Raw genomic sequence first — 144,179 nt, forward strand, 5'->3', positions numbered from 1 at the left:
CATTATAAATGTGGAATAAGCATGTCGGGAATTACTAAGAGCAAAGAAAGGGTTCTAACCATGCAGCTATTGTTGGGCTTATTATTTTACTTGAATATTGTCCCACGTGGAAGTAGATTATTGTCAAGTTCTGTCTTTGCACATCAACATAGACTCCAGCTTAACTTTGTATATATTTTAAATAGAGGCTCTGGAATGAATAATCTATGCTTTTCCACAAACAGGAGCCAAACATGTCCTTGTAGATCTTATAACGTTTTCTCCACGTCTTCTCAAGGACCCGGATTTATGTCTTTAGTCCTGCCCTTCGAGCCTCAGGCTTTCAGAGATGAGTGCCACGCCTTCAGAGTTGAATTCTGCACAGCTCAGTAGCTCTGAGCTACTGGCGTCCAAGACGCGGTCAGCCTGGCAATGGAGCTCTCGAACTGGGCCTCCCCGACGCCGACCTCAGTCAGGCTGGGATCATACATGGAAGAAGGCGAGGCGACGGGCAGCGCAGAGGTCAGGCCCGTGTAGGATGAGCCCCTCAGGAACTGGGAGGTCAGACCCCCGGGTATGGAGCCTGAGGCCGAGCCTGAAGGGGTGAGGGTGGAGCCAGCCACCGACCATAAACTGGGGTACTGACTGTGGGGGAGAAGAAAGAGGGTTGGTGAATTAGATCATTTTGGGGGGCATCCCTATGTAATCACAACATGAACCAAGTAATTTTCTAAATATAACATCTGGATAGTAGTGGCCCGTTAGGACTGACATCAAACCAGGTTGCAACCATCAATAATGCAGAAATAAAGCTATGAAATTTGATTTACAGTTGCCCCTGTTTATAACGTTGAGAGACTGACCTGGAATTGGATGTGGAGTTAGTGGTGTGGGACAGAGTTCCCATGCCTGTGGAGTTGGGGATCTGAAGAGCAGACCAGCTGTCGTGAGACGGCAGAGAACCGGAGGTGTTGTCCATGTAGTTGTCTGAAAAACAAAAAGAAGATCGAACCGTATTAGTCAAAAACCCTCCATTTTAACATTAAATATTTAATTCAGTGGTCACAATATGAGCAGGTCTTACTTGTGCTGGAGTTGCGTAGGGGGTAGTGGCTGGGGTACGGGGCGGATCTGTGGCTCCTCAGGCTGGAGTAGCGCTCGCAGTATGAGCCGGAGGAGTGGGCTGCTGGGCTGCTGAACTGAGGGGGGCTGCTGCTGGGGCAGATGGGACTCTGGCCCGGGAGGAACCATCCTCCAACTGTGGAAAACAGACACAGCAAAGTCAGACAGTGCACACCCCAATCCTCCGGAGCTCCAGCTGCCCTTCAGCAGCATATACAGCGTTTAGATTTTTTTGAATATTGTATTTTGGAACTAGATATGGAGAAATAAAAGCAACTCACGCTGAGAGTATCCAGACTGTTGACTGTCTGCGCCGTGATCGGGGATGTCTTTGTGGTCGCTCCTGCAAACAAACACACAAACATTAGATGCTGTAAATTTCGTCCTAACCAACTTGACAATAAACCTCATAATAAGGTTTTAAATTGATGTTTTAAGGCTGTACCTTTCTTTGGCATCCAGGAAGGCCTTCGCGAATGGATTGTGCTTTATCTTCAGAGCAGTGATCTGTGGGCAGAATGTGACCTTGTTAGCCTCTCAGTTCATATCTAAAACAAATCAGCACCAATTAGGTTTAAAGTGTGAGGAGATGACCGACCTCTTCGTTCTGGTAGGCAGTGACAGCGATGAACTGCGTTTCGGGGAAAGACTGGCTGCTGATCATCTTCTGGATCCCGCCAACCTTCACAATGTGTATCCTCGGCTCATACTTGTGCAGAGAATTCAGCATTATCTATATGGAAATAGGAAATACCATTAAATATTGATATTTGCCAACAAAACTTTTTCACTAAGTGAATTAAGTCAAGACATAAATCCAGGGGTCTCAGATAAAAAACAAATATTATCTTGTTAACCATCTTTCAAACCACTGAATTAATCTACATATTCTACAATAAAAGTGAAGGAACTTCGAAACCTTTGTAAAATGTTTATTTCTCAAGATATATTCATTAAACTGGATAATGACTGGTTTTCTTCTCAGACAGCTTTAAAAGCTTATTTAGGCTGAATGTGGCCCCACAGGAATAGATGTCATAAAAGCTTTTCACATGACAATGAATAATTCATGTATTTCTTCACCTGTCCGCCTCCATTGAGTTTGTTGGAGAGTTTGACTTTGCTGAAGGAGACTGGCGCTTTCATCCAGTGGGCGCCGAAGTTGGGGGAGTCCGGGTGGATGTAGACGCAGCTGGGGCTCTGGGGCTCGGGTTTACCACCGGGGACCCACTCCCCGTTCACGTACTTCCACCGGTTGTTGTCCGCGGCCACGAAATCCAGCAGCACCGAGTACATGGCGTTTGGGTCCAGGCCGCTGACACTGGCCCTTAGCACCGGGAACATCCTCCTGGAAAAGAATAAACGTCCTATTTGAATGGATTTATATTTGAGACCAAGACCATTTTTAATTATAGAATCCATTACTTTAAAATGAGGAGTTTAGAAGCTTCAGTAAAAAGTCCAGTTACTATTTTCCAAATCCTCCCGAGGCCTCCCAGGCTTCAGGAGCAGCACTTTGACAGCGCATTTACGCGCGTGTGCGAGTGACTGTGTAATATCAAATATAACTAATTATTTATACAACGGAAAATCTGTTATATTTTACAGACTAACTGTTACAACTCATTATAATTTTTTTAACGTGCGTAAAATGCGCCCGTCCTGCGCGTATGGCACAGCAGCGGGGCCTCCTCATAGGGCGCCTTGCTGAACTTACCTTCCAGTCTTGGTGACAATCATCTCGTTGGTCAACTCTTTGAACTTGGTCCACAGGTCTGCATCGTCCAGCGTCAGTTTAATATCCCGCTCGGATGCATCGCCCTTCTCGCTGCCCTTCTGGAACTCGTTCTCCACGGCGCTGAGGAGATGCTCCAGGCGCTGGTCGGGGTTGGAAGAAGTCATATTTCCAAGAAGAAGAGTTGAGACTAAGATCCAGGACGTTGAGGGCTCAGAGACGCTCACTGACTCAGATAACGGCCGGTGACAGAGATGTGCAGGCCCGAGCGAATCACTGCTTCCTAATACCCGAGGCCTCATCCTTTAAGGGCCCCCAGGGACCTCATGGGGATGCGGGGCGTGGTTTGTGCGCGCAGGCACGCACCTCGCCTCTCTGACCGGGTTCAACGTCTCCAAACAACGCCCACACACACAGGCTGAACCTCTCTTTACAATGTCACATGTTTCAATTTAAAAGCACTTTTTACCCTCTAAATTAAAATAAAATTTCTCTCAATCCAGCACTGCTCGAACCATCTACTTTTTAAACACCTGTTAGAGATGATCTAAGAAATAAATAGTGAGTCTAACAGTGATTTCTGCTCCTGTGAAGTTTGGGATTTATGGTTTAATACCTAAAATGTGTTTGCAGTGTGTTGCATGTGATGGGCCCAACACATTCAAGGCTGTGCGCTGAGACAAAAGAAGGGAAGCGAGGGAAGAGATCTGCGGCCTTTGAACTCGGCTTTATATTTGCAAATAGTGCTAATCTTTTGTTGTCTCTAATCCACATGGGAGAGGGCCTGTGTTTACCGAGCATGGGCCATTAGGGCAGACCCTGTGTTCCTGTTGTGCCAGAGTGTGGACAGCCCACAAGTGATGCCCAGATTTGCATAATGGGCCTGGATGTCTCATTCTGAGGCTCTAATATTAAGTATTTCATGCTGCCAGAGGCTGAGTGCTCGGCACCGGAGGATCCTGCTGTTCAAACAAAACAATTTGCTAAACTCAGAGTCGCTGCTGTAAACGAAAATTCCACTCATTGTAATATACTACGTGTGGATTAGGATTTCATCAACAAAACACATGATTATTGTAGAAGATATGATGCATGGTTGCAGATTAAAGCTGCTGAAAGTTTTTTTAAAAAACTTGATAACAACCTGACCAAGACAGACTTAAATAATTAATATTCCTAATACTGATCCATGCATGTGGTTGTATAACGTACAATAACTTGTGGCTTATACTGCACTTTGTACTGTCCTGTGAGAACCAAGCACCATCAAAGTGTCAGCTGGGAAACACAGCCATTTCATTTTCTCTGATCATAAATAAACATTTCACGTGTGAGGGTATTGAAAGGGTTTCCATGTCACAACCCTTTGAGATAAATACTTTCATTTCTTGGTGACCATAATTAACATTTTACATTTAGTCAGTGGTCGAGGTATAAGATCTGACACTTCTTTCACCTCTGCCATCTGGGGTTTAATATTTACTCTCTGAAACTTTGACCGAGAAGATTACACACACACTATAATGACATACTTGCGAACAGATTAACTTCTGCTCATTCATCTCCGGCCACCAGCCCCCAAGCCGTCACCTCACTGTACTTGGGGTTTTATTTATTCAAGCGGCCTCCACTGATCCTGCCACAGGTTTTCGTGTGTTTTCAGATCCGAGGCCCCGTGTGTGTCTGTTTCCCGTCGCCTCTGATTCCACTGTCTGTGATGTACTTGGAATTGAGTGAGGGCTTTGGAGCGCGACTCCACTTTACTACACCACTTCCTCCAGTTCTACAGAGGCCATAAATGTAAAGGGGCTCTCTCACACCTTTCCATCCCGTGTCCATTCAGCAGCCTCTTCCTTTTCCCCTGTGGTTTTGTGTGTGAGTGTGTGTGTATTCTTTTTTTATTTTGGAGACTGAGAGAAGGAGACAGAGAGTGTTAAAAACGAAAAATAAAGGTGACTGCATACTGGACATAACCCCCACAGACTTGGCCTGTATACTCTGATGACCACTGACACACTCACAGGACGCTGTGTCATAACTCCAAATTAAGTTGCAGGTCTGTGATCGGGCCTGTTTGGGAAGTCAGGGGTGAGACGTCTGTAGCTGCAGCAACGTAACAGTGTGTGCTTTGGCTGTCAGGTGTTGCCACGGCGATGCGTATTAAAGCACGGAACATACCATCTTCATAGTTTGACTGACGGGCGAAGTCCAAGCCCAGGTAAAGGAGGAGCCGCTTCATCCCACACGGTGAGCGAACGTCTGCTCTGAAATATGAAGTTTGCTTGAAAAGTCACCAATGGTTTCCCAAAGCTTGTCTCTTCATATACACACACACACACACACACACACACACACACACAGACACACAAACACACACACTGCTGCTGCTGCTGCTGCTGCCTGGTGAGCTGAGGGTTAACTGATGCAGGCCCCGCTCTGGCATCGGCACACACACACCTAGGTGAGAAATATTGCAGAGGTCTGGTGCTTCACAAAGGGACAGTTATAACGATGCATATTTTCCAGAGGACTTCGTGGGACTAAATAAGTAAACACAGGGGGCGGATGAGTCAGGCCCTGGGAAGAACAAAACAGACACATACGCACACACACAAAGTCATTTTTACTATGGTTTATGACATAAGTTGGTAAATGGACAAAACAGCACAGCAGGTCAAGCTCCAAGATTATTGATAAATGGGAAAGAAGTCTTGGAGGTGAAGTAAAGATAGATTCATGCGTCAGATATTCAAGGTGATGCAGCTCATCGATGAATCACAGGAACGAAATGTCAAACATGGAACAGTTGAATTACATTGAAGTGGGACCTCTGGGAAATCCGTCCAGCTTCTGATGTTTTCTGATAATTCTAGAATGATCTGATTCCAATTCACTTTTTGTTTAATTCTGATATTCAGACATATGTGTCTGTGTGTGTTTCATGGTATTTGAATCTTTAGCTCTTTAAAGTGCAGCAGAACACAGCAAGGCTCACTCTTTACTAGAAATTCTTCTTTATTTCGAATATTTAAAGTGATTTAATTGCTTGCGTTATTATTATATTGTGTTTTGTGTAAAATCGTCTTTTATATCGAAAAGGGATATTCATTTTTTTTTCCTTTCACGACTGGCCTAAAAATGTTTAGATCTCTGATTGTTTAGTTCAAGTGAGACTATGTTTGGTGAAAATCTAATCCTGTGGCCACAAGTAGCAGCTGCAGAGTTTCTCCTGCTTCCAACATTTTCGAACTCGTCCCTTTTAGAAGGCCTCGTCATCAGGCCACCTGACCGAGCACAAACAGAGCAGCTCCGATGCAGAAATAACAGTCACACAGCAGCAGCCACAGTCTCTGCACTTGGTGTCTTATTGCCTGTGAATTAAGATCTTTATTGTGAGCAGAATATTCTGTACAAACAGGAGCCTGTCTGCTCTTCCGCCTCATCAACATCTTGCTTTGAAGAAGATTCCACTGTTAAAAAACACTTCATCACAAGTAAAAGTCCTCCACTCAAAATGTTATTCCAGTACAATAAGAAATAATATCAAACCTTATTGATCCAAGCTAGTGGAAATTCATTTGTTATGGCAGCAGATCTGGCTGGGATAGACAAGAAACTAAAAAGCCAAGAGAATAAAATGAAATGAAAAGGAAATACAAAATGCATAATATAAAAATGTCACTACAGATGAAAATATTGTTGGCAGAGAGACTTTAGTAAAGTGTGGTGGCACAGGAGGGACATATACTGTATTTGTGCTTTACTTAAAATATATGTTATATATTATGTGATGTATATTACTTATCTGTTATAAGTATTAAGCGAGGTATGGTATTCAATATGAATATTAGTATATGTGCTATGAGCTGTTTACATATGTGTTTGTGTGCATAGATACATGGGTATAAATTCACAATAGTTACAATATGATATGAATATAAAATGTTATGTTTACAGTACAATACATATATAGCGTGAATTTCACAATAAATCTGAAATAATATAATATAATGCAATAGAATTGGTATTTTTTATACAGATAATGTTTAGGAGGATACTGGTGTGAACATATTAACTTCTGAATATTTTATAAATAATAGTGAATACCGGTGAATAGAATACATAAATACCTCAACAACAGTATTGCACATAAATAAAAGCAGTCATGGGTCAATGCTATTTATCTGTTATAATATGTAAAGCTTTGTTTTTTTATTATGGTTACATTTCATCTTATATTTAGTTATAATTGATGCAATTATTTAATTATATTTTATCTAATTATTATATATTGGCCACGTTCTTATTAATAAATATCTGGGCTGTCAGATAAAACAATATCTAAAATGTACCAAAGCACAAAGTATCATGGACTGGAAATACTGCGTATGCAGTCTGTGTGTTTGTGATCACAGGGGTGTCATGTTGTGCCTTTGACCTTTGACCAACACATTTGTCATAAAGAGAAATTTACCTACACTTGTCACATTGTGTTTTAATCTCACTCTGGTATTTTGAAATGTTGCATTGTGAGCACCAGCCACCACTTCCTCTTCCATCCTGAAGAAGGCAGACCTGTAAAGACTGGAGAGACACCTCCCCCCCAAAACACACACACGGCCCTTCCCTGATGTGGATTGAGCCCTGGGCTTCGTCTGTCACTTTTGCGTTTCCACTTCAAGTTCAGGAAATCCAAACTTTCCTCTTCTAATCACCCGTCCCTTTGAAAGGGATAAAAAGAATTAGTGGGGACAGTAATTGCCCCCCTCCTCGGCCCCCGCCGGGCCTCATCTAGGTGCCCTACAGTAGACCTTGGGACCTTTGGCATGCTAATGACAGGAGGCTCAGCTTTGACACTCCAGAGGCCCAGCCAGGTCTGGCAAAGAAACGCCGCTGAGAGACTTCACAAGGAGAAGAGTTTGATACGACAGCATCAAGAGTTTATTAAAAAATCATCTGCAAACATAACCAAACAGCTCAGACCGTGTAACTGTAAATCTGAATCAAGGTATCACGTTAATAAAGGAAACACTGTAAGGATTGTTGTACCAACTTTCAAACATGTAGTTAAAATTAAATTAAAATAAAATCACTTTCACTGGCCATTGCTGTCACACTATTGCATTTCATGCTCATCACAACACCAGTGTCCTGTATGTCTATAACCTCTTTATATCCTTATTTCCAAGAAATGAAAAGACATCTAGAAATTATTTGAATTTATTTAGTATGTTTTAAGTTTCATCTCAGTACAAGTTGAACATTTGGCTCAAAGAATCTACAGTAAAGGCCCATTTTATACATGTTGATAATTGTTAATACTAGGTCTAATGTTTGATAGTTTAGATATAGTTTAAGAGCCCAAATCTAATCCAATAAAGACAATTCAAGCTGTCCCTGGGTTCTTATCGCCATTTTCCTCTTAAAAAAGCAAAAGAAATATATTTCAACCTGTTGTTTATCCAAATGCGCCTCAATGAAAATTTACTTTTTCCTGAAAAATAAAAGTTTGAGACATTTGGGGAAATACTTCAAATAAATAGCTAATATTGTCGTTACACAGATGAAGTTTCTCTTTACTTCTTTTCAAAAAGAGGATTTGGAATTCAAGGCGAAAATACATGATCATTGAAAAGTTGATTACAGGTATTTTAACTAAAGTAGTCATACATTTAAAAGAGTAAAAAGTAGAACATGAGAGGTCTGAGCTAGAGCAATGCTGTTGCAATGGTGCACGCATTTTTTGTTTGTGTATGGGATAAATATCATGCCATATTCCAAAACGAACAAAAAGTCTGAACGGTTTTGCATGATTGGAATCAAGTTTTGAAACCGTGCATATTGTTTTTGATGGGGTGGGGGGAAAAAAGATCTGCATTTGAATTTTAATTCTTCAAAACAACAGCACTCTCTTTGCTGTCAGTTTTTTTTTCAGGTTTGAAACCTTGTTAGTGGGGATCTGAAAACTGGAGTCCGTACGCTGGAAGAAAAACACAGATACTTGCGTTTTTAAAGGACAAATCTTTATTTTGAAACTTTTGCAGACGTAAACCTGCACATCGGTTGCAGTCTGTTGTTTCAGACCCTTTTTTTGGCAATGTTGCAAAGAATAGTTTATTACTGTATGCACAATATGATACTGTATTTTCATATTATTATTATTGTTATTATTTAACTTCATATATTTCAATCTATGTCACTTAACAACTTGGGATTTGAGCATACATGCTTTACTCCAGTCCACTTACAGAATGTATCTATGGCCATATATTGGGCCGAACAACTTACCGTATACATTTTTATTTATATAATAATACTGTATACAATATAATAACAATACTGTGTTATCTACAGTAGAAAAACACTGTTATTGATGAATAGTTCTCCACACTATCTTCCCTGCAGGTTGTTTTTGCCTGTTTCCTTGTTGTTTTTGCTTTTAATTTTCCACCTCGTTCGGTGTTGCCTGATGTAAATATGAGCAGCTGAGGTCAGCAGACACCAGTGTGTGAGAAAACACTGTTAAATCTCCTTCGCTGGAGCCTCCAGCTGTGTGCACATGCACCCACCCACCCAACCACCTACCCTAACACACACACACACTCACACACACACACTCACACACACACACACACACACACACACACACACACACACACACACACACACACACTCACACACACACACACACATATTGACAGTAGACCCTGTGGAGTGAGATCACACTTGGGCCAATCTCCTTCTGACGTGGACAGGGACCGACTCTGGCTGTGCTGGGAAGCCGTGAAAGACATTAGCAAATATTAGCAGATATTAATCACAGGCTTGGGTTGGATCCCCATGATCACTGGGCCCCGCTGTCTGCTGCTCAGGAGGATTTTTTATAACCTCTGGACTGTCTCCTTCTCCCTCTCTCTCTCTAACCTTGGTCCTGGGCGAGTGAGGTTTTTATTTTTCAGTAGGAGGCCTGAATGGGCGGGGGGTGGGTGGGTGGGGGGGGGTAGGAGGTGGCTGGAGGGGGCAGATCAAAAGGAGCGAGCCCAGTTTCCACTGACAAACACCAAGTGTTAAAGACAGAGGATTAATGATAGGTGCAGCCAGCGACATTATTTACCCAGAGTCAGAGGACGTGTGACTTCAGAGCTCATCACCCTCTTCCTCTGCCGCCACTTCCTCTCTCTATAAATGCACAATTAAAATGAGATGTTCACACAACACGGTGTCGCTCTCTGATGCATGACCAATGAGCCTGCAGCATCTTACAGGCTTATCACCTGATGCAGGACTAATAATAGCATCTTGCATACAGTAGCTGGGCCAAGGCATCCTGTATATACCATGTGTGAAAGATTTAAAGAAGAAATGAGAGAGAATTAAAGAATTAAATGACAGTTTATGAGCCAACCTCATTTAGATGCTGCTGTGAAAAACCCCTGCTGAGGCTGAAGTTGGCAAGTTTTCTGTCTTAAGCCCTACAAGTGTCACAGGATAGATCTGTCTGGTCACAAGAAGAATCAGGGACAGGAGAGAAGAAAAAAAGTAATGTGTACTTCACGACATCCTTAAAAACAGCGGCCAAACACAGGCTAATGGAGCTTTATACCATAGTGTCCTGTTAAATTGTACCTGTTTGACCCCATTATCAGTGAAACATTATATTTTTGTCTATTTTAAATAAAGACAAAAAACATTATATTTGTACTTTTTATTTTGTTGTGTGTGTTCTAAACCATCACAGATATTACTTGGTACGAGGTCATTACTGTTATTCCTCTTCATATCAATTCTAGAATGTTTTAAATCATTTACAGTTGTAGGAATGAAATAAAACATGTCATGTCGTGAGTGAAGGTATGTGCCTGGCTGGCACCATCAGAGATATATGCTATTCATGGTAATAGTGAGTCAGATTTATTACAACATTATGAGACAATCTCATATCATCTATATATTTGTATTTCCCCTTTGTTTTGAACTGTATATAATAACTTAATGCAAATAATCTATATTTAGTTCAATTTTATTGTTAAGGTTGTTAAGACATCTACAATAATTAAGTTAATTTCACTCACCTTTTTCAAAGGCAGTGAATTAATATATTTTAAGGTTACTTAAAGCTTGCCAACTTTTCATATGTTTAACTGTTTATGGATAAGTTTGAAGAATGTCTATAATTAAACCGTTTGTTTTTTCGGGGGAGGTGTTGTTGGTGATTTTTTAAATATTAACTAAATATAATCTTTATGTTATGTGAAACTCATTACCTGTTATTGCTTTTTCAATCAATTTTCCTTTACAAGCAATAGTAGCTCCCTTTCAGAAATAATCTCCAAGCATACCAACTCACCTGGGAAAGCATGACACATGATCAATCACCTGTGTAAACAGGAAGCTGATGGTCTATTTTGCTTAGTTGCAGAAAAAAATTAGTACGAGGAGCAACGAAAGTGAAAAGTAAGAGCAGGGATTACTTTCTTAGCTTGAAAACAAGCTGAAACTTTTCCTGACAGTCAGGGTTGGAAATGCTTGAGATTATTGCGATTATCCATGTTCATTAGAGCATGACAAATAAATCAAGAAAAGATTTGTTCAGACTTAAGTGAATGCTGGTTTCTTCTTTGTCATTGTTTCCGTGTGTGTTTTGGCATCACACTAAAAAGCAACAGCAGAGTTTTAAAGTACAACAGTTTCCAGAGGTCTCATTCTAGGGCCTGAAACACTCCAGAGATGTGAGGACGTCAGGTGTGACCGCAGCAGAAGGGATGAGTTTTAAAAGTACAACACATCAGGGTGGATCAGATGAAACTAAAACTCCCTGCACTGTGAGATACCACTAAATGGATTTATATACTGTATCTGCAGTTTGGTGATGTGACCGTTAGACCAGAGAGACCTGTCCACATCCCACATGTACGATGCTGCTGTTATCAGCTGTTTCTGTATCAGTGGCATCTCAATGCCCTGCTGCTTCCTTTCCTACACGTCAGCCCTGGTTACCAGCAGTCGTACGGCATCCCTCATTTCCTGCTCTCTACTGGAAGGATGTGTATGAGGGCCCTGACAGGCAGCCTTACTTCTATGGGTGTGCAGGGGCCCCGCAGTGGCAGCCAGCGTCTGCCTGCAGAGACTGGGGTGGGGTGGGGCGGGGGCCTTGCTGCACCGTAAACTGGAGTTGGGGTTGGGGGTAAAACAAAGGGGGACGGGCTGCTTTTACTGTCTTCCCACGCCAGGCAGCAGCAGCAGCTGACTGGAAAGTGTTACCTGGAATATGGCGAGTGGCCCCTCCACCAGCAGACAGCCGATGTGAATGCAGGCGCAGTGAGCCAGGTGTACAATCAGCAAACAGAGGGGCCACATCAAAGACTCTCATTAAAAGACAATAGCTCCCCTCCTCCTTCACCTCCTCCTCCCTGGTCCCTGCCACCACAACATACAGCTCCTCAGCATCCCCCCTGAGACAAGTACACTGCCCCCTTGTGTCCACTTTGGCACTGAGAGGCTTTGAAGACACTACTCCCTTTAGCCTGTGGATACAAATGTGAGGCCTGCACCTGTTCAGGTGTGAATGTGTTAAAGAACCTGAGTCAAGACTAGCATGGGACCAGGTGATAGCCAAGCCTGAAACATGCTTCTGCGACTGCGTCTGCGTCTTTTCACGCCGCTGTGGCGCAAGACTCGTTGTCATTCATGCTTCCCCAACCGTTGCGCGTCTTACAAAGCAATTCCGCGCCAGAACATTAGGCGGAGTAATGCTTTTTGTCGAAGACGACCTGAGAGACGCCTTCTTTCTTCTTCATCGATTGTTTATTTACATAGCTACTGCGGCTCCTTGTAGCCTTTTTCAGGCGGACAAATACGCCAGTCAGTGACGGGTTATACAAGTGGACATACTTTCGGATCTCTTCTGCCAAACGCTCTTCTATTTGGTCCATATTCATTCTTCTAAATCTCCCGTTGTTTCTGCCTGTATTATGGGGCATGAAACCGGAAATGCAGCTCCAGAAGGGATGTAGAGCAGACCAATCACAGCCTTGCGGGCTTGCGGGCCGTAAATTTTAGAAAAGGGGGTCGACACCCGTCAGCACGTAAGGAGGGATACATAAGCACGTAAGGGACCCGGAAGGGCTCTTGCGCTTACGGGCCCGTGAAAACGCAGAAGCATGTTTCAGGCTTCAGTCTTAACAGTTTAGGTTAAATACCATAATATTCTATAATTTTTTACAAGAAAACTAATAATTGAACAACACAGAACTATTAAAAACAGGCCTATAATTAAGCAGCACTTGGTGTCACCCTTCATTTTTTTTGTCTATCTGATATAAACCAAGCTTGTGTCAGAAACATCCCCCTAGAGCATCAAACCACTGCTGAAAATAGTCCCCAATAAAAGTGCCTTTTCCCCTGTTTGAACATTTGTTTACTAGCATGACATTCAGAAGAACCCATACCTCTGCCAAGTCCAAATAGCCCCTTACATTCAACCAGGCACCGAATTGCAAACACTCATGAGCAGTTCCAAACAAACAGATGGGTCCAAACATAACCTTCCTTGGCAGAGGTCAAATTTACAGTGCCCCACTGCCTAACTATTTTCTTCCAGACGTATCTTTTATAAACCTTTACCGGTGATAGAGTTAATGTGTTTCAAACTATTTTCTAAAAACATGTACTTGAAATCGTCATCATTTGTAACCAATGCTTCTATTCATCAGGACTTTGAAATCCCTTTGCCATTCAAGGCATTCATCATTTTCTGATCATTTTCACACAACGTGGAAATATCTTAGTGGAATCAATATTAAGGCCTGCATCAGTGATCCTAAAGGTTGTGAGTTTATAATTCAGTGCCGGATTGGAAAAGCAAATTACACTGTGAAGTATATAGACTTTACAGTACAGTGACTGAAGATACCTTACTTAAAAAAAGAGTACATGAAGTTTACAACTTCAGAATCAAGATGTTGTCCTTAGGAAATGTTATCATGAAAAGACCACAACTGAACAATATAATGTTGATATCTACCCTATTGTTTCCCCCCCTCCTCAATTCACATCACTGGGTGGCATCAAATCTAACATACACTTTTAACTGGCACCTTGAGTCATCAGTGAAACTTGCACAAACATTTCCGCGTCACTGTGAGGACGTGAGACCTCAGAGATCAGAACACGTCATCACTTTTCCCTGCCAACATAAGAAAACACGCACATTTAAAGGTGCCCCCTACAGGCCTGCACTGTGCCATTAGATGTGAGCTGGCCTGGGAACAGCCTATCTGGACTCCACAGACAGCAGCAGCCTCCAGCTTTGATGGGGAGGCCCCTTTGTAGTTTGCGTGGAGATGGCTTGTTAGTCAGTAAAAGTGAGGGCTAAATGGCTCCCTAACAGGAAGCAGTTTACACGGTGACGCTCAACCTGCCTGTGGCCCTCCATTGTCCCAGGCCCCATGTCCCACTTCATTACCATTTCCATAAGAAAGGAACAGTAATTGCCCCTTTTCTTCTGCTGCCCCTTCATCTTGGAGTGTCTCTTCTTTCTTCACCCCCCCCCCCCCCCGCCCCTCTTTCCCTCTCCATCTATCTGTCCTCTTTCGCTGAGACGTCCATGCAAACTGGCTGCTCTTGAATATTCCTTTACATTTCATATAATTTATTCAGTATGACAGAAATTTGGGTTTTTACTTAGATTGTATCAGAGAGTAGAAACCAACAAACTGTTTTCTATTCTCGCTCTTGATCTTTAAAATGAAGCCCATTGGGGTATGAAACAATAAAAGAAGATGTGGTAAATTAATAATTCTGTGTGTATAAGAAAAACGTACATTATATTCAAAATGTCAGATGTGTCACTCAGGACAGTATCCAAGACAAACAAACCAAGAATCTGAGCAGTCTCTGTATCGGAGGTCCTGAGACTCCCCTGACCTTTGACCCGACCTCAGAGGGACGATATGTGTGCTAAGGTCATTGACTGATCAATACAGAGAAGAAGCTGCCTCACTGAAAAGTAACAACAAAAGCAAACATTGAGACTTTGAAATGCCCATGATGCCCCAGGAGCACAGTTTTCACAATAATGCATTGGATATAGCAAACATATTGATATTTGTTGTATATAATGATATCTTCTCTTATATGCTGGCTATATGCAGGATTAAGTCAGATAATTTTGAAATGTGGTCCGTTACATAGAATTATGTCTGAATCCAGATTCAAAGATCATACTTGTAGGACGCTTCCCTCTTAAGGCAAGATATATATATATATATGTAGAAAAGTATCCCAGAGTACAGCATATCAAAATGGTGCAAGAATGTTTTTTTCTCATTGACACTTCCTGAGGGTTGAGTGTTAAGGGTTGTGTGTGTGTGTGTAGCCAGATTTGTCAAGTGAACTCCGCAGTCAGTCATTAGCTGTACACAGCTAAGTGTAGCTATGGCTAGAAATGCTAGTGACGCTAATGTCGGTGCAAACTATCTGTATTTGTTCCCATCACAAAAAAAGATGCATTCAGATTATACCAGATTTTATTTGTTATAAACTGCATCAATTAGTTATTTATCTTCATAACTATCTGTGTATCATGACCCGCCAACAGAATAATATAATTCATCATCTACCCAAACAAACAAAACGCTTAAACACAACTTGTTTCATATTGAATTTGAATTAATCTCTATTAAAAAAATATTGTCTAAATTATAAAATCTCATGATTTTGGCCCACGTGTTTTCAATAACTTCAGCTCCTCAGTAAAGCTTCAATATCTGAACACAAGGCAGAAATAACTCCAGTGGAACATCAGTCACACGTTGTTCCATACTGCACAGCTAATTCGGTGAAAAAGTAATGAAAGGTTATTGAGGATGAGAGTCCCTGAATATGTGAATATTTAACACCTACAGTTTTACATCTGCCGCCTGCATCATGAAGGTGCTGCCTTGGTTACTGGCAGCTTCTTATTTTCATACAGACAAATCATCAGAATCAGAATCAGAATCAGAATCAGAATCAGAAAGTATTTATTAGCAAGTAGGTTTACACCTACAAGGAACTTGCTTTGGTTATTGGTGCATACAATGAACATAGAAACATAAAAACATAAAAACACAATAAATACCACACACATAAGAAAAGCAATAAAAAGAAACAATATATATTTACTCACTATTTACTACTTATTTACTCCCTTTCTCTAATTTTATACAAAGTAACATTTACTTAGACATAAACATATCTAAATAAAATATATATAATAGATAAAAGATATAAAAAGTGAGGTAAAAAGTAAAATCAACTGGATTCATCTGGTTCTGGTTACAAAATCCAGAATATGATGATTATGAGAACATATTTAGTTGATTTGAGTTCTAAACCGATATATGGATGTCTATTCTTAACCACATGGTGTTGAGCGGCGAATATATCACCGAAACACCATTATTCACTCCCGGAGAAGAACAGTGTTCAACGTGTCAGTAACAACTTCCAGTTTTACACACTACATGCTGTCAGCAACACACTGTACCCTCATCAGCAGTGGTATATGAAACTATAGAACTGTCCTACGCTGCCAGGAGTGTGTCAGTCTTGAATAGTGACATATCCGGTTTTATATCCCTGCAGAGCTGACATGACCCTCAGCCAGGAGGAGAACTGAACCTCAGGCTACATCCATGCTGCTGTGTTTTTGTTTGAAAACGCAACCACTCTGCTACCACACGTCTTGCGTCCACACAATTTTAAAGTGTAAGAGCCACTGAAACACTGGTGGCCCTTAGGACGTAGCCTTCGCTGATTTGTCAGGCTCCATCACACCATCCCCTTCTGGAAGAAAACAACCGGGAACTTGCCTCGGCTTCCAGAACCCAACATGTATAATCACTTACAAATGTTGCTGACCCTATGGTGTTTGCTAACAGCTGTTGTACTGTTAAATTCTGTACTTTGCAATAATACAACTATTTACATTAATTCTTTGGCACGCTCATGCTCATTGGAGGTGAGCGGTCTTGGGATATGCATTTTCAGGGTTAGTGGGGGAGCACTCAAACTGCTACCGAGCCAAACTTTTCATTTGTTGCATTGGTTTTCAACTTTGTGAGTTATTCCTTTGGGGTTTTAACATTTTCTGATTTAACATTTGTAGAGATAAATAAATAATTCATCAAGAACTGCCCCGCTGAGTTTTTTTTTAACATTTTTTGGATTCACCCAAATGAATGTGATTCATGCAAAGTGTCCAGTATAGCATTAAGAAATCACAATTTTATTTGTGAAAACTGGATCGTCGCAACTGGTTGAGCAAAGAAAAACAGAATGAAAATCAACAACAGACCTTTTAAGCCTTTGTTAGGTGAATAGGTGGACAACATATTTTACAAGTGATGATGAGAGTCAGGCCTTTTAAAATACATTCGCATGGATGCTGAAGCCAATACACACACCTCCCAGGGAAATCAGAAACGTATCAAAAGAGTCTGGAATCAACACTCGAGAAACAGCACCAGAGAGGATACACACGCTCTCACCTCTTCACACGCTGCCTGCCCTCTGCCTCACTTTGAACTTCCCAAGGTGACAAGAGCTAAACGCAGCCACAACAGAAGAAATCTATGCGGAGCGAACGATCAGCCGCCCCCGTGTGTCACTAATCCTATCAGGAGCAGTGTGGATACATGCAAACACCCAAAGTCAAACATGTTATTTCACGCGCACGCTTGGTGGGACACCTGGTTCCCACTGACACCAGCACAGCAGCAGGGAGATAATGCACTCATCCCCTAGAATTTGAACACTGTGTGTCATGTGTGGGTGCCGGTGGTTTTTAAAAGAACATAACTCCAGGCCGGAAGCATCTCTTCTGCATGGCTCCTCATTTTCCCATGGAGGGAGTGCAGGTAGTGCTGCTGTCAAGGGAAGGGGAGGGCTGCTAGGACCCCCGCTGAGATTTGAACTGTTTTAATCATGGCCCCCATGTGGACCTCGACAAAAGAGCCAGGTCGGAATCACCGTCTGCTCTTTTGTTGCTGGGGGAGCCATGGAGGCTGGGAGTGGGCTGCTGGCCCAGCCGCTGCTCCCATCACCACAGCAGGCCTCCTCTTTATTTGCTTTGGAGATTGTTGTATTCCAGGTGACAGTAAAGGTGGTGGATTCCCGGCATGATATATTGCACCGTAATCGTTCCTACCAGCCAGACACCGATGACTGTCAGCGGTGCTGCCAATGGAGAAACACAGACCTCACACACTCCACACCCTGTTTTCACCTATTTTCTGTTTTGTTTGTATTATTGTATTGGGCGGTCATGATTACATTTCTGTCACATGTTTAATTCTTCTATTTATTCTTTAGTTTTATGTTTTTATTCGTGGTTATGTAATTTTACTTGTGTTTTTTATTTGCAAAGCACTTTGTAACTGTGTTTTATTCAATTAAAGATATTATTATTAATAATATTACAATTGTCATTATTATTATTATTATTACTACGACTGTTTATATTATTATTATCATGGCTGGTAAAGATTGTTATGGAAGTGTTCTGGAAGCTGGTGATGGAAGAACTCAGGCAGCAGCTGATGTCTTATGCAGAAGGTTTAATGTGGACTTGATGCATCAAGGAGACCAGAGGGGGGGTCAATATACAAACGTCAACAGACGAGTAACATAAGCAATTGTCACCCCCCCACTCTGAAGATGTCTCCCACAGCATCCGCATATGTCTTCCTCTACTTGTGTCACCTGTTCTAACACCACATCCATGAATGGTTAGAATTGCTGTCACTCTGTGTTACAAGTAAGTGTTCGCATCCTATTGGATAATTAAGCATAGAGTTTACATTCCTAAATCACATTGTGTCCTTACGTCTTGTCACTGATGAAAAATGCAAAAGAGTTGAAGTTGGTGAGAGTTGAAGTTGGTGTCTCTCTATCTGGAGCATCTGAGTTAGATATGAATGTCCCTCAACGAAGACACTACAATGAACTGTTGGTTGAGCCTTTATCTATAAACTGACCTTGTGCTGCTTGGAGAGTGAAGAGAGTATCTGTGGAACGAAACAGGCCCATAGGAGAATGAGTTGTTAACTACTCTGTCAAACAGAAATTGTGGCCGATAAGAGTTTTTCTGATCCTTAAGTAACTTCTATGTCTTTATCTTACTTTTGTTTGTTTCTCACAGCATTTCACTGAAGATTTAAAGACTTAAAACTGGAAGAAACAATGAAATGAATGTCCTGCTTTCTGTATGATTGCAGCGTTACATAAGTGGAAACATAGTTGATGTCATTTTGTGACGTCAACGCACTCACACACACATACACACACTACACAAAGCCACACAGTTGACCACTACTTTCAGTAGCCCAGGAGAAATTATGCCATTCAGATGTAGAGGCAGATTAATATTGATCACCAGGCCTTTACAAATTTGAGCATGATAGCGTCTAAACTCTCTCTGTCACTCCTCTGCTGCTTTTAAGAGACACAGCTGCCGACACTCTTTCGAGGTTTGGTGACAATTTCATTGATCCTTGCAGTGATCGCTGGCTAAATGGCCCCCTGGTGTTTATTGCAGAGGAGGATGGAGAGGAGAGCATCTGTACAAATGAAGGGCTCGGAGAGAAAGAGGTTCTGCTCAGACACAGTCGTGTGCACCAAGACGGGAACAATTTGTCAAAATCCAAAGGGAGTTTTGAGTAAGATTGTGGCTTGTATGGTGTTTAGGGGATTGCTGTTGGCTGTGGTCCGTGAAGTGAACTTTTGCTTTCCTTTGCAACGTAGGCAACTCTTAAATAATGCATGGTCACCCTCTGGTGGCCACTGTAGACACCACTATGCCCAGTGTAACAGCAGCCAAGGCTTTGTCCATGAATCAGCCCTCCATATCACTGTGCATTATTTTGGAATCAATAATTTAATCTGCACTGAATATGAACCCCAAACAATGTACAATGTATTTTTTTTCTCTCTTTCTCCAACAGCGCGCACAAGATTGATGATGAAAAAGCCGCAAATCATATAGAGAGGCGACAAAATGCACAGTTTCACTTTTCTGGGTCTGCTTTTGTTGCCATGAATATTAAACCGGGAATCGAATTACACAGGCACGGGCTTTGTGAATGATTGATATAATGCAACAGCATGCAGTAAAAAATGACTACACAATGTTTTATTCATGAAGGCTTAGATAAACAATAAAATCTCAGCTGAAACGTGAACACCCACAGAACAATAGATTCATGAGAGCAGCAAACGCATTAGAGTGTTGTATAATCATCCTTTCTTGGTGTTACCGCCGGAAAATGTATACGTTTTCCCAGAGTCTGGAAACAATCTGTATTCTGATGTCAGCGGCGGCAGCAGCAGCAGGCCCAGCCTCCCCTCTCTGCTTTGAAGATGTTTGACTTCAGAAGGGAAACATTTCTTGAACACATCTCATCAGGCTTTATGGAATTTAGATAAGTGACTTTGCATTCATGTTGGGCCTCTCTCCCTCTCCCCCTGCTCCTTGGATTGGACGCTTTCATTTGCCCCAGTGTCTCTCACTCTCCCCCAAACCATGACAAACAGAGGCATTAGCTCCCTAATTGCTGAGATTACCAATGAGATGCCTTATGAGTTACCAGGGCTGCCTCCCAGAAATGAGAGCCGTGGCCAATTTGCATGGGAGGTAATTGAATCGCCTGCAGTGAGGGAGAGAGGGGACGTGCCAGGCATTACCGTCCAATTGGCTTCTCCGAGAGTGTGGCATGAAAAGCTATTTTTCAGCCACTGAATGCCAAGGGTTTTCGCTCTCATTCATGTAGAGTCCCCTTCTCGCAGCCTTTCCCATCCACTCCAGCGTTTCTCCAGGCCCACTGATGGCTGCTGAATGAGGGGGGGTTGCACGTTCAGGGGCCCCCGTACTTATGGGGAAATGACCAATCACAGCTTCATCTGGAATCCTGAGAACCGACATGCAAGCGGAGAGAGGGGAGGGTGAGGCGGTCTGTGGGAAATGTGGAATAGGATTAACTGTTGCTGTACAATTTTCTCAGACCGGCTTGAGAAATGCATTGGGACATTGGTGAGATGTGCATGTCCCATGTTATCTACATGTGCAAATTGAATGCACTGATGAGGTGAATAGGCCCTACAGCACACACACACACACACACAAACACACACACACACTCACACACACACACACACACACACACACACACACACACACACACAGACACACACACACACACTGTGGATATTTGTATGCCCTTTAAATGTGAATATGATTCACTTTTCTAACACAAGTCCCCACATGTTGCCAGTATTGTGTGCTCTCAAGGTTATTTGTTGATATTTTTGATGCATTCAAATCATATTTCACGTATTTGTTACTGCAGGAATTCATTTTTCTACTTATTTGCATATTGAGTATATTTTCTAGGCTTTTGTCTCCTTTAATCCACACATCATAATTCTGTTATGGATGCATGTGTCATACTTTTTATTCAGCGCACCCAATGGCCAAAACTATAACTGTACTATGCTGGAGTTGTTTCAATTTTCTTCATTGAGATAAATCTACTAAGGCTTTAGATTACAGACTGCTAATAATATATAAGTAGACGAACTTGACGAACTGAGCTCAACACATTCAGGGGCAAGATTCACATTTTCAAGATTATTATTGAACATTTTAATAGCACCAATCTCGAATTTGTGTCTAAGACTCACACAACTATACAAAGAATAAATGAGAAAGGCTCTATCCTGCAACCGGAAAACGTTGACTTTGTGTCCAGAAAGGGAAGAAGTATTCTTTCAAACGACCAGCAGAGGGCGACTCACTGGTTGCAAATTTTCTATACAAGTCTATGACAACGTCAGCCTACTTCTCACTTGATTTATAGCATCGCTAAATATTTGTATTCAGAGTTTATGGAGCACTGCTCTAGTTTCAAGTCTTTTTCAATACAGTGTGGTGTTCATTTTGTACATGATGGTCCTATTTTGAGTCAAATAGATGATAAAGCATGGTATGCATCAGGATGTGGATACCGAGTGACTGACAGCTAAAACCATCCAATGGGTGCTGGTCGCAGGTATAGGTGGGTATGCCGGAACCAAAATGGTCCTGGCTAAAATGTTAAACTTGAGAATTCAAATTGCCATTCACAAACAAAATGGTGGATGCCATGTGGGCGCAGAGCATAACGGAAATGTTGAGTTTCAGACCAATGCAGTTGTCATTTGCCTGTCCAGCACCAATGTTCTATAAATAGCTGGCTTTGAGAGTGAATGGGGGGGATTATGCTCTGATTGGTTTATCACACTCATGAGTAATTAAGACACCAATTACGATTCTTTACAAGCCATCCACTTTGAATGGCTGCCTATTTTCCTCCATCACAGCAGCCAGAAGGATTTAGAAATGCACTTGAACTGCACACTTCAGAGCACGAGCTTTGATGGGCCCGAAATATCTGCCAAGAAAAGAGAGATTCAAGCTAAATGAAGTGTGAAGAAAAAAGCAATTATTTACAATAACAATAAAATGCAATGTGACCCATCCATTAGTTTAGGGATTGAATTGCCAAGACCTTATTTCCCAACATCCCGACACAACATTATAGGACCTCAAAGATGCTCTGGACCATATCACTTTAGCAACGTTCCAACATCTGATGGAAACCTGAAACCAGTAGATTGGAGGCTGTTACAACAGCTCATTAATACCCATGGTTTGAAGTGTGTGATTATATTATTACTATTTATTATAAGAACCATTATTATATATTATACTATATTCTAAGCTATAGTCATATATATTATATATGGATGTATTTAATTATTTATTTGATTTGATTTTTATTCTATTGTTATGATTTATTAGGGCCCGAGCACCGAATGGTGAGAGGCCCTATTGAATCTGTAAGGATTTTTATTATTATTATTATTATTATTATTATTATTATTATTATTATTATTATTAGGGCCCGAGCACCGAATGGTGAGAGGCCCTATTGAATCTGTAAGGATTTTTATTATTATTATTATTATTATTATTTCCCTTTGGGGGGCTTTTTCAGGGTCTAGACATGCTCAAAAAGTTATGAAACTTTGCAGGAAATTCAAGGTCTGCGGATATTTTAGTATTCTGGAGTAATTGGAATTGGGCGTGGCAAAATGGCTCTACAGCGCCCCCTGGAACCAGCCCCTAGGTTTCCACATAACGGATTTTCATCAAAATCTGGATATAGGTGTATCGTGACCAGTCATGAAAAAAAGTCTCATGGAGCATTATGAAAAACGCAACAGGAAGTCCGCCATTTTGCTTTTAGTGGCCATTTTGGCAATATCCCACATTTTTACTTTTACGTACTTGTCCCAGGGCTTTCATCAGATCAACTTCAAATTCAGATGAGTGTCATCACAACAAGATGGAGATAAAAAATGATTGAGGGATTTTTTTTTTATCACACCGTGTGACCGTGGCATGGCGTTAAAAATTGGTTACACGCCATCAAAACACGGGCATCTGTATCTCGGACATACATGTTCCAATCAAGTCCAAACTAGACATGTAAGACAATAGTCCCCGCCTGATGACATCTATGCATAAATGATGACTTAAAACCGCAGCGCCCCCTGGTGGCAACAGGAAATGTCTTGTTTTTTGCTTGTCTTACACTTGGATGAATTTCTCCTCATCCACTGACCTCAACCATGTCAAACTGTATCAAATGGGTCCCAAGACATTGACAATGAAGACATAAGATTACCGTGACTTTTCGTCAAACGCCATATGAATGGCGTGGCATTAAAGTTCATCAACTCGCCGTGAAACACGAAATTGCTGTAACTTCAGTGTTCATGATTCTATCTCTCTCAAACTACATGTGTGTAACAACAGCCCCCCCCTGAAGATATTCATATGGTTTTAAGAAATGGGCGTGGCAAAAAAACTGACCAGCGCCCCCTATAGGGCAACCCCGGCACTACGATGGCCGACATTTATACAAATCTATCGGGACATGTGTCGTTTCATAACAAACAAAAAAATATCTTGGATAGGTATGCTTGACCAAACAGGGAGGCCGCCATTTTGGATTAAGTGGCCATTTTTTTTCCATATTCCACATTTTTACTTGATGCACTTGTCCCAGGGCTTTCATCAGATTAACTTCAAATTAAGATCAGTGCCATCACAACAAGATGGAGATAAAAAGTGATTAAGAGATTGACCTTTCGTCACACCGTGTGACCGTGGCGTGGCGTCTTGAGTTTGATTAAACGCCATCAAAACACGAGGTTCTGTATCTCGGACATACATTGTCCAATCGAGTCCAAACTAGACATGTAAGACAAGGGTGCCATCCTGATGACATCTACACAGAAATTATGACTTGAAATTACAGCGCCCCCTGGTGGCTACAGGAAGTGACATGTTTTATACTTTGATGAACTGCTCCTGGCTGATTTACGATATACAGCTCAAATCATATCAGTCAAGTCATTAGATCATGGTCAGAATTGTGACGTTTCCTCAAACCGTGTAAACATTGATGTGCGGCGAAGGATTTTCCTTCGCCAAAGGACACGATGTTATCATAACTCCACTGTGCATTGTCCTATCACTACCAAACTTCTGTCACATGATAAGAGTACAAGCCTGAACAGCTCTATGTGTCAATATTTCCTCAGTGTCATAGCGCCACCTACTGATTCGCCAGGAAACAGGAAGTACTTTGTTAATCCACTCTGCATTATCCAACCGGCTCCAAACTTCTGACCTATGATCACAATACTGATCTGAACAGCTCCACATATAAATATTAGTTCAGGGTCATAGCGCCACCTACTGATCAGTGTGAAAATTAAGTTGTGTTAACATTGTCCAACTGACACAAAATTGCTCACGCTACATCAGAGCGCCTACATGAACAGATATATATATTTATTATTATTATTTCCCTTTGGGGGGCTTTTTCAGGGTCTAGACATGCTCAAAAAGTTATGAAACTTTGCAGGAAATTCAAGGTCTGCGGATATTTTAGTATTCTGGAGTAATTGGATTTGGGCGTGGCAAAATGGCTCTACAGCGCCCCCTGGAACCAGCCCCTAGGTTTCCACATAACGGATTTTCATCAAAATCTGGATATAGGTGTATCGTGACCAGTCATGAAAAAAAGTCTCATGGAGCATTATGAAAAACGCAACAGGAAGTCCGCCATTTTGCTTTTAGTGGCCATTTTGGCAATATCCCACATTTTTACTTTTCCGTACTTGTCCCAGGGCTTTCATCAGATCAACTTCAAATTCAGATGAGTGTCATCACAACAAGATGGAGATAAAAAATGATTGAGGGATTTTTTTTTTATCGCACCGTGTGACCGTGGCATGGCGTTAAAAATTGGTTACACGCCATCAAAACACGGGCATCTGTATCTCGGACATACATTTTCCAATCAAGTCCAAACTAGACATGTAAGACAATAGTCCCCGCCTGATGACATCTATGCATAAATGATGACTTAAAACCGCAGCGCCCCCTGGTGGCAACAGGAAATGTCTTGTTTTTTGCTTGTCTTACACTTGGATGAATTTCTCCTCATCCACTGACCTCAACCATGTCAAACTGTATCAAATGGGTCCCAAGACATTGACAATGAAGACATAAGATTACCGTGACTTTTCGTCAAACGCCATATGAATGGCGTGGCATTAAAGTTCATCAACTCGCCGTGAAACACGAAATTGCTGTAACTTCAGTGTTCATGATTCTATCTCTCTCAAACTACATGTGTGTAACAACAGCCCCCCCCTGAAGATATTCATATGGTTTTAAGAAATGGGCGTGGCAAAAAAACTGACCAGCGCCCCCTATAGGGCAACCCCGGCACTACGATGGCCGACATTTATACAAATCTTTCAGTGTTCATGATTCTATCTCTCTCAAACTACATGTGTGTAACAACAGCCCCCCCCTGAAGATATTCATATGGTTTTAAGAAATGGGCGTGGCAAAAAAACTGACCAGCGCCCCCTATAGGGCAACCCCGGCACTACGATGGCCGACATTTATACAAATCTATCGGGACATGTGTCGTTTCATAACAAACAAAAAAATATCTTGGATAGGTATGCTTGACCAAACAGGGAGGCCGCCATTTTGGATTAAGTGGCCATTTTTTTTCCATATTCCACATTTTTACTTGATGCACTTGTCCCAGGGCTTTCATCAGATTAACTTCAAATTAAGATCAGTGCCATCACAACAAGATGGAGATAAAAAGTGATTAAGAGATTGACCTTTCGTCACACCGTGTGACCGTGGCGTGGCGTCTTGAGTTTGATTAAACGCCATCAAAACACGAGGTTCTGTATCTCGGACATACATTGTCCAATCGAGTCCAAACTAGACATGTAAGACAAGGGTGCCATCCTGATGACATCTACACAGAAATTATGACTTGAAATTACAGCGCCCCCTGGTGGCTACAGGAAGTGACATGTTTTATACTTTGATGAACTGCTCCTGGCTGATTTACAATATACAGCTCAAATCAGATCAGTCAAGTCATTAGATCATGGTCAGAATTGTGACGTTTCCTCAAACCGTGTAAACATTGATGTGCGGCGAAGGATTTTCCTTCGCCAAAGGACACGATGTTATCATAACTCCACTGTGCATTGTCCTATCACTACCAAACTTCTGTCACATGATAAGAGTACAAGCCTGAACAGCTCTATGTGTCAATATTTCCTCAGTGTCATAGCGCCACCTACTGATTCGCCAGGAAACAGGAAGTACTTTGTTAATCCACTCTGCATTATCCAACCGGCTCCAAACTACTGACCTATGATCACAATACTATTCTGAACAGCTCCACATATAAATATTAGTTCAGGATCATAGCGCCACCTATTGATCAGTGGTAAAATTAAGTTGCGGAAACATTGTCCAATTGACACAAAATTTCTCACGCTACATCAGAGCGCCTACTTGAACAGATCTATATGTCTGTGCGTAATAATAGTGATGGCGCCACCTACTGGCAAACCTACTGCCGCAGAGCGCAAAACGCATGCAACGTGGAGAAGTGCATGCTCGATCGATGATGTGCGCTTGGTCATCGATCGCTCTCTCCACCGACCGCAACAGGCTTCAACGTGCGGGTGCTCGGGCCCGCAAGTGCTACAACGTAGCCCTAGTTTTTGTTGTTTCGGTAACATACATAAAATACTGTCATATATTGATTACTACTACAGTACAAACACCAACTACTTTTTTTTCTCCCTGCTCCACACTCCTCACTTCAGACCACAGCTTGTCCAAGCCAATTAAATATGGAAATGTGACATGGACTCATCCAGATATCCCTCGCATGCAAACACTCACACACACACACACACACACACACACACACACACACACACACACACACACACACACACACACACAACCACACACACAACCACACACACTATTTCATCTGTTCTCCAAAACTCTTGGCCACTTTTTTCACCACTACATTATCATACACATCACATTAACTGCATTATGTTATATCCATGTCCACAATTTCAATAAAAAACAAAAAAATTAAGTTTGTGACGGGCACATGTCTGCATACTTCTTCCCATATAATGTAAATTAATTTCAGAATCTGATTTAGAATCAGAAATACTTTATTGATCCCAGGGGGAGGAATGTGTTTGTTAAACTGTTCTCACTGTTTTCTTTCAGTTATGTTGGAGTGTGCCACTTTTCCCCAGAGATTATTAAGGTTCATTGTAGCTTGTACAACAGCAGAGTCTCACAGCTTACATGGGGCTCATTTACCGCTCATGAATGTGTCTATAATCGTGAATGCAAAATGCAAAGTGTGCAAAATGAAGCCTATCATCCTGACGGCTTCACAGCGATGGAAGTGATGTGACAGTAAAAACAATATTCATTTCCTGGAGTCTATGTATCAACGTGATGCCTGTCAGCTCGTATGGACAACACATGAGGGTCTCTATCCTTTCTATTCACTGCATCTGCATCTCTTTTGTTATTAGACCACCGAAAATGGAAACCTATTTATTTTTAGTCCTGGCCTCAAATGGGAATGAGGCCGATTACACTTCTAAGATTGACAATTTTATGCTGCCAAATTAAAAGAACCCTCTGAATTAGCGAGATAATTGCATGCAATCTCCCTTTAATGGGCCTGTCAGTGATTACCGGCTGCCTCGACCATCCCTATCAGTGGCAGGAGAGGAGGCTGTGCTGAAATGAAATGTCAATCATATTAGCATAAATGAGTAAATTAGTGCAAGTAGCTCATTGTCAGAGCGAATCAGTCCTGATGTGCCACCCTGCGACCCGTGGTGGGGACTGACACTGTAAGGGAAGGAGGGATGACGTAGAAGTGAACAGAGAGATAGAGAGAGACAGGAGGGGGGGGGTAAGGGAGACAAAGAAATTACATGCGAGCACATGGTGCTGACAGCTTATGAGAAGAACAATTATTATCTTCAACCAGTGAAGCACGCTGCTGTGGCAAAGACCGGTTGACCATCATTTCTCTTCATTTGTTCTTGCGTTAGTTGAGTCAGTGTTGTCTGCTGCCGGCTGCAGAGCAGGCGGCTGTGTTCAAGGCCCAGATTCAGAGGAAGACATCTCTGAAGTGTAGCTCCCCAATATTTGCTATAGCTCTCTAATATTTACTGACACTCTCTTCTCCTCCAGAAGTCCCTTTGCCTCACTCATATGAAAGTCTCAATCACAATGACAAAGTAAGCCTGAGAAAAAGAGAGACTTTCCACTCCGACTGCAAGCCACAGGGGTGAAACACTAACGTATTTGTGATTTGCTTAAATTTGTTACTTGAATGTTGTTACTCCCAAATATTGATCCCTGCACTTTGGTAGAAAGCTTATAAGAAGAAGAAGAAGAAGAAGAAGAAGAAGAAGAAGAAGAAGAAGAAGAAGAAGAAGAAGAAGAAGAAGAAGAAGAAGAAGAATTGCATTGTTACAATTGCAAGTTACATCTTCATAAAATCTAATTTTATCATCATACATACTAACTGAGCTAATTCAAATAGCTCTATATACAACCTGTGTCATGGTTTCAGTTGTTAATGAGCTTTTAAACATATGTAACACAGCCTTGCCACTCTGCCTCACTTATTTGTCACAGATAACCATTAATGAAAAAACTGTTAATGAGACGCTTTCACAGTCCATACTAAAAGGCCAATCATTCCTTAGTTTTAAACATTACGGTTTTATAATTGAGACTTTTACAAATGTCATCCTCGTGTAAAGTATCTGGTCTGAGACTAACTGAATAAGTAAACCTAATTTACCTAATGCTCTCTTTTTCATTTGACTGATTATGGCTAACTCAAGTACGAAGCACTAACAACTCCATGCAGGCTGTAGTGTGCTTCAGGAAAGAGTTTGTTTATTTGTACTTCTTGGTCCCCCATACTGAAATGGATGTTTCTATATATTTTATATGTCGGGAATAAGGTCAAGGTCATAACCTCAAGTCATTTTCATGTTTTTTTACAACATAAACTACATCAGTAAATATCCCACTAATGATTTAGCTTTTACATAGCCCAGACGTAGCAAAGAGGTAAGGGCAGCAAGTTGGAAGTGCCAGCTTGGTGGTAATGTCGCTGATTACTAAAGCTTCAAAAATCCTTAGAGTTATGTTTACCTGGGATGAATATCTTGCTGAACAAAACATGCAAGTAACATAATCCTTTGTTTGTCACAGAGCTGATTCTTCAAGTATCCAAAAGCCAATGGAATAATATCTTCCTCGCAACCAAGTAAAGTCCAGTGTCTTTCAATCCCCACACTCTGAGTTTGTTGCAGCAGCTTTCTGTTATATGTTTATAATCTCCATGCCCAAACTGAGAGAACCCTGATTACATCATCCGTTTATTTTCATTGGATGGAGCTGCCATAGTGACAAGTCAAATAACAGTTTGTGTAAAACTGGTGCAGACTCTTTAAAAAAAACTGAAAAAAAAGTTTAAATAAACTTAATAATCTAAAAATGTGAAGTGGTTTCTGGTTTAGTCATAGTCTGTAGCCAATGATCTTCAAACTGATTGGTCTTAGTCCTTGATCACACACTATGCAGGTTGTTGTGTGGTCCATTGATTGTTAGAGAAAAAGGGGTCTGACGCATGCATCATGCATTTGTCACTAACACAGACACACACACCTTACTGGAATTTCGGACAGGTTGGTTTCGGGAGGCCCCAATGCTAGAAAAAGATCTGTATCCATAGATCATTCTGAAATACATTAAGTAAAATGATACTAGAAAGGTAATTCATTCTACAATTCAAATGGTGCAAATCTAATCGGACAGAATCATGTCTGAAAATGTAAAGAAAGATGGCAAACAAATATGTTACCCCATTAAGATTAAGTTTCGGGGCTATAGCTCCAGAGGCCACCTTTCAATCTGGACTACCTCATGAGCACCTGAGACACAACCAGGATGTGGAGAGATTGATCACACTCCCTGTATTAGAAATTCTCTGGTTTAGTCAATAAAATATCTCTAACTTCTGTCATTCTTATTCCAAGTTTACCACAGACACACACACACTGGGAGCCGAGTGTAAATCAAGGCAACATTCCTCCAGTTGGACAATTCATTTGTCCACAGGCTTGTTATGCAGGAAGAAGGAGGAGAGGGAGCGCGTGTCAATAAATCATCTCACGCCCGGCTATATTTATGCCCACAGCAAAGAGTTTAACAAGGAGAAGCAGTCCTTGAAGCAATATCCTAAGTGGCACTTCATCCCTGTCTTCTCCTTCTTCTTCCTCTTCTTCTTCTTCTTCTTCTTATACACCCCCACCCTCCCTCTGTCATCCCACCACCCCCTCCTCATCCCTCAGGAGGCTTCTGATTGTGAAGCGGCAGAAGATGCTTCAGCTTCAAACAGACAGGAAGAGAGAGAGGGGGAAAGAGAGATGGAGAGAGAGAGAGACAGAGGGGGGGGGGGGGGAGAGAGAGAGAGAGAGAGAGAGAGAGAGAGAGAGAGAGAGAGAGAGAGAGAGAGAGAGAGAGAGAGAGAGAGAGAGAGACCCGCTGCTGCCGCCGTCTCTGGGCTAAAATTATCCCATGAGCCAGAGATTTTGAGAACTTCATTTCCTTGTTCATAATTAAACTCCTCAACCTTAATCTGACCCAGTCATTCTCCTGGAGCCGAGCGGGGTTCTTCCTGCAGCGCTTATTGAGTCCCTCTTATTACAGGGATCAGAATCCATCCTCCACTTCAGCTGCCAAGTGCGGGTCACCCTATTCAATTATTTTTTGCCATTCATAGTGCGAGATAGGAGAGATGCTGCAGATCCTTCACCACATGGTGGTGAGGAGCGAGCGCAGGGTTCAGGGAAGGTGACCGTTTTTTCCCCCGTGAGAGGTTCAGTTGTTGATAATGTCTCCACTGTGCATAATAACCTGCTCAGTGCACAACTACAGAGAAAGCCTATAAAACAAAGCACTGTGCATGCCTGAGCCTGTATTATGCTTGTCAGACCACTAGGTGGCAGTCCTGAACCAGGCCTCCACTGTTCTTCCTGCCTGTTTCCCACACTCTTCCACCCACTGCTGCTTTAATTACTGCCATGAAAGAGGGAGCTGTTTGTTCTGCTGGCTCCTCACTGACTATCATCATCGCTCAGGCTGAGACTGGCAGTGTTGTTTTGCTGTGATTTCCAAATCAGGAATAGAAAAGGGAAAAAAAGAACATTATTGCAAACAATTAACGCTGAAAATAGCAGCTGCCCCTTTTCCTCCTGACCCTCTTTGCCAATTATGGTCACAGTCAACCTGAGTGAAGGAAAGTAAGGAATCAAACGTACCTCTGCAGGGTTTTTCCCAGATACCACAGCCCTTGATCAGCTCGCAGTCTCCTCACCAAGAGAAGCACAGAGCCTGAGCCGATGTCATAAGGTGCCATTATCATCACGCATGGGGCTGGCTGCCTCTGCGGCACCTTCTGACCTGGATGAGCGCTAGACAACATCTGAGAGGGGAAAAGGGAGCATGTAGGTTATCTGGCACTTTCGCCAGCTGTGACAGAGACATAGCCTGGAAGTGTGTCTGACACCATGGCAGTATTAGCAGATCCGTCAGTGTCAGCCCCACACCCTCAGCACTGGTGTAATATCATATCTAAAAAGAAAAAGAAGGAAGACGTGTGATCCATCCGAATTAACCCCACAACTGTGTGGGAAGGAAAGCAACAGCATCCAGATGATCGGCTCTGTTTCCATTGTGGCTGCACCCTTTATGGTGCTGATTTAGTGTGAGCCCAGAAGTGTGTCTTGTGCTCAGCTACATGATTTGAGCCGGGGTGGAGAATGGGATACACGCTCCACACAAAAGCCCCTGCACTCGGGTCGCGGTGGTGAGCCTTTGACCTCTCGCTCAATGGGCATTGTGTGGCCCAGTGGATCTGAGGGTAAAACAATCCCTATAGGTTTAACAGGCATGAAGGCAGGAAGGATAAAGCTGGGGGACACTGGAAGGAGAGGCTGTCTTCCACGCAGAAAGGGCTTTGCCCTCAGCGTGCCGCAGGTCAAGGCCAGTGGGGTAATCTGAAAGGGAGAAGGCCGCTGACAAGGAGACAAGGAGCAGGTGGAAGCCCACTCACCTGAATACTACAAACACATGAGCAGCTTTAAGCCCACCCGTCTCAGCTCTGGTTCTAAATAGTTGTGTGTGTATGAATAGCAAAGAATGGCCAGCATTCAGTGTGTCACAGCCCAGGCGAGGGGATTAGTATGCTATGACCTGCTTTACAAACAGCGGAAACAATAGCCTCTCCTTTGTTTTTTACATTCATCCTCTCTCAGCTTGACAACTGTCATCTTTCTGTGGTCCTACCTCTGTGGAAGCAGGATGTGTGCAACAAACAAGTACAAAGAAAGTGTCACAAAATAATGCTCTCGGTGTTTAATCATCCTTGTCCAATGTTCGCTTTCATGTAACCTATTTTTGGTGGTTTCTGGTCTGAAAAATTCAATCTACAGCTGAAGTCCAGGATTAGGCCTTGTGTCAAATTAATTCAGTTTTACCGGGCTATGGAACAGATGGCTGTTTCATCCAGGAGTCTGGGTAGTTTTGTTGCCTAGCAATCTCCAGCCAAACTAAATCACAGATCATAAACTGTCACTTAGGGGGCAGTGGAATCTGGTTTTGCACGCAATCTGACCGTGAAAGCATCGGACACCATACAACCAAGCGTTGCCACTCAGAAACCTGGTCGGGTATTAATTGGTGGTTAAGATGCAATGCCACCAAGGAGCTGCTCCCAGGAAGAATAAAAAAACCACAAAAGTAACCCGAAAACAAATGAAAGGTCAACAAAACTAGCCGTAAAACCCATGTCATGGGAGTATTTCGGTGACATGATCGAGGTAAAATTTAGGACAACGGCAGAGTCATATTCGAGTGGCGTACTTTAAAGTCCCTACAGGAATATGACAGGAGTGTCTTTTTATTGGAGAGCCTTATTTTAGATAGCCTACAATGAGCCTCCTCCAAGGATTAGCATGTAAAACTGATCAAACTAACCAGAAAATAATTTAACACAACAGTTTAGGCATTAATGTCAGTTGAAGGACACGCTGCCTTTGAAAAGAATGGGAATTTAAAGTACATTCTGCTGAATTTCCACCATATTACTTGACGTTTTATCTTTATACGGCTGAAAACAATGAAATGCTGGAAGTTACAGTTTATTTTAAATGTAAATACTTCAGTAAGTCATAGCCACTCATTTGCTGTGAGTTAGCACTAGATGTTGTGGACGATTAGCCTGGATGTTTGGATTTGGAGGCTGTTTTGTCAAGTAAAGAGATACGTACCAGCCATTATTTTATTATGTGAATACTGTGTTCATTATACCAAGAAACCTTGGTGTGTGTGTGTGCTCAATAATGGAATATGAACTCCAGTGTGGGAGCTGTGGGCCTGCTTGTTTTATAGGGCTTTTCCTCTCACTCTCTCTCTCCTCTGCCCCCATGTCTCTCTGCCTCTCTCGCCCATTGAGTCAAGGCGGGAGTTTACAGGAACAGCAGGCAGGCAGGGCCTTCTCACACCGCGGAGCAACACAGGAATGTATTGTATGCGTTAGAAAGACAGGACAGCCGGAGGCCAAATAGTGCGCCAAGTTCCCCAAACCCGGCCTGCGGACGTTGAAACGCGTTATATTTACTATCCCGCGACTGGACAATCAGAATGAATTATGGCGGAGTGTTTTACGTGACGTAAAGGGAGAGAACTTTATCGTTTGTTGCTGTAAAACAAGAATCACCAACACGCACACACAAGTGAGCCGCGGAGGGATCCTTAAGGTTGCCAGTGAGTGCTGCGGCGTTGAAAGCACACACAGTAAATTGAGGCTAGGGCTGCGTGGAAAACCCGGGGCAGAGTGTGATTTTAATCTGAAGTAAATATGCGTTTAAAAGTGGAAAAACGAACAAGTAAAGTGTACCAGAGCTCCACGAGGTCTCAGAAATACACCACACGTGGGTGAGACTGTCACGTGTTGATATGTAAGTAGACTTTAACCACTTTTTTGCCCTGGCATGCTAATGAAGAGGCTGTGCATGGGAAGGGACTGTGTCTGTGCTGTGACCTCCATCCAGACTGGACAATCTCAGGCTCAACTGTGAGAGCTTCAGAGCCCAGCCACACGGGGCGAGGCGCTGGTTGTACTGGTTGTCAGTTACTGGGACGTCCATGTGTCGAGAATAAACTGAAGGTCAGTCAGTAGTCCCTATCCCAAGGAGGCTCCCCCCTGTGTGACGCTCAGCACCATTGAAAAGAGAAGAGAAAAGTTAGTGAGACACTTCCCTCCAATGAGTCTATCAACGCTAACGCTAGTTTTTTGTCAAAACTATTTTAGAATAGCAGACAGTTCTAACATATTTCTACTCGATATTTCTAGTATTAATAAGTTTACTCTAAACTCACGTCACGCATTCTTCTTATTTCCTCACCCAACTGCTTTGGTAAATACAGGCTTGTGCATAATTTACTACCCGGAATAAATGCAAACACATTGGCCTGGTCATTGGACTATGATATACAGCTGTTCCTAATGACATAATACCTTATTGATTTTCAAATAACCGGTTTTATGTTTTAATGTTGTTTTGTACTTTGCAGTCTCTCTACTTAACATGTGTACAGTGATGTTTCAATATTCGCCCTTGCCCTTCGATTGAATTATGTTCGTTTGGCTCCATTATGCTGCTGCGGCAGTCTACTTTCATAAAAGTTTAACCTCATCAAGGATTTTATGGACAAACAGGAGTGCCAGTCATTAATTTTGGATGTCATAAACAAGTTTATGTGCCTGCTGAGCTGCTAAGGCAGGCATACATAACAAAGCCAGAGCCAGTTTGGCTGAGGAGCACGCTGAAGGCCAGGTCCATGTGACCACAGACATGTTTGGATCGACAGTATCTTGACGGCAGCCCACATCCTGTGCAATCTCTCCCGTCTGTCTGCCCTGGAATACTGTCACTGATAATGATTCTTCCCTTGAACTTCAGAGAATTATTTGGAAAGGGTAGCAAAGTCAACACACCGTCTGTCAATTCTCCCCCCCCCGCTATTCTAGGTCCTTTGGCTCTTAAGCGTGTTCAGAGCATCAAAGGCCCATCAGAGATTTCGGCCTAAAGGGATGCAATGCAAAGTCTAATCAAACATTTGGGTGCCTCTGTGTTCAGTATCATGTGCCCTAGTTTTCAAAGAAATTACAGATTAAGAAAAACAGAGGGGGAAAATCCCCCCCATTGGAGCAACGAGACTTCAAACCCATGCACATGTGCTCGCGACCCTTTTTTGGGTGGGGGGGATCTGCGTCGAGGTGAAATGCAATCAAGTACATTCTTGGGTCCACTTAAAAGATATAAAATCCTCTCATCCTTTCATGCAACACAGAAAACCATAATTCTGTTATCCCCTGGGAAGAATTGCGTTACCAGAGCCAAAAATATTTATGGTCTTGTTTATATTTGCTCTGATTGTATTAATATTGCAGGACACTGATGGACCAGCACTTGTTATCAAGTGTCAAACAGATACAACTTGTTACATGTCATTTGATAATGGATGCAGAGGAAATGTTAGTGTTGTTCCTACGCTGTTGTTTTGATATGGACTCCGTCACTCAGTGCATTTGGTATTGCGACTGTTATGCTCTGCCTGGCCTGATAAAACCCTTTCTCTACCAAGGCCCTTTCTTGACTGTCACGTCTGGTTGACACAAAGTGCTGCCACACAGATGGGGGTTCACCCTCCCTCCCTTGAAAACCCAGCTGTCCGCGGTTACATAATAGCAGAGCCTAGTTGGGCTCGCCGGACGGCTTTGTGCGCCTGTCACTGAATGTGATTGTGGGTAAGATTAAGTGGCGGGTGAGAAACCACTGTTAAGGGGTTCCTACCTGGTCTCCAGCAGAGACGACAGAACAAACACAATCAGAGTCTTTTTATGAGAGCTCTTAGATGTGGATCGGCAAGAATCTTATCCCCCTTTCACACCACAGTTGTGTTGATGAACAATCTCTCTTGCTTACATGCTTGATGTTTAATGTATTTCCTAAATAAACACCTCCAAGGGAGAATGTTGGCTATATAGCCAATCCATGAACTGAGAGTCCAGTGGTGGTGTATTTGGACAAATGGCACTAATCAAATGCTTTCTTTCCTAAATGTATTTAAAGCTGTAATACAATTCCTCTGCACAGATTCACAAACCTAAGGCTTTGCTGAATGTCTGTAGCCCCCAGCTACAATCAATAACTGCTTATGAAATATCATGTAATGTAATAAATTCACCCAAAAGGGGGAAAAAAAGGAAAATCTGAAACCACAGCCCAATGGCAATACAGCCAAGACAAGGGCATGGATGTGATTCCAGTGAAGATGATTTAACAACAACCGTGTTATTGAGCTTGAAACCATAAAAATCATAGGTGATGCGTGGTGGGGCGGGGGGGGAGTGGTGTTGCCAATTTATTGTAGAGAGGCCTGATTTCCCCAGGGCTTGTGTTGTTAATTCAGTGCATTATAACACTGTTTACCCAAAGATGGGGCCAGAGCAGCTTCAATAGGGGTGCAGGCCTCCCTGAGAAGTCGCCCCCAGAAGGACGGTCCGCTTGGCCTTGGGCCAGTGACTCCTGCTGGACTGAATCCTTTCAAAAGCTGCTCCAAGTGCTCCATCTCTGTGTAACAGGTATCCTGTAGGCCTGCTCAATGAGATTCTGCCTCTTCCTCCTCGCCGTCTCCTTCTTCCTGCCAATCCAGACCAGCTTTTTCCTCTCTCCCCCTGCTTATAACAGAGAGCCAAGCCTTACATTAAATCTGTGTTTCTGCATAACTGGCCTTGTATGTTTCTCTCTCTCTCTCTCTCTCAGTCTGCTGGGCCCTCTTCTCTGTCTCTCTGCTTTATCTTGCAATGGAAAAAGCGCAAGCCAAGACTCCCAGTGCAACGCTATCAGCGCTTTTTGCCCAACCTGAATTCTTCCAACACAACAGCAAATAAACAACACTGCAAAAAGGGAGGAGTAGGAAGAGAAGGGGGTGCTGTGTAGAGCACGGCAGTGCCATTTAAAACTGTGGCTATGGAAACCCCTCTGTCTTCCCCCTTAATATGTGTTTACATTGCCGGGTTTGACTGACAGATAAAGGCACACTGGGGGAAGAGCCTCTTTTAAAATGCATTGTTTCCAGAACCTCCTCCCTGCTTTTTTTATTTTCTCCTAAAATAGGCCCCTCCTGGCAGGTCAAAATGAGGCAGAATAAATTACTTTAGCTGTTTTGTCCCTCTCTTCCTTCTGTGTTGACTTGACAGTTGCACATCAGAAATGCTCTCCTTGGTACCTGGAATTTAGCATTGCTGTTGTCTCTGGCTATGCTCTGAGAACCCTTTTTATTGTAACAGTCTCAGTGACGATTGCATATGGGGCGCCTGCTGCTCTCAAATGAAGGATATAAAAATCTCTTGGAGAGGCATTCAGCCAACTCCGCCAGTAAGAAGGAGCATTGTAAAAACACTGCCACTCTAAGTTCATTATTAAGGCGATATTGTTTGTTTAATCAAGTTTTTATGTATATAACTATGGATGTTTTTGCAATTTGTTGTCACTTTTGCAACTGTGCATAACCTCCTGAAGTTATCTGGAGGTTCCGTATGTGAGAACGCCGATGTTCGAATCGGCTGCTGAGGACATTCTCCAACGTTTTTCCTTCCAGCCCCCTAGCCCATGGGAGAACACAGTAGGAGATTCTCTGGAGTATTCACAAATATGTCCACTTGTAAAGACAACCAGATTTGAGAGGTTTTGCTGATAAGGGCTCATGGTTGATGTGCTGTAAACAAAAACATGTGATCCATTCAGCCGAAATAAACCACGGCCTCCTGCATTTCTCGTTTTAAACACGTCACACGGGAGAATCTCCTACTGTGCTGTTCATATGTGAAAGGCAAACTCTGGACACACTCTGGACCACATTGTACAAAAATGTTTTGGAGTTATGTCTGAAAACCGCTTATGACTAACACTCAAGTACGATATGTCCACAATATTTTTCACCCTTACTTTATGTTATTCATTGATCCTCATTCTTGCACGACTCATCTCACGCAGTGATTGAGAGCTTTTTGATGAATCACTTTCTGTTTGTAATGCTTCTGTAACCTAATGCTAAGTTGTGTTTGGGCCAGTTGTCTGGAGGAGACAAGCCATACTACAGAGACACATGCCAAACAAAACCCTTGGTTGGCACTATAATGTGGGCATCATGCCTTTGCCAGCCTTTACTCTGTAGGGCCTGTGCCAGCCTTTTATAAATGCCCTATTTGGCAAGAGCCGTGCCCAGCAGTGTCTCTTAAGGTTCTGGTTCAAATACCCTCTTCAAACGTGAACCTGATCCAAATCCTAAATGATCCAAATGATGCGTTCCAAATTGTAAGCTCTCATATCATATTCAGAGGAAACCTGGATTATGTCTTATCAACTCGACTGGCAACAGATGGGGGGAAACTGGAAAGTCATATGTGCAGCCTCATTTTACTTTATTGTCACACATTATAGTAGATTTTGTTCGTTAAGCTCAGCATCCTCCTCCCTCACCATGCATGGAGAAAAAGGTGGCAGCTGCAACACATTAGCGTTCATGGTTTGTTTTCTCGGTATTCAGCTCGGGAGGAGTGTCACCATGAATTACAGCAAAAGGGCAATTACAGCTGAATGTCCTCTCTTTCATCAGCATTTCAATGCAAAGATTTGAGATCTGACCCCCAGCCAGTACCAGCCCTGCAGTCTTCAGGCCGATTATCAGCCCCAAACAATAGTTGCTGCCCTCAAAGGCCTTGTAGTCCCCTCTCTAGCAGCCTCCCCATGGAGTAAAGATAAAGTTTTGTTGTCACAGTTGACTGGTGGGTGGTGTAGGATCCCTTTCAGCCCCACCCGCAGTCCTAGCAGGGATGCAAAAGGTCATTCCTGAAGTGTGCCGGCATCACTACAGAGGAGCACTCAGATCATTGTTAGTTGCCTTTTCTTGGTGGCCCTGTCGGCCCATATAGCATTCTTCCCATCAAACCCATCTTTATGGTGTCACCTTGCAAACATTACATTTTATATGCCAAGGTTTGTGCCCCATTTTTCCCTGACAGCCTCGGTTTGTGTTTATCCTCTTTCAAACAGAGCTGTGTTGCTTCCACGTCGACTCCACCACGTATCTCACATCAACTGCTATGCTAATGTATTCCCTTCTGTTTTGGTCCAATTTCACTTCATTGTTACCCTTTGTAGGTTAAGGCACTCATGCTTGAAACAGTACAAACATCAGCCCCCATAATAGGGACGAGTTCAGGCACAACAAAAGGCGTGTCAGTAAACAATAGGCTAAAAGAGTGGGGCAAGAAAATGATTCGGCTGGTAACAGCTGAAATACATCCAATTTCAATATATGAGAAGATTGGTCTCTTGAGCATCTTGGGGGCCCAGGAAGTGAATTACATCAGCCGGTTTTCAATATAATGTCTTGTATCAAGGTATCAAGGTACTGATATTACACACTGAATGTATTTTTTCTATAAAATGCTCCTTTGGTTTCAACATAGACTATTTTCTGTGCCGGATAAGTACAGCTGCTTGCTATTCTTTCTTTTTTTTCCACATCCATTCATTCGCATCCAATTCATCTTCTCAGCCTGCCACAGTTCATATTGATATATGCTCAGGGGCTGCTCTGTAACAGGTAACTTAATCACTCCGTCTTCAACATGTCAATTTCATCCACCTCTCTGCCAGCCCACTGTGCTGTTCATCATGTCTGCATTACAGTTAGCTATTTCACGTCAAAACAAACTCGGGTCCCCAGTCGGCCGACATTGATTACAAACCTATGGCCTCCGAATCACTAATTCAAACACGCATATTTTCTTCAATTATAGTTTTAAATATTCATAGCCCAGTCTATCTCTCCGTTTTGAATGTGCTGTATGAACATTATTTATATAAAGTTGGGCTAAAGACGTCAAAGTTACATAAACAATCTCTTTTTAACAATCCAAACAAAATATAAGCACCAAACTTTTAAGTAATCTGATCAATTTTAAAACTCAGTTTACGGAATATTACTTCATAGCATTTTATGCTTTAATTGCTGTGCTTTAATTCTAGCAACTCTTATTTCAAAATGTGTTTGTTATTTACAGAAGTATCTGTCTGTCATTTTAGATAAACAAGAAAGATCATGTTAAGTGATTGGTTGTCAGCTCTTTCAGACCAAAGACACAGACAATACCATTACTGGTTCTGTCCTCAGACCAATTCACATTTGCAGAGGGGTTTGGAAGCATCTGCAAAGGTGAGAAATGTGAAATGTGAGAAATTTCTAAGGCTACATCCAATTATGTTTTAGTTTCTAAATGCATCACCGTTATGTTTAGACTTAAAGCCCAAACTATACTCCAAAGTTTCTGAGAACTTAAAATAGAAACATTTATTTTATAGTTATAGTTTAAAACAATGGGGCGGCATTATAGTATGGAGCGGCAACAATTTAGATGTTTGAAAACTATGCAACTGTCGTCTGCATTCGCTCTGTGATTGTTCGAAATTGTTCCAAAAAATGTTGTCAACACTTGCAGTTCCACCTCGTTATCGGTAGAAGCAAAAAAATCTCTCGTCTTACTTTTCAACATTTTTGTTTCTCATTTTTAGTATTCGGCTTATTGTTTACACCAGCACCAACAGGCCCAGTTTACATGAATGGCCTTGTGATTTCTCAGGTGCGTTTGTATGAGCAGGGATTATTACTTATACAGAGATCATTTCAGTTTAAACGCTGTTTGAAGCCAAGAATGTATTATTATCGATGCTGCATAGGGGATGTTACCAGCAATAAATAGATAACCGTACTATGGCCAATGAGAACAACCTGTGAGATGGCAGAGTAACAGAGTGAGTATACAAACTAAAGCATACAACTGTTTGTTCTTCTTCTAGAGAACATATGCAGTCTAGTTTGTTCCGTACTGTCTCGGTAGTGGATTCAACACTGGCGGCCATCTTGGTTGTTATTGAAAATGCTTCAGCAGTGCTCTCATTGGACTTTCTTAAGTAAGTCACTTAATCAAACTCTCCCCATTTTACATAAATGGTTGTGATTAGCCTAAACAGTGTCAGGGGCTAATGTGCTTGCGAAATGTTCTAGTTTCCAGGCTAACTTTAGTCCACACCTGCAATCTGTATACAGCAGAGGGACACAGACACATTTGTTCCAGCAATGAGTCGGATCAGAGTCTGTGTAAAAGGGACCTGGCATGAGATTTGTTGTAAAATCACACGCTGTGCCAACATTACCGTGGCTTTGGTGGTTCAGAGAGAGCTAGCTAAGCCGGCGTAATGAGGGGTGTTCTCAACAGCAGCAGAGTAGGATCTCTAAGGCTAAGGGATAGCTGTGAAAGAGTAACAGTACATTATTATTCAACAAAATAACATTGTAATAAAACCAATAGAATATAAATAATTATGTTATGATGAACTCGTTTTTGAAAAGTAAATATATTATAACAAAATAAGTGAATTTTATTGTTATGAACTGATGTTTCATATTAGTGTTTTGTGATAATTTATTTAATTACTTCCAGTTTTTGTTAACATTTTTGGTTAGCATAAAACAGCCTAATGCAAAGTGATTTTGGACAAAACTGTGAAGCCTCAAGGTACGTCAGTTGCTGAGATGTAGGAATGGGATTTGTTAATTGGTGCGTGATGCGTGTGTTTGTCTAGGTTTCTTCTGTATCAGCCTACCTCTGTCATCAGCACCATACTAAACATGGACACTGTTTTTATTATTTTTCACCATAATGTTAAAATGTTATATATGGAATAACATAGTATAAACACCCCTCTGTATATACACCTACACCTATATCCATATATATACGCCCACAGAAACAGATATATAGACATCCGCAAACATGACACTTGTTCACATAAACACACACATACATATATATATATACATTAGGGAGAAAACTGCACTGTATAGACAAAAGAGGAAGAATCATGATGTGCTGCTGGGATTGACTAGTTCCTAGCATGCTACCATGTTAGCCTTATATTCAAGACGGTACAATTGGTCTTTTGGCTTTTTGTCTTTTCCAAGCCCCAAAGGTTTCTACAGGATTAAGTTTAATGATTTACAGCAATAAAATATAGATTTGTTGTTGTAAGCTGAACAGTGCATTTACATTATCATCTTTCCCCCCATCTTTATTCTGGCCCTGAATCGCTGAGAAGATGCTCTGTGTGAATCGTGACGGTTTGTCAGTCACAGAGAAGCTCACCCACTGGGCTCCATGACCCACAATGGAGCACTTCCCAGTACGTTTGCAGTGGTGAGTTCCCCTACTACAGAGATGATTCCCCGTGCAGTTTCTTTTCATCCCTGCTGAAAAGACAGCGAGCACTTCTCTGTCCTTGCAGGGTGGACACCGTAATTTTGAGTGCTCTTAACCTTGCTTTGCTTTGTCCTACCTTCACTTCACTTGAACACACTGTGAGAAAATTGAGAGTGTTTAGAACTCAGCGCCGGTGCCGATGTGACTGTTTGGAGTCTATGAATTCAGAGATTTTCAATAAGGCCCCCCAACCCCCCCTGAAAGAAAAAGGTAGACAAAAGTGCTCCAGTGTCACCTGAACATGTCCTATCTGCTCAGATTTTAAAGCCTGTCATGGGGCAAAAGGTCCCACAGTCTATTTTCACCTCAGGAATACGGAGGATTTCACTGCTCAGGGAGAGAATAATACAAGGAGAGAGGAGAGACTGATTGAATGTCTGCTAAGCAGTTCAGGGTGAGCTGTGGCTTGTAAAAAAGTTTGATCCCATTTGATCAAATCAGGTAAGAACAACGACTGAAAGATTAATCTGAAATATGACCTTATAAGGCAGCGTAATAATTCCACAAGTGCTTTTTAATATCTCTGCCTCTATCAAAGCTGTGTGTTTGGATTAAACATACACTGAGGCCCTGACTGCAGGGAGAGACTGTGATTTAACAACAAAAAAGACAAGTTGAAACTGATTGCCCACAATCATTAAGGAATTCACGGGTAAACCATGCAGGATTCAATTGTTTTTTGTCGCCCGTTCCTTATTTACAAAGCTGTGGGTGTGTGTTTGTCAGGTGTTAAGTTTAAAAGGCAGGTTCCACACACGCACACACGGCATCTGGGAACAAGCCGGATGCCCATTGCACTTCGCAAAGTGGCACTTCCTTCCTCTACACACTCCAGACTACGCGTTGAACTGCTGCCTGGCAACCATCTGGACAGGGCCCAACTGTTGTGACTGTGTGTGTGTGTGTGTGTGTGTTGTTTTATTGTGCATGTGTGTGGCCAGGGTAACCTCAGCACTGGATTGCCACTGATGTTCAGTGTAAGTGTGCGTTAATGACGGACTCTTGACGGCCATATATTCTTACTGTGTGGATTATTGTCAGGTATGGGCTGTGTTTGGCTATTGAACACGTGGGGGTGTACCACACATTTCTCTGTGTGTGTGTGTGTGTGTGTGTGTGTGTGTGTGTGTGTGTGTGTGTGTGTGTGTGTGTGTGTGTGTGTGTGTGTGTGTGTGTGTGTGTGTGTGTGTGTGTGTGTGTGTGTGTGTGTGTGTGTGTGTGTGTGTGTGTGTGTGTGTGTGTGTGTGTGTGTGTGTGTGTGCGTTTGTGTGTTTGTGTGCGTGTCAATTCAGTTCCACTCTTGTTAGGAAATTCCCCACCAGATTATTGGGTAGTCTTGGTGATTGTATGGCTTCATTCCCAGCCTGGATCCCAAGGGATACAAAAATGAAATAAAAACTCCTGAATGATCCGTCATCAGTTAACTTGCTCAACAAGAGTTGACACTTTTACTGTCCAAAAACGGGATTAATTGAAGAAAGCTCCTACATTAAAAATGCATATTAAAAAATATCAAAGCCTTACATAAATTAACAGAAACAGAATATTTTGGCTTAGTTAAGCCAATTAAATATTAATGCCCCCTAGCCTGTCCACTGGAATTTGTGTTGCCCATTTATAACTAGATTTGATGACATGAATAAGGATTCCCAGCTAATCTGGGCATCTTTAAAAAAGGGTAAATACTTTTTGCTGCTGCTTCTTTTCTAATTTTATTTTTCCTCTATCTAATCAAGCGCTGTTATCAGCTTAATCATAATTACAAAGGAGAGGGATTTCTGGATGTAGTCCAAGCTGCTGCCTTGGTGATGGCCGGGGAAACCACGGCATCGGGCCGAAGGTGATGCATTACGGTCATCCTTGTGGGGAGGCGGTGGTGGGGCACAAGTAAACACTCTTAAATCATCATCCTGCGACAGATGGGGGGTGTCACATGACCCCCTCTCTCTCCACCATCCCTTCTGCTTCTCCCTCAACACACACAATCAATTGTCAGATCGACGGAACAAATGTGACAGACTCCAGGCCACATTTGTTGCAACAACCTGTGAATAAGTTCAAATTTTTCTTCTTTGTTTGATTGATTCCGAATCAGACAAAAGCCAGACACAGGCCAGGATACTATGAAACCGAGTGTGAATCCTGTTCCTCATGAGCCAGACAGGATTATGACAGAGAATTACAGTGTGAAGTTTTCATGGTAACACTCGTTTGTCAAGTCATTCTTCCTCTGTGGGTGGTAACAGTTATAGAAACAGTGGCTGCATATGAGCAGCGATGGCACTATCAACCATAAACTACGGTAGATGGCCTTTTTCTGATTCATCTCGACTTTGCAGAGTAAAAGACTCTTGCTTTCCACTTTATATCAGTTTCAGGTATCGTCTTAATTCTGTGTCGTGGAGGCCCTCGTGCTTGGTGTTGAGCTTGTCTGAACAGGCATCTTGGCATTTTAAAGAACGTCATATCATCGTTATCCATGAGTCCCATAAATGAATGCATGGCACTCTTGACTGCTAAAGAGGTCTTCAGCATCATGTTGTTGCCTTCCCACATGAGACTTAACATACCATATGATCCCAGCGCTTTTAAGTCAGTTTGCAGTCACCCAGACGGCCAAACAACAGATGAATCTCTCTCAAGGTGAGCGCTGAAAATACAGCACATTTTCAAGCCGCTTCTAAAATAAGACCACGACAACAAGAGCATAGAAAGCACATTGTGGCGCTCTTTATAACACAATATGAAAGAGGGAAAGAAGAGAGGCTGCACCCCCTTGATAATAAACAGCAAGTTTATGCTAAAAAGAAGGCCCCTACCCCCACTTCCCTCACAGCCTCGTCTGAGCGCTTTCTGCTAACACACACTCACACATAGCCTATATAAGCAGACAGCAACTGAGCTGACCCCCCCCCCCCCCCCACCACCACCACCACCACCCTGCATACTCTCCTTTATTAAACATACAAAAGCTGCCTTCGCTGCTTCAAAAATGTATTTAGATATTTCTGTTTTGGCTTCCAAGTAAAACTTCAAGTACAAGAGGATTTCTCTCTTTTTTTCTTCTTCTTCTTCCACACACAGAGTGAGCAAAAAGCCCTGCATTGTGGAGAGAGAAAGGGCTGAGCAGTGCAGGCAGAGCTGCTGCTGCTGCTGCTGCCTTCCCATCCCCCACATTCACATAGCAAAGTTCTGCTGCTTTTGCAAGCGGCGGTGCTGCCTTCACGTGCTCCACCCGAGGCTCGTGAACGCACAGTGTCGCAGCGTGGAGGCGCTTTCCGGTTGGGAATAATTCAAGTTTGTGCCGTTGCAAAAGTGTGCATGCGTTTTCTCAACATGCTGAATCTGTCGAGGCTACTTCGGAGAGTAAAAAAATTAAATAAAGGTAGAGCACGTCTATTTGATGTTGCAAAAATGTCCACTTCACAGCTGAAAAGCACGCACTTTGATGTATTATAATATAAACCATATGCATATAATTTCCTCTCACTTTGAGAATAAATAGGGTGTTTATTTATCAACAGCGAATATTTGGATTTTATATTAATATTATATATTTTTGACATATCTTGATGGTCAATTAATTATATCACAATACTCTTTCAGTGTGGTCTTGTGTCAAACAATATACTGTTTAACCAAACTACACCACCTTCTATGTCACTATTTCATCCAGCATCAATGTGTTTCTCTTCGTTTTAAAATATATTTATGAGACCCTTTTCCCATTCTCCGAACACACTCTTAAATACATTACATCTCAACGAAGATAAGACTTTTCTTTCCACGTGTACTTGTTTATCTCTTACATATGTGTGCCTTTCATTACTGACCCAAGGCGTCAAAGCAAAATTTCCGACAGCGTTTAAAGGCAGCACGAAAGCTGCTGCTGCTAGGAGAGCGCGAGGCAGAGAGCACGAAGAAAGGGGGTGGGGAGAGAGAGAGAGAGTGGTGGAGAGACATAGGGCGTCTGTTCCTATTAATTGTATAGGGCGACTTTGTGTGTGTGTGTGTGTGTGTGTGTGTGTGTGTGTGTGTGTGTGGGGGGGGGATTTTACTTCAAACATATAACATGTGATGTGTTGCATTTCACTGGCCTGTACACTGTCACTCCTCCACCACCACAGTTTCTCTATTTTTTTTTTTATATCTCCACTTCCTGCTCTGTGACTGACTCAGTCCATCCCCCCATCTATGTTCATTTTCTATCATCTCTCTCTCTCTCTCTCTCTCTCTCTCTCTCTCTCTCTCTCTCTCTCTCTCTCTCTCTTACACACACACACATAGGTTGTAATTTCATGCTCTCCTCTACTTTCCTCTGCCGCGCTCACTCCTCTCATTTGCCTGTCGTGCACACATGGCAGCAGCATGGAGGCAGCCACTTCAACCCATTAGCTCACTCCTAACACAGGATGACACTGTAGCCTATTCTGCTCCACTCCTGTGACGAGCTAATAAGACGAAGTGCACAGATTAATGAGTACAGAGAAGAACACACACACACATATACACACACAGATGGACACGAGGCAATCTTTGCTTTCAGGATGGTTGAATAGGTATCGCTGACTTCAAGGCAGAGTAGTATGGTAAAGGAAAGGGGGCGCTTTTAATTGTTTAATACCATAAAAGTGTAGACGCCATGTCTGTGGCATTTAGCCAAGCTAGACTGACGATTGTGCATTAAAAGCCCATGGCAGTTTGATACATTTCCACTGAAGTTAAATGTGTCAGACTCCCTTCGATCCTTGTTGCAGCGACGACTCCTTTTGCTGGTCAAAGTATTAAGTTATTATACCATAGCAAACACTATATATATGATACACTAGTACTCAAGCATTAATTACATTGGGGGTTTCAAGCTGAAATAAAGTAGCACATTTACAGCACATTTAGTAAAACCGTGTACATTTATATGTATATATATCTTGAATAAAGTCAGACAGTTCTGTGCTGTGTGTCCTCATTAGCTTTATAATCAGTCAGATGAGGACCGGGACTTGAACGCTAACTAACGGGCCTTTTCGAAACCCACGACGTTTTAATGTGCAGGTTCGATTTAAAGCGCATCAGCCCATTATAATGGCTCTGCTTTGAGGACACTGTTGTTATTAGGACCGTCCACTCCGGATCCAGTTTTGTTTCCAGACCCGTGCCGGGTTTTCGTCCTCTCGCGACAGGTCGGTAAGATGGCTGTGTCTCGCGGAGCCTCGTGCTGGTTTGGTTGATTTCTAGCTCGCGCTCTCGTTCTGTAACAGAAGCCCCCCCCTCCCTCCAACACACACACACACACACATACACACACACTCACTTGTGTCGGTGAATTTCATTTCCCTGGCTCTGTATTTATATATTTTTTCTTTCACAAACTTCCCCCCCATCTCTATTTTAACTTTAACCGGAGTCGCAGTGGATTACCGGATACCGGTCCGGGCGGAGGGCAAAGGGGGGAATGAACCGGGACAACGGGTACGTTGTTATAAATATAATTGTATTTATATTCAATGGTTGTTCGGAGTTTGATTGTGAGTGAGTCGCCGTGCTGAGAGAGAGAGGCAGAGAAAGAGTGGAGGAGAGAGAGAGAGGGATATCATGGCCGCTCAGGTCGCCAGCGTCGCCACTCTCAACACCAGCCCGCCATCCGAACTCAAAAAGCCGGATCGGGACCCGCAGGAGGAGTCGGTACCGGGAGAGAAGCAGCATGAAAATAAGGAGCCGGGATCTGACGGCGGATCTCCCGGTCAGAAGGAGCTGCAGGACGGGACCGATGCTGGAAATGTTGGGGGAGGAGGGGATTCTGACATGAAGAACGGCAACGGGAATTTGCCCAGGGTAAATAATAATAGCAGTAATCAGAATGATACCGGCGGGCCCGAAGGGAATAACCATCCCGGGATGGGACATCACCACCAGGGCCCCTTTCCTCCACCTCCTTACGGTTACAACCAGCACTACAGCCGGGCCCCTTTTCATCAACATGGCGGACAACAAAGCCCTGGCATGGCAGCTGCATCGGGGCCGAGCATGATGGACCCTTACCCCCCTAATTCTCACGAACACGGATACCCCAACCATTATAACAACTACAGCCCGTTCCAGAACAGGACTTCTTTTCAGGGCCAAGGATACGGGGCCATGAATTCCCCGCGTAACAACCAGCCTCCGGCGGCTGGGGGGCAGCCAGGCAAGCAACAGCCAGCAGGAGGAACCACAGCTATGGCTGCCTCGTACAATAATCAGAGGTATAACATGGGAAACCAACAACCTACGTCTACGCCAACTTTAAATCAGCTTTTGACATCCCCGAGCTCCACCAGGAGCTACCCAAACTACCCCCAAGGAGACTATAACAATCAGGAAGGGGCCAACAAGGGACCAGGAGAACTGGGCAGCAGTCAGTATGGTGGTGTCCATCCGGGTTGGCAACCAAGGACCCACCACCAGCCTCCCATGAGCCCGGGAAACACTGGACAACCTCCCAGCAGGAACCAGGTAAACTGCACCGACACACTTTGACTGAGTTGGACTCGCTCAGCGACTCAGAAAACGCTCTGCAGAGTTGCACATTGCATCGGACCAGCCATTGTCTATGTAGCAAGAGCTATAAAATGGCTGCCTCTCTTCTTTCTCCCAACACCACCCCCTGCAACAGTGTTTAGACAGAGAAAGAAGCCTCACATACTGCTAGAAACAACTTTCTGAGTCGCGGGTGTCGGTGTGTGTCCCCTGTCTAGTGCAGGGCAGGAGTTTGACTAAGTAGAGCAAGAGTTAGTCAGGGGGAAGTGTGTGTGTGTGTGTGTGCGTGCGTGCAGAGGGAGATAAAGGTGATATTTCCTCGCTGTTGCTTTCAGCTCTCATTTCTGCGTGAAACCGCCGCGAAACGGCGTCTGTTTTGGAGGAGATGTTCTCCCAGCAGCGCGACGAAAAGTTGCACCAGTGGCTGTCAAGACGATAAACAAGATGCAAATGACAAGCGATGCTCGTTAAATATCATTTGCATAATCATTGGGGGGGGGGAGCCCCCGTGCGGGTTAGAAAGCGGCCGCACGGTGACGCGGAGACGTGTCTCACAGTCCGGTGCGTGGCAACAAAGTGTTTACTTGGGATCAAAGTGTGATCGTGGCCGCGGTTGATTCATCCCGACTGAGGGGTTCATTCATTTTGAGGGGCTCTGTTCGCCTCCGACCGCCTTTTCACTTTCCCTTCCCCGTCCCCTGCGTCTTTTCCCCGCTGCGTGTGCCGCGCCGTAAACACGGCACCGCAGGTTGCAGCTGGCAAAGTGCAGATTGCCTTTGCTTTGGGATTTGAATTATGGAGGTAAAATCCTGCTGTCAGAGCCAAGAGACAGTTGGTCTTAGGTTGACATGCGAGCCGAGATCTGATTGGCTCCCCGATCCCTCCGCTCTCGGCCATTTATAATTGCATCTAATGGAAGGCTGCAGAAAAACAGCCCCCCCTGCCCACTTCTGTGCTCCTCCACCGTGTCAAGACAACATAGTTTCATTGTGTTTCTGTATTTTTATTCATTTTAATCACATTTGTGTGCGTTTTCTGTTGCATTGATGTATTTTTTCTTTTTTTTTTCTTCGCATGGATGTCTGACTATTCCCCCACCATCAACAGCAGGAACCCGATTATTAAATTAGGAATAATATTTATTCATTGGTTATATCAGTGTAAGAATTTTATGAACACATTTGATCCAGTTCATCTCACTGCAGTAATTTGCATGTTTCCATGTAGACCCACCATTGTTATTATTTGTATGATTAAACCTTCCACTCACTGGTGCTGAGTCACATCTCTCATGTCATTTTTAGATGTTGACCTCAGGCATGCACCTGAAGTTCCCCCCCTGCTCTGTTAAGGTACACTGTGTGCACTGCTCATTCTAGTCGGCTGACTCTGGTACAGCAGATAGGGTAGGTGTGGTCATGTAGCCCCGTTGTACAGCCATGTTTTCCACTGTTTCCAGATCAGGAGTTGAGGAGACTTGTGCGCCCGAACGTCTCGTGGCCACGTGAGAGAGTTGGACTGGGTGCAGTTGTGTTTGTGTCAGCCAAGTGTCACAGCGTTGTTTTCAGCAGGTTTACCTAAGTCTCATTTACTTCCACATGCAGAGTGTGTAACCATGTCAACCGGGCTAACCTACTTCTCTCTCCTTGGTGATGATGCATTTGTTGTGATTTGACTCCACAGATGTGTGTCATTAGCTCAAAGGTTAATTATGTTGCCCTACCTTAAATGACTAATTATATTTATAGATTTTTAAATATTATGAATATGTGAAGAATCTCCTAGTTGCAACGAGTACTCGCAATTAAGGCTAGTTTATCCTGTGGTTGTGAATTAACCTTTAACATGCTGTAACTCACGAGCACCTCCCTACAATTTTAACTACACGTCACGGAGAGACCGGTGGCAACAACTGTGATTGGTCCGCTTTGTGTCATGTCCATATTCCATAGTGGCCAGACAAGCATGCAAAGCTCCCCTTGTTGAGTATGTTTAACTGTGGTTTAACACTTTTCATTTGATTTTCTCAGTTTCTCTGGCCACAATTTGAAGTACATACACAGTGTCACCGAAACGCCACAGCCAACCAGCGTTTTGGTTGTGTAGTTGCAGAACAACACATGAGCCCATCACAGTGCAAATCATAATCGGCATCAGGGGCATGTCATCAGTGACATGAATGGTGGAGCTGCATTGGCAGAACAAGAGAAGTGAACCCACAAGCAAATCTGGAAGTGGCATTAAGATTGTCTGATTCAAAAATTATGTAGCTGAGCGCTCTACAATCTTAAGTTTGAGTTCTGTGTTGTGCCCTCTACTGGAATCCTCCAGTAAGATGCTTAGCACCTAAGCAAGTACGTTAGCAATAACGTTACCGATGCAGCCAGTTGTTGATGATGTTTCACATGCAAAATGGAAAAACAAAAAGGAAACACATATTCTGGTGACACACATGTAGATGACACAGAAGATGACCTCAAGAGAGTTTGTCGTCATAAGAGCTGACGATTGTGTACAAAATACATCACTTCCTGCCTCTTTCTGCAACACCTTGCTACTCCACCTCTCGCCTGAATAATGCAGAGGATTTGTTGCTGTTGTTTCGGTCCTGAGAACTTCACGCTGTGTTGTTTATGTGTGAAATGCAGACTCTGGGTAAACTCCGTAGTTAACTCTGGATTCTACCCAGAGGTCATGTCTGAAAAAGGGCTATTAAGGGCAAACTGATCGTCTTGAGAACTGCGACCACCACCTGTTGCTTTATACTTCAAAAAGCCGGCTTCACACATTGTGGCAGTCGCTGTATGACAACAGGTTAAATTGTGGACACTTAAAGCATCTTCTTGCATATGTAGCTCTTAGGCCTGATCTGATATGGTTCATGAAAATAAAAAGGATGAGAGGTGTCATGCTCTTGAGTCCATCATTCTCTGGGATGCACCTCACTGCTGTTGCGAGGAAAGTATGGATTTAAAAAACAATATGCGTTATGTCTCGTTTAAATTTGTCCCATGTGAAGAGAATTTTACATGCCCGAGGCCAGCTGTACATTGTGGCAAAACGAGGTGAACTGACAGAATCTCAGTGTGGATTGGGTGTTTTTTCTCAGTTGGAGCTCTGGTTTGACAGTTTAGCAGTTAGGACAAAAACTAATTTTATTTTTGCTGTGACATGATTTGTTTAACTTTGTTGCGGGGGAGTATTCCTGTTTACGTCACTAAATATTGGAAGTCATATAGTCCCATTTGACCTAGGTTTGTGACTGAGATGACCAAATGAGATATGATATTGCACATATTAGATGACACATAAATTATATATTTTTTTATCATATTTCTCTTTGGATCGTCACTTATTCTGAGTATTTAGTTTGGTATAGGTTGCATTTGGATTGGAGGTGAATATGTTGATCAATTGCAGTAACACTCATCCCACTGACTTGGTTATGTCCATTGTGTTGTGTTCAAAACAAAGACCAAAACGCAGCTTGTATTCAACGTGGAATAAGTGCATCATCTTCACCTAAACATCTGATTGTCTTGGATAATTATGCAAAGAGCTGACCTGTGTTTCTTGAAGATGTGTGTTTAATTATTTTTGTAAATGACAGATTATGTGGATGCTGCCGTCTTGCCTTTTCATTACTAGATTTCCATCAATGCAGGTTTTTTTTTTCTCCATACGAGTTAATGTGCTTTCAGGGTAGTTCTTAGCTAAAGAAGCCACTGAGGCTCATTGTGTGAGTGGAGCGAGAGTGTCTGGGAAGGTAATTGAACAGTTTGGTTGTTAAGCATACATAAAGGTAGCAAAAACTGTATTTTTGACGATGGTAAAAGTGCTGTTTGAAAAGCTCATTAGTGTCAGTGAAATGGGAAGATTCAGAATCACTTAAAACTGTAGCTATAACAGGAGTGTGCCTTGGTGTCAGCGCTGCAGGTGCAGAGAGAACACATCAACGTTATTCATATAATCCCAGACGAGGTGTCTGGAGGACAGGAGGACTCACTCAGGGCTGTGTGAGAATAGTGTCCATTTTTTGGGGACACGTAGTGTGGTCAAATCGCAGCACGGACATGTCACTTAAGGCCGCCGCCGTGTGGACATAATGTTCAGTCAGAGAACCGGCATGTTTGATGTTCGACTGTCGGGGCTGACAGCAGACCAAAGTTCAGGTAGAGAGACTTTCACAGGCCGAGGAGCTGTTCGCTAGTCAGCTGTATTTTAGTTTATCAAATGTCAACTCTCCATTCATTAATGTTGGCATGATTGGCTTTTTAATTGGCAGCTATATCTCACGTAATGATTGATTGGATGACTTTTATGGAGCCATTCAACTGCCCTGGGCCACCTGCTGAAGATGAATTAGTGTGTTAATTGAGTGTGGGCGAGGGCTAATATTATGGGCTTCATCACGCCTCACACACAAACAAGGGCTCTGAAGTCGCGTGTAGTGGGGATGTTGTAAATGGGACGATGCCAGGTGTTTCCCTCCCACTGAACACACAGGAGTGAACCATCAGGGAAGCAACCCCTTCCACCCCCCTGCCCCAGCTCTGCAAGGCTGACTTCTTAAATTGGGTTTGAATTAAATCATAATCAGAGACACATTGCAAATATATCTTTGTCAAAGTCGCACATTTGTAAACGATAATGAAAAACACAGAACTAAAGGTGTTAAATTAACTGCTGCTAATAGACACAAACATAGCGGCGTGGCGACTTCCAGGGAGACCCCAAACTACAACCACTTAATTTAGTCACTTCATTTTTCTTAACAAGAAATGAAGATGGAATATATTTAATATTTAACAGATGCAAATGCTGGAAAGTATAATAGTAAACTGCTAGTGGCACAGGGGGCTCATCCCTACTTCTATTTAAGGTTAAAAGTCATTTATTCGTGACTTATTCGTGACTATTGCCGGCCAGGATTCTGGGAACTTGCTCTGTTTTCTGGTATTTGTTAAGAATCACTTGTAAGGACAACAACAGATTGATTAGTGTTGAAAGTAATAATTACAGCCCCACTTTGAAAGACAATAGGATCTTAGCATCATCAAGTGTTTTGGCCTTGTAATCAATGATACAGGCCAAACTTGAGGGCTACTGGCTTGTATGGCAGCACTATGAAAGTCATGAAGTTGATTGAGCTTAGTGACTAAAGCTGTAAGCATAAGTCGATTACTCAAGTATTTGGTTGTAGAGCAAAAATATTACGTTATTATTTTCTTTCATTTGATCAAATCAAAGATGAATTGCTTTTCCAATCAAGAGTCAGTAGATAATGAAAATGAGCCTTTGCTGCTGCCCCAACTCACTGGTTTTCTATTTGAATTCATTGAATCACATCTTGTTTCAGTCAAAGATATTAAAGAGTTGCAGCACTAGACGGAGCTTTTTAACTTGGATAAACGGTTCCTTGACAGCTGACCCCTTACTACTCTGTAAATTGTTTTTTATCTAGTAAACACAACACACATTTTAGGTAACACATACAGACACAGAGAGCAACTTCCAGCTACTGTTTAGTCAGGGTCTGTGCCGCGGAGAAGTGGAAGACCGAGCATTCGAAAAAGGAAGTTCACTCTGGGCTCTTTATTCTGCACTGCTGAGTAATGATTCTCCACAGGCCACATGGACAGCATGCTGCCTCCCGGCAACTGTGTGTATGTGTGTATGTATGTGTGTGTGAGTGAGGCTGCATGGTGTGTGCCTATGAGGGAGAAACTGTGTCAGTGATACTCAGGGGAAGGGGGGGGGGGGGATGTTTTGTGAATGATCTTCGTCTGCCCCTGACAGCTGTGTGTATTTGTGTATAAAGTGTGGCAGTTACTTGGTGATCGTTGAATGTGTGTGTGTGTCTGCTGCTGCCTCAGGAGTCTCTCTGACCTGCTCTTACTCCACGTGTCACCAGCCATCCATCTTCCTCTAGTAACATTGGCCTTTCTCATCCCACAGACAGCGGATGATTTTCCAACTCAGTCCTTTTCAACAGTTTGATATTGTGTTCGAAACAAATTTACTCCTCAGTCGCACCGTCCTTAAAATCCCTCAATTATTCCTGGATATCGTCAATAGAAAGCACAACAAAGAAAAGCGACTGAAAGCATCCAGGTTTATTGACTTCCCCAAACAATAGCAAGTCTCCCTCCCAGTTTTTAATGATACTGTTGAAATCTTTAATTGAATGACCCAAACATCCCTGATGGTGAAATTATGTCTGAATAACCTTTAACCCTCCTCTATGCATAGAGTTGCACATTGAAAACATACTGGGAAAAACAAGTTTCTCAATGGACAAATGTCAAACTTGGACTATTGCACCAGCGCAGGCTGGAAATGTAAAGGTAATTCATTTCTTTTGACATTTACCTTCTAAAATGTTCCAGATTAGCATAGTAATATCCGTCTCTGAGCCTGTGCGAGACTACAGACTTAATTTACATGACATATGGTGTGTGCCTTTATGGAATAAAGTGGTTAACCTTTAAATGGTTGCAGTTGTTGATACTAGGAGGTAGAGAATGATGCTTCCGCCTAGATCTCATACAACACTCACCTTTGCTTGCATTGCAAAAAAAAAAAAGAATAGAAAAAAGCCAATGGTTAATATATAAAGCGGAAAAAAGGGAACATGAGGAACAGTTGGTTTTCTCCTTTATGTCTTCTGTGGAACTCAATCATGACGTGTGTTATTGCGCATTCTGCCCACCAGTCATACCCTCCATTGCTCTCTGATTTGCCTAATATGTTTTGCACTACTTCAGCCTCTTTTGAGGCAAATAAAACTAAAGCGGTGGAGATCACTCGGGGCAAAGCAGAATCTGGAAAAGGAGCCTGTTCAGGGGATGGAAATCAAACGGCAAACCAGTGATGGATCAATACTCAAATTCCTAATCCAGTGTAAGACTCATGCTCTGTTTATTTATAAACAAAGACTTGTGAAGCAGTGCTGAACAGGTAGGCAATTGATAGAGCTGGGCGATATGGCTATGGTTTTCATCTGAGATGATTTACTAATACTTATCACGATAAATGTCACTTTTATTTATCCATCTAGTTTACAGACTGATTTTTGCAGATGATTGACAGTAGTGGCTTTAAACTCTTCTGTATGAGCCAATAATGACAAACAGCATAACATTTTACACATCTGAGGTATGAATTATGGTTTTTACCTCCTGTCTTTTATTTACACAATGCATAAGCATTACGTTAATATCCGTTTCCTCCAGCCCTATTAAGTTATCATTGTGTATTGGCTCATACCCGCTTAATATTATTTCAAGTTTGACTGTTTTGATGAATGCAGAACGAAGAGAAGGGAAGAGTGAGGGGACGAGAGTGGCAAACCACTCATTTAAAGTCTGTGTGGGAAACACTGAATTTAATAACTTCATGTTTGGTGCTGTTGGTCAGACATAACAAGCTCTTTGTATCTTGTCTGTTTCCATTATTTATTAACCTGCAAATAATTTCCACAGCTTATAGGCGGACCATTTGATCCATAATTATTGTGTCAGAAATCGTTTAAAAACAGTTTCCAACAATATCCTGCAGCCCAACGTGAAGTCTTTAAATGCCGTTATAAGATATTCAGTTTACTGTCACACAAAATAAAGAAGAGGAGCAAATTCTCACACAGGAGAAGCTGAAACTCAATATATTTTTTGTTTTTGTGCTTAAAAAATGAAGGTTAATCAATGATCAAAACGGCGGTTGAATTTAAATTTAATGTGGTGGTGGAGGCAGGAGGTATTGTCTATAACATTTTTAGTAATTTTATAGACCAGTCTGTGAAGTGGCAAAACATTGGACAGATAAATCGATAATGGAAATAATCAGTTGCAAGAAAAGGGCTTATTTTTATATGGCCCAAATAATGAATGTGCATTTTTCATAGAAATGGGCCAATGTTTACAGAGGTGTAGATGCCTGTACAGCAGTATGCCAGGCGTGCAGTTAGCAGACTGATACAGAGCTATTGTTGTGTTTTGATTTGATCAGCTCATGGTCCTAAAAAAAACAGTCGGTGGTCAGCAGGCTATTTAAAGGCCATTTAGTGTCATTGTTTTGTGGCCTGTGTGGCAGGTGACAATGATTTATGCTCCAAAGACGCATTTGAACAGTATTTGATGCCTGGCTGATGCTCAGGTTGAACTGGTGTTGGGAGCTTGAAAGTGTGGTTGTATGGCTTTAGCTTGAGCAGCAACATGTTCCTTTCAACCTGTGGCAAAATTCTCATGACCACTCATGTACACTAGGCATGCGTGTGCCGGTAAACAGGAAAGTAAGCACTTCCTGAGTGTGCTTCTTGACACGGGTAAATATTGTGATCGTTTCCTCTCCCACCTTGCGCCCATCCAGACTAAGATGCTGCTGGCGTTTTTAATCTAAAACGAGGCGAGCAACATCTCCAAAAGTTGTATGCGTGTCTGTAGGAGAGTTGATGCATTTCAAACGAAAACTTAAAGCGGAAGTAGGCAGAGTCTGTGAGTTTGAATAAGCCCAAATGAAAAATCCCATCCGTCTTTACAGTTCAGTCCTTTGAACAGATCCAGAATCATGTCAGAAAGGTCACTAAAACCCGAAAGCTATTTTATCCATGATGTCGTTTTAAATTAAAAGTGGACAGCTGTGCTGCAGTACACAAACCTTGTTTTCTGTTTAGATTACCAGTCTGCGTTTCAGATTATGACCAGGCGTGTTTACCTCTGGTCGTGTGTGTCTGTGTGAGCCCTCTGTGCGACATCAGTGTCATGGTTGTGACTCTTAACTATGAGGCAGTCAGTGAACCAGCCAGGTCCTTAAGTGGCTTCAGCCTCATTCAGTAACTTGTGTATTTTTGGCATAGTAGCGAGTGACACACATTTCGTAATGGGGGCGTCCAGGGTGCCAACGGTCAGCCCGAATGAGCATCCTTCTCGGCAGCGTGACGCAACTGATCGCTGTTTTGCCTCCAGTGCTGACGAAAGAGTTACTGCCCGCAGTCGAATCGAATGGCTTATCTCTGAGCGGAACAGGAGAGCACAAACTGTTCTTCTCATCCCTGAGCGGCGCTGGTGAAGCGCTCATGACCCGAGAGGCAGTGTAACCACATTGTGGCCTTAAAAGAAGCCACAGTGGTGTGCATTATAGGATGTTATTCTACTGCAACAATAAACCTTGGTTGGTCTGTTAAGCATCACTGTGCAGCTATTTATTATATTTGATTCCATTTTAAAATGTGACATGTGTAACAGAGGAGGTCAAGTAGAAGGACTGAACTCAATCATTAATATTTTTTTTATATTTTGCCTAAATGATTCCTAATTTGAGAGACTTTTTTTTTTACAGAACCTTATACTTCTGTAAAGAAAAGTCTTGCATGTTAATGTTACTCAAACACAGAGTGAAACAATAAGTTGTGAACTGGATTCTCTTTGTACCACAAAACCGTTTTCATATTTGTATTGAAGTTTTTCCACCTTCACCAGCTTCTTCACCAGCAAGATGGAAGGGAAACTTTTATATATTGGAAAAAAGAAAATTCAGATTTTCTTGCTTAGAATTCGATCCAAATCTGGAGTCAGCTGAAGACCCTTATCAAGATGCAGCAGAATCGTTGTTGCTTAGAAAAGTGATTGAATGAAGGTTTAAATTTTATACAGTTAATTGTGCAGCCCTATCTGCAGGTGCTGTATATATCACATATATATTTACTAGGGATGGTCATAATTAATTAACGATCGATTATTGATCATTAAGAATTTCGTCGATGACATTATTTTATTCATCGATGAAAAACTGGATTTCGTTATGTGGCAGGAGTTCGGAATATCCAAGTTACCTGGAACGCAGCACCGTGAGGATGTCAGCAGCTGGAGGAAGATGCCCAGAGCTAGCCTCCGCTGCTCGGCTTCATGTCCGCACACGGACCCTCAGTCCATGGGGAAGGGAACCCTGACAGACCCGGGTCTGGGTGAGGGGTTCCGGGAGTGAGGACATGACAACAAGCGGACTGAGAGGTCAAGAACCGCCAAATCCAGCTAGCTCTCAGCGGCTAGTTGCTGCTCTCTCCGTCGGCTAGCTGCTCTCTCATCGGGGCTTAAGAGTACAGCAGCTCATATTTTCAAGTGTAACCAGTAAACGGATCCCGTTTAACTGCCACAAGAGTTGTTCATCTTGTAATAAAGATCTCAATGAGTAACGCGCTGTGTTTTTTCTATTTTCACTGCATTTTAATATAGCCTTTAAATAGTGAATTTTAATATAAAAATATTAATGATTAATCGGAAATCGATCGATCGATTAAGAAAATTTTATCGAATGCCCATCCCTAATATTTACTATTATGTCACTTTTAACTTTATAAATGTATACGCACTCTATCTGCCAGGCCAGATTTTTCCCTTTCCTCAGCTCCCAGTCCGAACATCCCTCGTCTTGTCTACTACCGGGAAACAGCCACTGTCACCTGAAAATATAACTTGGTCCTTGACAGGTTGACAGTGAGCAGCTAAGGAAAATGTTCACTCTCTTATAACTCCAGCCTCAAGATGTCAGGAGTAAAGGTTTTGTATTGAAGGAGCAGTCCTGTGCTTTAGCAGAGGAGGTTGATATATTCTGACTTTTGGCCTCTGGTGTGGGCCGAGCTCCAAAAACATTCACTCCCATTCTTCCTATAATTCAACTCATGACATCTTTTCGTCAAATCCTCTCTTGTCTTTCACACCTCCCGTTTATATTTTAGCCTTTTTTAATGTCCTCATTCTAGCTTTCATGTGGTCTGTCTGTTTGGCCTGTTCTCTGTAATGCAATGTTGCAGTTCGACCTCAAGGGCATTTCCTCAAATTTGGATCAAACTATCACTGGGACTTAAGGTTGACTGATTTAGTTTTGATTGTCAAATGTCAAGTTTTTATTAAATTTCTTCAGAGTCTGGACAAACATACATCTAAACTGCAACTTTTTAGCGGAGGCCCCATCATCTCACACGGAAATTTTACGGGTATACGCAGACTTTTTTAAATATGAGAAAATCAACTTAAAAGGCGATTGACTCATTTCCCATTGTCAGATGAAGAGTTTTCCTTTGTGTATTCCCCGGCAAGTCATGTTCCACGTCAAAAACATGCTGGAAACGGAGAAGCTCTCTCATCTTTCTGTATGCCAGTGTTGCATCTTGCACAATGCGAAGAAAAAAATTACTGTTGCATGTTGTTCCCAAGATGTAAAAAACAATAACAACACAAAAGAGTATGGATATTTATGGCCTAAAGCCTGGAAATTCAATGTGCATCATAACGTTGGATAGAAAGTGTTTTGTCTATGCTGCCGGCATAAAGTAGAAGTAATCAGTGCGTTCACCTGAGTGTCATGAATGGCATGTTTCCATCACTGCCAATCAGACCTGGAGCCAGTAAAAACCACAGAAAACCTATGAAGGTACGTGACGTCTGCTTTAAGCTTCTTGTCTGTGGGAATAAGATGCCCCCAAATGGAAGGGACCCTTAGAGCAGCAGTCTTTCCTGACTCCTTTCAAATCAGCCCTTATTCATGCAGGTACAAAGAAGTTATTTTGACTCCCATCGTGTTGTTGTTGTTGTTGTTCTTCTTCTTCTTAATCCACGTAAAAGGCCTGTCTCCTCATCTCCCAGTGATGCGAAAATAGATTTTGTCATACGAGTGTGCAAGCCCCCTTCTTCCTCTCCTCCCTCAACATCTTTTGAATTCCTTGGAACAGCTGGGCAAACATCTGGGTGAGTAGAGTGCTGCTGCCTCTTTTCGGTGTGGATGATGGCACCAGCAGACGCTGGCTGCCGCTCCTCCACCCAGCCCAGCTCCTCCTCCCTGTTATCCAGAGTCATGCAGCGGTCAAGTCCAAGTTGGATCTTCTCAGGTTGCAAGGAGAAGGCAGTCTAATTGTTTAATTGAGAACATGGCCTCCCCCCGAGCTTCTTGTTGACTCTAGCTCTCAGGTATGGATCCTTCCCCAGCTGTTTGCTCAAACCAGTCGGATGTATTTAGCTTTCCCTTAAAGCTCATTTTAGCAACTAATGGTGTTATCTCTTTGTTAAGGGTGAGATTAAGTGAGATTAAGATAATAGGTCAATGCACATTCAGAGGATTTTTTTTTTACACAGTTCTTTTAAGAGCTAGTGGATGTTTATAAAAAGTAAAAGTCTAGTGCAGCTGTGATACCTGAGTCCCATGACCGAAACATTGCCCTTTTTAATATTTTTCTGTGAAAGACATCCAAATGTCTGATGGAATGTTTTTGCCCAAGAAAAGAGACAAACTTACAAACTGTTGTACAAGAACTTTACAACACATACACACATTTGAATCTTTTACTTATTTATTTCAAGTTCCACGCTAAAAATGTAGTCGTCTTTTTTTGTCAAGCTTTCCCCAGCTAAAACAGTACTATCTGTATTTTATCCCCACAAAGAAGCTGTGACGTCTAATACTCAGCCTTAATTCCATCTTTTTTGAGGACTATCTAACCTTGCATTCGATTTAAAGTTGTCTACTCTTCTAAGTCTGTAGACGTTTTCCAGCACAACTCCTCGCACAGTAGGGAAATGTCAGATGAGAAAGTGGATGAGGAACGATGTCCCTTGTCCTGGAGCAGAGTACTTAACCCTTCACTCCTGCAATGGATACATTTGAAGCTCTAACAGTGAAAGACAGGTCAGACTGACCCTTTCCCACTGTGAACTTGGACAACAGTATTAATGTGAGGTAAGCTGTTGCTCCAGCAGAGTGCACAGATTCTCTCGACTAGCTCTTGGAAACAGTGCTGGAATAGAGACGGGCTCGATATCCTGTAACTTCTCTTTTTTCACATCACGTGATGCGTGTGACTCCACCATCCATATGAGGGCGGCCATAGCCGGCGTGTGTTGGTTGCTGTTGCTTTGCGTGTCGAAGGGCTTTAACCCAGAACAATGGTGTGTGTTCTGAGCCGAGGCCATGTGGCCCTGTGGTGGATTTAATTAGCAGCAGTTGTTTGTCGTCTGTCCCCCCCCCGGTCCATCTGCTCTGCTCGGCACCGTGGACTCACGCTCCACTCTCAGGCACTGCTCCAGACCCCTCCCACCCCCCTCACCCAACCCCTTACAAATCCCTATTCCCATCCCCATGTCTCTCTCTCTTTCTCTCACACACACACATACACACACACACAGGCAACTTTGAATAGTTGCAATATCCACCAGCAGCCCAGTCATGACACAATATACTCGGTGCAACCTCGTCTGCCAAGAGTGCTCTGGCTTTCCTCTATGCATATTAGCCATGTGCTAATTGTGATTATTTATTTATTTTATTGTGGAAGAGGGGGAAAAAGGAGGGGGAGGAGTTTCCCCTCAGAACTGGATTTGATGACTGATCTGGAAAAAAGAGACAGTGCTGTGAGTTGAGTTGGCGTGAGAGTTTGTCCTTATATGTGGAAAGTTGTCATCAACCTTTCTCAAACTGTGTTAAGTGTGCAGAGACTCTTAAGGAAAAAGCTGTTTTTTACATAATTATATGATTTTAGCAAAAGGATTGTATTCACCTGCAACTGACTCTGATGAGAGTTGTTTTTTAAATCGAGTTCAATGCTGTTTAGTTCTCCTTCAAACATCTAATCTGTTGAAAGCTGAATCACACATTGATGGACACTGAATTGTGTGTCCATACTCCACTTGATTTATAATCTGCTTAATATTTCCTGCATGGAAAAAATAAGAAGAGAGAGACTAGCACAAATACTGGTCTTAATATAATACTACATCACATAGCTATGAAAACGTTCTATTGACATTATGGAACAAAATTCACTCTTTCACCACTCACAGTTATAGAGACAAGTGTGTGGGTTGCTGCAAAGCTTTTTCACCTGCCTTCAAGGGAATCTCCCTACACAGATCTTCCGATATTTTTCTTAAATCGGGAATTTTAAGTAATAATTTTGTGGAAATATTCAGAGTCTGATTTAGGGTTGGATGCTATTGTAGAAAAGTATTTTTGTTTCTATTTTTGGAACATGTATAAAAAAAATGTACACCAGTTTGTTAGTAGCTTGCCTGACCTGTTTCGAAGGAGAGAAATAGGTGCAAATGCTTTTGTTTGTGTAAAATGTATTAATTGGATTTTTTTCTTCCGTTTTGTCATTTGTTTTGTTAATGAAAATCCACTTGATGTAGGTTTCGCGGAACAGTGGATACTGAGGCCTTAACTGACTAATGCAGATTCATGAGAAAATGTTAAAACATATTGTACATAGCAATCTAATTCAATGACTTCAATAATACAATTACAGTTTTATGTTATTAACCACCATAAGCTACTGGTGATATCAGACAAAGAAAGGCTGTAACATTGAAGCCCCTGAGTGATTGTAAGAAAGACTACATTAAAGCTACTTGACAGATTACCACAGAATTTGGTGGATGGATGCGATATGGGTGAGGGAAGAACCCGTCTGGGGCAGATTCGATTCACGGGGTGGAGCCAGAAATCATTGTTTCACTTTCTTAAACATTATGAGATAGATTTTCAACAATTTCTCAGGGAATAATTCCTGGACCTTGATGAAAAAACATTTAGGGGACTGCTGTCTATGAGTGTGGAATTTGGTGCAGCTTGATTGAATTTAAGGTGCCTTGGTGGCGATTTGTGTTTTGAGTACCATTCTAGTTGTCAACTTGTTTTGTTATTGCGTGATAAACCGATCACTCGCTCTGAGAATTACTGTGATTTGTCATTTCAAGGCAGCTCAAGCACCAGCAACTGAAAAACATAAAATCAGACAAAGTCCTTCATGCCATTTATTTGACAGACTGGACTTTCTCCAAAATGAGTCATGAACATTAAAGATTGCCTGTTTTCATCTACTTTTAATAAGTAAAAAAGGTTAATTACGAAAAGCACCATGTCGGGTCTCATTTATAGGCATTATACACCGTATTCCATGAACTGTGAGATCATATATATTAGATTCATATTGATGCTTATGGAATTATGTATTATTTGTAGTATAGCATGTGTAAAATGAGTAGCTATAAGAATGTAATTTGGGTTAGGGATAGCAGCTGCCAGGTCATCTTATCAGACCTAGATCGAAGTCATTTGTGTTTGGAAGTGCAAGGACTCCGACAAATTCTCGACTCAGTTTCAGAAAGTGAATGCTGTATCGTCTCCCCTCATTGTCTGTCTTGTCCTTACCACCTTCAGCCACTGCCAGTTTCCTGTGATACATGACTTTCTCGCCTAAACCTTGAGGACTGAACAACCATACAGATTCTGACTTCCAAGCCGATGAATTAATAAGGTCATGTGGGAAGATAACAAGAGTCTTTATATTAAAGGGGACATATTATGCCCATTTTACCACAGGTCGATATGGTTCCTTGGGGTCTTAATGAAATGTCTGTAGAATATTTTGGTCAAAATACCACAAGGATCATTTAAAACAGCACCCTTTTTACCCTGTCTAAAACAGCCCTTCTCAGATTGACCTGTTTTTAGTGCCCCGCCCGTTTTGGGGACGGTAGACATGCCAGATACCCAAATTAACGTGTAGAAGCACTACAAAAGTGGAATTTTCATAATATGTCCCCTTTAAGTGTCTAACATTCGCGTGCATATTTAAAAAATTTAAAAAACATTGTCCCCCTTATAAATAGCAGAGCAAAAACGGTATGGAATTAGCACCATTCCTTCTATTGACATGGTTTTCTCAGCCTTGTACTTCTAAATTTCATACACTCTGACTTATAATCATGTTAGCTATGATTAAACTCAAATACAAATGTTAAAGGTCTTAACTCAAAATCAGCAGGGCTCCAGGTGCCCTTCCAAAAAGTCACTCAATCTATAACAAAGAGGCACAAGAACATAGCCCTCTATGGCGGCCCCACACCTGTGAGAGGGTATAGAGGTTATTTACTATGGTTGCAGTACACACACTAAAACACAAAGAACTCGGCCAAAGCTCTCTGGGAGGACTTGTAATGGCGTGTCAGAACTTAACAACTTAAGCAATATGAGGAAAATGCTGGTAAACAGATCAATGGAGGCCCGAGTGAGCAGCAGGCAGGCCACAGCCATCTCCCAGTCTTCAGAGTGGAAACACGGCAACCTGAGCTCGTTTACAAGTATGGATCCCCTGGATTCATGATTTAGTTTGCACCACATCCTTTAAAAACCATTGAAATGACATGTTAGGCCTGTTTTTACTTAATAGTGAGCATGGTTTAAGCTGGTCTCCAACCCATTTGTTACGCATTTATTATTGTGAACTCACGCAACAGGTCAGCACAGCATGTAAGAAGCAGGTGTGACCAGGCCTTTAAGGATACATCTGGTATACTACAATTACTATGTTGTGGTCTTGATTGAATAGTGAACAATTAAGTCTATGGAATATAAAAAATACCCACCTAAGATAACGTTACCATGAGTTTTATTTTCTCTCAGCAAATCACAAAACCCCAAAATGTTCAATTATCAATTATGTAAACGGAGAAATTTTTCTGAGAGGGTGAAAACAAGTTATTCTTGATTAAAAATTAAGACTTAAGTGTTGATTAACTAGAATATTCCTTTAAGGATCTGATTACCCACCTGAAAAAATTGTATTTCTTAATCAGCCAAAATTTTCTAAATATTTGTATATAAGAGTGATCGGTAGTTCAAATAAATTACTGATTGCTGTAAGGTACATATTGGACTCCCACTTGTCGACACAGTTCACATGTGTCTTTGCTATCTCATCACCTGGTCCAATGACCATCTTTTGAGTGGTTGTTAAACGAGACATGACAGTGAAGTGAGTGGCTGTTTTGGTAACGTCAGCACAGATCCTCTGTACACATGGCTCTGAGAGCTGGTAACCCTGATTGTCGTTGAGCTGTACTTTTCCAGCTCTCTCTTTCCCCCGCTGAGCCGAGCCCTGAGCGGTTGGGCTACTTAATGGAAAAGCGGGTACATGCGCAAGTCAGCCAGTGCAGAAATATTCTCACCACCAGCAAAATATCGACTGAAACTGGTGAGGAAAAAGGTTCGGTTGTTTAATGGCTGGGCCATTGCAGAGAGATTTTGTCTGAATGAGAAATAGAGTTTACCTTTTTAGTGTTGTTAGCATTCAAGGCATTTTCATGAGGATTGGGGGACATTAGTGGGTGATTCAGGCCTCGGTGGCACACTTTATGGATGACAAAGGAAGCTCAGTCTAACTGCTTAAGCAGCTCATTAGGAAAGAACTATAGCATATTTCTATCCAGTGAAAGAAGTGGCTCGGGCCTTGGTTGTGGGAATGTGGAGGGTGTGTTTTGTTGTTTGCCATAATTGGACAAATACACCTGTCTCAAATGGATTGAAAATAGGCAATAAGGTGGTGTCTGCTCAAGTAATTCACACCAGTCGTATTTAGGCTAAGCAGTGAGGTTTGTGGACTCTCATTGTGTCATGATGTCAAGTTTGGGGGGGGGGCAGGCAGTGCCGTTCTTCGTAGACTGGGGTTAAAAGTGCATTTGAGGTCACAGGAGAGTGTCTACAGTGGCCTGCTACCTTTCCCCCCATGGTGCGGTTGGTAATGACCCTTGGGAGTGTAGTAAACCCCCCCTTCTCCTCCTTCCTTCCCCTTACCTCCACACACACACACACACACACACACACACACACACACACACACTACACATACATACACACACACACACACACACACACACACACAACACATACACACACAACACACAAATACTCTCCTTAACCTGGAGGACCTCTGGAGTGTGTGCCCTGGGCAGGCTACAGGGAAAACCTGGAGTGGAATATGTTATCTTGCATAATGTTGGTTGACCGCCCTGACAACCTGTTGATCCAACCCCCCCCCAACCTCCAACACCTACAGTCTTCCCCCAACACACACACACACCAGCCTACTGCTGGGCCGCCCCCCACCCGACCTCCTCTTTCTCACTGCACCACTGTCATTCATAGAGTGCCAAAGCCTGCTGCTTTATTAAAGCCCAGGAAGAGCAGGGCCTGGCCCAGGTTCAAACAGCAGTGCAGCTGGGACCTGTTACATTTTCGGCAGACTGCCCTCTCCGTCTCGCTGGCTATAAATAGCACTGGTGGTTGTCTCCCTTAACCAAGGAAAAGAGGTTTTTTGGGGGGGAGGAAAAACACACACACACAGATTAATAAGCGTGGGAAGCAATGAAAGCTTTGTGTCTGCTGCCTGAGGTCAGCAGGCCAGGAGGTGTTGCTACTTCAAAGCCCCCATTGAGGCTCATACTTGCAGACGCCGCCACGGTGGGTTTGATGCGAGCACACAGGGGCTGCAAACTGTGTGATGAGTTGATGCCATTGGATCGTGCCAACCAGTGTGATCCCCATGTTTCTTCGAGCCCCTGTGGGAATTTTTTTTTTTTTTTTTTTTTTACTCTGGAAATGACATTGCATCCAATTTTCTTCAATTGTACAAATTTTTTTATTTCCCTGGAGGACTGTTGTTTTGTTCTCGGGTTTTTCAATCAACCTCATCTCCTGTGCACACAGACACACCATCATAACGCACTTTATAGCCTTGGCTCGTAGCTGTTGACTGGTGAGGCTACCTCCTTATGAACCCACCTTCTCTTCCTCCTCCTCCTTTGCTCTCTGTTTTCAACATTGCTTCTCCAGCCAGAGAAAGATGTTTGGCCCAGTAAGATTGCCTGCACAGGCCTTGTGGATCTCCCTGAGTCCAAGCAGGCCAAGGTCAGCCCCCACAACCACCACCACCACCCCGCCCTCCATCCTGACATGGCTCCAGCTGAGGGGTGGGCTCAGCTCCAGTCACCGCAGACACTTCCACTTCCTTAAGCTTGTTTTCGTAGAAACCTTCCCCGACGTCTCCCCTGTAACAGTATCCACCCACTGGCACAATGATCTCTTGGGCAGGGAAACGCTCCTGGCGGATATAGTGGGCCTATTCATTCATTCATAGCCAATTTTTTCCCTTTTCTAGTAGGAAAGTAAATCCACTACTGTTTTTTTCCCTCCCCCTCCTTCTTTTTGTTCTATATTTGCTCGATTATACTGTGACTGGTTTATGAGATGACGCTTGCACGACACTCTGAAATGGAAGACTCTTCACTTGGAGTTTTTGCTGAGTAATTTTCAAGAAAACCTCCAAACAACTCGTGCTATATTTGACCTGGACTTTGTCATCTTTTTGGGGAGTTTTTACCATCAGTGGCATCATTACAGAGTCTGTGGATGTGTCTTACCAAAGAGTCTTATAGGAGTGAATGACAGATAATTATCTTGGTTTTGGCGCCAGAATTGCCGGTCTAGCCATCCACTGTTTTAACTCATCGATTCGATGTGCTCTCTGTGTTGTTCAGCCTCCTAGCCCAATGGACCAGGTAGGGAAGATGCGTGGCCAGCCATATGGAGGACCCAACCCCTACTCCCAGCAGCAGCAAGGGCCTCCCACAGGGCCTGGACCCCAACAGGGAGGCTCATACCCAGGCCAGGCCTATGGACCTCCTGGGCCTCAGAGATATCCAATGGGGATGCAGAGCCGCACACCCGGCACTATGGCTGGCATGCAGTACGGACAGCAGGTTGGTGATAATTGAGATCACTATCTTAATTTCCATCTTGTACGACCCCGTTTAATGTGATTTGAGATGCTTCTTTGCATGTCTTTAACTGCAATTCCAGCCCACTGATTTATACTCTAATATCATTCTCTGGATTGTTGAGAGAAACTGCAGGTTCTTCACCACATTGTTGAGGTGATCAGAAATTCTTGTTGATTTATCATTTGCAAAATCCCACTTGAGTTTAGAACAGACTGTAATTAAAACGGCAAATAGCTTTTGTTAATCTCCGTATCTTAAGTACAAACCATATTCAGATGATATATTTATTAGGAAAGATGTGTGTTGTCTATTTTGGCTGACCTCAATGTGCAGCAGGTTAATGTCTGGGACCGGAGCCAGGTTGGTCAGAGGTAAAAGATTGCATCAAGTTCAACAAGTCGAAGGCAAATTTAATTGAGCAATCATAAACACGAGTGTTGCAATGAACAAATATAATGTCACTAAGCTGTGTAATGAGGAGGAAAACTCGGATATTAAATGGCTGCGTTGGTTAAGACTGCAGCATATTAAAGAGCAGGGAAGTGGATTTGTCCAGTCCACTTTTGACAACTGTAACACTGTAACGATGTGACAGTATGGCACTCCGTGTTCCCTGAATGAAAGAGCCAAACCTGGCCTGCTTCTGAATGAACTGAGGAAATGATAGGCAGGGGCTGTAATCACCAAAACCCTATGCTACATCTCTGTTGGTAGTAAGACAAATTAATATATCAAACAGTACATTATTCAAAGTGAAAGACTTCCTGCCTGATTAACTTTTGTGGTATGTGTGGTGCACAGCTTCGTTTAAAGTCAAGACCACAAGTTAACATGTTTACACTCCTGTAAGTTGAGGCACTAGAGTGTTTATTTGGTGAGGAACTGAGTGTTACAGGGATGTTGAAAATGGTAGCTTACAGTCACTTCAGGTACTTTAGGGAACAAGCTCATTGGAAGTTTGAGAAGGTTTGCAGGTGTTTAAACTGAGATTCTGTTAATAGGCAATTACTAATGATCATAATCGTTTAGGATCTTATCACTCCAGTCTGAAAAGGAAGTTTAGCTTCAAGAAAAAAAGCAAAACTGGCTCTGTCAAATTGTTTTCTGGAAATTGTCTGACTGTGTTTCAGACAGGATCATAGACCACCAGCAGAGTTGAAGATGAAGATCCCACACACCCAAAATCTAGCAACTGATTCCACCTGAAACCGCAAATTGAGTGAAAATAGAAGCTCTTACAGGTTGAGCCTCATGTAGAGCGGTTCATACATTTTTCACTCTCTGGTTTATTTTCATGCTTCCAAGCAAAAGTTGGGGAAATCTTCTGTGTCTGCCGGCACAGTGGGCAACATTTTCTGACAGCGTTGTCCAATTGAAAATTGCAAACATCCAGTTTGCCACAGTTACCCACTCATAGCTAGGAATAAGCCCCTTCTTGAACTCTCTTAGCCAGGCAGTCCGTCTTAACAGAGAAATGCATGCAGGGAATCCCGTAGAGTGAAGCCTTTTCTTCCACATCCGCTGTCTGTGGTCTTGTGCCCATTGTGTGATGTGATTATCTCATACTGGCCTGCCTGGTGTCTGACCGTGAACTCGATAAGTACCCTGCAGAGAAGAAAACGGCTTCCCTCCCTTTGTCGGACCGATACAATACGGCCACTTCATGTTGTTTTAAATGTGTGGCAATTCTTCACTAGTATTTTCTTTGAATTCTTGAGTAGCTGAGAACCCTCCCTAAATAACGTGGCTTTTTTCTCTCTCCTTCCTCTTCTTCCTCTTTTATTACTATGTTTCCTCACAAGGTCAGCGCTTTCTCTTTCCATGCTTCTTGAGGGTAATGAAACGAAAACGCTGTATTGAAAAGCTTTCGGCGCGCAGGATCGGATAGAATATGAAAAGCCCCATATTGAAGTTCAAGGAGATGAAGTCAAAACTCAATTTCTATTTTCATGGCTGTAATTTAAAGCAATACACAGCTGAATACCAACACTTAGATGGCCTTTCTTATGCGGCTTGACTGATCAGTTTATATCAAGGAACATACTCCTCTCTCTTACAGACAGAGAGAACAGTTGTCATCTCCTTTTATTCTGAGTAAGATGAAGAGATGCTCTGATTACTCTGCTGAGAATGAAGGGTAAAAAAATCTAAGAGGTGACTTTGGATATTGGGTTATTTTTATATATTTTTACGTCTCTAGAAAGGATGCTGTCAGTGCACAGACTATTTTCAGGTAGTGATTGATATTCCACTGAGGGGCTGAGGATTGTAAACCTGTAGTAAAATCTGTGATCTACTTAAGGAAGCTATTTATGTTCCCAGGCAATTCAGCTATGTTGGGTTATTATAGTTATACTCCAGCCTTGAGCGGTCTTCCCTTTTTCCCAAGGAGAACTGTTATCGATCCTTCCTGATCTTGTTGTTGTTCATTTTTAGATGTCAACCTATGGACAGCAGGGCCCCGCAGGCTATGGCCAACAGAGCCAGGGATACTATGGTCAGCACGGCCCCCCGACTCAACCTGGCCAGCAACAGCCTACTTATCCTGTTCAACCACAGGGAAGCTCGGGACCTACCTACCCTCAGCAGGGCCACCCTTCACAGTCTCCTGGCCAACATGGGCAGACAGGACCCCCTTACCAACAATCGCAAGGTCCCCACGGCCCTTCCCCAGGACAGCCTCCCTATAGCCAGACCTCACAGTCTCAGCCGGGACAGCCACCTTACGTCCCTCCCCAGCAGCAGCAGCAGCAGCAGCAGCAGCAGCAGCAGCAGCAGCAGTCGCCTCAACAGCAGCAAGGTCCTGGTCCCCAAAGTCAGCAGGGCACTCAGGGCCAGCCTGGCTACCCACAACCCCCAGGAGCAGGGCAGCCATCCCCGCAGCAAACCCCACAACAGCAACAGCAGCAACAACAAGGGCCCTCACAACAACAACAACAACAACAACAACCACAGCCAGGAGGTCAGCCTCCTCAAGCCCAACAACCTTCAGGTCATCAACAGGGTCAAGTATCACCTTACTCTCAGACACCGCCGCAGCAGCAACAGCAACAGCAACAACAACAACAGCAACAACAACAACAACAACAACAACAACAGCAGCAGCAGCAGCAACAGCAGCAGCAACAGCAGCAGCAGCAGCAGCAACAGTCATCATATCAGAGGTTTCCACCTCCTCCACAGGTAACTACACCACACAGCTCTTTGAGCTCACTTTGGCTATAATGTGCTGTGTCAGCCACATCTGTGTTTCCATAACTGCTTGCAGCAGGAGATCGCTGAGCTGACCCATGCTCTTTACATTTTCTGAACTGTATCAGGGCCTTAGTGAAGCCCTGGCCTGCCTTACATATTAATGCAAACCAAAAACTGTCTTCTTGTCTTACTTGATTTTAGGGTGAAAAACATGAATGAACAATATGCAGTTTTCTGTAACATAACACATCAAGAGACGTGTTGGATCTCTATAAGGATCTAAATGTGAAACAGCTATAGGAGGTCTAAGTCTAACTCTGAATTTGTTGCTTAACCCCTTAAAGATCTAAAGCGACCTCCATCAACGCACTCTGAAACTAAATGATTGTTTGAAGGCAACCTACTAAAACCTTTATTCATGACCCTATGAAGCAGAAGGAAACATTAAACCATTGAGCTTAAACCGTTTGCTTTTATTGTAAATCATTGCCTTTGCCCCACAAACTGGATACGGCAGTAAAAAACAAGCCCATGTGTCAACATTTTTAGTTTAATTTTTAGTGCTTGCATTTCAAAAAGGTTATAAAAGTTAGTGCAGGGCCAATAGTAGAAAATCAAAAAATCATTGGTTTAAACTCTTGAAAGGTTTTACTTTAATGTTTCTAACTGCCTCCGAGGGTAAGAGATGGAGGTTTTAGTGACCCTGTGACTTTGTGACAGCAGGCATCAGACAGGTCAATCTTTACCGCTGGCTTGCGGTGATACTGGCACGCTCGTTCTGAAATCCTCCTTCCCCCTCCTCCTCCTCTAACATGTGTCTCACCCTGAGCCTTGGCCAGCGGCTCCGAAGGCATGTGGAAGGCATGTTGTCATTGTTGTTTTCATCTGAGTGACTGCTGTGCGCTGCTTCAGTGTTGTTCGCCTTGCATTGGCCATTACCCATTGTTTTAACTGCAATATTATAACTTGTTTGATATGGGCTTAGATTGCTGAAGAAACCTAGATGTATACTTTTTCCCTTCGTGCACTTTTCCTTTCCAAAGTGGATTTCATCAAATCCTGATGCATTTCATTAGGTTTGTCGCTAGAAACAATAACAACATATTGAAGGAATCTGGTTCTAGGAGAGAAGAACACAGATATATGGTCTTAAATATGTTGCATCCAGTATTAATGACTTCCTTAAAGTTTAATTAGTTAGTTAATTAAAGAGGCTCCAGTCAATCAATTGAATAGTAAATACAAAGAGTTTGAACACAGAACACAACATCCAGTGAAACGTTTCCGGTCAAATCAAATTTCTGTTAAAAAGAACATTAAGATGAAGCACCAGGTGATGCAATGAGATGTGAAGTAAAACACAACTTTTCCTGTGCCACCTCTGTCCTATGGTGACGCTACAATGCTATCATTTCGCTCGTCATTTATCCAGCTCAGCTGAGATCTGTGATTTGTATGCGTGTGTCAGCAGTTGTATCTTCCTGCACATATCATAGAGCCAATAAGTAGTAACAGGATACATGATGTGGAGACTGGAGATCACTGTATCATGTGTCTTTGTCTCTGTGATCAGGAACTCTCCCAGGATTCATTTAGCTCCCAGTCCAGTGCTCCTCCTTCCAACCAGCCCATGGCCTCCAGCAAGAGCAGTCAAGAGGACAGCATGCAGGGTCGGCCATCCAGTCTGCCGGTGAGCCCCATTGTCATCTTCATCTAAAAGTGACTCGTGCTTAGTGTAGCAGGGTTTCATCCACTGGACTTCACAGACACCCACCGCCTCTTTAATTTGTATTAATATAAGTTACAGTTTTTACTCCGATGAGAAAAGTCAGTCCAGTATTTGATGATCTTTCTCTCAGCTATGGCCAGAGAATGCAGTCGGTTAAAGCAACGGACATCTTGTCATTAGAGCTGAATAAGGGATTGAACATAGAATTTGTAGACCCATGTCAGAAGATCAATCTCATTGCTACCTTTTCTTGATGGATTTATTTTTCTTGCCTGGATTTTAGTACAGACAGACAAACTGCTTATGGTTTCATACTAAGCTGTCTGTGTTAAGGGATCCTTAGTAATTAGTGACTGTGATGACACTGAGTGACACTGATGCCAGTCCTAATTCAACTCCAATGAAGGACCAGTAAATTCGCCGATAACGTCTGTCTCCCAGACAAGTTGGATCTAGAACTCAGTTTATTTCTCGGAACTCTTGTCTTGTCACCAAGTGATTTTCTTTGTTCTATAATACAGGAAACACCATTGTACAGCAGTAACAGTTAACCCATAGTCGTAGAAACAGTCATAAACCAGCTTTGCATGAGGAAAATACAGAGAAATGTGAAGGAAATGTTTTTTTTGGGGCCACTGTGCACTTGGATTGTCGACCGACCACCTGGATTCAGCAGCAAAAATCTATTCAGAGCAATCTGATAGACATTTAATGCTTTCTCAGAGCTGTAACGACTGTGGGTATTACATGATTTACAAGTGAAGAATCAATGTTTAGTACTCTGGACTTCAGACACGCGTGGATTCCCAGCTTTGTTTACTATTGTCTGTTGATGTGTCTGCTAAATTACTGACATGAGTCATTAATTCAAAGCTGTACATACAATTTCAATTTGCTTCCAAACATTTTTCAATATAGCAATATCTGGATATGAATGACAGTAATTACTAAAACTTGGATTGAAGTATAGTAATATAACAGAAAGAGTTACTTAGTGCATCCCCTCAATCTCTCTAATAGAAAGGAAAAACCTTTCCTTTCTCCGCTGCCTCTGACTTCCACACACACACAATACACAACAACAAGCTGATGTCAGAAGTGTGTACGTGTTCAAGCAGCGCAGGTTTCTCTTGACCTTGTTAAAAAAATCGGAGATGTGTGTTGGGTGGGGGGGCATTTCTGCCAGGAAAAATATTGTTGAAAGTGAAGTAAATCTGGCGTCTGATAGCCCTCTGGCTAAGATAAAGGTGAGAGAACCCCTTTTCCCTCCCCTCCATCCTCCCTGCTAAAGAGGTGTCTCGCTGTAACACGTTGCAGTTTCCATGGCAGTGTTTATAGGTCAGACTGCAGAGCTAACCTCATTCTAGGCCTCAGGGAAGGAGAGTGAGAAATGAGATCATTAATGAGAGAGAATGAAAGTGAGAGAGTGGAGTCAGTGGCCAAGGGTGGGGAGGGGGGGGGGGGGGTGCAGTATTGAGGGAGTGCAATCAAATAACTTCAAATAGTGTGAGTGATTGGTTGGAGAGGGAGATTCTGCAAGGGAGGGAGGAAGGGATGAGAGGCAGCGCTGTCTTTGCCAGTAGGGGATGCCCTCAGGATGTGTTTCCCTCCTCTTTTATTTATTTCTCTTATTTATTTATACAACTCTCTGCGGGCTCAGCCATTGGGTGAGAAGGCCAGGCCAGCACTATTTTTATTTTTTTCCTTCTGACTTCTTGGGGATTCCCTATCTGTGCTGTGTGATTGGCTGAGCGAGTCATTAATCTGGCTAAGGTAGAGCTGAGCAGATCTCCTTTCTCCTCCTCCTCCTCCTCCCCCTGCACCTCTATGGAGAGCATTTGACACTGTGTGCAGATTAGACCACACTAACTAACAGTAATCACTGTGACAGCCGCAAACAAAACAGCTGACTCCTACAGGTGTGATGAGTTGATGTGCACCAGTGATACCTATCCTACCTGGAAGTGGAGCTGCTTTGATATCCAATTACGCACAAGCTCTGCCACAGATAAAGAAAAGTGCTGGAAACGGGAAACTCCTATTTGTCAAGTTCATAGAAATACATTCATTCGGCCTAACTCTGTTCTGTATGTTCATGAACTCTGAATTATCAAAACCATTTACTTGGTTTCCAGAGTTTAAAAATCTTGAATAAAAAAATGACACAACCTATCTGGCTGCGTAATCAACCCAAAATTCACAAAGATTTTCCAGACGTTAGATGCGTAGCATCACTAATAAGATGCCTTTCCATTTAATATACAAAGGGATTAAATGTTCTATGACAGATCTCAATCAATTTGATTTGATACCAGTTATGAGCTCAGTGTAGATCCAAATAACTATTACCAAGGGGAAGTGTGTGTAACGGAACAACCTGGGGATTCTGGTTGGCTGACATGGATTTGCTTTTACTGAGTGAAAACGCCAACGTTTTACAGATCAATAAAACTGTCAAAAATAAATGGAGATGGTCTTTGATCAGAGAAACGAGAGAACGGCAAACCTTTCAGTTTGTGGTGCAGAAAGATAAGACAGCTATGTGTTTATGCATGTTTCACCACAGGAGAGTGAGAATGGAAGTAATGGCAAAAAAGTGGCTGTTTCAGAGAAGAGCAGCAATATATGTGTGAACAGTTTCAGCAAAATTCTGAAATCACATGTAACAACCTAAATTCGCAAGTCATGTCAGTGTCTCTTTCAGTCAATATGGAATATTAAATTTGTTAAAGTGATAGGTCACCGAAAGGGGAAAATTCCCTCATTATCTAATCACCACTATCCCGATTGAGGATTGGGTGAAGTGCTCGAGTCCACAAAACAATATTGGGTTTTCAGTTGGAATAAAGCGTTGCAGTGACTCCTTCTTCAGACGTAGCAAAACAACAGAAAAAACATAAAATACCGCCATACTCCTAGTTTGGTGTCATCCAAGTGTCTGCAAGCCCCGGCATTCATATTCGACATGAAACAACGTCATTTACACCGGGTTTTTGGCCTAGGGGTCACTTTGGCTGAAACACTGTTTCCACTGAAACTCCTAAAGTGTTTTGGGGACTAAAACACTTAATCCACCACTCTATTGTCATAGTGGTGAGTAGATAATGAGATAATTTTCATTTTTCGGTGAACTATCCCTCTAAGCGGGAAGTATGTCTGTTCCATAATTGATAATTTATCAATATTGCCTTAAAAATGGGGCTAATATGGAAATACCCTTTCAACAAAAGGAAACACTAATATATACAGGAGGTTTAGTTTGTTTTGTCAAAGTGGGAGAATCATTTTGTTGTTAAAGTTGTCATGTAATTCATAGGTTAATATATAATAAATTGATTCCAAAATAATATCATATTGGTTATGAAATTTGAGAATTGACACCGGCGTTAAAGTTTCAAATGATGTGTCGGAGCTCCACAACAAGCAAACACTTCTCTTACCTCTCCGGTGTCATATATTCTAGGTGATCAGTGTTCATACATGTTTGTGCACATCTACTTAAGAGGGAAGTGTTGGGTAGTTTCTTAAATGAAATTGTATTATGTTGACCAAATAAGGATGATTTTCAAATACAGAGACAAAAAAGTTCGTAGCATATTTACAGTTTTGATTAGATAGACAATAGTAGTAGATTTTGTAACGACCTGCAGTGATTTGTACACATGTATATATTTTAACATGTTTTAATCTGCCTAAAAACATATATGAAAAACAGAACCACCAGCAGCTGAGCGGGAAAGCTACATTTAGCTACTTGAGTTGCAGAGCCAGCAAGACATCACCTCATCCAGAGTACATATGGATCTGTTTGAGCCAGGTGCTAAAAACACCAGCGTCTGTTAGGCTGCCGTAGAGGTGGGAGTAAAGGGAGTGCAGGAGGCTCAGCGCCTGCTGGAATGCACCGGTAGGAAGGCAACAGTCTGTTTGAGAAAAGGGTTGTGGATAAGTGTAGGAGGAGGGAGGGAGGGTGGAACAAACACACAGGCAGCGATGGTGGAACTAGCTGAGCAGGTCGAGCTGGTTCCTGGTTTGTTTTTACCCTGGCTCCACGACAGGCTTGCACAGTTAAACGGTTGAGCATTGAGTCAGTTCCCTGGAACCATGGTTCTCTTCTTAAAAAAATCGCGATATGCTTTTGAAGTCCAGGGACTTAGCTGATGCTAATCTACAAATAATCATAGTGAATGCTGCCTATTAGTAGAACAACTGGAAAGCACTGGTCTCGAAATATCCCTGTGACCTAATGACATTCAAGGAATTTCCAGGAAAGGAATGAAGAGCAAAGAGGAGGCAGAGCAAGGACTTTTTTGTACTGCTCTCTGTCTTAAATGCATCACATAATTGACTTAGTCTATAATGAATAGCCACTTTAAAAGGTCCACTCCACCATGTTCATACAGTTGAACTTCAGACAACTTGTTATGAGGAGAGCAGCAGAGCTTGTAAATGTAAACTATTATGCAACATCCATTGGCGGAGCTTTAGCAATGTAGCAGTGAAACTTGTAAATGGACCTAGACAGGCAAACCAAATAGAAAGTAAACTGCATAAAGCTGCTGTTGTTGTTGTTTCCGGCGCATGCACATTAGACAAAGCAACAGTGGGCATATGCTAAGTAAGCTGTGACGTCATTTAGTGTGTCACATGCACTCTGTTTGTAAAAATGTCTGTTTTATGAAGTGTTGAAGAGAGGCCCGAACGCTGAGGCAATTTTTTATTTGACCCAATAAGTCTTTAAGTCTCCTGTCTGGTATTTTTATTTTGGGGAACTAATTATGAAAGCATTTTGGCGTGAAAGTGAGCCTCGGCCCGTGGCCCTCCTACGTCATCATGCCTCCAGAAGAAGTAGAGCAGCAGAGTCTTTGCTGTCACTGTCAGGCTTTCATGCTCCCTGGATGTGACACTTCCTCTTCATGTCAACCCATGGGAATAACCACAAGACCACCTCCACCCTCCTAACCTTCCTCCCACCTCTCTTCTTTTTCTTTTTTTTCTTTCTCTTTTTAAATCTCCTTGTCCTCTCCCAACTCTTTTGTACACCCATTCTCCACTGTGGGCCTAATCCCAGTCGGGGCCGCCCCACTGGTTGTGGTGCTCCCCTCTCTGATGTGTCTGAATGGCGTCCACACTTGAGAGGAAGGTCACATGTTGGTCACACACTCTCGCTTGAGTTAGTTTTTTTCTGTCGCCTATCCCCCCTGTTTCTCTCGCCTTCCTGAACAAGAGGCTTCATCTGGAGCGGCTTTATCTAAAAGGAAGCGCCAAGGATTTATGCTGTCTGCTTAATTTGTGTCACTGATTTATATTTCCCTATTAACTACGGCGTAATGGAGTAGATGTACTTTATTTAGCCCCACTTAAATTTCACTGCCTTTCACAGCAAGTATAATATGTAATAGATAGGAGGCCATACAGTAAAGCACATGCAGTGTTGCCTTCCTATGAGTTGACTTCTGTTATCTAGATTTATTATTAGTTTTGATTTGAACCTCATCAACTGGGTTGCCTACTTTGGTGCTCTTCTTCCCGCCTTGTAATTCATCACTACATCACTGACTGTCACCACCCCACCCTGGCAAGAATCCCACTCTAACCCGGTGCATTTGCCGCCTGAAAGACCACCCACTTTGAAACACCCCCCCTCCCCGCCTTAATGACCATTAATGTTATGTGCCAAGCCTCCCGGCCTGGAACTGAGAGATCTTCCAGTCTTGATCAACTCTGCGCGGCCCCCTTCTGCAGTCCCCGCTCCCTGCTCAGCCCAGCCCAGCTCTGCTCTCCTGCGGCAGCTAAGCTTGTTTTTGCGACATAGCTCTGGAGCAATCAGCCTGACAAGGCCGGCCCCCTTTATCCCCCCGCTCCCTCTCCCTCCCAACCCAACCCCCTCTCTGCCTTTTTTCAATATTAGGCTCAGTTATTTTTGCAGTATTTTTCTCTTTCCCTCTTTTTATATATACTGTATATAAATATATATTTAAAACTCTCTCTGCCTCTCCCATGTTCCTCTTTCTATCTAAATTCTCATTTTCTCTTTCCCTTGCCTGCGCCCTCCTCCTCCCCTCCTCCTCCTCTTCCCTTCCTCGTTCTCTCTCTTCTCTCTGTAAATCAGCTTTCATAACGCTGTGCAGCGCAGCCTTGTTTTGTGAAGCTCTGGCGCTTGACGGTATTCAGAGTCCGGGGCCAGTTTCCTGTTGCTATTCTGGGGCCCTTTGCTTCCTGTGTGGGCATGTCTTATTCAGATTCCAGGGTGCCTCTCGCTCACCCCCCTCCTCCTTGCAGCTTGTCTGTTTCTCTCCCCTGCTCCCTCTCTGTCTCACCCCTTCCTTTCCTCTATGTGATTTTTAATTAATGTACTTGAGAAAATTCAATCTGCTGACAAAGTGTGTTGTTTTGCATTTGGTTCAGCGAATTGTTTCCCAGCTAAACCCTGAGCCCTGTTTTGCTCTTGTGAACCTGTGCGCGCGCACACACACACACACACACACGTACAATCACACACGCACAAACACACACGCACACACACAAACGCACAGAGCGCACTCTCCTTCTCCCTTCGCTCACCGCTTGCTAACACACTCGCACACACACTCGCACAAACACACTCTCTCATGCCCCTCCCCTCTGCCTCCATTTCTGCTGGGCTGAGCTAGTTTTGCAGCACAAAGACTGTGGCTGACTGCAGCACTGTCTGTCCTCTGTTTTCTCCTGCTCTCGCTGGAACAAGCTGCCGAGCCTAGATGGATGAAACTGACCTCACAATGAAATTAATGCTCACTCCGTGAAATAACCTCCATATTATTTCCCCCCGTCTCTCCCCTCTCCAATCAATTCACTGGTGGTATCGGTTGCTTTAGTAGCGCCCTCTAGAAATGCTATGTGTCTTTGACAGTAGGAGGGGAGGGGCGTTGGTGCTCTGGAAAGCAGGCGGACTGGCTGTAGAGGTCTGGAGCCTCCCCACCCAACCAGCTCCCCCTCTCGCCTCTCCTCCTCCTTGCCTCAGTCCAAGGCCCCTCCAGCCCCCATGATCTGCCGTATCCCAGCACCCCTCACCTCAGGCTGGGCAGCTGCTTGCCTCACTTGGGCATCTGTGCGCTGCCCTGGGACTCCCTGCTACTATTGTGATCTCTACAAAAGGCCCCCAACGCACACACCATCTCCCCATTATTCACAGCAATCAGACTGCCCCCCTTCCCTCCTCCTCTTCACCACATCCCTGCATCTACTGTGTGTTAGCTACACACAGGCTGCTGCAGTGTTCTTGCACACCCCCTTTTTTGTAACCCCCTCAGTGAAGCTTAATTAGGCAAATGTGGAGCATTTTAAAATAAGAACTCCCCACTCATTGATGAAGATTCATGGTTGGCCTTTATTTTCTTTTTGACTATGAGCCTGAAGCACACAGGAATGTTAAAGCAGAACCATATTGATCAGCGTCAAATGAATTGTATATTTTATTCCCTCGACTCTTTTTCAACATTTCTGCTGGTTCACTGTTTCATTTTTTTAACTTTTTAGTCCATGCTGGTAACCATCCCACCTGGCTGCTTGTGATGAAGTAGCAGTGTGAAGGTAATCTCTGGGGAGCTGAAGCCAGCTCGTCTGTGGAGGTAGCAGACATTGTGTCTGTGGTGCTGATGGTTCAGGCAAGATAACTAATCCCAGCAGGGTGCTCCAAGGCTCGGAGCACCGAGTCACCCCACTGATGTCACCATCCACCGTAGTTGATAGTCAACATTTTGGAGAAATGAAATAACAGAACTATTGCATGTTAATTTGACATTCAAACACAATCATTAGCCATGTTCAATATTTCATATCTATACCATGGTGTGGCTACATGGCCACAGGTTGCATTGTGCATCTATCGGCTCTCCTAACTGTATAGAGAGTTTTGCATCAGACTGTGCTGTATGTGAAACCCTGTAATGGCTGCTGCTTTGCTGTATGAGACAGGGGCCTGCCTTGCTTCTCCTCCTTTCTCCAATTCTTCCCTCATAGTGGGATGGGAGTGCCCCCTTATGGTTGAGCTCAGCCCTGCAAACCTTGAGCTGGGACTAGAATCTGCTTCTCTGTTAGCCTGTGATGGACTTCCCAAAAGCCCTTTGTAGCTGGGCACAGCCCCTGGATGTAGGTGGGACTCTCGGGCAGGTGGCTGAGGTGAGGTGCCAGTGACACCCACCTGTCAATCGTCTTATTCAACATCTGGACATTTCCTGCCGTCTTATCATGGTAATGCAACATGGAGTCGATCTGTGTTTTCTTAGACCAGAGGGCCTGAATATTATTTAGTTTGAGCGCCCCCAGTATATCTGTCATCTGTCTGTGACAGATAGAAGCGCTAGGATCGTTGTGTTGAGATAATGAGCATCTGTGCTCAGTGAAGTCAAGTCAGCATGTTCACACACTGAGCTGGGAGAAACCCTCTTTAGAGCATATGCAGAGACAATTTCACTTGATCCTATGTTTAAAAGGAAGAGAGGACTTCTCCCATGACCCTTTTGCGGGTATCAAAAGCTAATTTTGCCCTGACTGAATGGTAGATGCCCGGTGCTGACAAGCCATCACTGACCAGGTCGTCAACTTATAAATATAAACATCGGGGACTTAGGAAAGACGGCAAAGAAGTTCAAGGCTTTGTCATCTTGTATTTGTCCACTCTCCATGTTTATGTGCGTGTCTCCCAGGCTTCCTCCTCGCCAAAGGCCCGGAGGCTGAGTGTGTAATTAAAGCGGTGGTGGCGGTGGAGCAGGAGTGAGGGGGGTGGGGGGTGGGCGCAGCTTTGGTACGTCTGCATTTCCTGTAACAATGACGGGCTTCTTCTTTTGTAGTAGCTGACTGCACTGTGACCCTGCCAGGCACGCAGGGAGGCCACAGAGCGAGAGACACAGCGAGAGAAAAAAGAGAGAGACAGACAGGGATGGCAGCAACAGGGGGGAGGGACTGTGTCGGCTCTAATGTGTCAACCACGTGGATCACAGTAACCATGGCAGCCCTTGAGATGCAGCCAGTTTTTCTCCCTCCCCTCCTCTATCTCCCTTTTCTTTCTCCGTTCCTCATCTATCACCTCACCACAGAGGATGTGTGAGCGTGCACGTCTGGAGTGAGTGAGCTTTTTTCTTTTTTATCCCTCCCCCTGTATATTGTGTTAAACATCTGGAGGCCTGAGAAGAAGGAATCCTGCCAACCAGGCAGCTGGTGAAACCCTGAGGTCTGAGAATGACAAGAGAAGACTGGGTCAGGGAGAGTGTGACTGAGGGATGAACTCTGCCCCCCCTCCTCTCCTGCCTTCCCCTCCCTCCTTGCCGCCTCCACCACTGGATCTAGTTACACTACTGGCCAGGGTCACACATTCCAGATATGTTTCATTATCTCAGGGCCGCTACGCTACCTCTACCCTCCCACTTTCTGTTTCTCAAAACCTACCAAAAAAAGAAAAAAAGAAATCGGCTGGCTTGGCAGACTAATGGCTTGATTGATTCAGTGAAGTAATCTGCAAATGGAATACATTAGGACGGGGGAGAGCAGAGCAGATGACTCAGAGACAGCACAGGCACACTCAGAAGAGTAGTGGAGAATATGGGAATTGTGGAAAGAGTAAAGACCCTCTGCCATTTTCCACATTCATGAACAATAATTGCATTTGAAGAAATTTGATTGAATTGTTTTAGTGTATCTATATTAAGTGAAATTTCATCATATAAACCTGTCTTTTTGCCTCTCTTCAAACCTCAAACACCATGAAGGCTGTTCTGCTGTTCTCAGCTCTATAGTTCCATGTCAGGCAGTGCTGGGAAAAACACAAAATGGCTGCCATATAGAGAAGCTTCCACAGCAAGAACTGCAGCTCTCTCCTCCTCTCCACAACACAGCTTTCTCCACCTCCTTCATGGAGCAGAAAAACAGCATTTTTCCTGTATTTTTCATACGCTCGTGTTATCAACAGTTATATTTGTCATAGATAATTTGGTTGTAACCCTCCAGCTCATCACACCCTCCCTCCACATACAAACACACACATACACACTCCAAGTTAGCCTCTCCATCGTCCCTCAACTCCTCGCCTAGCCTGATCCGTGTCTCCTTCATCATTTGCCTCCTAATAATGAACAGTTTGAGAAGCAGAGCCTCGGCAGCATCAGTATCACAGACCAACCCCCGCTCCCCATCCCCCCCCCCCCTCCTCTCCTCTCGCTGTCCAGCTTGTGCAGTCAGCAGAACAGGCTGGTGCTGTGCAGTATTGAGCTGGGAAAAATCAATGGCTGCAGAGTGGGAGTAGGTAGGAGCTAGTGTGTGTGTGCATTTGTCTCACTATATTTACGTGGTCCGAAAACCATAATTCCACAATATTTGGTGGAGATCAAAACGCGGCACCTTGCAAGGTCAAACATATGTTTGAGGGTTAAGACTTGGTTTTAGTGTTTAGAATAAAAGATGATTTATGTCAGGGTTGGGGTTAAGCATTCATTTGTGATGGTTAAGGTCAGGGTAAGGGGCTAGGTAATGCATTATGTCAATGACAGGCACCCCGCAAAGATAGATGTAGAAGGATGTGTGTGGGTGTCTGTGTACAATGTTTCGGCCCATCCAGGCAGAGGGATGGGAGCTGCCCGTTGTCAGATATCATCACAATGCTAAAGAGCTCGGCCTAATACACAACCTGAAGCAATTTCAACAAGATTTTTTCATCATCTTTTTGAAACAGTGTTTTTGTTGGGGAATGAACACATCTGTTGGTTAAAAATGTATTGGATTTAATTGACATACAGTACTTAACCCACAGAGGGTGTGCCAAGCTTTACTCTCATACTTTTGTTACTGCTGTGTGTCATTAACCCTGTCTTGAACCATTCTGTCCTTTGACTGTGCTATGGCTGCAGAACTGAATGGCAACACAAAGGAAATTGTCATTTTTTCAAAAACATGAAAACATTGAAATATCAACTGAATTAATAATTTTGTTACTGGAGAAGGTAGAATGGTTGTTGCACTGCTACGGGTAACAGAATGAGGTACAGCACAGGCTACAGGCTGAGGCCAAGTCCTCGTCTCCCCTGAGAAATGAAAAATGCCTCAAGTTCTGACTTTAATATGATGGATAGTGGATAAATATTTAAGTGATAGATGTAAACAGTGATTATTTACAGTCTGGTGATCATATAGAATTCATAGAAACATTACCAGAGTTCACATCGTTTTCCCAAGGCAGTTGTTTAGCCGAGGCAGTAAGACACCCAGATCCTGTCCCGTCCAGTCTGGTGATCAATTTAAATGATGGTCTTGAAAACACTAAACATCATGGCCTTTTTTCTGTGAAGCTCTGATTCACCAACATAACTGGTCTGTTGTTGGGATTTGAATATCATTTGAATATGTGCATTCACTTGCCATGTCTAGGTGTAGACAGTAGGATTTAGAACAGAAAGGGAGTCATCAAGGAATAAATAAAGAAGATTGATATTTTAGTGAGTTTCCATTGGACATGACCTTTACATGGACACTAATAATAATGAAAATAATGATACATTTCATTTATTTGGCACTTTTAACGATGCTCAAAGACACGTACATATTAACCAAATTATGGGTTAGGGTAATGTTAATGGCTTTTCTTGATAAACTTAACTGGAATCAGGCCATGCTTTGAATAAGCAATCAAATTAAGATGTTGACAATCTTTGTCTACTTATGTAGACATGTATTCGTCTTAATAGCAATATAACATCCTATTGCGGTTTTCACAGCCATTTGTGACATCAACATATGACAGTTACTATTCGCTGGATCACACATGCCCTGGGTTTGAGTGAATTAAAAAAAATGGCATTTAATTTTTTTTAAAGAAAACACTGAAAGGATTTAAAGGTAACATAATGAAAAAATTTGAGGTAGGGTTTTATGTTCTGGCTGGAACATCATATAAGGCAGTGGATGAAATGTTGAGCCGAGAGGAGCCTGCTCTTTTCATACCTGGTCCCTGTCTCATGACTGAAGTGTGTCAGACCTCCTGCTGAGATGTAACTCCTTGGGGCGTAACTCCAGAAACTGACCTCTGACCTTCTTTGTACTGTGGTCTGTGTCAGGAAAGGGTTGTCGAATTACATTTTTCCCCCGTTCTTTTCTTTTGGGCTGTGACTCGGCAGCTTTGAGCATTGGCATTGCTGCTGAGATGGTCATCACGGCAGTCGGGCCAGGGCCCTAAGACCAAGCCCTCAGTCAGATGACCGGTCTTGTGATGTCTGAGCAGAGGTGGGGTGGTTCTGGTTGGGAGGAGAGAGGTCAGCTGACACCGCTTGCTGCTGGGAAAAGGTTCCCGCCATGATTGTTTAAGCAAGGAATGCCACGCAGTTTGATCTCTGCTCTCCACCGCAGAGAATAAAGATCTCATCCCTCCGTGGCGTTCATAGAGCGCTGCTTTGCCTCGTTCTTTCCTGTGTTTACATTTCTGAAAATAATTTGGGTATCAGTCAATGAAACACTTCAGAGTGTAACTCCTTCACTAAGCTCTCAGGCTGTTTTGCATGGTTTTGTAGCTGCTACATGAACCGTATCGGTCAAAGGGCCCAGGTTTGTGCAGTTTCCCAAAGTGAGGGGAGGAGGAAGAGATGTAGGGAGGGCAGAGGGAATGGGTTGGGTGGGGGGTGGGGTTGATTCTGAATCAGCGTTCTCCTCCTGTCACTCCCTCTGGGGTTCCTCCATCAGGTCATGTCCCAAAAATAGCAACGGGCGCCGTTTCAAGTGCAAAACCGCCGGCTTCGGGGCTGCAGCCAGCTTGTGAGTGTGAGATTTCTATGGGAATAGTTGGCCACCTTCCAATGAGTGTTTTTTTTTTTTTTTTCTTTCCTCCTCCTCCTCCCTCCCATTTTCCCCCTCCTCCGATGTGACTGGCAGATGAGCTTGCATTTCTGAGCAAGCACATGGGCTCCACGTGAGTGGCCAGTGTGTAAACATTCACCTTCCCACAAACATAATCATCGCCGTCTGCCTTCCTACCTTCCTGCCTGCCTGCCTGCCTTTGTGTCACAGCCAGCGAGGCTCAATGACAACACCACATGGCACCAGAGCCTGAACCCCCAGCACAAGTTATTTCAACTACCTCCCAAGATGACTTGCTTCAAATACCTAACCCTCCCCCCTTTCTATTTGCAAGCCACACAAACAGAGTTCTCCTTGCCAAGATGGATCATTATGGCAGTGAAGTGGAGTATTTTTAGAAAGGGAAAAAAAAGAAGTGATTTTGCCCGAATGTGTGTTTGCACTATAACAGGGTGGTAGTCTGGTATGAGAGAATAACAGACACAACGCAATGGTTGCTGCAGTGAATCAGTAGCTGTTTGGATTTAAAATCACTTGACTTTGATTTGACTCTGAAATAAGACGCTCCCACCCTCCTCTCACAAGTATGAGCAGGACAAAGCAGAAGAATTTGTTTCTTAATTGTCCTTGAATATGATTTATATTTTCTCCAAATGCAGAGACGGCCTTCTCAAGCTCTTTACATTTTGGAGTCTGAATCAAACTCTGCTTTGTTTACATTCCCCCTCACACACAGAGAGAGAGAAACCGATTTGCCTTTGATATTGTGTTTGGGTTTTTTCACTTAATTTACCACTTTGTTATTATATTTGCAGCTTACTCAAAGGGTTGCAGAGAATTATTTGTTTGATGGATGTTTTTTTTTTTACAAAAAACTCCCACCCTATTGTCGGTTTAAATTACAAACTGTTGGAATGATGTATAAAATAAAACACACATGCAAAGAACACATAAGTCCCCAGCCATAAAAGATTACTAGTTAAAAGATGTCACCTTCGTTTCCCTTGTAGAAAATAACAACATTAACCTGTATCGCTCTTCTTGTTGCAGGATCTGTCGGGGTCCATCGACGACCTGCCCACTGGTACAGAGGGGGCCCTGAGCCCAGGGGTCAGCACTTCAGGGGTGTCCAGCAGTCAGGGCGAGCAGAGCAACCCCGCCCAGTCGCCTTTCTCTCCACACACTTCGCCCCACCTGCCAGGCATACGTGGGCCCTCTCCCTCGCCTGTGGGTTCCCCTGCCAGCGTCACCACCTCTCGCACTGGTCCTCTGTCTCCAGCTGCTGTGCCAGGTAAGAACACAGTTTTATACCATGAATTCAAAATGTTACTGGAGGTTTTACTATGGTCATGTAATGACAGATGTCTTCTTACACCCAAATTACACGATGACATATGTATATGACATATATATCATGTCTGGACTTGCATCTTTAACACTTTTCTTCTACCAAATGTAGTAGTCTACTTTGTATATATGTATATCAAACTTTTCTGCCTCAGCGTAGTTTTCGTATATTTATTGAAGGCCTTAAATCTCTGAAAATGCAGTATAACCTACAACAAAATGTTTTACTTAAGATTTATCTTAAGATAAGATTTACATAAGATCCGTTGAACCTTTATATCAGAGAAAGATTATAAAAAAAACTCAGGGAAATGGGCCTATAGGCGTACTCTCTATCATAGTATGTGCATGCAAAATAAAAGAACAAAAATGCACTGACAATATGTACATCAAAATTAACCTAAGCAAGTTATAGTTTGCATTATGTGGCCAGGCAGAGACAGTCCGGAGAAACTCTGGAGCCTCTCACTCTGACATTTGCGTTAACACATATTCCTCCTCTGGAGAAACTGAGGTGGATCTCCAGTGTTCAGTGCATCACTGAATGCAGTTTAAGTTACTCCTAACATGATACCAGATAACTCATGAGGACTGATTATGGATAGCTTCAAAGCAGGCAGCTAATTTAGTTATTGGCTTTAATTTGTTGTAATTTTGATGAAAGGTATTTAGGGACAAGCAGAGACTATAGAAAACTGTGGCAGTGAGAGTTCCAAAGTTGCTGAGTCCCTGTGCTGTTGCCGTCCCGCAGGTAATCAGATGCCTCCTCGGCCGCCCAGCGTCCAATCGGACAGCATCTTGCACTCTTCCATGAACCAGTCAGCCATGGGCCAGGAAAGGGGTGAGTGTGCAGACTTGCTTCGAGAGGTTTAAGTATTCAAATCGCTACTGAAGGAAAACCCCTTTCAGAGAAACCCCCTCATCTGCTGAGTGGCCAACAGCGTGAAAGAATGTGTGCCCCATCCTAGGCAGCTTTTAGGTGTGATTGTTTGGATTTGCACTCATTCCTTCCTTCTGTAAATACTCCAGCAGGCTAAATCTTTAAATCAGAGTTAGTTTTTAATCTACTTGCGAGGTCAAATGAGGGTAACTGCAGACAGACGCACTGTACTGCTGTGTTTGGGAGAAACTAAAGAGCTAGGTTCTTCACACCGAAACATAATGTGTTATGTAGCAGTATGCCTAAGCAGATACAGAGTTTCTTTCCCCACATTTTTTTAAATTATGCATCTAATGATGTTCCCAATCCTCTCCAGTGTACATGCGTAACCCTCAGATGCCCCCATACGGGTCCCCTGGACAACCTGGCTCCGCCTTATCTCCACGTCAGTCTTCAGGAGGCCAGATGCATAGTGGGATGGGACCCTACCCCCAGAACAACTCCATGGGAAACTACGGGCCTCAGGGGGGACAGTACGGCCCACAAGGTGAGGCATGGGTGTTGTTGCTTTTAAAGGCTCTCACTGGGGCGGTGCCCATCCGGGATATGCCTCACCCATAGGGGCCCGTGTTCGAATCCGACCCGCGGCCCTGTGCTGCATGTCTTCCTCCACTCTCTGTCTTCCCCCCTTCACAGCTTGCTCTCTTTCTCCTCCCAAAAATAAAGCCCCCCAAATAAAAATAAATTCAATAAAAGGCTTTCACTGATAAATAAAATAGTAGTGCAGAGGGGGAGAGTACAGTGCTGAGTGATGCACACAACTCTGGGATTTTTTTTTCTTCCAAAACCTAAAAATATTATGAATGAGTTTTCAGTTGTCATCCTGCGACCATCAGTTTCATAGATAGCTCTGCTTTTCAAAAAAGCTTTGAAGTTTTCTCTCACTTCATATATTTATGAAACGATATCGCTTCACTTTGAAGTCTCCGATGGTTTCTGTGGGCTTTGAAGAAGTTCTGGTATGAGTCATAGCAGTGAACAGCAAAGGCTAGATAAAGCCTGCTTCATCAGGCTGCTTGTCAGAACAGGCAGTGCAGAGGTAAATTTAGAGCTGGACTGCTGAAACGCTTTATATAGTTTGTAAGAAATTAGTAAAGGTTCTACCACAGAATTTTCTGTTTTAGACAAACGCAATTCCGAAATAAAACCGAATGCCCTAAAACATCATCAGAAATGGGCAGCAGGCTGATTTCTGAATTTCTTCCATTTCGACCTTTCCAGGTTACCCTAGACAGCCCGGCTACACGGCAATGCCCAACGCCAACTACCCCACTGGCCCAGGAATGGGTGGCTCCATGAACCCCATGCCTGGTCAGGCAAGCGGGACTCCTTATGGAAACATGCCTCCCGGTAGAATAGGCCCGGGCCAGATGGGTCCTCGGCCCTACGGTCCTGGAATGGCCGCTAACATGGCAGGCCTGCCTCCTCAGGTAGCGTCCGGGATGTGTCCCCCTCCAGGCATGAACAGGAAGGATGGTGGCCCCTCCATGCACCATGGGCCCACTAATTCCATTCACAACAGGTAAGTGTTGTGAAATCACTGTCTGCATCAGTCTCAATGAGTCCTAAAAGAGCACTTGACTGTCGAGGGTCAGTACGACTTGAGCCTGGAGAGTTTATCTTTTCTTTTTTTCATGGTTTCAGCTCAGTGTGTGCATGTGTGTCTTAGCTTGTATGTGCTGGTTGTATGATCATGAAAAGTGATTGGTTCTTCCCTCGTGCAGCCAGTCTCTTGTGCGTAAATGGCAGAGGACCAAAGTTATGTATTAGAAAAAATATGGCAAGGGTGGTTTCTGACATGTTTTTAGATAACACCAGCTCAGTCTATAAAGAGACACTCATGTGGCAGTTGTTAGAACTATATGTATTTATATAGTAAATTAATGTTTCCTACTGAATAAGCTAAACTCTGTGAGCTAAGTAAAATGTGCAGCATCAAGCAAGACATGCCTCTAAATCTTTATTACTTTGTGATAATGATAAAAAACGTTATCAGCTAGTTGTGTCTTGGTTCTCTCAATGCCCTTTCTTAAAAAGCCTTCTCACCTCTAGGCCTCCTGGCTACCCAAACATGTCCCAGGGCATGATGGGAACAGGCTCTCCATATGGCCCTGGCATGAACAGCATGCACGGTATGATGAACCAGGGAGGGCCAGGGCCTTATCCAATGGGAGCAAACGTGGCCAACAACACCCCTGGTGAGTAAAATCTACACTTAAGCCTTGATTAGGTGGTTTTAGCACTACTGAGTGTGCTCTGTCCATAAAATAGTTTTATAGACTAGCTATCCCTTAGTTTTATGCCCTCTTCTTATTACCTCTAAACACCCAGGAATGGCTCCCACTCCGGAGTTTGGCATGGATAAAATGAACCCTGCTCCGAAGATAAACAACAAAGTGGAAGGGACTCCCAAGCCTGAAACCAAAAAGGTAAAAGTTCGGATTCCACGCGACAAAATTCTTGTGGCTCCTTTGATGGTTTTCCTCCCAACTCATCATTGCCTTCAATTGCCTGTGCTGTAGAAGTCAAGCTCGTCCACCATCACCAACGAAAAGATTACTCGTCTGTATGAGCTCGGCCCGGAGCCAGAGAGGAAGATGTGGGTGGACAGATTCCTGGCCTTCGCTGAGGAGAAGGCCATGGGCATGAACAACCTGCCCGCTGTGGGACGCAAGCCTCTCGACCTCTTCAGACTCTACGTTTCCGTCAAGGAGATTGGGGGCCTCACTCAGGTATGCCTGAATATCACAGATCAGAACAGGCAGCTTTGTTCTTGTAAGGAAGCTGTTGTGTTTTTTTTTGCAGCTCTCTAAGCCTCCCCCTTTCTCTGTCGCCCACCAGGTGAACAAGAACAAGAAGTGGAGGGAGCTGGCCACCAACCTGAACGTAGGCACGTCGAGCAGCGCAGCCAGCTCGCTCAAGAAACAGTACATCCAGTGTTTGTACGCCTTTGAGTGCAAGATTGAGCGAGGCGAGGACCCGCCCCCAGACATCTTCAACGCAGACACCAAAAAGAACCAGGCAAAAATCCAGCCTCCCAGCCCAGGTGAGAGCCGGCATCCTCCTGCATCTCATCACCATTTATTTCATCCTTTTAAATAAACTGCACTCGTATTGAATCAATGAAAACTTATTTCATGTATCCCTCGGGTGCTGCCTGCTTTTGTGCAGTTCAAGATATTCTCCTTACTCTATTTGTCTGTTGTCATCTGAGTATAAACTAGTGTGTTTTATAGTCTCCTATTAATTACAATATTAACAGCCAATCATAGACCATAGTTTGTCATCTTCTGTATGGGGAGTCCATAAGTCACTGCTGCTGCTGTGGTATATGTTGGAGGAGTGAATGGCATCAGGCACGGCAGCACCTTACATCCTCCGGACAATTCCAAGATCACATCTCTTAGGGGCATTGCATTAGGCATGCCAATTCTTTCATTGACCTGAGGGTTGGGTAAAAGTGTACACTTGCAGTCAGTAATACCAGAGGTTTTCGGGGCGTGGGGATGGGATTGTCAAAGGACCACGCTGTCGCCTGGAAGCTGTTTGTATTTGGAAGGACTCCTGTTATAGCTGCCAGGAGCGACCGCGATCGACCACGTGCTACTCGAGTCTGGCCGAGAACCAGGCTGTCAGACACGGGGCACTGAGTCAGCGCCGGGGTGTTGTTACAGGAGACATCAGGGTGCTTGTCAGGCCTCCAGTTAGTATGAAGAAGGAGCTTGGGTGGTGGTGTAGGGGTGTGAGGGCGGGGGTGTTGGCGATAGAGATGCCCCGTCAGTGGGGTTGTGTCCTTGCTGCCTAGTGCCTGGCCCACGGCTACAGAGGCAAGCAAGAGTCCCTGGAGATTAGTGCAGAGCCAGAAATGATGAATGGGGGGAGAGGCGTGCGTGTGTGTGTATGTAAAAGTCACACAATTCTCCCTCTCTCACTCACACTCTCTGACTATCTACCATGCTATTTTTTCCCCATCCTCACAAGATTCCCCCAACCACCCCCCCCCCTCCCCTCTTCATCTCTAGTAGAGGGAAATCCCTGCCCACAGGGAGTAGGGGGGAGGGGGGATAGGAGGAGGAGTGTGAGCCAGTTAATGTGTGTGTGTGTGTGCGAGAGCCGCAGAAGCGAGAGGGCGATGTGAGAAAATGTGAATAAATGTGACCTGCCAGTGACCCCTGTGTTGTGCATGTGTGTGTGTGTGGCAGTGTAATGAATGGGAACCTGTGAGTCATCAGACTGGCGTGCTAATAGTGAGAACTCCTGAGCTGAAGTCAAGGATGAGCTCTACTATGTCTCTCTCTCTCTAGCTGCTTTCAGACATGCACTGGACTCCGCAGTTCCCCTGTATTTCATCCGGATGATGCATGTGTGAACGCAAATGTCGGATTGAGACGCTCCTTAGTTTTTGTGGACTTTATCCACCTGGACTTGTATAATGTCCGTAGAAATCCAGGAGACGTCGAGCATGGGATCCCCAGCTGGATTCCCCACGAGCGAGAGGGGGGGGGGGGGGGTTGATGACGTATTAACACCAACCGATGCCAACATGAAGAAAAATAGAAAACAAATATCTCCCTGTGAAAAAGTAGTGTCGAAGGTGTCAAGAGATATTGTGGTCATATGAGCTGACGACGGTGTTGAGGTGCTGTAATCATAATCACGTGATCTACGCAGCTATGTTTACACATCACTTCCTATCTCTGTCTGCTGCACCCGACTGCTTCACCTTTCACCCGAATAATGCAGAGGATTTGATCCTGTGATCGTGTCCGTGCAGAAAAACTCCCGCTGTGCGTGAAAGGCAAACTACTGGTAAACTCTGTAGCCGATTCTCTGGATTCTAGCCGTAGTTCATGTCTGAAAACGGCTTATGACATACACACAAACACCCAATCACACACACAGACACACACACACAGACACACACACCTTTGTGTCCCCTGTCCGGGCAGTAATCTGTCAGTTAGGATTTTAGATCATTGTTTTCCCGGTGACTCAGAGAGAACCCATCGGTGGTTGTTGGGGGGTGGGTGGGGGTGTGTTCCTGAAGCACTGCGATGGCCACTGTTTAGCCTATCCACATCACTATCCTGCCTGACTATCAACTCTGGCCTTTATACCTGGAGTGAAGAGAGAGAGAGAGGGTGGGCTGGTTGTTCTTTGAATTGTTGAAATTTTACAAACTGGGAAACTTGATATTCGTTTCCGTGTATTCATCATGTCTATTTTTGCTTCGCAGCTGGTTCTGGATCCCTGCAAGGGCCACAAACGCCTCAGTCCACCAGTAGTTCGATGGCCGAGGGGGGAGACCTGAAGCCCCCTACTCCGGCGTCCACTCCACACACACAGCTGCCTCCAATGCCTGGCGTCAGGTACGATACAGCAGCCACAAAATCATTCTGTGGTGTTGAGAAAATGACACAAAAAATAAGCTTGTTACAATTATTATAAATAAAAACGTTTGCAATGAAAGTAGATATATTCATTGCACATGGTTCCCATCGTTTTCAATCAAACGTACTGAAGGATAATCTTTTTTTAATTTTTTATTCTAACTTCTTTGTAAAAGTGCCTTAATGCAACAGAATATTTATTAAAACCACTCTATTTCCCATTTTCTTGAACTAGTTAACATCAAAGCAATCCAAACTAGAAATTAACAAGAACTTCAAAAACAAAGTGTGTAGGAGTCTTGAAAATATTAGGAAAAAATATATATATCACTAGACTCACAGAATTCAACTTCAACATTCTGCTAACAAGCTTCCTGCTCTCCCGTAGGAGTAGCGTGAATTTGCAAGACCCTTTTGCTGATGGTGGCGACCCAGCATTTTCCAGAAGAAACGCCTTGACTCCCAACTCTCAGGGTTACCAGCCTGCGATGGGCGGCCCAGAGATGATGGGGCGGATGGTTCCCTACGAGTCCACCAAGGACCCCTTCGGTGGCATGAGGAAAGGTGAGCGGCAGGCAAAACCAGCAGATGAGATGGTACAGGACTTCTGTTGGTACAGAAACTGACCTATTGTGTTTTTCTGTTTTTAAGCTGGAGAGCAGTTCATGTCGCCAGGACCCAACAGTGGGATGGCAGAGCAGTATAACAGAGGCCCCCCAGGCCCCATGAGCAACATGCAGATGGGCCAGAGGCAACAGTACCCATACGGATATGACCGAAGGTAAGTACAATTTGATTCAATTTATTGTCAAATGTACAGAACAGTGGTTACAAATGGTCCTGTGTCTAATTAAGTCAGATGAACTGAAAGTTGTTGTTTGTTGCGTTCACAGACAGGAGCCAGGCATGGGCCCTGATGGCAGCATGGGACCAGGAGCTCCTCAGCCCAACATGATGCCTTCTGGAGCCGACACAGGGATGTACTCACCCAGCCGCCCTCCACCACAGCAACGGTCAGTACCATCTAGTGTTTAGACTGGCCTGTATTAGGAGGAAGATGGTTGTTTTAATGCGTGTGCCTGTGTAAAGCATGTGAATTTTATACTAAAGCTGTCTAAATAACAATGGCATGGACTTTTTTGTTACTGTTCTCAGGCATGAGTCCTATACCAATCAGTACCCTGGCCAAGGAGCTCCCCCTGGTGGCCCTTACCCAAATCAACAGCCAGGAATGTACCCACAGCAGCAACCGGTAAGAACTTTTTGTTCTAGGTTCACAAAAACTCTCATTTCAACTTGAATCCTTCTATTTTAACATTTCACCTTATCTTTTATTATTTGTAGACCTGACTACTTGTGGTTTCATTTTATTAAACAGATGAAAGTATTATTGTTGTTTAGAAATGTTTTCGTTGACATGATCAGTTGTTAATGCTGGATGTTTTCTGCTGACAGAACTACAAGCGTCCTGTCGATGGAGGGTATGGACCTCCTGCCAAGCGACATGAGGGTGAAATGTACAGTGTCCCCTACAGTGGTCAGCAGCAGCCGGGTCCACAGCCATCGGGGCCCCAGGGCCAACCGGACATGTATAACCAGTATAATGCGTATCCTGGAGGTGAACGAAGACCACCGGGCCCACAGGGCCAGTTCCCCTTTCCCTTTGGTCGGGAAAGAGGACCGTCATCTGCAGGCCCCAACTCCCAGTCTCCAATGCCTCCCCAGATGATGGCGAACGCCATGCCTTCAGGCCCCGATGGCCCCCAAGGACCAATGTGGCAGGGTCGCACTGATATCGGCTACCCGAACTATCCCAACCGACAGGGACCTCCTGTACCCGGCCAGGGCCCCGGCTACCATGGCATGAACCGCTCGGAGGAGATGATGCCATCAGACCAACGCATGAACCACGAGGGCCAGTGGCCTGGTCACGTCAACCAGCGGCAGCCACCATTTGGCCCTGGTGGTTCTGGACCTCCTATGACCAGACCCCTGCCATCCACCTACCAGACTTCCCAGAACCACATTCCTCAGGTGTCAAGTCCAGCGCCCATGCCCCGGCCAATGGAAAGCAGGACGTCCCCCAGCAAGTCCCCTTACATGCATCCGGGCATTAAGGTGCAGAAAGCCGGACCTCCAGTACCTGCCTCCCACATTGGCCAGGCCCCCGTGCAGCAACCCATGATCAGGCGAGACGTGGCCTTCCCTCCAGGCTCTATTGAGGCCTCACAACCTCACCTTAAACCCCGCCGGCGGCTAACCATAAAAGACATAGGTACATAACTTTTATCTCAATGTTCACCCAGTACTTCCCAGATATGTACATGTATTAAACCACCTGGAATTAGGTACAAGAGCAAAATGTTACTCCACAACATGAACTAGACACTATCACAGAAGATAAACCGCCAATTGAGAACAGTTTTACAGAAAAGCCATAGTCTACAGGGCTGTGTTTGTTTCTAATCTGCTGAATGAAAATGCACTTTAAATTCTGAGTATTTATTTAAAATGACCACATAAAATCTGAGAGATTTCAATATCCCCCCTGCTTAGATCAGCAAACGTGTCTGAGCTGCTTCTTAAAAAACTGTTTTGCACCTAAGAGTGCTAACAAAACAAACAACATCATCCCATAATGTATTTTAACCAATCATGATGCATTCATCAGTCACATGTCTTGAAAACGATGACATCATGGATGAGACATGTATGTCTCATCCAGTTCTGTAAGGAGAGGCACGCAATTGTGTACCCAGTCTTAAAGATATATTTATCGTATATACTGGTATATTTGGCAAATACGGTCCGAATCGGTTTATGGCCACAGTATGAATTGCTACTAAAGGTATTTCAGAAGATCATCGTGCTTGATGGGGGGAGCTTATTAAGAAGTTTTTATCAATTTTGTTTTTGGAATCAAACTTAATGGTACAGATCATTAAACCTGATAATAATCACATGCTTTCTGTTTTTGTCTTAACACAGGCACTCCTGAGGCTTGGAGAGTGATGATGTCACTAAAGTCAGGCCTACTAGCTGAAAGCACATGGGCCTTGGACACCATTAACATTCTGTTGTATGATGACAACAGCATTTCTACATTTAACTTGTGCTCGGTAAGTTGCATGTCACATCTGTTGCGCAAAAAAAGACTTGTCGCACTGAGTTCAGAAGCTTATTTTACTGACTGTCCCCTTTTGTTAACAGCTTCCTGGATTCCTCGAGCTGGTGGTTGAGTACTTTAGACGCTGCCTCATTGAGATCTTCGGCATCTTAAAGGAGTATGAAGTAGGGGACCCCGGCCAGCGCACCCTCATTGACCCCAATGCTGCGGAGGACTCTGATGATGACATCCTCATGCCAGAGGGTGAGGACATGGACACGGATGAAGAAGACGAAGACGATGAGGAGGTAAAGGATTCAAAGGCCAACCCTGACACCTCCTCACCAATCCAGGTGAAACAGGAGGAGGAGAGCTCCCAGAAAGACAAGTCTTCAGAGGACGAGGACGAGGAGAAGGAAAGGAAGCCTTCTATCAAGGAACCCAGTACCTCTACCTCAGGGTCCTCCGTGGACCCCAACCTCCACTCGGAAAAGCCCAAGCAGGCTAGCAAGTTTGATAAACTCCCCATCAAGGTCGTGCGGAAGAAGAATCCCTTCCTGCTGAACCACTCATCCAAGCTTGGGCAGCGGCAGAGCTTTGACAGCGGCTTGATACACTGGAGCATTGGTGGGGGGGACACTACCGAACACATCCAGACCCACTTCGAGAGTAGGATGGAACTCCTCAAGCAACGGAAACGCTTGCAAAAGGCCGCTGAGAGCCGTAAGAAGGTCCAGCTTCTAGAGATGGCAACAGAACATCCTGAGAAATCCAAGTCCAATGAGGAGGATAAACCCCTGGCACAGCCAACCCAGTCGTCTGAACCTCAGAAGTCCCTAGCAGAGAAGACCACTCCTCCACTTCCAATCAGCGCACCAGTCACTGCCACCATTGATGACGTACTATCTGCCCGTCCAGGGTCGGTCACAGAGGAAGTGGTTCGTGGAGGCGCAGAGGAGCAGAAGGAAAACGGCAAGTACTTGTTCAGCATCAACCCCGACTTCCAGAGCCGCCGCAACGTGAAGATCCTGGAGGACGAGCCTCACAGTAAAGATGAGACGCCACTCAGCACTCTGTCGGACTGGCAGGACTCGCTAGCTCGGCGCTGCATCTGCATCTCCAACATAGTCCGCAGTCTCTCCTTCGTCCCAGGAAACGATTTGGAGATGTCAAAACACCCAGGCCTCCTGCTGCTGCTTGGCCGCCTGGTGCTGCTCCACCACAGGCACCCAGAACGCAAACAAGCACCGGTCACCTACGAGAAGGAGGAGGAAGAAGATGAGGGCGTGAGCTGCGAGAGGGACGAGTGGTGGTGGGACTGCCTCGAGGTGTTAAGGGAGAACTGTTTGGTCACTCTTGCAAACATCTCAGGCCAGCTAGACCTTTCTATCTACCCAGAGAGTATATGCCTGCCACTGCTGGATGGCCTGCTCCATTGGGCTGTCTGCCCCTCAGCGGAGGCCCTGGACCCTTTCCCCACGCTGGGGCCACACGGCTCACTTTCCCCCCAGAGACTGGTTCTTGAGACCCTCAGCAAGCTCAGCATCCAGGACAACAACGTTGACCTCATTCTCGCAACACCGCCGTTCAGTCGCATGGAGAAACTCTACGGCTCACTGGTGCGTCTAGTCGGAGAGCGCAAGGTGGCCGTCTGCCGAGAAATGGCGGTCGTCCTGTTGGCGAATCTCGCCCAGGGTGACAGCATGGCCGCTCGGGCTATTGCTGTGCAGAAAGCCAGCGTAGGTAACCTGCTGGGCTTCTTGGAGGACAGCCTAGCTGCCACACAGTACCAGCAGAGCCAGAGCTCCTTGCTACAAATGCAGGGCGGGCCCCAGTTTGAGCCCACAAGCGTTGACATGATGCGGCGGGCGGCCCGAGCCCTGCACGCTTTGGCGAAGGTAGAAGAAAACCACTCTGAGTTCACTTTGTACGAGTCGCGGCTACTGGACATCTCAGTGTCCCCACTTATGAACTCTCTGGTGTCCCAAGTGATCTGTGACGTACTATTTCTGATTGGCCAGTCATGACAGCCGGTGGGAGGTTTCAGCTCTGCCTCTTTCTGTTCCCCTCACCCTCCTTTTTTTTGTGTGTATGCGTGTGCGTATGTCTGCTGAGAGAGAATGAAAAGAGCAAAACTGACTGTCTTTTTTTTTTATTTATGCAAAATCACCTCGGATTCCACTGTCTTTCTACCCCTGCTTCTCACTAAAGGAAGGAATATCATGAAGTAGCCGTGGATTTTAAACGTCTGAAATGGAAAGATAATGGCAAAGAAGATCAGATTGGGACCCAGGCATAGGACAAGATTGCGCTGCCCTGCGGAAAAGACTTGTTTTTTTAATTAAAGAAAAATCTCCAGAAAAAAAAAAGAATAAACTGTAACCAAAGTTGCTGTCTCGTTTACAGTGAGTTTGGGGGATACGTGTGCTCGCTTCCTCCCGCTGGGGGTCGGCAGGGAGAGGAGGGCACAGACTAAACAATATTATGGTTCGTGTTTGGAGGCTACATAGACTCACGGACTGTGGTGTGGTATAATTGCTGTAACTTTGGATGCTATATACTCAGCCCCACAGGAACCACAGTATTGGCTGTGAACAGACATCTGTCATGGGAGGCCTGTGCAGTAGATTGTAGGACTTTTTTCTGTACTGTACACCTTAAAAAACTGTAAACATACTGTAATAATACTGTTTCACACTGAGATACGCTGGCTTGGCAGCAAACTGTAGTTTTTAAAAACAGTTTTAGTTAATGTCGAGAGAGAAAACGGCTTTCCCCCCAAAGTATGGTGAACCTACAACACCCCGACCTCTTCTCTTTGTCCCTTGATTGTATGACTTGACCCTTATATTAAAAAGTCACCTCTTAAGGACTGGTCCTCAACTCTAGATGCAGTCCGAGCTGCAGTGTATATATGATGTTGTACATTACACTTCTCTCTCTTTCTCAACTTCTGTTGCTCTTCACCATTTTTAATCTTTGATGATTTCCAGTCGCCCCCCCCCCCCCCCCTTCCCCCCTCCCCCTGCATCAAGTGCGCCATGTGATTACTTGACGCCCGCCCTCTCCGTTCCTTTGGCGCCTCGCTCTGCTCGTATCGCGCTCCGGGTGTGGGGGCGGTGGGAGGGTGTTAAGCTGCTGTCCAACGCCACCCCCAACAAACACAACTTCAAGTTTCAGTTTGTCTCCAGTCTGGGTGTAGAGAATATAACAAGAATCATGTCTGCGGTTCCATCTGAGCTCCTTCATAAATGACAAACTAGACCTTGATGAAGAAACCATTTTAATTTTGTTTATTTTGTTTATTTTTTTTTCCAGTGATGCGGATTCTGCATATTTGTATTTCAGATGATGTAGCTAAAACTTGATGTAAATTCCTCTTTTTTCCTTTTTTTGGCTTAATGAATATCATTTATTCAGTATGAAATCTTTATACTATATGTTCCACGTGTTAAGAATAAATGTACATTAAATCTTCGTAAGATGTTTGCCTTGGATTTATTTATTATTCCCCTCATACACGGCTGAGGCAGCAGCAAATAAGGTGCTGAATTTTTCATTGGACTCGCACATCACTCGCTCAGAGACAAATTGACACATATGAAGCAGTGTGCAGCGTATTTTGCTGACAATTTTGATGTTTGCCCACGGACTCAGACACGGCTCGGCGGAGTGCGCTGCTTATCGAATGCACAACCATGTTTTCCATCCCTGCAGTGATTGACATCTCACCCCGGTGATCGGGCTGTCGTCGTCCCTGGATCATACGTTCTGATATCTACATGTGCTGTATATGTGCATTAGTGGGGAAATGTGAGCAGGCAAAGTCTGCTTGATACATACAAATAAGCTTGAAGCTTTTATGTACTATAAGATTGTTTTCTTTATTCTTATTCCAGAATAAAGTTGATATTTTGCCAGAAGCTGCACTTAAATCAAAAACAAAACATGCTAATGGAAAGTCAGTTTTCATTTGGAAGGGTAAGGAAATACCAGAGGAAACAAAATCATTAAGTAAGAGATCTGAATTTATTTCCATCAAGGTCTTCAATAAAGAGACAAAATATCATGCAATACGCAGCATGATGTGGTTTTACTTAGTTAAGCTTCACTGAATCAGGAAGTCTCACTAACATCAGTTAGCTGCTTTCACACATGTACTGAGCGTCTCATTTTCCGGAGGGGGTGTATGTGAGAACGCAAATGTCTCACTGAGAGTTTCAGGAGTTTCTCCGGCCAGCCCCCTAGTAAAAACTCAGGAGAATGTCCACATGAGCCGATGTGAGAACACAGCAGGGGGTCATCTGGAGGATCCCCTGTGAGCGAGTAGGTGTGTGGATGTTTCTAACATGCGACCGATGTAAAAATACCTCAGGATGAAAAAGCTGCCAAACAGGTAGAAGATGCTGACAAAGATGTCATGTGAGGTTTTTCGTGACAAGAGTTGAAACAGGTGTAAATATGATGTAAATAAAAATGTGATCTCCATAGCAGAATTAACACGTTACATCCTGTCTCTTCCTGCTGCACCTGAATACTCAGAAGAAATGTGTGTGTCTGAGTGAAGAATTTACTGCTGCTTTGTTCATGTGGGAAAATCTGGACCCAATTCTGCAGACATTCCCCAGAGTTCATGTCTGAAAAGGGCTTTGATGAAATCATTGGGGTTACTACAAAACTGTGTCCACAAGATGAGTAACATGATGTGTAAACTAAACGTGTGTCAAGTCGTATAATTAAAAACAACTTCTAGGCCTTCAGGATGAAGATACAGTCAAGTGACAACACTCTAAAGAAAATGTGTTGTGAAAATGTGCTCAGTCCAAAGGAACTCACCCTAACCCTAACCTGGACAGAGGATGAACCAAACACTGTTACTCTTCTATATTCATACTTGTCAGTCGTGTTTTCATTCTCTGTACTGTTGCGCTCTCTAGAGGTCAGTTGTAGGTACTAGCACGGAGAACAGGCCGTCTTTGAAGAAGAAGTTAGTCATTCAGACGACTCGCTTTAACGTTTTTATTGAAAATTCATAGTTCTTGATATCTATTGTGCAATTGGGTGCGGATCCCAAAAATAACCTAAATATATTGAATTTAAATATGAATTTCTGGACATATGAGTTCCATTCTAGTTTTTTTAGGTCACACATAGTAAAGTGTTTTTGTTTGTAAAAAAAATCTATTGTAATTAAAAACTATTCAGTCGACATAGCAGAAACAAATAAAAAAGAAAATATACATAAGAAAATCCTCATGCAGTCATTATCTATGTACAGTGAATCGGGCCCAATGAGGGGAAAACTATGAAGCCTCAAAATCCTAATATTCCCCCCCCAAAACCTTTATTAATCCAAAAATGAACTTACATTGATGTACAGTAGGTGTGGGTGTTTTACCATTTCCTTTTTTTCATTCTTGTATCGATCCAAATCTTTATGTACATAATATATTGTTGAAAGGCTGCACTCGGTTCTATTAGTAGCTGGAGCATAAGCAACAAAAAGTCAAAAGGAGAAGAGCATCTCCAGACATAAACAGCCTGAGCTGATTCTCTTTTTTGACAGTGGTGGGGGGAGCTAGAGCCACTGCCTGCTGACATTGGGAGAGAGGTGGGGTTCAACCTGGAGAGGTCGCATGGTCATCACAGGGCCAACAACCATTCACACCTACTTCATGGTCTTTGGGAGGAAGCCCTAGAAAACACTCGCAGACACAGGGAGATCTCCAGACAGATGGTGCTGGTCGGCTGGCGGGTTCAAACCTTACTGCGATCTGAGAGTGATAACCACTGCACCACCACCAGCCATTATTAAATATATAAACTATTATACTGCCCTGTATTGCTTGGTACCCTGTACAATTTGAATCTAGCTATAAAAACAAAAGTCGTAACAATAGACATACATGTATGTCCTAATACTTTTACGTGTGAACTCAGACTGGACTCGTGATTTGATTCATTCTATCTCCATGTTTCTTTCACTCTGCAGGTCCACGCTGGCAGAAAAACTATCTCAACCACACACACACACATGTTTGTACACCTTACCTTAACCCTAACCATCCAAACAACTTACCCTAACCCTTCACCTAACCGAATTCTAACCCTAAAACCCAGTCTTAACTCCCAAACAGCTGTATATGAGCGAGCGCGCACACACCCCCACTCCTACACGTTCACACTAACATGAGGGAATTCATGTAATCTGGGACATTGGGTAAAGTGGGACACCTCAGCTCCAGACTGTTTATTTACTGTTCTGACTAAATCTAGTCAACAGGACTTTTGCAAACATGGATGTCATGGGACTGAGTTCACTTGATTTCATGGGGGTGGGGTCACATAAAGGGGCGGGGTAAGTGTCAATCAGAAGCTGACCAGATTCATGTCAAACAGGTTTGATCGTTTAACCAGCGTTAGACAGCAGCTAACGTTATCTTCCAGTCCAGCAGAGGTCGCCGTTCGCTCTGCGCCGTGCTGCGCTCGCGTCTAAGAAAAACTATCGTTGACGCGGAAGTCAGGGTCTGTATTTACCTCCAGCTGACTCTTTGTTTGCTCTGGGACTCGAACCGCGAAAGGAACGGGACGATGTGCGCCGTGCAGCTGATGCGGGCGTCAGTACATGAGCGGATCAGCGCCGCGGCCGAGGACTTCCTGCTGCAGGTGGACAGAGGGCCGGAAGCGGCTCGTGTCCTGATGCTGAGGCCGCTGCTCATCGAGCGGCTGAAGGCGGCGGCGGAGGCGATCGTCGGCCTGTTCGAGGAAACCGTGGCGGAGTACGAGGACATCGTGCAGCGGTCGGAGCGGGAGATCTGCCGCCAGAGGAGGCTGCTCGATGCCGTGTTGAAGCCCGAAGTCAGGCTGCACCGAGCAGGTCAGTCCCTGCTCCCTGGAGCCGGAAACACCCGAGCCCTGCCGAGCTGGAGATGGCCGATCGTGTTTAAGAGATGGGCGTCACCAAAACTTATTTAGTCTGGTGCACGACCGATAGTTTTTATAACGTCCATCCTTTTAAAAGTGTTTGTTGATTTAAAAAATATGGTATTTATGAAGATAATTACACAAATCCCATTACTCATACCAGCCATTAGTATCCACTCTATTATATGTATATATAACATTATAATAATATAGTGAATCATAGTAAAAATAGATAAAGTAGATAAGATGGATAAAATACCAACAACATAAGACATGTTAATTTGCTGTTTCTCAATCGTAATCTTTTTTCCACACATTCAACTATTTGGCTTCCTGAGGTCAAACATCCAAACAGGAAGGTGTTCGCATTTTGTTTACTTAATTTGATTGTTTGTGAAGATTTCCAATAATTTTTTTGCCGAAGTTCAAAAGCAAGATATCTTTTTAATAAGTTAGAACCTGTAAAGAACATGTAACATTTCCTTAGAGCAATGTTTGGGCAAAAAAGTTTATATTTTGGATGTTCAAGGAAAGTCAATACGGGGGCTGCAGAAGCAGGATGTATCTGGCAGGGCGATTAATTGGATTTCAATCACCATTATGGATTCCAACGATTATGAAGACAAAGTAATCGACAGGAAACGATCTCTGTTGTTCACATAGGCAGAGTTTCTTCTGTGTGTATGCAGCGGCATTGCAATGGGAGGTTTCTGGTATAAGGACTGTATTTCAATAATAAAAGTCAGGTACTCAACTAAATACCAGAACAACACAACATTTTTGCCACTGCTGCTTGGGGATCCGGGCAGACACAAATCATAATGTCCTTATCCTTGTACCGTTTGTCCTCACTTTACACAATAAAAACGAACACTAACGGTAATCAGATGTTATTAGGACCTGAACAGGGCTGAACTTTGCTTTTTGTTTGATTTGCTTTGGAGTGTATGGAACGCATATTAAAACACACCTGTCACACAGAACACAAGATGAGGCGTGACGCACACAGCCAGGACATCAAGGCTGCATTGACGGGAACAATCCAGATTCATGATCCGACACCATTGATTAATAGCTTAATAAATGTGAACGTCATGTGTGTGAGGAGCGACGGACACAAGCAGACACACACACACACACACACACTCCTGCAGACGGGAGACGAGTTCTTCAATATGAAATCAGCGGTTCGTTTTAAATTTTATGTGTGAGTTATTAGAGAAGAACAGAGGAGCAGTGTCATGCTGCTGAGCTCCCTCCGACAGTGGAGATACTCTGTTAACATGTCTGCAGCATTCCATTGCAGTGGCAGACCCTTGTGCAGTGACAGAGATGTTTCTCGTCGGGTCAGTTGATCCAGTGACAGAGAGATCGCTAGGTGTTGCCTTTGTATCACGATAGCTCAGAGTTGTGTCTCACTGATAAGCCGCGTTTCCTGTCTGACAAAGGGCCAGGTTTTTTAACCCAATGTCCAAGAAGGGGCCGGCTGCCAGAGGGTAGTTGCACTCAGACGTGGTTGCTCTTCGAAGAAAGGATCAGAGGGATGACTTTAGATCTTTCATGATCCGACACCATCAATTAAATAAACTACTAAAATGTCACTGTCAGTTTGTGTGGAACTCTTCTAAAGCATAACCATCCCATCAACCTGTTAAAGTATATTTTGTACAAAATATTAAAATAATACTCAAACCATTTTTGTTAACAGAGCCAGAGAGTCCACTTTGTATGATGTTTTGGTCGTGTGTGGTTTTATGTTTAATTTTATTTAGGATGGTTTCACATTTTTCAGATAACACACTGAACATTCTCCAAAATTCAAAGTTTATTTCACTTTGAAAGATCGTACTTGCATTGTTGTATTGTCATTATATCAGTGGTATAAAATGGTCTCAAAATGATGTAAAAAATATAATTTATAGCAATAATTTCCAGGACAATATATCGTCCAACAAAATGTGTTATTGTGAAAGACCTCCTCACTCCTGGTTAATGTCCACTACATAACGAGTATGCCGTGTAGTTCTGTCTGGATGTATGAGTCTGAATGAAATAGAGGGGAACAGATCAATATATACCATCATGCATTGAGTGAGTAGAGGCAGAGGAGAGAACACGAAATATGACGTGTAAACAAAAGTGTGCGCTGCTCTATATGAAAATAAATACCACAGGACTGAATCCTACTCAGAATTTGTTGAAGAAGATGTTCCTTTTTTCCCTTCTATTAAACTTGTGTAAGAGCCTGAGTGTGGGGGATACATCTTAACTTTCTCTGACTGTGGAAATCTGATGTTTTCACACCACAAACAGATAATGAAGAAAAGCGTTAATACCAGAGAAAGGAGCGTGCATTCTGTTCACACCACGCAGCGCCTTTCCAGCCGGGCTGTGACAGGCTCTCACCCGGGAGCCACACACAGTAGACCACAGCACAGGAGGTTACACAACCCCATCAGACAGACCAGTCATGACGGAATCCCCCGCTCTATATGCAAATAAACGCGTGATGAAATGTGTTAAATAAAGAAAAAAAACATGAAATGCGCTCAAAATTGCACGATTTTAAAGGGAGTCTGGTGATATTGCAAAACACAAACCTCTGGCGTTTGCAAAAACAATGACGACTCTGTCCTTAAAAAAAAATCTGCGATCAGATATCTAAAGTATTTACTGAAAAAAATGAAGAGTAAGCCATCTCAATTCTTTCTCACCTCATTTGAGAGTTACACTTCATGAGTGACAGCTGTTTGTTGTGTCTCCTCTGATAAGAATTTATGGAGATCGGATCAAACTAATTGGAGGTAAAATCGGCCATAATGTATGAATGTTTAAACACATGTATTAATGGACATTCAGGTCCAATTGGAAATCCTTATTAAAGTTCAGAGAATAGGAAATAAAATAAATTGATCAAATATAAGAATCAAAGTTGCAGAGACAATGAATGAATTAAGAAGCCTCAGCAGATGTGACTTACTGAAAGGCAGCAACAAACAATTGATTTTAAAAGAGTGAGAGTTGTAGCAGACATGAAATATTATCTATTAAATATTAGTTATAATATAATATATTTATATTATGTACAAGGGACATTCACCATTTTATCCTATATGCTAAAATCTTTGGTGTGGATTGTCCACTGACTGTATTTAATGTGGCATGCTTGAATTAAACGACAACAATGACGTAATTACTGGTGCGGAACAACCGCAATCGTGCCAGAGACGTCGGACTATTGATTTTCTGTTGCCTTTGCAAACACTAAAATATTTCTCCTTTTTTTATACGCTGTTAGATCACAGGGTCGCCCTAGTACAGGGGCATCTGGACCAGCTTTTTTAAAGGGTGAGAGAGTCTTTAGCCTTGTAGAATTTTAGTTTTATATTGACAGCAGTGGGATATATGATAGATTGGCTCTGAACTGGAGTGTACAAAGTGACCAATTGAAGGAGAGGAGCAACACTGTCCTCACCTCCAAAGTCTAAACGTTCAATGATGCAACTGTCGGGCGGTTTTTTTTCCATGTGTGCAAATAACTAAATGAATGTCCTCCCGCTCTACTCTCCCCTGCAGACGTCCAGCAACTAAAGGTGAATGAGGAAGCGGTTCCTTCTGAGTATCAGGATTGGATCCCCAGTGTGGACCAGGAGGACTCGGAACCCCCCCACATCAAAGAGGAACAAAATGAACAGTGGATCAGTCAGGAGGGAGAGCAGCTTCAGGAACTGGAGCAGACTGACATTATCAAGTTCACCTTTACTCCTGACACTGTGAAAACTGAAGGAGATGAAGAGGAAACTCAGTCATCACAGCTTTATCAGAGTCAGACTGAAGAGGACAGAAAGGACTGTGGGGGACCCGAACCAGCCGGGAACTCTGGTCCTGATGTACATTTACAACCATGTCCTGAGGACACGGCCATATACACTGATGTTGATGGGATAGAGACCAGGGAGCCTAAGCCTGTAAGTGATATGAGATGTACAACTGACAAGAAACCATTGAACTGCTCAGAGTGTGGCAAACGATTTAGCCGTATGTACTATCTGAAGGCACATATGACCGCTCACACTGGAGAGGAACCTTTTAGTTGTTCTGAGTGTGATAAAAGATTCACCCTCAAGGAGCATCTGAAGTCCCATTTGAAAATTCACACAGGAGAGAAACCTTTTAGCTGCTCTGTGTGTGGGAAAAGATTTCGGATAAAGGGCGATATGCTAACACATGTCTCGGTTCATACAGGAGAGAAACCGTTTAGCTGCTCTGAGTGTGGGAAACTCTTCAGGCTGAAGCGGCAACTGCAAACACACGAGGCCATTCACACCGGGGAAAAACCCTTTAGTTGCTCCGAGTGTGGCAAAAGATTTGGTCAAAAGGAGTATCTGAGATCCCACATGAGGACTCACACAGGAGAGAAACCGTTTACCTGCTCTGAGTGTGGTAAAAGTTATCACCATCAGGCCGGTCTGCAGGCACATTTGAGGAATCACACAGGAGAGAAACCCTTCAGTTGCTCCAATTGTGGCAAACGATTTAATCAAAAGAGCTGCCTGCGGGTACACGAAAAGATTCACACACGACAACAACCGTTCAGTTGCTCCGAGTGCGGTAAAAGATTTGATCACGAGAGTCGTCTGCAGATGCATGAAAGGATTCATTCACGGGATCAACCATTTACTTGCCTCGACTGTGGGCAAAGATTTAGTTACAAGGCCAAACTAGAGGCCCATTTCAGAGTTCACACCGGAGAGAAACCATTTCGCTGCTCCGAGTGTGGTCAAAGCTTTAGTCGAAAGGACAGTCTGCAGATACACGTCAGACTTCACACAGGAGAGAAACCGCTCAGTTGCAGCATTTGCGACGAAAGATTTAGCTGGATTTATCAGCTAAAGGCCCACCAGTGTGTAGGTGAGTCCTCGCAGCTTCATCCGAGTCAGGCTGAGGAGGACAGAGGGGACTCTGGAGGACCTGAACCAGCCAAGGATTCAGGTCCTGATTGACATTACTGTGGTCAAGACTGAAGACTCTTCTGAACCTGAGACTGAAGACAGCAAGTTGGTTAAAAATAGATAACGGGACCACAATGTGTCCTGTCTGGACACAAACAATTAGAAACTCCCTGTAAGTAGTATTGTTTGGTTTGTGAGGTAGGTACAGTAATAATTCATGTCTTCTGAAATTTAAGCTTCTTAAATTGAAACCAACATATAGGGCTGCTCGATTAATCGAAATTTAATCGTGATTACAATTATGGGGTCAAACGATCTCCAAACTACTATAATCGAGTGACGCACATGCGCAATTCAGTTCTTCCCCCAAAGCATTCAGCGGCCCAGCTGACTGGCTCTCACTCTCAAGCTGCTGTAAAGTGAAGGAGCGAGTTGTGTGTGGTGATCGGCGGTGAAAATGAAATATTAATAATCATTTAAATAATCGTGATTTTGATATTGTCCAAAAATAATCGTGATTATGATTTTTCCCATAATCGAGCAGGCCTACCAACATATAGCATGATACCCACGTGTTCATTATTATTTCTGGACAACCTTAGCTATGAACATACAGAGGCTCAATTTAGAGCTAGAGCATATTGTAAAGAGATAATTTGGCTCTAAAGTTGAAAAAGTTCTATGCTTTTGTAGAAATTCTTGAAGTTCATTGTGAAAATACATCTTCACAAATGTTGATAATTTATTAAGTGCTTGAAATGGATTTACTGGAATCTTAGTTACCTAATAGCAGTGGAATATATGTATAAATTGTGACATAACTGCCAAAAATTAAATTTTTTAAAAACATTTTTGAATAGAAGTGTTGTTTGTCACTCTGCTTGCTCCAATTGTTAGAGGGGCTGAGTTAAATTTGGACTGAATAATGACTTCATACTATTATATCAAACTTAAAGGAATGTGTGCAAATGAGAAACGAGCCTTACAACAACAGCCTTGTCCCAAACTAGCGACTTCAGTAGCTTTAGACTTCACTGTTCTCTTTGGCAGTTCTCCCTGTCTGGTGTCCAGAGGGTTTTCAAGTGAGTGTTGATTGGTTGGTATCAAATCAAACACAGAGGCAAAACCAATCCCCTATTTGTTCAAAGGTAGTAACAGATGACGTGTGTCCCACTTTCTCTTCACAGGCTCACAACTGACGTTTTGAATGATCTTACATGAGGCAGCCATCACTACGCCTCCATGCCGGCGACAGCCAGTGGCTGGAGGCATCATGTTTTGGGGTTGTTCATACGACCTTACGTTCGTCCCATACTTGTAAATCGTTATATCTTAAGAAAATCTTCAAGGAATGTCCTCAAATTTGGTACAAACAGTCATTGGACTCATGGATGATCTGAACAGATTTTGGTGGTCAAAGTTAAAGATCAATAACCTTTTTTTGCCTTTTGAACACAATGTCTCTGGAACTCCTCGAGGGAATTCTTTCACATTTGATGAACAATCACTTGGACTCTAAGATGACCTCATCAGATTTTGATGGTGGAAGGTCAAAAGGCCAAGGTCACATGACCTCATGTGGTGAAAGCAATATATCAGGAATGCCCAAAGGGGTTTCATTACATCTGGCACAACCATTGACTTGGGCTCAAGGATGACTAATATCACTGTGTTTTTCACGTTTTGGAAGGTGAAGGTATTAAATCACCGTATTCCTTTATTTTGAAAGGAGAAACCTGCCCAATCTAATTATATTTTTCTATCTGTAAGTCTTGTCGTATATATGGCATGGCAGCGGTAAATGGCGCCTGGAATCACACCGGTGTGGTTTTAGGACGTGCCTCACTGGGGCTGGTTTTCCATGAATATGGGGTGGCAACTCACACCCAGAACCAAAACCAGCGTGCAGATTGCCACTTCATATTCATTGACATGATGTTTTTAAGTGGTTGAAAATGTTTCTTCCTTGTGTTGCACTTGTTTGTTTGTCTGAGACTGTCACAGGTCAGTCCGTCTGTGTCTGTGTATCACGCGGATATGTGAAATGAAAATAATGACATTTTCAAAAGATCTGGCTGCGATTTTGACCCACAGTTGTTGACCACTTCTGTAGTTTTTCTGAGGATGTTGAATGTTTGCACACTGTCTCTTGTTTTTTTTAATTGAGGAACAAATCCTTGTTGTCCAATGGCACCAAACTCAGCACTTCACATTTTGGGGGAATTTCCTATAGACATGCCAGGTTTGTAGGTGATAATAGTTTGTGAGATATGCACTCCGCATACAGACAGACACACACCAACATATTTATATGAATATAAAATAGGGGAATTTAACAATGAGAGGCAGACATATAGAATAATATAAATGGTATACATAATACAGATTGAAATTCAAGATATTTTCAAGAGGACACTAATGGAGAGGGACCTGGATGCAGCCATCATGGTGGATCTCCACATGAGTATGTGCAATAGCCACCTCTATAGGCGTATGCACAACAGGTACCTTAGCAGTTGCATGTGCCTGTTTTATAAGATTTTAAGGAAGTTATATGAACTTTTTTGTCTTTTCCAAAGTTTAATTCAATGTTGTTTATCGAACTTTAATATATCGAACCATCCTCAGAGTGATATAGTCACAATTGACCAGTAAGCTAATGTTAGCATTTTAATGCCATAGCTGCAGGACAAGTAATGGTAAGCACTTATTAAATATCTGAAGTTAAAATGTTTGAATCACGTTGGATTAGCTTGCTGGGCAGCAGGGGTTGACTTGGATTGGCACACGTAGAGATTCAGACCTTGCAGTGTAGAATTCAGTTGACTAACCTGACTACAACCACAACTAACCATCGAAGGACCTGGCTTAAATACTGCAAGGCAAATGAGCCCATAGTTTAGTGCTATGTGTATGTTACTGGTTAACTTCAGTATGAATCCAGAATGACCCATAATAATCCGAAAATGTAATTGTTTTCCAGATGCACCCGTCTATAATCAGGAGTGGACGACAGTTAGTGAGCACATCCCACCACGGCTTTGATCAGTTTGGTTGTCCTCTGTGCCCGAAGTTCATCACCTCACGAGGCGACACCATACGGAGACACCTGAATGCCCACGTACACAATGCAGTGCATCTCCAAGGTGAGTAATGAAAATGATATCCTTTCCTATGAAAATTGAATACTGAATGACATTTTTGTGTAATGAAGTTGTTTTGTACACTTTTGTGTTTCTGAGGTGTAAAGTCAGTAAGGTTCCTTTTTCTTTGCAGACACCATCATTTGCCGATGCAACATGTCGTGCAGAGGCACCGGTCATTACCATTGTCCAAACTGCAGTAAGACAATCATGCGCAGAGAGGACATGGTGTTACATGTGACTGGATGCAAGAGAACGAACGATGTAACACCAGCGCCCGGTGAAACAACCTCATTGGTCTCACACCCATCACGGACACCTAGAGCTGATATCAGCCCACCTGCGCTATCCTCATCATTGGTGTTCATTCCAAACATTTGCTTCACAAGAGATGTTGGCACATGCTTCAGGATACACAAAACCTGACTCAGAGAGTTGAACCTTCTGGATTTTGCCGTAGATGTCATGCCCCCAGAGGTACGAATCGTGGTGGCATTGCAAAAACCTCCTGATAAGACTGAATGGACATATTTTTATATACTGCAGTATATAGTCTTGATATTTCAAAAGACGGGATAATTTGTTCAGGTTACCATTAAAATCCTGATGGTAAAAGGACACACCCGGTGCCAAGCGCAGGTCACCATGGCCAGGGCGAGACAGATTTAAATCTTATTCAAATAAATGAATATATAAATTGAGTTGTTGTGATGTGTGTTAATGACGGCAAGGGGAAGGTAGGGCGGGGGTGTAGTGTTACAGTGATTAATCATTTAGAAGCTTTATGCCGTTTGAGAAATCTATTCTTGTGGTGGATGGTCTTTACAGGATGAACCAGGGGAGAACATCATTGCATTTCATCACGATGTAACATTTTGACAATGTCATGATGAAGAATGAATAGTGTAGGGACACATGATGTTATATGGGGCTCAGGTAAAGCAGTGCTTTGATTTACAGATTTACAGTGTAAATGGTAAATGGTTTTGTATTTATATAGTGCTTTTCTAGTCTTGATGACCACTCTGTGCTTTACAGTACAGTTTCACATTCACCCATTCACACACACATTCATACAGTGCATCTATTCGCAGCACTTTGTTATTCTATGGGGGGGCCATTTGGGCTTCAGCATCTTGCCCAAGGACACCTCGGCATGCAGATGGGTCAGACTGGGAGTCGAACTGCCGACCTTCAGGTTGGAGGACGACCACTCTACCCCTCAGCCACAGCCGCCGCCAGTGTGCTTGCTCCTAAAGGAGATATGGAAGCTTGTTGCCTCCAAAGAGGAGACATTGTTATACAGATCCTATGCTGATAAGCAACGGCTTAATCGTCAGACCCAAAGGTTGTTGGGGGGGGGGGGGGGCACCTACGGTCCCGTGTGGACCCCCATTGATGAGCCCATGTTGGCCAGTCATAGATTGGCCAACGTGCAGCACCTCACGGAGCACTACAGCAGAGATCGCTCCCTGAGTTTAACAGACCAGCTGACTGCATTCAGAGCCTCTTTAGATCCAAACAATTGTCAAGGATCTAGCCAAGATGCTCATCGTGGAGCACAGGTCAATGGCAGCCTTGTTCAGCGATGTATCTCACCATAGCTCTAACTGTTGCCACTTCAGAGCGCTCTTCTTCAAGCTGCTGCCTGTGCGTGTGTGTGCATGCATGATTACCTACTTTAATTGGAGGGGAGGGCCCAAGAAAAATATTTGCATCATGGTTATGTTACTCAATCAATAGTACATAAAAGAATAAAATATGTAGTGTCGGACCTCAGTGGAGATGAAGGACTTGCGGTGGCGGTTCCTGTTTAGAGCCCCTAACGTGTCATCAGGGGGGGTGAGGTGTTGTTCATGATGGATTTCAGCCTCACCCACTTCCACAGTGAGGTGCAGAGGGCAGTCCAGAGCCGAGCTTTCCCTCTCAGGGCTTCCACACCCCCAGCCGACCATGGTGTACAACACTGCAGATGTCTCCACAGTGTCTTAAAAGGTCCTTAACAGTGTCCTGCCCACTTGGAAGGACCTCCGTCCCCTCAGCAGATGGAGACGACTCTGTCCCTTCTACTGCATGACGTCTGTGTTGTTGGACCAGTCCAGTTTGTTGTAAAGATGAACACACCATTATTCACAGATATTACCCTGCCAATCACTACTTAGTGAATTTCAAAGGACATAAACATTATTACCTCGTTGATTTATTGATATGACTTTAAGTCTTGATACTTGTAAATTAGTCATTTTGACTATCAATTTAAAGAAACAACAGATGTATAGCCCCCATCTGCGCGTTAATGACTTCCGATTTTTGCTGTACTGTTCCATAATGTCTGGCAATGATTTGAGTTTCGCTCTGAATGCACACATACTGTAAATCGTACATTTTTACTGTATCAATTAACAGAAACTACAAATTCAATATCCCACATAAGTAGTTAGACAAAGTAGTATATGTGGAACATACTTTAAATATTGTGGGCCGTTACTGAAGTTTATTCCACAACATGAGATCACGCACGATCGTCATTTGCATCTGAACATGAATCATAATGAAATGAGGCAATTTCCCCTTGAGTTACATTTTCTATAGACAACATAAACAACAGCAGAATAATTAAACTTCCTCAAAAGTAGTAAACAGTAAACAAAGTTGTCTTTAGGGGGAATAAGCCTTTAAAACTACAGGGTCAAGAAATGTGGTCCTCACCCTTCAGTATTGCAGGAAGATAATATTGCCCAGCAGGGGGCAGTAACGTATCAAAAATGGGTGCCGGATGTTTGACCTGGTACTTTTTTTTAAATAAGCAAAAAGACCGAAATATTCAGTATTCCAATGGTTTAAAACCAATCCAGTGGAAAACAAGCAGCCAGTACAGCACTTACCAATACAGAAGTTACTGTTTCCTGCCAAGAGAAGAACAGAAAAGAGGGTTTAAAAGAGAAATGACCAAAGATGAACTGCACAAGCTGCAGTAAATACTTTTTGGAAAATAGCCAGTGACAATATGGGGTTTAATTGATTTCAGTCACCGTTTATGAGGTGTTGTAATTCACTTTACCACCTTACAGCTTTTGGGTCACCAGGCTGTAGAAAATCCTTCTCCAGCATCACACGTTTATCTTTTCTGCAACTTTTTCGACAATAATTTGCAGAGACTCCTCCAATGGACTGTTTGAACACTTACCTGATAAGCTGCAGGGTGTCGAGAACCAAAATCCTGTTATAAAGTGCTTATAACTGCAGACTTAACATGACCGTTCAACTTCCCCATGTAAAATCCATAGAAAATATTGGCAGAAAAGACTTAACAAAAAAAAAAAGTCTTTCATTATGACACGTGGCAGGACAAATAATATGGTGAGCCGCCACTAATGGGAATGAGTGTGTGCACAGTTGGGCAACAGTTGGGCAACTGCGTTTACATGGTGAGATATGGCACTATCCTTAGTGTTCATGAAAAGAACCCCTCATTAAGGTAATTTACCAGGTGGTAATTTTGGCCCCTTGACATGTGGTCACACTCGAGACAGACGGGAAGAATGAATTCAGTATTTCTCAGTTAAAGAGTGACTACATAGTACTTTCTCCACTCAAAGAAATGAATGCACGCTTCATCTTCCTTGTCCAGGCTTTGCAGAAACTCTGCCAGTGCTTTAGAGTCATGGAAATCATTAAAGGGAGTAAGGAGTCATTCTCATGGTCGACCCAAAACTATTCTGACTGCGGCTACTACAAGGGGCCTGTTTACATTCTATATGAAGCTCTCTTTGTGGAGTGAGTTGTCAAATGAGGTATTAAGGAATTTTTGACCATCCTCACACATTACTGTATATGCCACTATATATTATGTATATTATATCTGTAGAGGAGAACAGTGCTTGTTTAGTTCCACAGATACTCTCTTCTCTCTCTGAGCAGCACAAGGTCATTTTATAGATAAAGGGCCAACCAACAGTTCATTGTAGTGTCTATGTTGAGGGACTTTCATATCTAATTCAGATGGTCCAGACAGAGAGACACCAACTTCAACTCTCACCCACTTTAACTCTTCAATAAGACTGTTAGAATGGGTGACACAAGTAGAGGGAGATATATCCGAATGCTGTGGGAGACATCTTCAGAGATGGGGGTCTTTACTGACTGTCCAACACACCGGTTTGTCTTTCTTGGGCATAACAAAGTTGTCCTTCCTCTCTGGTTTCTTGATTGTCACCTCTTTACTCACCACGATTTCAGCACCTCGTCTGCAGCTCATTGTTAAGTTGAACAAGTTCTCCAATCCAAGGCTCTGGTCTCAGTGTGGCGGAGATTCTATATTGAGCCAAATCCACTTCTGAAAAGTTGGACACTGCTCCTGAGGCAAGTTATCCAGATGCAGATTTTGAAATCAAGCTTTCTACCAAGAGGCCAGAACCACAGCACGTCTCATACATTTATTCGCTGAGGGATGTGAACAACGATAGACACACAAAAGCTGGTGGCTCCACATATAGATACAAGGCAAAGCAGATACGGCCAAGAACAGCCACACTTGTCAGGCTGGACTTGGCCATAGTCATCGGTGAAAACAAAAACATACACCATAATTTAAACTGACTCTATTCCTCACTTTGCTTTGGCAGAATGGCAAAGGAAGAAATGTAACTCAGCACATACAGCAAAAATGAAAATTCCCTCATTATCTACTCACCACTATGGAGATGGGGGGTGAAGTGTTAGAGCCCACATTGCACTTTAGGAGTCTGGGGTAAACATGTCCACTACCATTGGAAGAAATGATGCTAGCAGATGTAGTCACACGATGGTGTGTTCAAGTGTCAGTGAACGCAGCTCAGAGGACATGATCAGTGGACATTTAGGCTAAAAACATGGTGTAAATGATGTTTGTATATAGTTGCAGTTGGTGGCCATCTTGTTTCCCCCCTTGTTTATTTGGTTTGGCCAAACCCTATATATGTGGTCTCATGTCTCATTGTGTTAGTTAACACCGTCTCTAGCTGTTACGTTAAGTATAGTTACCTTTTGTTGACTTCTTTTATTTGCCTATTTTTTATGTCTTATGTTTTATATTTCTTTGGGTAAACAAAAAACCAGGTTTTTCATTTGAGACTCTAGTTTCCTCTCTTTCTCATCGCTTGGTCCCCCACAATCTTTCCCAACTACATTGGTATATGATAAGTGCAAGTGTGAACTTTATTTCATAGGTCTGTTGTTATTATTGAGTTTTAATTATGATACAAGTGCTTCAATGGGACTTTTATGCAGCTTGTTGCAAAAAAAGCCTGGATCTGTTTTCATGGCAGCACAGAGAGAGTTCTCCAGTGAAGGGAAGTGCGGGGCTGCAGCTATCGAACGGGTTATCTATGGCAGCGGTGGTGGAGACGGAAACAAAGATGAACCCAAGGGATCTGCCGGGGCCCTGTGTACTCCGTACTGAGTCCCATTAGATGTGACAGGTGATATATTGTGCGAAGGGCAAAAACAAACTAGTCAGCGAAAGCGGGTAGACGTTGATAAAGGAAGGCACACTGGGCTCATCATCTGGGAGCCGAGGGAATTCTCCTGCAAAATGCCACCTCAATATCTGGCCGAGTCGTCCGGCCCAATTAGGCCAGAGGAAGTGCTGCTGTGGGGACTGTAACTCTCTGACAGGGCTTCCTTTGCAGTCAGAGGTTTGAAAAGTAAAATGTCACACGTCTGCTGGTTTCCAGTCCAGCTCCCTGGGCTGTGATAACCCAGCGACAAAATGATATAAGCGTCTCATTCTACACTTTAACAGACACATTGAAAATGTAAGTTTATCAGAGAGGTTGTGTAAAAGACTGAGGAAGTTAAAACGTTGTGTTTATTGTTTTCATGGTTAAAATAGAGACAAATTTGCCCATCAATGCAATCATTTCAAAGCGACACAGCAATCTCCTATACACCAACATGTCAGCTCAACAGCTCCTGGGGGATGAAATACTTTTCATTAAAGGCAAATCAAACCTTGTCACTTATCTACGACACACACACACACAAACCCACACTATACAACTCCCATAATGAATCAGTCCATTGACTCAGTGTAATTTGTTGGATTGTGGTATTGATTTCCTGTTCTGGACAAGAGGGAGGTCGTCACAACTTAACCTGCAGTTAATGTTGTGTAAGGCTCAATCAGACAAAGTGAGGAAACTGTACTCAAGGTTATATTTACAATCATTTCTCGAAGTGACTTTGCACCACAGAAGAAGAAGGTCAATTTAAATGTTAAGTGCTAAGACAATGGCAGGTCCTAGTACTTGGGTCCTCTACTTTGGAGAAGCCCCTGTGTGAGTAGAGTGCATATTCCATTCCGTCCTCTGTACCTTTATGGTTTTGAGAGTTGCTAGAACCAGTCCCAGTGGACTTCAGGCGAGAGGCGGGGTGCACCATGTGCAGGTTTCCAGTGTTCCAGAGATTCGAAGTGGGAAACTTCTTGCTGCTAGGCAACGGTTATAAACACTGGAACACCGTGCAACCCTGTTGTGCATAATCCTAGACACCAAGTCGCTGCTCCTCACAAAAGAGGAGCCGGGCTTAGTTTTGGGAGTTTGGGCCAAACAAAAAGGACAATGTATTTATACACAATACTCTCAAACTGTCTTTATCTATAAATATAAAAAATATCATATTCATTTAGCTTGAACAGTGTGCACAAAACATCCACCTGCCAATTTTCCAAATGGTAAATATTTAAATAGCACTTTTCTAATACTTTACAGTACAGTTTTGTCATTCTCCCTTTCACACACTCCATCATGCAGTGCATCTATTTGCAGCACTTTCTCTATCACACACCTTGCACACACTGCAGGCAAAGGGGTCAGGAGCACTTGGGGGTTCAGTATTCAGCAGGTGAAATGAGGGAGACTGAGATCAAACCACCGACCTTCTGGTAAGTGGACAACCCGCTCTACCTCGTGTACCATGGGTGCACCAAATTGCGTCCTCAATGCTCTTATCCGAGTTAATTTGTATCTCTAATGACAAGCATGGTTAAAAATGAAACACTGCCCCTCTGTGGAAACAGTGGATAGCTACTGTGTATGGTAATGGCATGTGGAGCTCATGCTAATGACCAGTCTTGAGGTGGAAGTAGAGTCATATAAACGATATAAGGTTAAAAGCAAATGAACAGATCCTAAATGAACAAATTAAATGAACCTGTGTGTAGAAAACTAATAAAGTGAGAGATTGTGAATTTGGAACAATTATCCTGTGTGGCTGTGGTCATCACTATCACAATGACTCTGACTCTACACAGCCTTGATTTTAGCCTTGTGATTATTAGTTTGGAATTATTTTAACAGTCTTAGCAAGTAAAAGGTGAAATAATATCAGAAAACGTAGGGTGTTGACTTGTGACTAGTGACCAGGGCTGAATATGACCACTATTTTCAATACCAATTAAGTCATTCAGTCAAATTCTATCTATAAAATGTTAGGATACATGTTGCACATGCTGATCTCCTGAAGGTCAAGGTGAGAAGCAATTAACTGATCAATGAAAACCAATGGATATCTAATTGACAATAATACAAAGCTGAAAAAAGCAGTAAATCCTGACATTGAACAAACTGGAATCAATAAATGTTTCCTGTGTTCTCTTTTTTAAATTTTTTATTAAAGATTCATTTTATGGTGATCAACAATTAATCAAATAAACGTTTAATATTAATGGCATCGTCTCACTCTACTAAAATATGAGTAAAGTGTTGCTGTAAACATTATATCAATTGGTTATTGATGTTATCATTAACTCATATATGCCGTCAGTCAGAGCAAAACCCAGCTCCAATTTTACAGATTAATTGAATTAGCCATCTGCTGTCATACATTCACATTGGACAACCTCACATTTTCTACCATTACCACAACTGCTATGGTTGATGTTGCTGTTTTATTTATGGGAAGAATTATTGAAAGGCCAAATTAAAAATGAAAACAAAAATACTTTTTGTAGATTATAAAGTTAGAATGAAACTTTGCACAGAATCTTTATTCATTAAAAAATACTTTTAATTCAATATTTTCTTAATGCGTTATTAAGGATATGTTTCCATGTTGAGCTCACAGAAACCCCGGAAGCGGCTGTTGCTGTCAAGCAACACTATAGTGTCAAGTTACAGAGAATAGAAAGAAGGTTTTCCGTTGTATCTTTCAAAGTAAAATCTATATTATTAACAACACATCTTTCATTGCTATTCATACACAATTTGCTGACGTATTTTCTGTCATGGTTTTCACCTATAAAATGTATAGTATTATATAATGGAAACATTTCTATATTCACCGCCTTTTGTTAAGTTAATGAAGAAAAAAAAGGAAAGAATAAATCACGTGACTTACTTTGAAGCGTACACCGCACGTGTTCCGGCCTCGCTCCGTGCGGTCGGCTGACTTGACGCGTAAGGAAGTGGGACAGCTGAAGCTCATTCTCCCCAGCTGATGATGGCGGATATTGTTGAGAAAGACACCATGAAGAACTACCACACAGCGTCCGAGAGAATCAACGCCGCCACCGGCCGCTTCCCTTACTGCGTCGTGTGGACGCCCATCCCCGTGTTATCGTGAGTGAACCGCCGCTGAGCCGCCGGACCGACGCCCCGGGACACGGCACCAAGTGACAGCTCCACTAGCTTAGCTTAGCTAGCTACGTACTGTCCCCTCTCCTGTTGCCCAGTGCCTCTGACACATTTGTCGAACACTGAGTAAACACACATCGATGACTCCAATTAGCAACACACGTTTATTTCGTGGAAAACAATCGCAAAGCCAGCTAACACTAACGAAATAACGACAGAAAACCAAACAACAAGTGGAGGGTGAAGCTTATGACACTGAGATAACTTATTACAGTGTTATAAAGTTACTGTGTTCCTACCACTGTACAGATCAGACAGTATTTAGTCACAAGTACAGGTGTGTTAAACTATTTAAGCACAAGTGAAAATGTAAGGGCCTAAACCATATTGTTGTTTTTGTGTGTAAATATCAAAACAGTGGTTCCTACTGTGCGTGCGTGCTGTTGCATTCAACCAGGAGGGTACCAACCCAGATCATCAAGAATCAAGAAAGTTAAAATCTCTTCAAGAAAGCCAAACTTCAAAGTGCTATAAGCAAGATCCATTTAAGGAGTGACCCCATCAGGACCAGTAGAACTCACGGCGACCTAAGTCTGGTCCTAAAGGGGTCAAACCTAACCTCTGAGGTCCTGGTGCAGGGTTAGGAGTGCGATATAAATTGTAGTTAAGAAAAGGTAAATGGTCTGTATCTGCATAACGCTTCTTGCGTCTCGATGACCACTTGCAGCACTTTACAGTTTGCAGTTTATTGCTATTAACACACAAATTCATACAGTGCATCTATATATGGGAAACACTTTTTCTGTGAGGTCAGTGATAGTCATGAATCAGTCGTGGTTACAGTTGAAGGGATAGTTCACTGAAAAATTCAAATTGATAAATGATCTACTCCCCACTATGCCGATGGAGGGGTGGGGGGAGTGTTTTGTTGTGACTCTTTCTTCAGACGTAATAAAACAACAGAAAAACCCAGTGTAGCTGACGCCGTTTGGAGTCCAACGTGAATGTCGGGGCTTGTGGACACTCGGATGACACCACACGAGCACATGTTGGGTTTTTTCCTGTTGTTTCATTACTTCTGAAGAAGGGTTCACTTTGGCTGCACCACTGTTCAGCCCCGAGACTGTGTTCCAGCTCAGTGTCTCTGATTTCCATTATCTATTATCATCTATCAGTGCAGTGTTAGTATTAGTACAGCCAGTTATTCTAAATATAAAGAAATCATTTATTGGTCCCTGTCCCATGACCTGATCAAACAGAGGCCCTGTAAACGAATGTGTCTGTTAGGCTGCCACACATAAGCATCTGAAAAGCTGCTCTACTGTTTGAATTTATAAACCATGTGAGAAGATGTTTTAAGCTTTTTATGAGTGATTATTTAGCATGGTATCATTTCCTAAGTTCAATGCAAACTTTGACATCAGTAATTGAATTTCGCTGAGCAATAATGCGGCTGTTATTTTTTCAGACCAAAGTTGATTTGTTACATAGGAGTTGTGTTTATGTATCCTAGCTTCAAGTCGGCAAATAAGTTTAAAAACTATCATGTGAAGCACGATCTAGTGTTCAACGGCCTTTACTCTTTGTATTTGTATTTGAGCCCTAGTGCAGCTTAATTAAGTAGTGTTGTGTCTTTGTCTCTTACTGATCAGGTCTGTCAATACATGGACTTTCCCCAAGATTCCTTTATTGAGACATCATATTTTTAAACGTGTGTGTAAAAAAAGGTTGTATTTAAAATACTTTTTTCTTTCTCTCAGATGGTTGTTTCCATTTATTGGCCACATGGGAATCTGCACTTCCACTGGAGTCATTCGAGACTTTGCCGGACCTTACTTTGTCTCAGTGAGTAATGACTATGATGCTGTGTGGTTTACAGTGCTGAGGAAATGATGCTGCCTCTATAGCTGCTTTCAGACGTACAGTGAACTCTGGACATCTTCCTGAGTTTCTCTGGAGGACGTGTATGTGTGAACGCAAATGTCCGAATGAGAACCTCCGGAATACCTGTGGACTTCATCCACCTGGCCCCCTAGTATCAAGTCCACAAAAAGTCAGAGGAGCTGATGTGGGAACATCGCAGGAATCACAGCGAGCGAATATGGGATATTTATTACGCTTCTAACACGAGAAAGACACAAAAATGAAAACAAAAACAAACAGTAAACAAATATCTCAGTATTAAAAGTACACCGGCTGTAATCTGGCACAGCGGGTGTGAAGTAAGAGAGTGAGTATGAACTTGAAGTGTTGACCTTTTAGTTTTAGGTGGTCCACCGAAATGTGTTTTCAGAATGACCTACGGGCGACTTGAAATTGGACTGTTTGGTAAAACCTTTCCAGTCTCAGTGACCCCTAGAAGATTGCCCTCGACACAGCTGTCAAGGGCAGTCTGAGGTTCAGTATCTTGCCCAAGGACACTACAGAATGCAGACTGGAGGAGCCGGGGATTGAACCACTGACTTTCTGCTTAGTGGACGCCCCTTTCTATCGAATGAGCCAAAGCCATAGAGGTTGGCCGTTCAAGTCACTTACAATCAATTACAGTGGTTTTCCAGTAGTATTGTAATTTGATCCAGACTGTCCAGAGTGAGTAATAGATCAATGAGACTGAAAGACTACAGATGCCAAAATACTGCACAATTGTCGGTAAGAATTGTGACTAACTTTATTGAATTATCATTTGATCTCTTGTTATGATAATCAATAGATAATCCGTATAATTATAACATCAAGGATACAAGTTAATCCATGTGGAAGGATGGTCTGCATTCATGCTGGATGATGTGCTTTGTGATGGGAAATCATAAACAAGATTAAACCTAATTTACGATGCTCGAAAGATTAAATTTAAGTACGATGGGGCTACATTTTTTTAACTGAAAACAACTTTGTTGAATATCTGATTTGAAGAGGGTGGGTGTGGTGATTCCTAAAATGCGCACCAAAGAACCCAGGAACACTCCGAGATGTGCTTTAGACTCTACCAGTTTCTTACATTCCTCCCCCTTTCAAAATGATAAAATAATGTGTTGTAAAGCCCCATTTGGAGTCACTTTGGATATACAAGAAAAACTGTTTATTATGTGGACTCGTTTGCCCATTTCACACAAACAAAGTTGATGGTAAATTAAGATAAACAGGATGTGAGGCACATTTCCTAAATTCCTAAAACCAAGAAGCCAATAAACTGAACTGAGATACTCCAGTGTCTAAAGAGTCCAAAAACATGTTAGTGCACATGTGACTGTTTATCGCTGGGCTGATCTGTTTTACTGTCAAATGATTTGCTTTGCAACTGTGGACCTACTGCAAACAAAACAAAAAAGGCAAATGAAATGATCCAAGTCAAAAACAAGTCTCATTTGAACCAACTGCAGATATACAGTACAGAATAACTCCAGTATGTTCTGTTTTCGCAGGAAGACAACATGGGCTTTGGAAAACCAACAAAGTGAGTAAATAAAAATTGTTGAGATGTTGTGATTGCACCCTCACAAAGGTTTTTTCAGCCAGTACAGCACGGTTTATGTTTCTCTCTAAATGTAGATACTGGATGCTTGACGTAAGCAAAGTCTACGCTAGTGGCTCCAACGCCTGGGACACAGCAGTGCATGATGCGTCGGAGGAGTATAAGCACAGAATGGTAATAAGCACTTTGGATTTATCCCTTCTTTCCAATTATTAACAATAATAATAGACCTGTTAACCTTTGTTCTCTTATTTTCTCTGAAGCACAACCTCTGCTGTGACAACTGTCACTCGCATGTTGCCATGGCTCTAAATCTGATGCGGTATGAAAACAGTACCTCGTGGAACATGGTCAAACTCTGTCTCCTCGCTCTGATCCACGGAAAGCACGTCAGGTGAGATGGGGTGACACCAGGAAAACTGCATTAATAATCCATAAGTGATATAAAAAGTAAAATAATAAGATTGGGTGAATCAAGAGCTGCTTCCAGACATGCACTGAATTCTGGATAATCTCTGGAGAGTGTTATCTGTCTGCCCCCTAGTAAAAAATCTGGAAAATGTCTGAGTGAGCACATGTGAGAAACGGCAAACAACAGGAGGTTATCAGGAGGATTCACTTTGAGCAAGTTGATGACATTTCTAACACGTGATGGATGCTAAACTGTAAAAGTGAGTTGATGTGAACTGGTCCGAGCTGAGAATCTCCTGCTGTGTTCGATATGTGAAAGGCAAACTCCACGTATTCTTCAGTTTGGGTCTGTAAACGACTAATAAGTAGGAGATTTAGATATGAACTAGCTTTAAGTGTGTTTGAGGACGTCTTCATCAGTAGTGAGTGAACATTGGGTAACTTGTGGTCCAGTTTTGGAGAACGACGCATGACAATCATAGCAAACATCAAATAAACAAGTTTCTTTTGGCAAGACTATAAAATGTTCTGGCTAGATCAGTCACAGTCCAGCTCAGACGCTGCTTCACATGCAAGCTCGGCACAAAGATTGCTAGAATAAAGACATGTCAGAGAATCACCAGGACATATCCAAAGGTCTGTTGTTGATGCCTGGCTGTTGTAGACTTTTATTTGGCCTGTGCAGAACAAACAGATCTTGTTATCATTTGTCATGATCGTGATCTTCACGCCAAAAATATCTGATCATTAACAACCAATTTAGTCGCAGCTCTATCATGTCCTCAGTGCCCCCATAAGAAATGGGGCTTATGCTTGTGAATGTGGTTTCTCAGTGGGATCCCAGGGGCTCGGGCTAGATTTCACTGGTTGTTCATGAGCACGTTGTGTATCAGGACGTGACAGAGAGAGACAGAGAGAGAGAGGGAGAGAAAGAAAGCCCTGATTGTGCCTTCTACGGTTGCACAAGTGGGCTACACATCCCATTAACTCAGTTATGATTGTACAAGGTAAATGAGCAGCATGTGTGCACAGGAAAATCAAAAGCATCCCCACTGTGAAATGGTGCTATATAGAGCAGCTATGACATTAACAAACAAAAGTCCTAAGCCATTAAGCCATTCATTTGTTTCACCTCTAGTATCACAGCTCCATCAAACTGAAGCGTTGTCGTAAAGCTCGGGGTTATTGATGACTTTTATCAGGGGTTTGGGGGAGGAGATGTTTTGGAGATATAGATACAGATGTGAATATCCACAAGACTCACTGAGGGCTGATTGGAGACCAGTTGTTTGTGACCACAGCTACAACATTAACACTGATATTCATTGTATTTCATCTTCACTGTAATGCTACGTGCACTGATACACTCAGAGCCTCCTGGCTCCGATCTTTCTCTCTCTCCTTCTCACACCAACACAAAGACACACTCTCTCTCCCCCCCCCCCCCCCCCCCACACACACACACTTTGACAATGGACACATCTATTCACGCAAACAATTTTTTTGCGAACAGAAATGACGTACATGCTCATTTGCGTACAGCACGAGAAAGGGAGAATTGATCATAAGTAGGGATGCACCGATTTATCGGCCGAACATCGGTAGCGGCCGATATTCGCTTCGTTTACTGATATCGGCTTATCGGTAATAAACTTGACTTTCACCGATATCATTGGCCGATGTTCATATTTGTGGTAAAACCGCTGGGCACGTGCCGCGGCTGGGGGAGCAGTCGCTCCGTCGCCCTCCTCTCCGCGCCGCCGGAGGCTCAGTGTGCGGCACCGGGAGGTCCTCATCCGGTGGCGCCTCACGGCGTCACTGGTGGGGGGGCTTTCTTTCCCTTGGACCGCGGGGCGGTGTCCATCGCCGGCGCGGAAGGCGGGCCGTTGGAGGGGACCGGGTACGGCGGGCGGCGGCGACTCTGGACGCGTGTCTCGCGGATCACCTCAGCTACGGCGACCGCTGGGGGAACCCTCTGTTCGCGCGGGGGGGGGGGGCACCCTGCGGTGCGCCTCGGCTGGCGCCTAGCAGCTGACTGAGAACTGGTGCGGACCAGGGGAATCCGACTGTTTAATTAAAACAAGCATCGCGAAGGGCCACGGTGGGTGTTGACGCGATGTGATTTCTGCCCGACACTAAAAACAGGTAAAACTGAGGAGGGCTTGTTAAGTTATCTTGACTCACGCAGTGTAACTTGGTGTAAAAAGTATGAGCGTAGCGTCTGTTTAAGTACTTTATTCTCATGTGCACCGGCTCTATTCATCCGTCTCATGCACAGGTAACAAGGGAATTGACAACATACGTCATACACACAGAAGCCGTAACACATCTAATAAACGGGCAATACTGCTACCGTAAATCAATGAGAAGAGTGTTCTCTATAATGCTACTTTAACAGGGCTGTTTTAGACAGGGTAAAAAGGTGCTGTTTTAAATTATCCTTGTGGTATTTTGACCAAAATATGTTACAGACATTTGATTAAGATCCCAAGGAACCATTTCAGCTTGCGGTAAAATGGGCATAATATGTCTTTGTTAAATAAAGTTTAGTTAAATCAAAGATTTTTTCATAAATCTGATTCAATTTGTGCTCATTAAAAGATAAGAGTGATGAAGGGCTGAACATTTTTTAAATAGTGCTTTTTAAATAATGATTTAATTATTTTTCTGGCACAAAAGGGTGAATGAATAACAACAAAAAGAAAATAAACAAATATCGGTATCGGTATCGGCTATCGGCCAGATTGTTATTTTAAATATCGGTATCGGCCAAGAATTTCCATATCGGTGCATCCCTAATCATAAGTGGTCATGGGACACACGTGGAGAAGCATTTCTAGAGCAGGCGAGCTGACGCACTCAGCGTCCTTTTTAAGACAAGGGGCCTCATTTATAACCGTTCCGTACGCATCTTTCAGACCCCATTTTGAGCGTACATCACCTCTCACACAAACGTTCACCAGGTACAAATCTATAAGTTCAAACCTGTCGGGAGGATGTGCGCACTTTTTTACGTAAACTTAAACCCATGCGTACAAACATTTTGGAGATGGGAAAGTGTCAATAGTGACATGAGGAGGTGAAATGAAGCAGATTATTGATCCACTTCATCTTTAACATTAAAAACAACTGCGTTGTTTGTGTTCACATAAGAACGAGAATGATTAACCATTAAAAGTGATGGTCAGCAGTGGGCGTGTAGAGGGCGGGGTTTGAGGCAGAGTCACATATGCATGTTTCCAGGTGGACTGTGATTTATAAAGGGAACACTGTTTTATAAATGAGGCCCCTGATCTACACAATCAAATTTTGGTCTTTGTTGTGTATCTACTGTACCCCTGTGCTCATTCTTGTGTTTCCTCACCGTCCCTCTTCTCTGTGTTTCCGTTTCTGATGCAGCTGTGTAGGCTTCCTGAAGACCTGGTTGCCTTTCCTGATGCTAATGGGCATCATCCTGACAGCGGCCCTGGCCATCAACCTCCGGTGACCTGGGAGGCAGGTTATGTACACAGTGGAACCTCCTGCAGGTTGGACGTGGGGGGAAGACCCTTTTTAACAACAAGGATGGGCATTACACAGTGTCGAGTGAACGTGACAGAGGACATAAAGACTACTCACCTCTCAAGAAAATGCCCAACAGTGTCCCAACATATGTACGCATGCTTGGTCTGTGGAAAGCAGAGAGCTTGTTGCATTTCTCCAGTGGTGATGCAGAAATAGCCTAATGACGGAATCCATTAATATTCAGTTATTTTGACAGAAGTGACTGAATACCCCCTCCAACCACCAGGACCATACAAACACACTTAATGGATTATGATTGCTGGATTTTGATTATGAAAGAATGAGTACAGGTACAAGCCATCACCACCTGCAAAGTGTAGAAAATGTCTCGCTGCATTTGAAGCTGAACAGATGTGCATACATTGAAGGAAACACATCTATGCCTTGCTTTCAGATGTTGATGATCTTGCTTTGTGAGGAATAACTCAGTGCTCCCAAAATGCCATTTTATACCCGGGAGTATAAATGTTAAAACGCTTACATTCCTTTCAAGGGAATTTATTGCATTACATTCTAGGTCTCGCATAGCCCTTCTACAGTTCTACAGCAACTAACATTTTCTTACTTGTATTCAGACTAGCACTACATCCATACTACTACGTGTTTGTTTGAAAAATGCATAAACTCCCCTGCTGATACACCTGGCATCCACAGTACTCCAAAGCTGCTGGGGCCCATTTTAGTTTGATAACTGCGGGGCTGCGTTTAAGTCTGGACGGGCAGAAACGCTCATGTGGCCAGAGATCATGTTAGTTTGAAAAGGCGATTTCCAAACAAAATGTTGCAGTAAGGATGTAGCCTAACTCCATAAGATATAAGAAAGTTTGCATCTTCTAAAGATAAATCTTTTTTATATGTGCACTACATGTATCACCTCATGGAACTATATTAAGTAGGTTTACGACTAACACTTTCATACTATTGAGTTCAGATCATCAGTGCAATGATTGTAGCAAATTTCAAGCAGATTTGTAAAAGCTCCTTCGGTTTTCTATACTTGTGCCAAACGTAAGAGAACTTGAGACCAACTCAAACTGTGTCTTTGAAAATGCTGCTTGTTATTTAGTGAAACGGCTCATGATGACTCATAAGTTAGTGAATGAAAAGCTCCTTGATGTCCGAGTTATGAAACCTGGTTGAATCTACTTTTTAAGAGGTTTTGTTTCATATCAGATCATTTGGACTTCATGTGACAAAGCAGTGCCTAAAAACGACCTTCCTCACATATCCCATATTTGAGCTATTTTCAAAAAGAAAACGTTCAGTCCACATCATGGTTGGCGCACAAATTCCGTTGCCATGGATTTCTTGAGTAGATTCAAATCCCTCATTGTTTGCAATCAAACAGAAAAAAAGTGTTGAGCCCTCTCTTTGTCCACGGTGCTGCCAGAAGCAGCAGGTAGCCAGGATTCCTCAGGTTTTTCACACTCACCGACCCCTGCTGAATATCCCCACTTTCTCCCGGCGACGGACCAGCGTCGCTCCTGCTGTTTTCCACCTCTGCAGATCAGATTCGGAGGTCATTGTGAAATGTCAGCACTATTTTCACGAAGCTTTGATAATGTACCTGCCAACATCCTGCCGTAATCCAGCACAGAGAGTGTGAGCCTTTAATTAAAGTCTGTTTTATTTCTGTGGTAATGGGGCTAATACGAGGTACGGCTAACACAGTGCCAGCTTTCTAAACTGGGCTCTTCTCAGAGACAGAGCTGATATTCTTTGGACTTTTTGTGTGTACTTCAGCCATGTTGCCTGTAAATATTTGAACACATATTATACTGTACACCAGGTGCTCTTTGTGTACTTTGCAAACTGGATTTATCCTTTAAATAATTTAGTGTCATCTTTGTTTTCTTTACTCTACTTCTGCATTTCATCTCTGCAGATCTGTGTGAGAGTGAGTGAGTGAGTGAGTGAGTGAGTGTCTGTGTGTGTGTGTGTGCTTTAGTCATGCAACCGACCGGAGAGAACATGTGATTGCATGCCAGCATGTGTGTATTGCATGCATTCAAGAAATAGGGAGGGTTTGAGGAAGAAAGAAGTGTAAGTTTGATTCATACTATGGCTTCTTGATTAATTATCAGCTGCATTTCATTGCAGCCATCGATTGATTTATTTGAAATGCATCACACGTGTCTTTCTCTTTATAAGTTTCAAGTTAAGATATGATAGCTGGTAAACCCATAGAAGGAATAAATAATAAATTAGACTATAAGAGGCCTGTTTAATGTTGATTTGATGCTATAGGCCACAATGTGTGTATCTCCAGATTCTGGAAAACCTCAGAACTTTTTTTTCTCTCGGAGCATTCAAACAAGGGAACAAATACAGCTATGTCACCAAGAAGTAAATAGCTTTTATTGTACACACCACTTTATGCCCTAAAATCTCAAATATATAATATAGTATAATATTCTAGAAATTAGATACAAGGAAGCAGACCAATGGCCTTGCATGCAGCTGGCTGTTACTCACAGTAATCTGGAAATATGTTTATTATGCCCAAACTACAGCGACATGATCCATCTCTGTCCAAACTCAGAGAGGGTGTCGGTTGAAAATACCTGTACAAACAAAGAGAAAAGTGAAAATCCCCTTCCTTCTCTGTAGTGGAGTTAAATGTCATAAAATAGGGGGGGGGCAAAACTGTGTCTTTGAATATGTCGCTTGTTCTTTGGTGAAACAGCTTATTCATTGCATTGGGAGCCATGAAAGGTAATGAATGAATAGCCCTTTGAAGTCAGCTGACGAAACTCACAACATTGTCATTTTACTGCATCTCATATTTAAATGCCTATGTATAATTTAGTAGGAGAGATAAGAAACTTGTTCAAATAAAATGGCACACCAGTCCTTTGTTGGAGCATCTGGACTAAGAAGGCCACATTCGGGGGGATCATTTTAGATGTGGCCGGCTATTGGTGCCTTGTTGTATCCAAGAGCCAGGTCGAGGAATGTGGAGACATGTGGTCCCAGGGATTCAGACCATTGACAAAAGACAGTTGGGATGCTATTATTAGTGCCACTATCCATATATACCAGTCTGCAATTTCCAAACCTCGTTTTGTTTCTATAATCCCCCAAAATGTTTTCTATGCTGCAGATCATTTAGCCCACTGGGAATGGTAAGACTCAAATGCAAGTGATTGTGTGAACTCTGAATGTGTTTAAGACTTACAGCTATAATACCAATAAAGATGTATATTATTGTAGATCTTTTTGGGAGTTATTTTCTTATTGGATTCCATGATTAAATGGTTTCATCAAGGCTGTCGGGAGGAGAGATGATGTTAAGAGTTTCTCTGAGCCATGGAAGGCGAAATCCTTCTCCTCAGCAAGTTTCTATAAATACACTCAGAAGTGATTCGGGGGACAATCATCATAATCTGTCAGAATACACGTTAAGTAAGGAAACCCGTCACAGCTTTGATTCCCTGCTACCAAAGTGCCGTAAAGTCACACAGAGGCCATTATGCTGCTTTCCCAGAAAGGGGGGGGATCAAAAGCTTCTGCAGTCTAGCCCCCGCGAAGCAGCCCTCCCCCCACCTTTACCATACCACCTGGGTAGGTGGGAATGACCAGAGACGTCAGAATCAGCAAACACTAACGTGAAACTAAAAGGCAGTCATCACATTTGATCACAATACACACAGAAAGCTCTACAAATCAAACTTTGAATAATACAATGATGAAAGAAAACCTGGCCTATAAACTCTTCTTCCATATAAACTGAGGTGAGGGACTATATGTATATGGACTGCGTACAACAGCTATTAAACATAATGAGGAGCATGGAAGCTGAAGCAGTTGTGGTACTCAAACATTTGCTGAAGTAAAAAAATTGGAAAAAATGTACTCAAGTGAAAGTACCACGTTAACGTTTATACTTGAGTTCAAGGAGGTACTTGCTTTTCAATGTACTCAAAGTATTAAAAGTAAACTATATAGCAGTATAAGTATATAGCACAAAGAGACAAATTAAAAGAGTGACACTATTAGCTATAATAAAGAGGTCAAAGTTTGAGAGTCAAAGTATACAATCTACACAAACTATGAAGTAGGCTATGCAGTTCTGAGTTATAGCGCAAAAGGAGAACGATGCTACTGAAAACAAATGCATTGCCATAAACGCGATTTTAAAATGTGGTGGAGTAGAAGGTACACATATTTCCTGATATCAATTTTGTGGAATAAAAGGGAAAAGTAAAAATAAACAACTTGAGTAAAGTACTTATGCACGTACTTGAGTGCAGTAACGCAGTAAATGCCCTACTAGTTACATCTTCTGGCTGAGCTGCCGTCTCCTCATCCCCTGATGGATGGGGGGTGGGGGGGGGGGGGGGGAGATGCAAGCGGGAGAGAAGCCCCTCCCCCGGATCATCGCTCTGGAGTGGATGGTCCTTTTTTAACTTCATTGTTGGAGAAGTAGAGCGACGCCCCGCTTTGCCACGGCACAAGGATCAAGCAACAACCCCCCTACCCCCCCTCCGACCCCACCCCTCTGATCGGCACGACCCCTTCCTCTGTTCTCATGGAAATCACAGCCCACCGCCTCCCGGCCACACTTTGTGCACGGAGGCGAAGTTGAAGCGCACATTCCCGGCCGGGACAACGCACGATGAAGAGGAGGCTGATGTAGTCCAGGAGGAGCTGATCGTTTGGTTTCTACTCGATCCTCCCGCCGCTGTGTGCTGGTTCACTTACTGCTTCTCCCGCAGCACACGCGCACTGGAAGTGCACCCACCAACATGCTGGATCCGGACCGGTGCGTCTTCTTCCTCTCCTTCCTCTTCTTCTTCTCCTCCGCCGCTCTCCTCTGCTCCGTCCACGCGTCGTGTCCTCCGCGCTGCGAGTGCTCGGAGGCGGCTCACACGGTGAAGTGCGTCTCCAAGGACCTGCGGAGTGTCCCGGAGGGGATCCCCGGATACACGCGGAATCTGTTCGTCACCGGGAATCAGATCAGTCGCATTGGTCCAGAGTCGTTCAGAGGACTGGAGAACGTCACCAACTTGTCTCTGAGTAACAATAGGTAAGACCATAGATCTATGGGTAAGACTGTCCTGCTCTGTCCTCCGCTGCTAAGGCAAAGCAGACAGGACGTGGGGGAATCCATGCATATGATAGCTTTTAGGATAACGTCATCGGTTTGTCCAAATGTAGCTGTCAGACTTATTTCATGATTTTGTTCATATGAAACTTTAAAAAAAAGTGTATTAAAATGACAGCCATGATCATAGGTGTTCCAAAGTAATATTTTACGTAGTAGAAGTGTTGGTCTGCAAAGTGTAAACCATGTCTCTTGGATGTCCTCCAACGCAGAATATCTGAGGTGGAGTCCAACACGTTTGCCGGACTCCGCAGCCTTCGCTCTCTGGACCTGAGCAACAACCAGCTGGCGATCATTCACCCCGAGGCCTTCACCGTCCTGAACCAGTCTCTGCAGGAGCTGAACCTGAGCCGGGCCCTCTACAACCACTCCACAGTGATGGACCTGGCCACGTCTTTCCGCTGGAGCTCCCTGGGGAACCTTCAGGGACTGGACCTCTCCCACAATAGCCTCATCTATCTGCCCTCGCGCATCTTCTCGCACCTGAGCAGCCTCCGACGGCTCCTGCTGTCCAACAACTCCCTGGTGGCCATCCACAACTCCACCCTCGCAGGGCTGGAGCGCCTGGAGGAGCTGGACCTCACGCTCAACGCCCTCAAGACGTTTCCAGAGGAGGGCCTGCGAGAGCTGGACTCCCTGCCCCGAGTGGCCCTCCTGCTGGAAGAGAACCCCTTCACGTGCACGTGTGGAATTGAACCCTTCGCGTTGTGGCTCAACAGATCCCAGGGGCGGATTAGGAACGCTGATAGTCTAGTGTGCTCCTTCCCAACCAGCATGAGGAACACATCCATGCTCGCCGTGGGCACGATGACTCTTGGATGCCAGCAGAGAGACGCAGGTGCCGACCTTGCTTTGCAGACCTCATATGTGTTCTTGGGTTTAGTCCTGGGCTTCATTGGCCTCATTTTCCTATTTGTACTCTATCTCAACCGCAAGGGCATCAAGAAGCGGATCTACGACATGCGAGATGCTTTCAGGGAGGTGTTGGAAGGCTACCACTACCGCTTTGAGATCGATTCTGACCCCCGGATATCACAGATCTCTACGGGCGCTGACGTGTGAGAGGACAATCCCCCCCGCTGTATTTTCTTATGACTCTTTTTTTAAATGCATTTATCAATTAGGGAGATGTAAAAATTGTACAGTTTTGCCTGTAAATATATAAATACAATAGTGTGAATAATTCTATAAGCCTTGTTGTTTAAAGCATGCACTGCCCATATATCCTCAATGCACATTGAATGTTCTCCCTCTGTACAGATGATCGTTTCTTTGCTCAAAAGACAAAGATGTTACAGATAGAGCTTGTTGACGTCTCTCATATCTTGTCTGCTCGTCAAGGTCACACAAAGCAGTAAGTGCCTAAAGGTCAGCTTGGTGTTGCTGCAGTGATCTGATCTGAACTCAAGCAAAACGTTGATTCCGTCTTCTGTGTCTGATCTGTTTGGCTTGTGAAAACAAAGCAACAAAACGCTGCAATAAATCCTGACACTACCAAGACAAACCTCTGGGAGTTTGAAGCACAATCACTCATTCATCTTTGAACCGTTTCAAGCCCTTTGGTCCCTTCGTCCTATAGCCCCCAGGGTGCAAGAGAGGAATTAAGCCCCCAAAAGCTAGACTAAAGCTCTCCTCAAAATCACCACTCTGCTTTTCTTTGGCAGTAGGATTGAGAAATTGGGGGGGGGAACTACTCGGCACAGACCAGCGGAAATCTCCTAGCCCCCTCACTCTTTTTTTCCTGAAACGTTGCTTTGTTTCAACTCCTTGAGTTTTATTGTCAAAATGATGAGAACCAGTCCAGGGCCGAAGCTGCTGAAAGCAATCTCCCTCCCTCCTTAAAGACAACAGCCGCTCTGGAGGCTCTTTGAAGGAAAAGTCTGGCTCTCCACATTTTTCTGTTTAGGGGATTTTTTTCTCTCTCGCAGTGATAAGATACAGATGATTCCGAAACACCAGCTACATTGTTTCATTCAGCAGTTTGCTCTGACCGGTAAAGTAGTGCTCCTTTTGAAGAGAAACTAGAATATGTTCTTTATCTTCTGGTTAGTCTCTACCTTGTATGCCTTCACTGTTTCCTAAGATCAATTCCTTCACATAACTTCCATCCCGACATGTTAAAAAACGCATTTCATAGTCAAATCGAAGCCTTTGATCTTGCATGCATGTTTCAAATATAACCTGAATGACACGACACACAAAACAGGACTGTTCTCTGCCCTCAGATGTCACACGTGTGTTGTCACCTTTTGCTATGGCTACATGACAAAAGCTGTTCTCTTTTGATGCTACAAAGTGAGACAAATGCAGGCAGAGAGAGGGGATGGCAAGCTGCCATTCCTCTAAGTGTTTATTGACCAAATTGTTAACTATCAAGGCGTTTGGAATGAGGGAAAGGAACCCTGGGGAGAACTTCAGCAGCCTCCCATTGTTCGAAAAGCCAAAGTAGCATCTTCATCCTGTCAAGATGTCCTGCAAACTGTTTGCAGCGTGGAGCCGTTCTACTGCATGTGGAAAGACCAAGTTAAACTTGATGAAGTCTGTATACTCATTTAGTGCCAATGTAATCTTGTGTGTCCTGAAATGAATGTAATCATATCGTTGGGACCAAACTCACGGTATCATTCCTCCGAGCCGCGGAACCACATTAAGCCGGGCATTTACTCGCTGAGGAGAAAACAATTGGGGCTCCGTGCTCGGACACAAAGGGCAGCTCGGATGGCGAGACGCCTCAAATAAGCTTTGTTTTCCCGTTGCCTTGTGATACTCATTCTCTTTCGGTTTTCACAGAGGGCCATTATGCCGCCGCATAATAGGATTCTCTCATGATGACAAAGTGGAGCGCTCTGATCCAGCGATTGTTAAAGTGTCATCATTCTTAATATTTGCCTGTGGGAGAAAAAAAACCCAGAGGAGAAGTTTTCACTTGCTATTACACAACGTGTCATAACCGGGGCATTAAGTCGGCCACGGGTTATTGGTGTCAGTTGGCGGAGCAGACAGAAGAAAGATTACTCCCTGCATGTCATTACTTCCGTTTTCTCTCATTAAAGTGTGGATAAGGAGCTGTGCCTTTTTTCGGGGGACTTTTTATGAGCCTGTCTGCTTGAAAAATATATGGTCTGTTTGCTATAGGCTGTGCAATACTGTCTCAGCAGGGATGCAATGAAAAGAGAGGAGCCCCACTAATACGCCCAGACATTCTCCATTACTGGCTGTGCACAAGAGAGGCTTGTTAAAAACAATACAAATGCTCCAATTACTATGTCCTTTCAAACTGTATGTTGCACATATCTGATTAAAAGATCACGACTTTATTTCGATGCTGCTTGCTTTGTCTTGTATTCCCACAAGCTATTTGTTCTGCCACTGAGGTTTCTTTTGAGGAAGCCATGTTATAAACTAACAGCTTTATGTTGCTGTTATTCCCTTGCACCATGTGGCTTTGGCTAAACATGCACTCTGAGGGTTTCTTCTCAGTTTTAGTATGTTCCTCTGGAGTATGTTGCTCCTTATTTCATTCGCCTCCTGTCTCTGGGAACATCTTGGCGCCATTACATGGATTTAATGGCCATGATAGGGAATATGCCTTTAAAGTGAACACCACATCTGTGAGGAATTGAACATGTTAAAAAGAGACCACAACAGTCAGCGGCATGACGACAGAGACAAAGTGGCATCCCCCCCCCCCCCCCCCCCTTCTCTCCACTGGTGCGGTATGACAAATGCAGCTGTCTCCCTTGTACATTTACCATCAGCATATACTGCATAATCGGACACATTCTGCTTTACATTTGTTTTTTTAACTTTTAAAACCAAACCGAGCACAGAACACAGAAACTATGTCCGGTTCTCTTTCCCTCTTCCAGCGATGATTTTATTAGAGAGATCGATGCATTTCTTCACCCAGCTTCCTATATGCTGCCTACACTGTCAGGTGTATCATTTTCCACCAGTCAGGTCGGCGAAGGTGGCAACTAAACCACTAAAGTGGTTCCAGTGGGGTATTACTTATTGACTTGCCGCGCACTTGATCAATGTGACTATCTTTTGGGCCAGAAAATGTAAGCAATTAGAGGCTGGTACAGCTCACCAACATGGCCCATTGATCTTTTTCAGAAAGATACTAGCATCAGCAATGCACTTCTTACTGTTTCAGTATATACAAAATTTGAGTCACATAGCTTTAAGTCTTGACAGTGTGGTAATTTGCCCACTTCAACTGGACACATGAAAGGCAATACATTGAAATTGAAGATTGAACATGAGGGACAACATGTGTGCACTTCCTCCCACAATCCAGACATGAACCCCAAATAACGCAAAAATAAGGCCAACAAGCGTTTGGAGCTAGAGTCGGCACAGTAGGAATCGGGGGATAGAGCTGCAGTGGCGAGGTCCCATCGATACGTGCACTTGACCAATCAGTCAGTTTTTGACATTTCAGCCAATTATAGCATAAAATGATTCAAGCCAAACTCGGTTTTAAACATACATCAGTGTCATTTCCCCAAATGACAGCTACCATCTTTGAGAAAAATGTTTTTTTACTTTTTACTTTGGTCGATCCACAAACATGGAGGACGTCAGATTTATAACATGTACTGCAGCCAGCCAGTAGGGGGCAATCAAAACAGTTTGGCTACATTTTTTGGCAGTTGTCATGTTGTCCATCTTAATATACAGTCTAAGGTGCCGACATTAGCAAGCTAGGCTTACTGCCATCCGCTGTAAACTGGTTTAATCTTTACAAGTGGGTCATGTAAAAAAATTGACCCCAAGATGAATGCTCCGTCAAGCTCTTTATTATAATTTAAAATCACAAAAAGTACATAAACAACGCTGTAGGCCTCGCTGAAGAAAGAACCGAAATGTTTTCAAGCCATGCAACAGTGTGACATGCTCCAGTGAGTTGTGCGCCAGAGGTGATAAGTGCACATACCGTGAAAACAAATCCTTCATTCAGAAGCTTCAAACTGAACCAACTATAGTGAATGAATAGCTCTCAGCTGTGGAGATCCCCTATCCCTGGTGACATATACACCATTGTCAGCAGAGTCAGCTAAAGCCACAGAAATGTCACAGTTTGACCTAAAAATTGAACTTCTATCTGAGGTGAAGACAGAATCAGCACCAACAGTCATGATCTCGTGAGTGTGCTGTCACGCACAAAGGTGAAGCAACAGTGCTTAGTATAGTAAAAAAGGGACTAAGGTGACTTTATACACTATCCTGAACAAAATGAGTCGAATCACCACACTGCTTTGTAGTTTTTATCTAAATTGTGCATCACAGCAATCTATCAGCAGCAGCACCAGCCTGTAATATTAGTCATCGCAAAAAAGAACAACCAGCGCACTAGTCACAGTCTTTCACTATGGTTCATATTTCTTTACAGAAAAAGTTCCACTTCAATAAAACTCACAGAGATGGTTTTGATTTATGCTTAATTGTTAAATCTATTAGTCCCACTTGGGTATGCGCACCACAGTGTTTGTACAAGATGTATGTGTCCAAATGTCATGATGAAATAGTTTATGCTCTTGAAATTTAAACAAAACCTCTTGGTGCTTAACCGCAATGGAACCCCAGGACCCGCAGAAAATGAGAAACAAATGCTCACAACAAAGTCCTGTCTCCTATGAAAGACGGCCTCATGTAAAACACTCCACCACAACAATGCAGCGTCCCTCTGAAGTCCTCATGACTTTGTCTCCATTGATCTCTGAATTGACAACAACTGTAGAACTCAGCAACAGCACAGCCAGGCCAGGCCTTACAGGCCCCCACCCCGAGAACTTCCCCTCCTCTGGGCCTCTATGCTCTGAGTGGAGAGAGTCCTGGAGTCTTGTTGTGTGCTCTGCTGTCCCCCAGCTAGCCACGAATCAGTCTCTCGATCCATGTGGCTCGTCAGAAGTTTTGTTTTTCTGTTGCTGTGGTTGTTTATAGGAGGATGGGGTTTGGGAGATTTCAATTAGAAACCTCTGTGTCCCATCCTGCCTGGTTCTCTCAAACTCCAAACGAGCTGAAGCTTATCGAACATACAGAGATTTAAGGAAAAGTCAACACATGTGTTCTCCACGTTATCTTCTTAGAAAGATCCCCAAGGGAGGACAACAAGGTATAAAGATGAATTGTACCAGTGGTGAACAAACGTAATCAAGCCCTTCCATTGATTAGTCATACCACAGGAACAACCCCCCTATGATTCATTATAGAGATTCTCCCCTGGTCCTCTCAGAGAAAGGGAATAAGGCCTGTTCTGTCAGTTGATTATAAATGGCCTTGACCCATTTTAAGGAAAGGACAAGATACTCAAAACTCCTGCAGTACTTCATCATCTGCTTCATGCGTCAATGAGTTGGGCTGGAACTGAGCAGAGACAAATACAATATCCAGGCTGGAAACAGGAGTTATTTGAACAGCCCCTTTGTAAACCCACAATGGTTTATATACGGCTTCATTTATTGTAGGCTATGGTTTTCTTCCTCTTTGTAGTCGGATTACAGTAGTACACAGTTTATGAGAAGCTCAAATCTGTGCTTATGAATATTGTCATACGAGAAAAGAGTCAAATGACTGTAGGTTATCTTGACAAAGCCACGTCCATCTTTACAATTATTTTAGCTCTACACAGCATTATATTTTCTTTCAGCCTAGTGTTTTTTTGGTTTTCTGGCACACGCATTTACTGTCTTGGTCCAGTCTTTTTGCAGACATATATTATTTTGGTTAAACGCTCTAGAAAAAAAAAGACAGCTCTTTAGCGAATCGCTTATAAATCCAGTGGTGTCTTTTTCACATGGTAATATTCGTTTTCTTTTAGTTGTTTTTTTTGCGTCTGTTGCGTGTTAGAAGCATTATCAAACCCCCCACTCGCTTGCGTAGGATCCCCTTCTGTGTTCTCACATCAAATTCTCCTTGATTTCTACGGATATTATACTCAGATGCCAGGCGGTGAAACTGCAGATCATCTCACACATGCACTTCCTCTGCAGACAATACCGAGGAACTGCAGAGTTCAGTGCACGTCTGAAAGTTGTTTCACTTAAGTTTTGCCTCCAGAAAAAGTCGTTTAGATAACGTGGCCAAACTGTTGCTTTACTCTTATCCATATGGTTCACATAATTTGCAAATTTGCAATAAACTGGAACGGTCCTTTAACTTCACCTCCAGAGCAATGTCAGCTGAAAACAGAAGCAGAAAGAGAGCAGCCTCTGATGGGGACAAATCCTGGAGCTGCTCATGGAATGTGTGGAGAGTGAACTCTCCATAGGTAGCTTGACCTCTCGCCCTCCTGATGGGAGCAGACTTGGGCTCATTATTATTACCTTCATTATTTAAAATGTAGGAGCAGATGTAGGAGCGGGAGGAGGTCCAGCGCACCCGACGGGGATCTGAGGCCCCTCATTGGTCAGGAGGAGAAGAACCGTTCGGAGGCCAAATGGTCTTCCGGAGAGGAGACTCCATCTGCTGCCTGTCTCATCTTGCTACATTAGGGACTTCTGGACATTCTGTTACAGCACTGCAAGATAAAGAGGAATAAGATATCAGATATCAGATACAATGTAGGTTGTAAGTCTGTCCAAAGAAACCATATAATATCAGTCTGGAAAACCTGCAATAATATTTTTTGATTTTCTCTTCTAAATCAATAGTTTTCATTTCTTTGTCTTTGAGAATTAACTGCTGACCCTAGAATTTTCTTATGGGCGACAAGAATTGTAGATTTGAAAGAATTGTGTTTTTCACCAATAACTTTCTGATGTCTCTGTTAAAAGGTATTTCTGGTATATTTCACCCCGGCACATTTACCTACAATGATGCTTATTGTGGCTCTATGGGTCTTTGCACTCACCACCTCCAACTGCAGAGATTCGAGGAAACAATGACTCACACTAAACAGTGGATAATTGGGGAACCAGCACAATCCTGTTCTCTTTCCTAATAAAAATTGCTTTTATATAAATCATATCAAATAATTATCTGCGACTTAGAAAGAATGTAGATGGCATAATTCTAATTTGTGGAAATGATCAACTTGCTGGCTGACTTTTCTAACTACACGTCGGCATAGCGGAGAGCCTAAGGATAGCCCGTGGCTGTAATTGGTCCGCTAACGTCCGCTAACGACATTTCCAGACCTCAAACTTCCTGTTTCTTTCCCTATAGCACAATAAACCCAAAACACAACTACGACTCTAGGATTAATGTGACAAGTGTGTTACGCCAGCGGAGTTGTCCGGCTGACAGTGGCTGGTTAGAGCACAAACGGCATGTGTGTACGGTCACGCCCTGTGATAACGGCGCTAGCGGGCTAGCCACCATGCTAACTGTGGTGGTAACAGAGCAAAAACCCGCTGTCACGACTTTAATCCCACGGCTGTCATGACACTGTTTCTCAAACACCGTCAGGTTAGAAGCAAACACTTGGTAGTAGTTAGTATCGGGAGTCCCTGCTGACTGTGTCTGGAAGCTGGGGGGTAAGCTAGCTGCCTCTGTGTAGCTTCAAGTTGTTGAATTAGCAACGCAGTTTGGAAACAAGACCGGGGAACCGCTGCGTTAAGACACGATAACATAAACCATTTGACTCGCTGGGTGTCACTTCATTCAGCAAAAACTGTTGCATCATCAACAGCCTTTGTCTGTTAGTTGCCATCGTTCACTGTGTGTGAGGAGCCGGGAGGACGTAAATAAACAAGAGTGGACTTCTTCTATATACCTCATGAGGTAGGCTTCTCTAAGCTCGTCTTCCGCTGCGCCAACTACTGTTCTGGCGGTGAATTGTTTTCAGCACAAACCGCTCGTAGAACCATAAATCAAAAAGAGTCTGTCCGATCCGTCCGTCCGTCCGCGCATACATTAGCCTTTAGTTCATAGCAGAGAACAAAACCAGATTATGGATTTATTGCTGGTGGGATACATATTGTCCGTTTATCCATCCGTCATCTATACCACCAATCCCATCCGACACAGGGTGGGAGGCAGGGCTCCCCCCACACTAGATTCATTCTAACATTCACATCTAGGGTAAATTTAGAGTCTCCATTTAATCTAATCCCTGTCTGCATGACATTGGACTTTGGCAGGAAGCTGGAGAACCGGCAGAGAAAACCCACTCACACAAGGGGAGAACATGCAAACTCCACACAGAAAGAAACGTCCTTCACATTTTTGTCGTTTAACACATTGTTTTCTCTTTTCTTACTGTACACCAATCCATTTCGGTGAAGTGAAATAAAAGGCTCCAGGACGATGATGTGGATGCCTGAGAATCATTTTCTCATAGCTGGTGAAATTAACTTAAACCACGGACATATTGATTTTTAAACAAGGAATCAACAGGCCCCACTCTGTGCAGTAACCACAGGAGATCCACCACTGTCCTGAGGTGCAGTATGTTGTGTTTCCAATGGTCCTGTTGCCTGAAGTCTCTGCCTCCGTCTGTCAAATCTCCTCCTCCTTCTGATTTAGAGTCTCGTCTGTTTACTCAGGGTCAGATAAATATGGTCAACCATCAAAGTGGAATGATTTGTCCTAAATAGTCCAGGGGGTAATGGGCCGTTACATTTAGCTCAGAGTTTCCTTTGACACAGTATAGCTGCGGTGGGAGTCAGCCTCACACAAGTAAACAAACACTGATGAATATAGGTCAGCTGGCAAGTTGCCCCATGAGTCCTTGTTTCCTTGAAGAGGAGGTGGCAAGTACAGTTAGTTGGCACGGCCAATGGAACCACAATAGCCACATTAATGGGAAATAGACTAAGTTGAAATAAATTAGAATACTCTTTTAAAGCTGCTTTAATCAGTATTCATTTTATTAACTATATATCAAATGACTGCCTGTGATGTGAAAGTAAAGTGTCACTCAAAGTGACGCTCATCTCTGTCTATGGACCCTAAAATAATGCTTAGGTTGCCAAAAAACTATGATTATGTAGGGTAGGGAGCAGGGTACATCACCAATCTATCACAGATGTGACACATACAGACAAACAACCCTTCACACTCAGATCCATTTGGAGCTAAGAAAGTGGATAAAACCGGGAGAACATGCAAAAATAAAGATAAAATAAGTGAATGCAGCCTTAAGGGACGCATTCTAAAGCTTAAATAAGCTCTTATTGTCACCAACTGATCCAACTTGCAAAACAGCGCCTGATGTATTTTATTCACCACAGAGCCACAGAGCCACCCATAAAACCTTTCTTTCAATTAAAACACATGATTTAAAATCATTTTCATAACACGAACTGCAGTTACCTGCTGCAGCAGCAACAGGGAAGAGCTTAGAGACTCTGGAACCTGCAAGAGGAAACACAGCAGGCTGAGTTTGTGGCGTCCTTCAAATCAAAGCTTATATATACACTTGTATTATTATTATTATTATTATTATTATAAACAGCATCGCTTGTATTGTTTTCACCTTGTATTTTTCGCTATGGAGAAATGTGGTCATGGACACACCTCTGTAGCGGGAACTATAACAGACGTGGTTTTGAAAACTTCGG

The 144,179-nt window shown here is 43.3% G+C and overlaps 5 protein-coding genes and 1 long non-coding RNA gene across 7 annotated transcripts; 4 read left to right on the top strand and 2 right to left on the bottom strand.

Annotated features, from left to right (window-relative positions):
* Positions 1-365: 365 nt before the first annotated feature.
* On the bottom strand, positions 366-3,003 carry tbxta (T-box transcription factor Ta). The gene is made up of 8 exons (XM_053447095.1): positions 2,819-3,003; positions 2,185-2,449; positions 1,700-1,834; positions 1,547-1,608; positions 1,383-1,444; positions 1,064-1,237; positions 843-966; positions 366-624 (listed from the first exon to the last, which is right to left on the bottom strand). The coding sequence occupies exons 1-8, from the start codon at positions 3,001-3,003 to the stop codon at positions 366-368; spliced, it is 1,266 nt and encodes a 421-aa protein (XP_053303070.1).
* A 45,017-nt stretch (positions 3,004-48,020) lies between these two features.
* arid1ab (AT rich interactive domain 1Ab (SWI-like)) lies at positions 48,021-100,960 on the top strand. The gene is made up of 20 exons (XM_053446040.1): positions 48,021-49,335; positions 68,721-68,942; positions 71,400-72,146; positions 73,732-73,848; positions 87,751-87,991; positions 88,799-88,888; positions 89,304-89,474; positions 90,209-90,509; positions 91,040-91,185; positions 91,319-91,416; positions 91,510-91,719; positions 91,829-92,033; positions 94,224-94,356; positions 94,766-94,941; positions 95,029-95,158; positions 95,271-95,390; positions 95,533-95,629; positions 95,833-96,652; positions 97,366-97,496; positions 97,588-100,960. Exons 1-20 carry the CDS (start codon positions 48,436-48,438, stop codon positions 99,508-99,510), a joined length of 6,978 nt encoding a protein of 2,325 aa, XP_053302015.1. The 5' UTR covers positions 48,021-48,435; the 3' UTR covers positions 99,511-100,960.
* A 2,928-nt stretch (positions 100,961-103,888) lies between these two features.
* LOC128461221 (gastrula zinc finger protein XlCGF57.1) lies at positions 103,889-113,203 on the top strand. 2 transcript variants are annotated; one of them, XM_053446042.1, is made up of 4 exons: positions 103,891-104,360; positions 107,984-108,375; positions 112,343-112,505; positions 112,636-113,203. In XM_053446042.1, exons 1-4 carry the CDS (start codon positions 104,075-104,077, stop codon positions 112,926-112,928), a joined length of 1,134 nt encoding a protein of 377 aa, XP_053302017.1. In that variant the 5' UTR covers positions 103,891-104,074; the 3' UTR covers positions 112,929-113,203. The 2 variants fall into 2 exon arrangements, with proteins under 2 accessions (XP_053302016.1, XP_053302017.1); XM_053446041.1 differs by lacking the exons at positions 112,343-112,505; positions 112,636-113,203 and having other exon boundaries at positions 103,889-104,360; positions 107,984-110,208.
* Positions 113,204-114,448: 1,245 nt separating this feature from the next.
* On the bottom strand, positions 114,449-115,817 carry LOC128461197 (uncharacterized). Its single transcript, XR_008342254.1, has 3 exons — positions 115,690-115,817; positions 115,388-115,408; positions 114,449-114,582 (listed from the first exon to the last, which is right to left on the bottom strand). It is a non-coding gene; the product is annotated as an uncharacterized LOC128461197 (long non-coding RNA).
* A 5,101-nt stretch (positions 115,818-120,918) lies between these two features.
* tmem222b (transmembrane protein 222b) lies at positions 120,919-131,773 on the top strand. Its single transcript, XM_053446728.1, has 6 exons — positions 120,919-121,099; positions 122,875-122,959; positions 124,537-124,568; positions 124,664-124,760; positions 124,850-124,980; positions 128,397-131,773. Exons 1-6 carry the CDS (start codon positions 120,978-120,980, stop codon positions 128,482-128,484), a joined length of 555 nt encoding a protein of 184 aa, XP_053302703.1. The 5' UTR covers positions 120,919-120,977; the 3' UTR covers positions 128,485-131,773.
* Positions 131,774-133,073: 1,300 nt separating this feature from the next.
* On the top strand, positions 133,074-135,172 carry tpbga (trophoblast glycoprotein a). The gene is made up of 2 exons (XM_053446934.1): positions 133,074-133,590; positions 133,881-135,172. The coding sequence occupies exons 1-2, from the start codon at positions 133,310-133,312 to the stop codon at positions 134,728-134,730; spliced, it is 1,131 nt and encodes a 376-aa protein (XP_053302909.1). The 5' UTR covers positions 133,074-133,309; the 3' UTR covers positions 134,731-135,172.
* The last annotated feature ends 9,007 nt before the right edge of the window (positions 135,173-144,179 follow it).

This window comes from Pleuronectes platessa, chromosome 18 (genome assembly GCF_947347685.1).
Source record: "Pleuronectes platessa chromosome 18, fPlePla1.1, whole genome shotgun sequence".
Classification (NCBI taxonomy): Eukaryota; Metazoa; Chordata; class Actinopteri; order Pleuronectiformes; family Pleuronectidae; genus Pleuronectes; species Pleuronectes platessa.

Excerpts from the sequence above, each read along its gene's own strand:
- tbxta (XM_053447095.1), bottom strand. The coding sequence starts at position 3,003 with ATGACTTCTTCCAACCCCGACCAGCGCCTGGAGCATCTCCTCAGCGCC. Across the intron at positions 2,450-2,818 it reads ATTGTCACCAAGACTGGAAG|GAGGATGTTCCCGGTGCTAA; the intron begins GTAAGTTCAGCA and ends ATTCTTTTCCAG. Across the intron at positions 1,445-1,546 it reads TTCCTGGATGCCAAAGAAAG|GAGCGACCACAAAGACATCC; the intron begins GTACAGCCTTAA and ends GTTTGTTTGCAG.
- arid1ab (XM_053446040.1), top strand. The coding sequence starts at position 48,436 with ATGGCCGCTCAGGTCGCCAGCGTCGCCACTCTCAACACCAGCCCGCCA. Across the intron at positions 73,849-87,750 it reads GTCGGCCATCCAGTCTGCCG|GATCTGTCGGGGTCCATCGA; the intron begins GTGAGCCCCATT and ends TTCTTGTTGCAG. Across the intron at positions 95,630-95,832 it reads TGTACCCACAGCAGCAACCG|AACTACAAGCGTCCTGTCGA; the intron begins GTAAGAACTTTT and ends TTCTGCTGACAG.
- LOC128461221 (XM_053446041.1), top strand. The coding sequence starts at position 104,075 with ATGTGCGCCGTGCAGCTGATGCGGGCGTCAGTACATGAGCGGATCAGC. Across the intron at positions 104,361-107,983 it reads AGTCAGGCTGCACCGAGCAG|ACGTCCAGCAACTAAAGGTG; the intron begins GTCAGTCCCTGC and ends TCTCCCCTGCAG.
- tmem222b (XM_053446728.1), top strand. The coding sequence starts at position 120,978 with ATGATGGCGGATATTGTTGAGAAAGACACCATGAAGAACTACCACACA. Across the intron at positions 122,960-124,536 it reads CCGGACCTTACTTTGTCTCA|GAAGACAACATGGGCTTTGG; the intron begins GTGAGTAATGAC and ends CTGTTTTCGCAG. Across the intron at positions 124,981-128,396 it reads ATCCACGGAAAGCACGTCAG|CTGTGTAGGCTTCCTGAAGA; the intron begins GTGAGATGGGGT and ends TTTCTGATGCAG.
- tpbga (XM_053446934.1), top strand. The coding sequence starts at position 133,310 with ATGCTGGATCCGGACCGGTGCGTCTTCTTCCTCTCCTTCCTCTTCTTC. Across the intron at positions 133,591-133,880 it reads TTGTCTCTGAGTAACAATAG|AATATCTGAGGTGGAGTCCA; the intron begins GTAAGACCATAG and ends CCTCCAACGCAG.